General features: G+C 37.9%; 2 protein-coding genes across 2 annotated transcripts in view; both read right to left on the bottom strand.

Annotated features, from left to right (window-relative positions):
• Window positions 1-4981, bottom strand: part of LOC116569990 (M-phase inducer phosphatase 1-like) — a 5965-nt gene extending 984 nt beyond the window's left edge. The window contains exons 1-2 of the mRNA XM_032306500.1: window positions 4961-4981; window positions 1-2309 (exon numbers count right to left, since the gene is read on the bottom strand). The exon at window positions 1-2309 is cut by the window's left edge and continues 984 nt beyond it. Coding sequence (XP_032162391.1) covers window positions 852-2309; window positions 4961-4981 — 1479 coding nt within the window. The 3' untranslated portion in view covers window positions 1-851. The remainder of the gene's footprint in view (window positions 2310-4960) is intronic.
• Window positions 4982-39001: 34020 nt separating this feature from the next.
• LOC116569989 lies at window positions 39002-129286 on the bottom strand. The gene is given in 15 exon segments (XM_032306498.1): window positions 39002-45480; window positions 45482-45546; window positions 45549-45627; window positions 45630-45700; window positions 45703-45729; window positions 48711-48806; window positions 49302-49455; window positions 66580-66638; window positions 69200-69470; window positions 85313-85350; window positions 86564-88441; window positions 94391-94486; window positions 123679-123805; window positions 127825-127880; window positions 129188-129286. Coding segments are annotated over 15 exon segments (4482 nt in total). The 5' UTR covers window positions 129201-129286; the 3' UTR covers window positions 39002-44028.
• Between the last annotated feature and the right edge of the window lie 14893 nt (window positions 129287-144179).

Genomic DNA, 144179 nt, shown 5'->3' with positions numbered 1-144179 from the left:
CAGGGAACCGGGGTGGGCAAGAACAGGGTCACCCCCTCCCACATACACATTGATCTCAGTGGCCTTCGAGGTAGGTCTGGGAGGTTTAGCTTATGTCCTGTAGTCAAGTCTGAGTCCAGTGCCCACTCCTACTGGTACCTCAGTCCTTGGCTTTAAATAGCAGCAGCCCCAGTACCACAGTGCCTCCTGGGGGTGACAGAGCTCCTAGGTCTGTCCCTCGACACGTTTGCCTCTTTTCTCCCATCTTTTTTTTTTTTTTTTAAAAAGCAGAGGTAGTCCCTGGGATGATAAAACCCTACCCAGAATGGCAGTATTATGACTTAAAGAAGCAGTTAAATAAAAGTCTCCAGGAATTAAAAAAAAAAAAAAATTAAAGTGATTGATGAAGTTGAATAAATTAAAGATACGGGTTATCCCACTGAGACGGTTCCCTTCCCAGGCTGTCTTTGGTATCTGGCCAGCAGCATTTCTGCTTCCGTGACTTCTCTCTCACTCTCCAACGCCTCCCCTCCGAGAGGACAGTGCCCCGTAAGGCCCCAGGTGGTCTGTCCAACGGCAGGGGGTGGTCGGGGGGTGAGAAGTCAGAACTTCCTGACTCGGTGCTCGGAACGGTGCTGTGGCCAGTGACAGCCCTGGCAGCCAGTCCCGAGGCAGAAGGAGAACGTCTTACAGGGACAGAAGAGGCTCCCAGCCCGGGAGCGCAGAGGCAGGGGTAAGGCGAACCAGCCCCGGTCCTCTCTCCGCACGCTGCGCACACGGCTGGCCCCTTCGCTCACGTTTCTCTGCAGCGAAGAGGGAAGGGGGGAGGCACGGAGGGAAGCTCAGGCTGCTGTAGTCCGGCGTGGCCACCCTCACAGCTTCTTCAGACGGCTGTACATCTCCCTTTTGCTCTTCTCCCCTGCCCAGGTCCGGCTCTTGGTGCGGAACTTCTTCAGGTCTTCTTTGAAGTCCTCGTGGTGCATGGGGCGGTAGCTGGGGGGCTCACAGTGAGACTGGCATTTCAGGAAGAACTCCTTGTACCCGCCCTTCAGGACGTACAGCTCAGGGTAGTGGAGTTTGGGATACTCGTTACCAAGCCGATCTCTCTCTCTCACGTATCGGCACATGCGAGGACCTCGCTCAGAAGAAAACTCGCAGTGGAACACGACAATGACGCGCTTGCCGTCAGTAGGTACGATGGGCTTCTTGAGTAAGAAGTCCTCGACCTCCTCCTCCATGTGCAAGTTCACCGCACCCTTGATGTGGCCTCCCTCATACTCATATGGGTACCGGCAGTCAATGATGACAAACTCTTTAATGAGGTTAGCAAACTTGCCGTTTAAAACAGATGCCATAATTTCTGGAGAGATGTATTTTAAATCCTGATGCTTCCCAGCAACTGTATGAAAGAGATAACCCTTGGAGAAGTCTCCTATAAGGTCCCTTGGGTCATTATCCAAAATGTTCTCAATGGTGCCCTTTGGGGAAGATGCCAAGGATAAAGATTGATGTAGAATCAGACCAACCTCCTGGGGCTTCTCTGGACTGGCTGCCTCCTCGGGACCGGCCCCAGCCATGCTCTTTCTCCGCTTTGTATTTGCGGGCAGGTGCTCCTCTTGAGATCGATCTGGTCTTTTTAACACGGACCGGGTGACAGAGCTACACGTGGACGAAGAGTCAAACAGCTTGCATCGATTGCCAAGGTTTGTCGTTCTTCTCATGACAAGGGGAGCTGTCCAGAGACTCGACATGCATGATGGGGTCTCTTCATCATTCTTCAGATTCTCTCCGTCAAGAAGGTCCATGAAGCCATCATCCTCATCAGACAGAGTGGCTGTCACAGGGGACTGGGGCATAAAAAGAGGGACGAAATTCCCGGGCTCGCTTCCATCTCTTTCGTTGGAGGAAAGCATTCGAGCTGGGGCAGAGTTCTGCCTCTGTGTGAAGAGATCTTTACTCTCCTCAAGTCCATGAGAATGCAGGCAGCCACGAGATGCCGGTCTTATTGGCTTCTTAAACTCAAAGGCTTCATTTTCCTTGTTCTCATCCTGGTCCATCAGATGAAAGACATCATGGTCAAGAGAATCAGAATGGCTCCTCTTCAGAGCTGGGCTACATCCCAAGAGCTTAGGCAGGAAACTTATTCTCCTCATGGGGTTTTCAAGGTTTTCTTTACTGTCCAAGGGCCCAGGAGAATCCAGACAGAAGCCTGAATCGGTTGACTCGGAGGAGCCCATTCTCTGCAGACTGCTGTTTCTCACCTCCAGTGGCTGTTCATATTCACTGCCCAGCCCCTGCAGCTGGTCCATGGTGACCGTCAGGTTGGTGACCTGGTGGTTTTAGTTTTGAGGTTGATGCCAGGTAGTCTTTTAGGTATGATTCCATCTTAATTTCTCCTAAGGCAGGCTGCAGGCAGGCATGGGGGAAATCAGGAATTTCTGCAGCCTCTGGCTCTGGACTTGGAGGTTAATCCTGTACTAGGTTTTTCTTGGGTGGTGACCAGGGGTCCAGAACTCTTAGGGCAGGGCCCTGTAACAGTCTTCATCTTTATAAGTTCACCTGCCTTTGTATCTGGATTTGCAGTTCAGAAAATATGATCCTCTATTGTATTTGTCTAGTTGAAACCCTTTAGAGCCACCCACATCAAGGGCAGAGTGCTGGGGAAGTACATGTGACTCACGTCTGGCACGAAATGCACAAGAAGGTATATACATTATTGGACACATATTTAAGTGCTCTCTGTTTGAGAAGCCCTGTGGTGGGTTCAAACATTCGAAAGCAGAGATGTGTTACTAAATCAAGATATGGGTGTTGGGGTACTACAGTGAGTGCCCTTACGGAATAGCTACAGTAGGATATTTTAAATATTTGAGGGAACAGGTCATCTGTCTGACATCTTATCGGTAAGCAGCGATAATTCAAGATTTGACATTTCTTTCTCCTACATATCATTGCCACGCTGGGTTTTCAACAGTTGCAATAAAAAGCTAGAACCACACAAAAATCACTGTGGGACAGGAAATGAGGGGTGCTGTCCAACCTGATTTCAAGGCTTGAGAAGTTGTGTCATGCCCAGCAGGCACACACGTCCTAGAGTGAAATAAAAATATGACATTTTCTTTTAATTTATAGGTATATCTTCAGAAAACTATGACGTTGTTCAGATATAAATACTCATGGACCTAACTTCTAAACAAAGGGAGACAGGGATTTCTTTGGGCCTAAAGGTGCTGTGAATGGAGAATGTTAGGGAAGCTCTAAGTGAGCTAGTACGCTTCTTTCCTTGTGCACCCCTTTGCTGTCTTCCCAGACTGGTAGGAAGCCTGCCACATGCTGGGCCTCTGTGAAGATTGGGGAATACATGGGCGAGGAATGGTGGTGCTAGGACAGTGCTCACCAGCCAGCCTGGATCCCGTATGAATGGGAGCAGGGCAGTGGGAGTGCTTCACCGGACAGTGGCGGCCCACTGGTTGAAACAGGCAGGACAGAGCTCAGAAGACACGTCCGACAGCAGGCTGGCCAGTCCACAGAAACCCATCAACCTAACACCCACCCAGTTCTATTCCCATTCAGATTATTCCAGAGACAAGCCTCACTCAACTGTAGAATTTCAGATTCCTTGGCTTTGTTTCTAACCACTGACTCTGACCACAGTTTTCCCAGTGGTCTCCCAACAGCTAGTCATAACTCTCTAGAACTGCGTGGTTGAACCCAGGAGTCTGTTAATAATTCATTAGCTACTATTCTAGCCCAGCTGGAGAGCACCGTCCTGCTACCTTCTGGTTCTTTGGTACACTGCACACTTTATTTTTAAGCATTTGTTACAATTATGATTAAATAATTATTTGTCTCTTGTCCATTTTTTAAAAGATTTTATTTATTTGTCAAAGAGAGAGAGCATGAGTGCCCAAGTAGGGGGAGTAGTAGGCAGAGAGAGAAGCAGGCTCCCTGCTGAGCAAGGAGTCCCATGTGTGACTTGATCCCAGGAGTCTGGGATCATGACCTGAGCCAAAGCAGATGCTTAACTGCCTATGCCACCCAGGCGCCCTTCTTGTCTATTTCTTTCCTTTATTTATTTATTTATTTGCTAGAGAAAGAGAGACAAAGATCACAGATAGGCAGAGAGGCAGGCAGAGAGAGGGGGAAGCAGGCTCCCTACTGAGCAGAGAGCCTGATGTAGGCCTCTATCCCAGGACCCTGAGATCATGACCTGAGGGGAAGCAGGCTCCCTACTGAGCAGAGAGCCTGATGTAGGCCTCTATCCCAGGACCCTGAGATCATGACCTGAGGGGAAGGCAGAGGCTTAACCCACCCAGGCGCCCTCTTGTCCATTTCTTACGAAGACTATTAACTCCCTGACAACAAAGTCCATGTCTACCCTGTTCTGTGTATCTCCAAAAGCTATCGCAGAGCCTGATATGTAGTGTTGGGTCGGCAGCTCTGGGAATACAGGAGAAACAACAGAAATGACCACCGTGCCTCCATCTTCCAGCACCGCCCCCACTTTCCTAACCCTTGACTCTCCCGCCATAAGGATATGCCCAGGTCACCGCTCCACAAGTAACCCGATACCTATGCAAGAAACTGGAACATCAGGACTCCCCCAACCCTCCAATCCCCCAATACCATACCTTATATGGCTGTGAACCCATTCCCTATGTTAACCCAGATAAAAGACCCACTCGACCCCCTCTCAGCTCGACTAACCCGACTCTCCTCTCTGGAGTCGTGGAACCTCGCCTGAGGGAGCCTTTAATAAATCTTGCCTTGTGCCTACCTCGCCTGGTGTCGTGTTTATCTCTCCTATAAAACCTTACACATAGAAAGTATCCAATAAATATTCATGAATAGGTGAACTCCTTTTTGCTTGCCCTTAAGCTTTCCTCTTGTACTTAACTTCTCCCTATACCTATTCTCTTCCTTCCCTAGCCTCCCTTCTCTCTTCTCCCCAAACATAGCTGGCTGAGTTCTATAACCGTACCTCGGTCTGAAAATAGCGCATTACTGGTTTATTCGTCTCTGCTGCTGTCACTAATGCACCTTGGTTTCCAGAAACAAGGAATGTAGCTCCCAAGAGGTTAATTCGTTAAGAAGCAACTTAGGCAGGGGCGCCTGGCTGGCTCAGTTGGAAGAGCCTGCAACTCTTGATTTTGGGGTCATTGGTTTGAGCCCTATGTTGGGTGTAGAAATTACCAAAACAACAACAACAATGCACACACAAAAAAACTTTAAAAAAGAAAAAAGAGGGACACCTGGGTGTCTCAGCCAGTTAAGCATCTGCCTTTGGCTCAAGTCATGATCCCAGCACCCTGGGATCACGTCCCGCATCGGGCTCCTTGGTCAGCAGGGAGCCTGCTTCTCCCTCTGTCTATTGCTCCCCCTGTTTGTTCTCCCTCTCTCTCTCTCTCTGACAAATGAATAAATAAAATCTTGAAAGAAAGAAAGAAAGAAAGAAAGAAAGAAAGAAAGAAAGAAAGAAAAAGAAAAAAGAGAAAAGTAATTTAGGCTGATGGGACAAGTTGGTGCCAATATACTCCAATTAGCCTTTTGAAGAGGACCTTGCCCAGAGAAAGGCAAAGGTAAAGGGCTTTATTTTGCTTCCTTTGTCTATATGCCTTTAAGAAAGAGGAAAGTACAATAAAAAGCTATCTCTGAGGGGCACCTGGGTGGCTCACTTGGCTAAACAGTTGCCTTTGGCTCAGGTCTTGACCTCAGGGTCCTGGGATAGAGTCCCATATCAGGCTCCCTGCTCAGTGGGTTGTCTGCTTCTCCCTCTGCCTCTGCTGCTCCCCCGTTTGTGCTCTCTCTCTTTCTCTCTCTCGTATTCTCCCTCTCAAATAAATGAATAAAATCTTTAAAAAAATAATAAAATAAATAAAAAATAAAAAAGAATTTCTGGGAAGTTATAGATGTCAGGAAGGAAAGGAAAAAAACTGAAATAATAAATCTCTGGATAAACAAAAACTGAGGGACATTTGTAAATACCTGACCAATATGCTTCAAAGGTGTTAAGTCATAAAAGCCAAAGATCAAGGAACCATCATAGATGAGAGATTAGGAATCAGGACAGCTAAAGACAACATGCTATCTTGAAATGGATCCTAGAACAGAAAGAGGATATTAGTAGAAAAACAGAAAATCCAAATAAACTCTGTAGTTTAATGAGTTGCATTTTACCAATGTTAATATTTTAGTTTCAATAAATTTATCATAGTCATGTAAGATGTTAACAGAGGTAAGTGAGTAAAGGGTTAATAGGAACTCTGTACTGTTTTTGCAATTCATCTGTACATCTAAAATTAGATCAAAACAAGTTTTTTTTTTAATTTATTTATTTGGGAGAGGCAGGCAGAGGGAGAAGCAGGCGCTCCGCTGAAGGGAGCCCAATGTGGGACTTGATCCCAGGACCCTGAAATCATGATCTGAGCCGAAGGCCGACACTTAACTGACCGAGCCACCCAGGCGTCCCAAACAAAAAGTTTTAAAAAATATTCTAGAGTCTAAGTGATCAGGAAAAACGTATGGACACAGCCACAGATGATCACCGCAGAATATGTCTTATTCTGGTTCGGATGTTTCATGTGGTTACTCTCAAATGTATTTCTTTTTTTCAAAGTATTAACTGCAAAGTAGTTTCCTTTAACATTTTAAGGATACAAACTCTTTCTTTTTTTCCTTTATGATTTTATTTATTTATTTAAGAGAGAGAGAACACATGCACAAGTGGGGGACAGAGGGAGAAGGAGAAGCAGGCTCCCTGCTGAGCAGGGAGCCCAACGCAGGATCAGATCTGAAGGTAGCTGCTTAACTGACTGAGCCACCCAGGTGCCCCCAAACTGTATTTCATATAAGGTTCTTACTCCCTATGCTCAGGATATAACAGGCAGAACTAATCACACAGTCAACAAATACTTACTTCTCTGTGTCAGGCACTGTTAGAAACTAGAAAGATTAAGATAAATAAGACAAATCTTAAGGCAATGAGCTAATAGTCTAGGTGGGAAGATAAACTCAAAATAGTTGTGATGAAGAGCAATAAATAATTTGGCAGAAATATGAATAAGTATAGTGAGAACTTACCATTTACAGTGTTTTTGGTTTCAAGTAACGGAAAACCTTGATTCAAACAACAAAAGCAAAAATCAGTAAGTGGGACTCCATCAAACTTAAAAGCAACAGAAACAACAAAATGAAAAGGCAATCTATAGAATGGGAGAAAATATTTGCAAACTATATGTTGGATAATGGGTAAATATCAAAATATATAAGGACTCAGAACTCATGAACAAATGACAATCCAATTAAAATAATACGCAGAGGAACTAAATAGACAGTTTTCCAAAGAAGACATCCAAATGGCACCAAGAAAAGATGCTCAACATCACTAATCATCAGAGAAATGCAAATCAAAGCCTATCATCTCACATCCATTAGAATGGATATCATCAAGAAAACAAGAAATAACAACTGTTGGTGAGGAACACCTGATGACTGTTGGTGGTAATGTAAATTAGCACAGCCACTCTAAAAAGTGTTATGGAGGTTCCTTAAAAAAATTAAAAATAGAATTACCATAAGATCCAGCAATTCCACTTCTGGTATATGACTAAAGAAAATGAAAACAGGATATTTCATGTTTATTATAGCATTATTTACAATTGCCAAGACATGGAAACAACCTAAATGTCCACCAATGGATGAATGGATAAAAATATTATATATATATATAATATTTTTTTTAAAGATTTTATTTATTTATTTGACATAGAGAGATCACAGTAGGCAGAGAGGCAGGCAGAGAGAGAGAGGAGGAAGCAGGCTCCCTGCTGAGCAGAGAGCCCGATGCGGGACTCGATCCCAGGACCCTGAGATCATGACCTGAGCCGAAGGCAGCGGCTTAACCCACTGAGCCACCCAGGCGCCCCTATAATATTTATATATATATATTATATATATATATATATATATATACACACACACACACACACACAGTGAGGTATTATTCAGCCTTGAGAAAGAAGGAAATGCTGCCATTGTGACAACATGGATGGACCTTGAGAATATTATGCTAAGTGAGGTAAGTCAGATAGAGAAAGACAAATTTTATATCATATCACTTATAAATGGAACCTAAAAAATACTAAACTTGTAGAAACAGAGAGTAAAATGGTGGTCACTGTCATCTGTAGGTCCCTCCCTGCTTCTGCACCAACCTCAGTTCTAGAATCTAGCAAAGAAAGAATTCGAAGTCAAACTCTCAAGTAAGGAAGAGTTTAATAGAGTTAAAGAGAAAGAACACTCTTGGGGCACATGAGTGTCTCGGTTGGTTGGGCATCTGACTCTAGGTGTTGGCACAATCATGAGATCCAGGCCCGCATCAGGCTCTGTGGTTAGCGTGGGGTCTGCTTGAGATTCTCTCCCTCTCCTTCTACCCTTCTCCCCACTCTTGTGCATGATCTTTCTCTCTGTAAAATAAATAAACCTTAAACAAAAGATATTTAAAGAGAAAGAATACTCTCAAGATGGGAGAGCAGGCAGGCCAGAGGTGGCAACTCCACTGGGAGTCAAGGCTGTCTTGTTCTTTTATATTTGCATGAGTTATAGGTCATAGCTGGGTGGTCTCTGACGGACATTGCCTCCAGTTATCTGAGGGCCTGCTACTAATGGTTGGGAGGGGAGCTTTTGGCCCTCCAATGGTCCTCATTGGAACTGTCATGGCAGCCCTCTCCCAAAGAGGTGGGAGGGTCAAAATTGCAATGTAAATGTATTGTAATAAAGCTATAGTTTACTGTAGGGCAGCTGTTACAGGGAAGAATGCACACTTATCTTCCAGAGTCTATCCTGGCTGTTTGGAACTTAATTTCTGCCCTTTCCATTTGTTCAAAAGCAATTGTTCCCTGCTTTTACCGAGCTAAATGCCTATTCCATCAGTTACCAAGGCCTGGAGAATGGAGATAGGAAAGACTGTTTAAGAGTATAATCCTGATAAATAAGTCTTAGAGGTCTAATGCACCTTATAGTGATTATAGATAACAATATTGTATTATAAACACCAAACTTGCTAAGAGACTAGGTCTTACTTATTCCAATCATCACAAAGAAGAAGTGATCATTATGTGAGGTGATAGATGTACTAGCTATCATTACATTGGCGATCATCATGCCATAATAAATCTATCAATCAACATGCTGTATACCTTCAATTCACACATTGTTATATGTGAAATATATTTAACTTAAAAAACCCATATTTTTTAGACAACTGGAAACCATACACTGGGTTTCAGGTGGTATCATTGAATTATTGTAAACGTTAGATGTGATAATGTCAATGTTGTTTTGTGTTTTGAAAGGTCTTTTTCTGTTGGAGATCATATTGTTCAGAGATAAAACAATATAATGGTGTAATTTGCTATTTGCTTCAAATTATTCTAGGCCCCCACCAAAAGAAAAAAAGAAAGAGAAGATGAAACATGATTAGCTGTCACCAGCTAGACCCCAAGACTGACCTCTACTGCCCACTTGCTGGTACTCACCACCCTTGTCCTGCATTTTTCCTTAAGCTCTTCTTTACAGTTTATCCCTTAGCTCAGGGAAATGGAAATGGAAACTGCCCCTTGAGCTGTAGCAACTGCCCTGACAAGACCTCCAGGCAGCCCAGACCACCCAGATCAGTTTGAGCTTAACCCCTCACTCGTGCTTGTGCAGATGGACAATGGAGTGACCTCTGGAATGACTGACAACTACATTTACCTTATTGTAATACTAAAATCTCCACCCAAGGAGGAGCACAAGCCTCATTTACATAACATATAATGTGTGTATAGGCATGTTTCCCTGTTTCCTCAAGGCACATGTGTGACCTTATGCCCACCTCTGTATATGATGACAAGGCTTTCCTATCGAAGTATTCATCCTAACCTTAAATAAAAGGAATGCATCCACCCTTGCATGGGGAGTCATGGCTTTGGAAGCCAGTCCCTGTGATCTCCTCATTTGCTGCAAATGAAGTTTTCTTTGAGCGAGAACTTAGCCTGGTGCAGTTTCTGACTTACCAAAGAGTGAATGAATTCGTGTCGGTTTAGTTACACAGTGATAATTTTTGAAGGTGCATGAGGGCTAAATGTGGATTCATTATACTATTCTTTCTTTTATTTTGTATACTTGGGCACCTGGGTGGCTCAGTTGGTTAAGCTCGACTCTTAATTTCGGCTCTGGTCACGATTTCAGGGTTGTGAGATCGAGCCCAGAGACAGGCTCCACATTCCCTGGAGAGTCTGCTTCTCTCCCTTTCCCTCTACCCTCTTTGAGCATGTTCTCTCTGAAATAAATAAACCTTTAAAAAAATAATAGTTTAAAATGTTGCTGCATAGTTTGTCCTCAGTCTTAAAGAAATATAGTTAACTGGTTTCCTAAAGATGTAGGTGGTTTTCCCTTCCTTCCTTCCTTCCTTCTTTCCTTTTTTTCTTTGTCCCTCTTTTCTTTCTTTCTCTCTCTCTCTCTCTCTTTTGGCTATTAGAAATAACATTTGAGGGGTGCCTGGATGGCTCAGTAGGTTAAACATCTGTCTTCAGCTCAGGTCATGATCCCAGGGTTCTAGGATAGAGCCCCAGATCTCTTCCCAGTCACGTGCCCAGGGTGTGCATTGCTTCAGCAATCTTGCAGTCATGCCCTGACCTAGCAATAACCTTCCTGCACTGTGCCTGATGTGGAAACTGCCCCAAGGCCCTTCTGCCTCCGCCAGTGGCCCCATTCCACACCTGCACCACAGACAGCTCCTGTCTTTCCTGTCTCCATTCTTTCTGCAGACCTGCACATGGGCCCCGGCAGCCCTGGCCACCCCTGCACACTCATGTCTCAGATTGTCCCCTGTGCCCCACCTGTCCTCTGAAGGGTTGCTTCCTGCTTGCCCCTCGGCTGCAGACCTTAGGCATTGACTGGCCTAGGGGAGCTAGACAACTTCTTTCCCTGTTATCCAGCGTGCTAGATATCCCTGCTATCTCTAACATCCTCTGACATCCAGCCTAGGCTGGACTGCATCTTCTTCAAGGAGGTCTGAGCCCTGGATTTGGGGAAGGGGCCCATTCCAAGTGTGTCTTCCTTGGGTACTATCATTCAGTCACGTTTTCCTTATATTTTCTAGTCACACGTTCATCAGAGCTGAATAATTTTTTATAGTAAACTTCCACTGTTTAATGTACATTGTGGTTTCAATCTCCTTATTGGGCCCAGACTAACACAATGCCTTAGAGACTATGATCAAGGAAGTGTAAATATGAACTATTGTCATTTCTGTCTTGTTATTTAAGAATGGTCTGCTAGTATTTGGTGGTATAACTAAGAAAAATGCTCTTCATGTGTCCATGGTTTTAAATAGAACCAAAAAACACGAATTGGAAAACCCACACACACGGAAACGGTGCTGCATGTGGATAGGGTTACCAGAATGAACCATTTTGTTGCCCTAGAAAAGCCTCCTGTCCCAAAATATCCTCTGACAAATCCAAGTGTAGATTCAATTACCCAGAATAAAGCTCCAAGGGGGATGACACAAAGGATGTGTAAATTATTTTTTAATTCCTTAATTTTTCTCCTTACTTAAAATTGTAAATACACTGAATGCAAGGTTTAAAACATTTTTAAGTATAGAGTTCAATGGCATTAAGTATGTTTGCATTGTTGTGCAACCATCACCACCATTCAAGATTTTCTCATCTTCCCAAACTGAAACTCTGTACCAGAAACTCCCCACTCTCCCCTCACCAGCCCCTTGACAACCACCATTCTACATTCTGTATGAGTCTGACTACTCTAGGTTTCTCATTTAAGTGGAATCATACAGTATTTGTCCTTTTGTGACTGGCTTATATCATTTAGCAAAATTTCTTCAAGGTTTATCCATGTCATAGCATATGATGGGATTTCTTCCTTTTTTAAGTTTAAGTGATATTCCATTGTATGTATATATCACATTTTATTTATCCAGTTATCTGTTGATAAACATTAGGTTGCTTTCACCTTTTGGCTATTGTGAATAATGCTGGTATGAATGATTAACTTTTAAAATGTATTAATCAATATACTGTATATATTAAGAATTTGAGATTTATTTTAATAAACAGACACATGATTATGAGGGTGGCAAGTATGAAATCTTTAAGATAGGCCAGCAGACTGAAAACTCAGTTAAGAGTTAATATTGCAGACTTGAAATTGAATTTTGCAGGATAGGAGGCTGGAAACGCAAGCAGAGTGTCTATCTTGTAGTCTTGAGGAGAAGTGCTTCTTCTTCAAATAACCTATCTTTGCTCTTAAGGCCTTCAACTGATTGAATGAGGCCCATCTACATTATGAACAGTTTCTGGTTTACTCAAATTGTGCTAATTTCAGTGTTAATCATATCTAAAAAATACCTTTTAAAACAACACTGAGATGAATATTTGACTACATGGCTGGGTATCATAGCCTAGCCAAACTCACACACAAATCAACTATCACAGTTTATCTCTTGTCGACTTGGCACCTGTACACCTCCCCTGGAACCATATTTAATCTCCAAATAAAGACACTAACAAAGTCAAACTTCTGCCAAACATGATACAACTATTCTATCTACAGCTGAAAACAAACTAACCCTTTCCCCAGAAAAGAATGCAACATCCTTGGGTGATATTCACTCTCTTCTTATATCTGTGCCTTCAACACTGTTATGTAAAATTAATGCTAAGGGGATAAGACAGGGAAGAAAACAAAGAGATATACACATACATATATGTATACACATACACATTTACTCTTATATACATACACACAGACATTGATAACAGAATAAAGAAGATACAGTTATAACAACTACCATCCTCATTTCTACAAGCTGTCACTGTTTGTAGCTGGCCTTTACAAATACCTCCTTTCACTACACATTTCATATTCCTTTTACTCTCAGCCGCTTGTCATAGCTCTTTATCAGGTGGGATAAATGAAACCTTAATTTCTAAAAGGTCTGGGCCATTAGTGGCTCATCTGAATTGGGATGTTATAGTTTTCCATTGACACAGTCACAGGGCATGGTAAAACTTAGACACACTGTGATATTGTGAAATAAATAAATAATAATGTTTTGGTTTTTATTTTTGGTTCCTGGCATAGAGATGCTAAAACCCTTGTAATTTCCTGCATGATAAGAGAGGAGCATCTTTTTTTTGTTGTTCATAATAAGCCCCTTTGAAACAGTTTGTAATACAGCATAACATGAGCATATTCAGTTTATGCTAATGAAGTGACTCCTGGAGGATAGGGGCTGGTAACCAGAGGAACCAACCCTGTGATTAGGGGGTTGGAAGTTTTGGCCCCAACCCTCTACCTCTGGAAAGGGGGAGGGTTTTGAGATTGAGATAATCACCAGTGGCCAATGACTTCATAATGCTTATGTAGTGGAAACTCCAAAAACCCCTATACAACAGGGCTTGGAGAGCTTCTGGGTAAATGAATGCATTGAGGTACTGGGAGGGTGATACTTTTGGGGATGGCAGGTAGTGCACTACCCACGCCCATACCATACCTTGCCCTATGCATCTCTTCCATTTGACTATTCCTGAGTTGTTTCCTTTATAAAAAACCAGCAGTAGTAAGTGACCTGTTTTCCTAAGTTCTGTGAGCTGTTCTAGCAAATTATCAAAACTGAGGAGGAGGGTGTTTTGGGAATCCTTGACTTATATTCAGTTGGTCAAAAGAACAGGAAAGCATCTGAATGTGTGTGGGGGATGGTCTTGTGTGACTGAGTTTAATCTGTGGGGTCTGCACTAACTGTGGGTAGTTAGTGTCAGAATTGTTTTGTGTGGAAAATCCATGCATTTGGTGTTAGAAGTGTGAATAGAGAAAAAAATAATTTTCTTTTTAGATGCCCTAAGAAATCTCCTATATTCCACATATATTCTGCCTCCATGTGGAAAAGCAGTACAATTTCTTCTTGATAATCAGAACTAATCAGTCCAACCAAAACAATAACTCCCTTCTTTACCTGTTGTTTCAGAGGCATCAGGAGCCTAAAATAACCATCTGGCACTCTTAAATTCCCATTCAGTGGAATTACTGTTGTGTCTCCTGGTGGAAGTATTCTTCCTTTTAGACTAGCAGACCATAAGGTCATGGGGATGGAGCAAAAATTATGCTAGTGGGCCTGCAAGGGGTAATAGTGAGTTAGTACCACTCCTGTTTCCACCCCTGGATGATGGGTGATGGCTATGGGAGAAACAGCACATGTTGGATGCTGATTTAGGACATATACAGTCTCCTGGAAAACCCTGCCCCAGCTCTGCAAAGTATTGCCCTCTAACTGGCATTGTAATTAGATTTCCTTTCCTCCTCTCCCTCTGCTTTCTTCCTCTTCTCCTCCTCCTTCCTTTTCTTCTTCTTCTTCTTGTAATTAGATTTTCAAAAGGTCATTCTACTATTCTGTGAAACCAGCGGCTTTAAAGGTAGGGTGGAACAAGGCAAGTCCATGAGCATCAGCCCATTAGCACACTTCATTTTCTGTAAACTACGCTCCCTGATCAGAAACAATACTGTGTGGAATACCATGATGGTAAATAAAGTAGTCTGTAAGTCTGTGGATGATAATTTTGGCAGAAGCACTGCATGCAAGGAAAGGAAATCTATATCCAGAATAGGAGTTTATTTTAGTTAGAACAAAGTGCTTTTGTTTCCACAATAGAAGTGGTGCAATGTAATCAACCTGCCACTATGAAGCTAGCTGATCAAAGTGGAAAGTGGTGACATATTGGGGGCTCAGCATTGGTGTCTGCTGCTGGCAAATTGGGCACTCCAGTGGTGGCTGTAAGCAGGTCAGCCTTGGTGACTATTGCTGAGCTCATGCATGATCTTCCACTCTGTCACCATAGCCACTTTTTTCATGAGCTCATTGAGCAATAACAGGTGTGGCTGGGAAAAGAGGCAGAGTGGTCCACAAAAGAGGTCATTATATTTGCTTGAATGTTAAAACTGTCCTCTGTTGAGGACACCGTTTGGTGAGCATTTGCATGGGACACAAATATCTTTGTTAATCATCCAGAGAGGTGAGTCCACTTACTCTTCCTTAGATTTTTTTTTTTTTTTTAAGAAAGACAGAGGGTAGCAGGGAGAGGCAGAGAGAGAGGGAGAGAGAGAGTCTTAAGCAGGCTCCATGCCCAGCGTGGAGCCCGATATGGGGCTCAATCTCATGATCCTGAGATCAAGACCTGAGCCAAAATTGGAAGCTTAACCAACTGAGCCACCCAGGTGCCACTTAGACCTTCTTGACACCATTTATCTTCCTTCCATCCTTCCTTCCTTCCTTCCTTCCTTCCTTCCTTCCTTCCTTCCTTCCCTTCCCTTCCCTTCCCTTCCTTCTTTTCTTTCTTTCTTTGACAGAGAGAGAGAGATCACAAATAGGCAGAGAGGCAGGCAGAGAAAGAGGGGGAAACAGGCTCCCGAGCAGAGAGCCTGATGTGGGGCTCCATCATTACCTGAGCCAAAGGCAGAGGCTTAACCCACCTAGCCACCCAGGCGCCCCTGACACCAATTTTCTAATCATGTGCCTTCCAAGACTGGCCATCTAGTCAAACCATTGGCCAGAGTTCATGAATTGCATAATTCATGCATAATTCATTCATATAATTGCACATCTTGTCATTTTTCCTTACAAGCAAATGAACAACCTGATGCTCAAAGTTCTGCCCCTGGAGGATTTCCCTTCAGCAGTGTCTTTCAGGAATATTCCAGAAAGGGGCTGTGTCCACTTGCAGCTGTCCACTTCTTGGGTGATGCCTACACACTGGGCAAAACCAACCATAAACCAGGCCCGAGTTTTCTTTTCCTTTGTCAACTGATTGTAGGGAACTCCCCATGAGTCCATTAGCGCAGGTTGGGAGATAGAAGAAGACTATCTAACAGGAATGGGGTCCATGGACATTTGGGCTACTTCTTTTTGTAACTTTTGTACCTTCAGAGCCTGGGCAAGCCCAGTCTCATATATGCTGCTTCCATTTGCTGTTGGAGTGTCCAATTTTATGGCTTTGTGGGTCAGATAATATCAAGTTCATGATGGGCAGCTCAGGTGCATGGTAACTTGGTGGTCTCCGATTAAGTGTTCAGTCTCCACTAACGCATGGTACCAAAAGGCCAATCGCTGTTTCTCAAAATGAAAAATTATCCACAGTGGAGGGCATGGCTTTGTTTCAAAGTCCTAAGGTTCTGCACTGTGATTGCCTATAAAGAACTGCTAAGGGCTCCCAACAGCACTCTACTAGCCACCACCACTTCAAGCACCATTGGATCTCCTGGATCATATGGCTAAGTGCCAGAGCAACTTACACAGCAGCCTGGGTGTATTGCAAAGCCTTCTCTTGTCTAGTCCCCACTCAAAACAGTAGATTTCAAGTTACTTGGTAAATGGGTCCAGAAAAGCACACTCAAATGATGAACATGCTTTGTCTGAAATCCAAAGAGTCCCACAGGTGTTGTTCCTCTTTTTAGGTTGTAAGAGGGGCCAGATGCAACAATTTATTCTCCATTTTGGAAGAGATATCATGACATGTCCCACATCACTGACCCCCTAGAACTTCAAGGAGGTAGAACGTCTGTAAATTTTGGATTTTTTGCGCCCCGCACTGACATGCAAATGTCCTACCAATAAGTCTAGGATAGTTACCACTTCTCACTCCCTGGGTCCAACCAGCCTTATGTCAGTGTGATGGACCACTGGGATGTCTTATGGCAAGGCAAGGCAATCATGACCCATGAGGACTACCATGACATAGGGCTGGATAATGATCAGATCCCTGAGGTAAGACATTGAAGCATTGAAGTTAAATTGTTGGCTTTGCCAAAAGAAAGCAAACTGCTTCTGGTGGTCTTTTTTTTTTTTTTTAAAGATTTTATTTATTTGACAGACAGAGATCACAAGTAGGCAGAAAGGCAGGAGGGGGCGGGGGGGAAGCAGGCTTCCTGCTGAGCAGAGAGCCCGATGTGGGGCTCGATCCCAGGACCCTGAGATCATGACCTGAGCTGAAGGCAGAGGCTTTAACCCACTGAGCCACCCAGGCGCCCCTCTGGTGGTCTTTTCTAATAGGTACTGAGAAAAAAGGCATTTACCAGATCAATAGCTGCATAACAGGTAACAGGGGTATACTTATTAATTTGCTGAAGCCATGAAATCCTAACTCATACAGCAGTTGCATCTGGAGTCACTTTTGGTTAAGTTCGTGATAATTCACTGTCATTCTTCATGATCCATATATTTTCTGCATAGGCCAAATATGTGAGTCAAATGAGAAAGTGGTAAGAATCGCCATCCTTGCATGCTCCAAGTCCGTGATGTTGGCATTAATCTCTGTGATAACCTTCAGAAAAGCAGCATTGCTTTGGGTTTTCGTTTTGCTAAGTAGAGACAGTTCTTGTGGTTTCCACTTGCCTTTCCCACCATAATGGACCTCATTCCACAGGTCTGGGAACCAAAGTGGGAATTCTGCCAGTCCCTAAGTGTGTCTGTTCCAATTAGAAATTCTGGACATGGGAAAATAACCACAACATGGTTTTGATGACCCACACAGTTAGACAAACCTGAACTAAAACATCATTAATTATCTCCCACAAGAAACAGCAGGTATTGATGAGGATGTGGAGAAGAAGGAATCCTTTTGGGGCACCTGGGTGGCTCACTCGGTTATGCATCTGCCTTTGGTTCAGGTCACGATCCCAGGGTTCTGGGATCAAGTCCTGCATCAAGCTCCCTGCTCAATTGGGAATCTGCTTTCCCTTCTCCCTCTCCTTCTGCCCCTTTCCCCTGCTTGTGCTCTCTCTCTCTCATAAGTAAATACATACATACATACATACACTTAAAAAAAAAAAAAAAAGGAACCCCCTTGCAATGTTGCTGGAAATGCAAACCAGTACAGCCACTGTGGAAAATAGTATGGAGGTTCCACAAAATGTTAAAAATAGAACTACCCTAAGATCCAGCAATTGAACTCCTGGATATTTACCCAAAGAATACAATACACTATTCAATAGAATACAATACACTAATTCAAAGGGATAAATGCATCCTTATATTTATAGCATCATTATTTATGATGGTCAAGATATGGAAGCAGCCCAAGTGTCCATTGGTTAATGAATAGATAAAGAAGATGTGGTAGGTATATTTATACCATGGAATATTATTCAACCATAAAAAGAATGAAATCTTGCCACTTTTAACAACATGGACGGAGCTAGGGAGTATAATGCTAAGTAAAATAAGCTGATCAGAGAAGACAAATACCATATGATTTCACTTATATCTGGAGTTTTAGAAACAAAACAAACAAGCAAAGAGAGATAGACAAACCAAGAGACAGACCCTTAACTATAAAGAACAAACTGATCATTACCAGGGGAGGTGGTTGGGTAGATGGATGAAATATGTGATGGGGGAGGGGAGCATCTGGGTGGCTCAGTCATTAAGGGGCTGCCTTCCGCTCAGGTCATGATCCCAGGAGTCCTGCATCAAGCTGCCTGCTCAGCGGGAAGCCTGCTTTTCCCTCTTCTACCCCCTGCTGTGTTCCCTCTCTTGCTGTCTCTCTGTCCAATTAATATATAAAATCTTAAAAAAAAAAAAAAAAAAAGAAAGAAATATATGGCACCTGGGTGACTCCGTGGGTTAAAGCCTCTGCTTTTGGCTCAGGTCATGATCCTAGGGTCCTGGGATAGAGCCCTGCATCAGGCTCTCCGCTCAGCAGGGAGCCTGCTTCCCCCTCTCTCTGTCTGCCTGTTTTTCTGCCTACTTGTGATCTCTGTCTTTCAAATAAATAAATTTTTAAAAGTCTTAAAAAAAAAAGCAATATGTGATGGGGGTTAAGGACTGCTGTTGTCGTGATGAGCACCAGGTGATGTATGGAGATGTTGAATCACTATATCGTACACCTGAAACTAATATACCACTGTATGTTAACTAACTGGTATTAAAATAAAAACTTTAAAAAATCACCTGACGTCCAGGTAGTAGACCACAGAGACATTTTGGGTCCCTTGGAATCATTTTAAGTTTAGAGCTGGTATCCAATAATCCACAAAAAGTCTGATTATTTCCTTTCTCCCAGTGCAGTCACTCTGAAGACAGGCCACTGGCCTCTTTGGGGAAAGCCAGAAAAGAGATGAACAGTATAAATTTTTATCAGTATACTAAGGTCCTTCCTGAAGGGAACCTGGCCTCTTTTTCATTCAAGGGGCTCTGAGTAAACTGGCTCAAGTCTGGGGAATTGGTTGAAGAACCACGACTACTCACATTAGGCTGTTTTTCGTTCGACCTGGAACACTTTCACTTATACAGCCTAAGTAAGAGTTTAATAGATTGCCCATCTATTTCATGTATAGTGACACCATGGTCAACTCGTTAATGCCATTAAGTCTCTGCAGATCAGAGTCTCTGAGGATCAGGGTATTTCAATTGCTGCTTTGACTCTGTTGTCCATTACAGCAACCATGCCTACCTTGCCTTTGGTGATTCAGTGCCACCATTTGATCCTTGCCCCCTCGGGATCCAATAGTCCCATTGTTTTTGGGTTTCCCAAATTAGTGTTAGCAGTTCCTTACTGTAATTTCTAACCTACAGAGAAGAGCTGGAGCTCCTTCTCATAAATTTTATTTCTCATAGTGAAAGATGTATCTTCTGTATGCTCCCAAGTTAGGTGAGCTGGATTTAAATAATAAATGTACTCTAACACCCCAATTGCCTTAGGCTTTGGATTTCTTTCTCTAAGTATACCAAGGAAGTTCTGGTATTTTTATCTCATTTAGCATTTTTGGTCCAAACAACCAAACATACTATTAGAGGTATTTTGAACCCCTTGAGAGCAATATTAAATCTGGGATCTTTTCTTAGCGGGCCCATATCAATCAGTTTAGCTGATCCAATCTTCCACCATTATCTCATACTCTTGATATCTCTTAAGATTCTCTGGATTTCCGGCTGTATACATTGGAAAAATAATGTAATTCTTTTGGAGGTAACACATCTCCTCATGAGTCACACTTCATAGCTCACCTTTAGGGGCTTGGTGGAACTTGAGTCCAGTTATACATCAAAAGCAAAGACAGGTGGTCCTGAGGAGAATCAGCATTGTCTTGCAAGGCAACTACCTCAAAGAAAGCCATTATGAGTTCCTCAGGCAAAGCAGTATTAATCTCAGATATGGATGGAATGGTGCTTTCACTGGCAAGAAGACTCATCAAAATTTAGGGGTTATGTTCCATCTTATCAGGATCTTCCCATATGTCTCCATTCCAATTTTCAGGATCCCATTCCTTTCCTACCAATGCTTCATTTTAACAGTAGACACCCTGTGAGATTGGGAATTCTATTTGTGTTGTATTTCAGGACGAAACTCTAGTTTTGTTTTGCAGCCATCTTAGCTCTGCAGCTACAGGGGAAAACTTCAGTAATTTGTTCAGCATCAAGCTGAGATTCCAAATCCCTGAGCTCTTCCTTTTCCTTCCTCACTCTGTCCAGTGCAATTAGGAGTAACCAGGCAGTCTCATTATACTTGTTAGTTTGACAAAATGTTCTAAGGTATCAAATACATGGTCACCCGGGACCATGCCTCTTATCAATATTGATTAGGGCTATTCAGTTATAATATTTATCTCTATCGTCACTTCATGCTGTGAACTATCAGTGTTCTCTTTCCTACTGAAAATAATTATTAGTGGCTTTAAATGTAACCAGATTAGAGAACCAATTCCAGAAACCCCAGAGCCAATTTAAGAAACTCAGCGTTGAGACTGTGTTCCTCTAGAAGCATTCTCAGTACCAAAATTTGTAGAGTCAGTGTTCTCTAGAAAATTTAAACCAATAGGATATGGGGGTTGGCAAATTTGAAATGTATTGGGCATGCCAGAAGGCTGGAAATTCAGGGATAATTTGGTGTTGCAGTTTGAGTCTGAGATATGCCGGCTGGAAACTCAAACAGGGATTCTAGGTTGCAATCTTGAAACAGAATTGCTTCTTCCTCAAGAAACCTGACATTGTTCTTAAGAGCCTCAATTGATTTAATGAGGCATATCACACTATGGAGGGTAATTTGCTTTATTCCAAGTGTACTGATATAGATAGATAGATAGATAGATAGATAGATAGAGATATGCATATAGGTACAGATATGGGTACGTAGGAAGAAAACTGGAAGCATATATAACTGTTAATGGTGGTTATCCTTGATGTAGAAAGGAGAATTGGAGTTATGAGATTTTGCTGTGTTCCTGTGTATGTTTATGTATTGCATGGCTACAAGAGTATGTCCATGTAATACTTATAAACTGGGCGGGGTGGGGTGCAGAGAGGAGAGAGTAGTACTAGACTAGATGTTCTATAAAATGCCAGTTGTAGGAAACCTGAACTCATGGACTGGTCTCCCAGTCTTCCCACTCCTTCTTTCCACTCTCGGTCTAGTTGGTCTCTTAAACAAGGCAGATGTGAATGCATACCTTTGAGAAGACACATTCTGCTCTGTTGCCTGAGCTGTATAGAAGTTCAGTAAGCTGAGAAAGAGAACAACACATGCAGACAGAGTGCATGGAGGATAAAGATTTCCTGGCACAAATGAATCTTTGGTTTCAGGTCCATTACTAAGTTTGGGCTGTCTTTCAGCCCCTAGGTTCTGTGAGTTACCTTTGAATCCTGATAACAAATATCTGTGTGACTTAAGCTTGTTTCTATGCTGTTTTTCTACTTATAACCAAAACCATTTTAACTAACTGTAGAAATTATACTGATTCTATGGTTGATGGTGATTTTGGTTGCCAAGAATTAATTCTCAAGAAGATAGTAGTTCATGTATGTTCTCTGTAACCCCGGCACCTAGAACTGAATTTTTCTTTTTGTAGATACCTGACATATGCTAGGACAAAGTGAAGTTACAACTCACCATCCCTTTTGCTTGTTGTTGAAAACAGAATGGAAATAGCTCAAAAGTAAAAACCTAAGTTTTGGTGAATTTATCTGAATTATTCTGTCAGATTAGGAAACATGAATTAAAAGTTTTATGTTCCACATATCAGATTGGTTCATAAAACAAGAAGATAAAGTAAATGTGCTAAAAAATCAACTTTGATCTACTAGAACTGGCAAATATTTTGTAGAGAATTTTATTGGATTAAGTCACAAGAGGAGTAGGTGGCACTGTTTGCTTATATATGTTATAAACAGAAAGAATTCAGGATCAATTTGCATTTCATTTTTGGTAGAAGGATATTCAAAAGTGGACTCTTGAGGCGATGTACTTCCTTAGTTCTGTTAATTATTCCCATCTTGGAAAATGTACACTGTTGTCTAAATCTCCACTCAGACCTGGTAGCAAAATGATTTTTTTTTTAAAGTAATCTCTATACTGAATGTGGGGCTCAAACTCTTGATCACAGGGTGATCAAGAGGTGATCACAGGGTGATCAAGAGTTGCATGCTCTACCTACTAAGGCTGCCAAGCAGTCCAATCTGTTACTGGTTTTCCCCCATATTTGAGAGTGCCTAACAGTCTGTGGTCATTCCTGGACATCATGATTTGGACACTTTCATGTGTGCCTCATCCACTCCAGGCCAGATTCTAGTTTTAAACCTTACTGAGAGACTTGCACACCTCTTGGAAACCATATTTGCTCAGAATAGTGTGGCTCACCATGTTGAACCACCAGTGGTCCTTCTCATATACTGTGGGAGATGCTGCTGGGGAGGCATGCTCGGGGTTGACTTCCCAGGATGGGTACGATCCTGACTGGAAACCCTCCTAACAACGAGAGGTATGAAGGTAGAAATAGGAAGTGCTGGGCCCCAGGGACAGTATATGAGAGTTGGCCTCTGCCTACTTATTACATTCTATGACTGTGGGGTTGTTTCCTGGAATTTTGGAGACTATGGAGACTTTGGAAATCACAGAAGAGTTATGAGGATTTTGGTATGTTCTTGTGTATATTTATGTATTGCATGGCCACAAGAGTATGTCCATGTAATACTTCTAAAAGAGAGAGAGAGAGAGGAGAGTACTAGACTGGATGTTCTAAAAAATGCCAGTTGTAGGGAGATCTTGTCAGGTATGGCTGAGCCTTCTGGAAGGGTGACTGCTAGTATTATTTTTACTGAGAGTGAACCAGAGTCTTACAGCCTTGGAAAGACTTTCTTCCTAGCAATAGATCAGAGAAGGGACATCAACCCATCTTTGCCCCTTTTCTTGGGCCTGAACATTAGGGGTAAAAGTGTCCAGCAAAACATTTCTAGGTGATGGGGGCTAAATATGATCCCTTTTGTGAGGGCAGCCCCAGAACTAGCACTAGAGGTCTCCCTTTGGTAAAGTGTGAGCTGAAGATGAGAAAATTAACATATACATCAGATTAACTGGTTTACAACACTTTGCACATTTGTTTTCCTTTCTTTTTCTCAAAGACTTTTAGTACATCCCAGTTTGAGGGTCCCAGCTCACCTTAAACTGTCCCTGGGTTTGAGAAGAAACAGGGTCCTTTAGGTGCATGAGTTGGGGAACAGCACCTTCTTGTGGTTAGCACAAAAATAACAGCATGTCTGTCCGTCTGTCTGTATGTATTCATTTATGGAGGTATCATTGCCCTGTTGAGCTGTACAGGAGCAGAAGTTTGTGAATAGGGCTGTGGAATCCTCCTGGTGTGCTGGGATCTTGGTGGAGGGGTTGGGGCTCATCACGGAATCCACTGGAATTCCAGTGACCCTCAGTGTCAGGGCCCACTTCTGTACCTGTGGGTGAGAAAAATTAGGTGTGCTCCAATGTAAACTGGCTTCCCAGAGCCAGGGCAGCTGAAAGACTTTGTTATAGTGATAGAATTTAGGGAAGGAAACAAAAATCAGGTTAATGTAGGACAGGTGAGGACCTTCGGGAGGGAACAGAGGGTATGAGCTTTACCTGTAAAAATTATTCTCGAGAAGGCAAAAGAAATTTGGGACTGGATATCACCCTATCAAATACTGCAGTCTCCTTAGGTGTCTTCTTAGCACACATCACTATCAAACACACACACACACACACACACACATATGTTTAAAAACATATATATTTTAAAGATTTAATTTTATTTATTTTTTAAAAGGTTTTATTTATTTATTTTGAGAGTGCACAAGGGAGCTTGTGGGTCAGGGAGGGACAGAAGGAGAAGGAGAAGCAGGCTTCTTGCTGAGCAGGGAGCCCAATATGGGGGCTCAAACCCAGGACCCTGGGATCATGACCTGAGCCAAAAGCAGATGCTTAACTGACTGAGCCACCAAGGTGCCTCTGAAGATTTTATCTTTAAGTAATCTCTACACCCAACATCGGGTTCAAACTCACAAACCCAAGATCAAGAGTAGCATGCTCTTCTTGCTCTTCTGACTGAGCCAGCCAGGTGCTCATCATACATACACACACACACACACACACACTCACACACACACACCAAACATTTACTAATTTATTTTTTGTCTTCTTCACTAACAAGTGATACTTTTGGATCTGTTTCAATCACCATTCTACCCCCAAGTACACCTAAAATATAATCTGGCATATAATAACACAATTATAATTTTTTGCTGAATAAATGGTAAAACAAACACATTTCCCTCTCCCATTCTTTATTCAAAAAAGTTTATTTTGTTATTATTATTATTATTTTAATTTTTTATTTTGAGAGAGAGAGAGAGAGAAAGAGAGCATGAGTAGGGAGGGGCAGAGGGAGAAAGAAAGAGAATCCTGAGCCGACTCCAGGCCCAGCATGGAGCTCGACAGAGGGCTCAATCTCACTACCCCGAGATCATGACCTGAGCCTAAATCAAGAGTTGCATGCTTAACGAACTGAACCATTCAGGTACCTCTCCCATTCTCCATACAAAAAGTGAGACGAGGGGTGCCTGGGTGGCTCAGTGGGTTAAGCCTCTGCCTTCAGCTCAGGTCATAATCTCAGGGTCCTGGGATCGAGCCCCGCATCAGGCTCTCTGCTTGGCGGGGGGCCTGCTTCCCTCTCTTTCTCTCCCTGCCTCTCTGCCTACTTGTGATCTCTGTCTGTCAAATAAATAAATAAAATCTTTAAAAACAACAACAAAAAAAGTGAGACTATGTGACTTCTGAGGCCAGGTCATAATTGGTTGAAAGGGTTGACTTTTACGCCTCTCTCCTCTCTCCTCTTTTTTTCTCAGATTGCTTGCTCTGGGGAATTCAGCTGCCATGTTAAAGACATTCAAACAGCCTGGGGAAGGGCCCATGTGCCAAGCAGCGCAGTCAGAGAGGAAGCAACTAGAGGCATTGGAGTGAGCTCCCCAGAAGTGGATTCCTTTAGCCTCAATCAAGCTCAGATGAGCTCAGAGGCTTAAGCTTTAAGTGTCCCAGCTGAGGATGGGCCTGAGAAGAGACAAACCATTCCCACTGTGTTCTGTCTCAGTTTTTGACTCCGAGATAAACCTACTAAATGTTTGTTTTGTTTTAAGCCACTAAGTTTTAGGGTAGTTTGTTAAGCAGTAAGAGATAAGTAATATATAAGTGGTGCTATGTGACTTCACAGGATAAGTCATAAGAAGAACTAGCTTCTGCCTGGGTCTCTCAGGATGGTAGCCCTGATGACATCTTGACAGCAACCTTGTGATAGACTGGCTCACCTGCTTTCACAGCAGCTGTGAATGGTAATAAAATGTAATGTTGTTTAAGCGTCCTGAATATGGGGGTAATTTGCCTAGCAGTAGTAGATTACTCACACAACACCATCACAATCACAACCTCTGCTTTCAGTGTCCCCTTAGCACCTGTTACTGTCTCACATAACAGGTGTTTTATTAATTTATTTCTGTCTTCTCTGCTAGAATCTAAGATCCATGTTTATTATCTTTTAAATCTGCTTTAGTCATTGTTTCACACCCCAGTTCCAAGAACAGAATCTGGCACATGATGGATAATCACTGTGTTGAATAAATGAATGGCAACAACAACCACAAAAGCTCAACATTTTTCCTCCCCTTTTCACCACTGAAGAATCCCATGATGAAGGAAAACTCTGGCAGGACTTTTTTCCCAACAGGGCTAGAGGAATACATCTGCTTTATTATTTTTTTCTTTTGCCTTTCCTGCTCAAACTATATTTGTATCACCTCTTGAATTACTCAATGGCATTTATTTGTTCATTCACCAATTAACTGATTCCACATCTTGGACAGGTAACTTAGAGGCCATCACCCTAGAAATGGGATGACTTCCTCTCTCCACGATAAGAAAGTACCAGATATATTCTTTATAAAGCTGTGCTCTACCCTAAACTCCTGTGGGTAAAACTGGAGGTTATAGTAATTGAAGATGATTAGTGGGATTATCTGCCTCCTCCCACTAAAATTGTGACACTCTTTTTTTCTGCCTCATTGACTTCCTCCTTCCTAAAAAATCAGGTTATGAGCCCAAGAAAAGTCTGGCACCTTTCACTTTGGTTGTTCACACAACAGCTCCAATCTGAGAGCTCTGCCCTCTTTCCTCTTCTTTACCATAATCCCAACATAATCCCAACATAACCACCTCCCTCTAGCAACAACTCCTCCAGCTTCTGTGCCAGTCCTCTCCTCTGAATCTCAGACAACATTTCTTCCCAGTTTAATACATTTTCAAACACGAAGCCAAACTATATATATATTTAGACCATATTTTTCACTTATAGAAAAGAATATTTAAAATATAAAAGTATACAAAGCAGTGAAAAATGTAACACATTACCATTATATGTGTGAGGAACAGGATAAATACGAGTTTATAGAAATTTTTACTACAAACACTGGCATGTAGTTTCACCATTAGGTGGAAATCTTAGGGAGATACTTTACTCCTGAACTACTGAGAGTCCTTGTGAGGATTCAGTGAAGACAGGAGGTCCCAGTGGAGACAGGAACCTAGACTTCTGGGAGATAATGTTTCCTATGGCACCATCTGAGCCTGATCTAGGGCTTTAAAAAAAACAAAAACAAAAACAAACCTGTTAGAAAATGATGAAGCCAAGATGAGCAAGGCTGATGATCAGTGATGAAAAAACAAGTTGCCTAAGAGGTTGTTGAAACACTGGGCCTATTCCTTTAGGGCCACTCCTAATGCATTCTCTACAGATGTCAGACTCTCCCCCCCACTCAGGAATAGAAGCTCCCACCTTTTGCTTTGACCTTTTTGATCCACTGTCTCCCAGATGCCCCCTGTTTGCTTCCCGCTCCTTCAGAGCAAAGGCAGTAAGATGTGTTAAGCTACTCTAAATACCCAGATGTCATCTTAGAGAAAGGAAGGAAGTCTGAAAGATATTTTCCTTCTCAAGACAGTAATCCAAAAAAGACCATTTACCTGGAAGAGACTAAGATACTATTAATTATCAAACTTAAAATGCCTGATACCAACTTGTGGACTACAACTGGTATATATAAACTTTGAGGGAGTTCAGATAACTATGAATACCTAAAAGGTTAGGATGTGGCTAGACCAGGAGGCCAGAGACAGCTTTCCTAAGGAAACAGTACTTAATATATATAGGACTAGAGTTATCTAGGTGAAGTTGAGGAAGGAAGAGCTTTCCAGGGAAAGAGAACAGAAGTACAAAGCCTGTGTGGTGAAAAAGAGCAAGACAGGAAAAGGGGATTACAAAAAGTTTACTTGGTCAGAGCTGAAAGAGTGAGGCATAAGGTCATGGGAGATGAATCTGGAGGGGTAGGTAGTGTAGATAGGTAGGTAGGGGTCAGACAGTGTAGGGGCTTTATAATCCCTGATAAAAAGCTCTGTTTTACCTTATTAGCAATGGGAAGTCATGGCTATGCCCCACAAAATGTACATTTGCTGCAGTGTAAAAGATGGATCTGTAGAGGTGAAGGTGGGGTGGTCTACATTTGATAAAAGTATATTAGTTAGGAAACTACTGTAGCTTAATTTTTGTGTGTGTGGCAGGAGGAGTTAAAAAATCTATTATTTTGCTCAAAATGGGGCTCCTGGGTGGCTCAGTTTGTTAAACAACTGCCTTTGGCTCAGGTTATGATCCTGGAGTCCCAGGATCGAGTCCCACATCGGGCTCCATACTCAGCAGGGAGGCTGCTTTTCCCTCTGACCTTTCCCCTCTCATGTTCTCTCTCTCTCTCAAATAAATAAATAAATAAATAAACAAATAAAAGCCATTATTTTACTCAAAATAATTCTTTAAAAAAAGGTTTTTTAAAAGTAAACTCTAGGCCCAATATGGGGCTCAACCTTATAACCCCAAGATCAAGAGTTGTATGCTCTACTGAACCAGCCAGGCATCCTTCAGAATAATTTTTTTTTTCACAATTGAGTTTTTACTAGTTGTTCTGAGGATCAGTATACATTTTTTAATTTGTACACAGTTCTTTTGTTTAACAGACTATTTTAAAAAAGATTTACTTTATTATTTATTTGAGAGAGAGAGTGAAACTGGGGTGAGGGGTGGAGAGGGAGAGGGAGAAAGAATTTCAAGCAGACTCTGAGCTGAGCATAGAGCCCAACCGGGGCTCAATCACACCACCCTGAGATCACGATCTGAGCTGAAACCAAGAGTTGAACACTCAACTGACTGCACCACCCAGGTGCATGCATCCTTCCTTCCTTCCTCCTTCCTTGCCCTTCTCCTTCCTTCCTTCCTTCCTCCCTCCCTTCCATTCTTTTCTTTCAAGATTTTATTTATTTATTTGAGAGAGACAGAGACAGAGATAGCAAGGGAGAGATTGAGCAGGGAGGAGAGAGAGAAGCAGACTCCTGCTGAGCAGGGAGCCTGATACAGGGCTCCATCCCAGGACCCCAGGATCATGACCTGAGCCAAATGCAGATGCTTAACCCACTGAGCCACCCAGGTGCCCCATGTACACAATTCTTAATGTACCTATCAAAAAATCTAAAAAATCATGTAGTTGTTGATGCTTTTCTAAAAGCTATTCAGGTGACCTTCCAGCTTAAAATTTGGAAGTAAATTTTCCTTAACAGTATATCAAATACCATTATCTTCAAATGTTGATATGCTGTTGCACTGTTAAGTCCCACTGGTTCACATTTTAATATTATACACAGTACAGACTCAAAATTTTCAATCTTGCACAGTACATTAACAAAGTTACTAGAAAAACTGGACTGCCATGACCCAGATGTTACACAGTGCACAAAATTCTGACAGGGAGAGCCAACATCAAGGAATGGTTTTCTTTAGAAAACAATTCTACCAAAAACAACACAGGAATAAGAGTGATATAAAATATTCAAGACATATTAAATGCATGACTGACTCCAAATTTCCATAGGCTATAAAAACAATGCCATCTATGGAATGTTAAGCTGACACCCAAGACAATAAAAGCCTCCCATAATCAATATCCCACTATTTTCTTGTTGTCCCCAAAAATAAACAACCAGCAAATGATTTCACCTCTTAAAAACAAGCATTTACACTAAAAAAAAATGGATGAGGTGAGATTTCCTCCTCCTTAACTGTTTCTAGAGCTACTAAAAAAATTGTGTTTTACAAAATAGTTGATAAAAATATCCTCCTGGATTGTACAATAAGGGAGACAGGGACCACTGAAAGACAGGGTGTATGATGTTAATCAGACTGGGTTTCTTTCGTTCTTCACCAGAGGCTGGATTCCCCTCATTTTTAATTTCTCCTTTTTCTGACAGTTAAATCTTTTGTTTCCTGCTTAGCCACTCTGCACTTTTTTGACTAAAGATTTATCCTTTCTGGCTGCCTTTCCACTCTTACAGGAGCAGGTTTGGCTGACAACCATGCTGATCTCCTCTTGGGCTGCTCCTTAGCTGCCCCTCTGCCAGGCTGCCCTTCCTCTTGGCAGTGGGGCAGGTGCAGGCTGGGTGCGGGTGGGTGCAGACCCATGGGCCACCCAGAGCCTTTCTGAAGCAGGGCTGCCTGGCCACTGCTGCTCCTCCTACCGCTGGAGCTCCCCTCAAAATAATTCTTTTTTTTTTTTTTTAAAGATTTTATTTATTTATTTGACAGAGAGAAATCACAAGTACACTGAGAGGCAGGCAGAGAGAGAGAGAGAGAAGGAAGCAGGCTCCCTGCTGAGCAGAGAGCCCGATGCGGGACTCGATCCCAGGACCCTGAGATCATGACCTGAGCCGAAGACAGCGGCTTAACCCACTGAGCCACCCAGGCGCCCCCCTCAAAATAATTCTTAATAATCTTGTCTTTCAGTTGTGATATTACATTGTAGTGTTTTAGCAAATCTTATTCTAATATTTTTATTTATTTATTTAAACTTTCTAAAAAAGAGATTTTATTTATTTACTTGTCAAAGAGAGAGAGAGGGGGGCATGTGGGTGGCTCAGTGGGTTAAGCCTCTGCCTTCAGCCCAGGTCATGATCTCAGGGTCCTGGGATGGAGCCCCATGTCAGGCTCTCTGCTCAGCAGGGAGCTTGCTTCCCTCTCTCTCTCTGCCTGCCTCTCTGCCTACTTGTGTCTCTGTCAAATAAATAAACAAAATCTTTAAAAAAAAAAAAGAGAGAGCACAAGCAGGGGGAGAGGCAAGCGAGCAGGCAAAGGGAGAAGCAGGCTCCCCACTGAGCAAGGAGCCCGATGTGGGACTCATCCCAGGACCCTGAAATCATGACCTGGGCCGAAGGCAGTCACTTAATTGACTGAGCCAGCTGGGTGTCCCTTATTCTAATCTTTTAAATATAATTGTATTAAATCTATATATTTATCTAATGAGTACTATTACCTTTCTTGTATTGAACTAAATGAATAAGCTATATGAAGCCTAAACTGTCTATATAAGGCTCTTAACCTCAGTCTTTTTTTTTTTAAGATTTTATTTATTTATTTGAGAGAGAGGGGAAGAGAGAGAGGGTGCACGTGCACAAGCAGGGGTAGGGGCAAAATAAGAGGGAGAGGCAGACTCCCTGCTCAGTGGGGAGGCAGATATGGGGCTTGGTCTTAGGACCCTGGGATTCAGGGCCTGAGTGAAAGTAAACTTTAACCTACTGAGACACCCAAGCCTCCCAGTCTCTCTCTCCCTCTCTCTCTCTCTTTTTTTAAGATTGAGTCTTGAACCCAGTTGTGGATCTCAAACTCACAACCCCGAGATCAAGAGTTGCAGGCTATACTTACTGAGCCAGCCAGGTGCCCCATCCTAAGTCTTAACTATCAATTATCACTGTTTTAAACAGTTTTCCTGTAACAAAAACAAAAACAAAAAACACAAAACAATAAACAAACAAAAACAATGACAAACCAAAAAACAAAAAACAAAAAAAAAAGAAAAGAAAAGAAAAAGTTACTGAATCACAATTCAACTATCTCATATAGGATTTAAAAAAACTCGAAAAACCTAAACTAAACTGAGTTTGAGCCAAGCTTTTCCACTACTCCAAAATATTCAGTGATTTTCTGTGGTATCTTAAACAGCCTTACAGAAAAGCCTCATCTTGTACCCTCCAGTTTTGTTAATATCATTCACGTTCAAAACTAATATCTATTGCTTGCAACTAACTAGAAACCAAACATTCTTATCTAAGGTAATTTGCTGTACTTAATACAGTCTCCCAAAGGGAGAAATATTCTCAAAGAGACTGTATAAACAAATGCTACCAAAGAAAATGTTTCAACTTTTCTTTCAAAACATGGTGTTTAGTAGGGAATGCCTGCTATAGTGCTGAGAGCTAACCTCAGCTATTAAGGGTCATGCTGTGGAAGCTAAGATCCACTTCAGGTAAAGAAGAGAGACCTCCCTGAGTATCTGAGGCATTTAGCTTAGGTCCAGAAAGGCCACACCTTAGCAATATAGACCACACTGAGGAGAGGCCACGTTGTACTGGGATGAAACACAAAAGAGAAATAAGCTCGTCTTAATCAAGAATAAAACCAAACCTGAAGAGATCAAAAGGATTTATCAGTCATTTAACAGCAGGCCAGAACAACATCCTTTAAAGGGTGACAACATAATCCAGACTCCTTGTGACATATCACACAAAATGTCCAGCATGGGATAAAACACGAGACATGTAAAAGACATTGTATAACCCAAAATTAAGAAAAAAATCAGTCAAAGTAATCTAGATGTTAGATTTAGCAGATAAGGGATAGTGAAACTACTAATATGATCTAGGACATAAGAAAAAGCCTACAAGTAAAAAGATGCAAGGTTAAGCAGAGAATTGGAAAGAATTAAGAAAGAACCAAAATGGAAACCCAGGAAATGAAAAGAAAAATATCTGAAATGAAAACTTCATGGTATAGTCGTCTTCCCTTTTTGTTTTTTTATTTTTTTATTTTTTTAAAGATTTTATGTATTTATTTGACAGAGAGAAATCACAAGTAGATGGAGAGGCAGGCAGAGAGAGAGAGGGAAGCAGGCTCCCTGCTGAGCAGAGAGCCCGATGCGGGATTCGATCCCAGGACCCTGAGATCATGACCTGAGCCGAAGGCAGCGGCTCAACCCACTGAGCCACCCAGGCGCCCTCCCCCTTTTTTTTTTCTTTTCCTTTTTGTTTTTTTAAATTCAATTAACTAACATATGGTATATTATTAGTTTCAGGGGTAGAATTTAGTGATTTAGCAGTTGCATATAATGCCCAGTGTTCATTACATGAAGTGCCCTCCTTAATGCCCATCACCCAGTTACCCCCGTCCCCTCACCTGCTTCCTCTCCAGCAACCCTCAGTTTGTTTCCTGTAGTTAAAAGTCTCGTGGTTTATCTCCCTCTATGATTTCCTCTTATTTTTCCATCCCTACCCTATCTTCACCTGTTTTCTTTCTTAAATTCCACATATTGCGTGAAATCTAATTATCTTACTCTGACTGACTTATTTCACTTGGGATAATACCCTCTAGTTCTGTCCACCTTGTTGCAAATGGTAAGATTTCATTTTTTTGGAAGGCTGAGTGATATTCCATTGTGCATACATACACCACATCTATTTTATCCATTCTTCTGTGGATGGACATCTGGCCTCTTTCCATACTCCGGCTATTTTTGACATTGCTGCTATAAACATTTGGGTGCATGTGCCCCTTCCAATCACTATGTTTGTATCCTTTGGGTAAATACCTAGTAGTGCAATTGCTGGGTTGTAAGGTATTTCTATTTTTAACATTTTGAGGAACCTCCATACTGTTTTCCTGCGTACTTAAACCAGCTTGCATTCCCACAAACAGTGTAAGAGGGTTCCCCTTTTTCTTCATCCTCATCAACATCTGTTGTTTCCCGAATGGTTAATTTTAGCCATTCTGACTGGTGTAAGGTGGTATCTCATTGTGGTTTTGATTTATATTTTCCTGATACCAAGTGATGTTGAGCATTTTTGCATGTGTCTGTTGGCCATTTGTATATGTTCTTTGGAGAAATGTCTGTTCATGTCTTCCGTCCATTTCTTGACTGGATTACTTGTTTTTTGAGTGTTGAATTTGATAAGTTCTTCATAGATTTTGGATACTAGCCCTTTACTAGACATTTGCAAATACCTTCTCCAATTCTGTAGTTGTCTTTTAGTTTTGTTGGCTGTTTCTTTGCTGTGCAAAAGGTTTTATCCTGATGAAATCCCAAGAGTTCATTTTTGCTTTTATTTCCCTTGCCTTGGAGATGTCTAGCAAGAAGTTTCTGTGGCTGAGATAGAAGAGATTGCTGCCTGTGTTCTCCTCTAGGATTTTGATGGATTCCTGTCTCACATTTAGGTCTTTCACCCATTTTGAGTTTATTTTTGTGTATGGTGTAAGAAAGTGGTCCAGTTTCATTCTTTTCCATGTGGATTTCCAGTTTTCCCAACACCATTTGTTGAAGGGACTGTCTTTTTTCTATTGGATATTATTTCCTGCTTTGTCAAAGATTAATTGACCATACAGTTAAGGGTCCCTTTCTGAGTTCTCCATTCTGTTCTATTGATCCATGTGTCTGTTTTTGTGCCAGTACCTGTGCCTATGTCTGTCTTGATGATTATAGCTTTGTAATAGAGCTTGAAGTCTGGAGTTGTGATGCCACAAGTTTTGGTTTGCTTTTTTAACATTCCTTTGACTATTCAGGGTCTTCTCTGGTTCCATACAAATTTTAAGATTACTTGTTCCTCTGCTGTGAAAAATGTTGATGGCATTTTTTTTCAAAGATTTTATTTATTTGACAGAGAGATAGAGAGCACAAGTAGGCAGAGCAACAGGTAGAGGGAGAGGGAGAAGCAGGCTCTCTGCTGAGCAGGGATCCTGATGCGGGACTAGATCCCAGGACCCTGGGATCATGACCTGAGTTGAAGGCGGTCGCTTAGCCAACTGAGCCACCCAGGTGCCCCTGAGAACATTAAAAAAAAAAGATTTTATTAATTTATTAATAAATAAATATGAGAGAGAGAGAGAGAGAGACGGTGTGCATGAGAGAAAGAGTATGGGGGGACAGGAGAAGAGGGAGAAGCAGGCTCCCTACTGAGTAGGGAACCTGATGCAGGGTTTGATCCCAGGACTACACAACCAGGACCTGAGCAGAAGGCAGACACTTAACTGACTGAACCACCCAGGCACCCTGTTGATGGTATTTTGATAGGAATTGCATTGAGTGCATAGATTGCTTTGGGTAGCATAGACATTTTAACAATATTTGTTCTGCCAATCCATAAGCATAGAATGTTTTTCCATTTCTTTGTGTCTTCCTCAATTTCTTTCATAAGCATTCTATAGTTTTGATAGTACAGATCTTTTACGACTTTGGTTACGTTTATTCTTAGGTATCTTGGTTTTGGTGCAATTGTAAATGGGATTGATTCCTTATTTTCTTTCTTTGGCTTCCTTGTTATTCTATAGAAATGCAACTGATTTCTGTGCTGACTTTTATATCCTGCCACTTTTCTGAATTCCTGTATGAGGTCTAGTAATTTTTGGGTAGAATCTTTTGGGTTTTCAACAGGGTACCATGTGATCTGTGAAGAGTGACAGTTTCACTTCTTCCTTGAAGAGTTGGGTGTCCTTTATTTCTTTTTGTTGTCTGATGACTGAGGCTAGGGCTTCTAGTGCTATGTTGAACAAGAGTGGTGAGAGGGAACAACCCTGTCGTGTTCCTGACCTTAGGGGAAAAGCTCTTGGTTTTCCCCTATTGAGGATAATATTCACTGTGGGTTTTTCATGCATGGCTTTTATGATATTGAGGTATGTTCCTTCTATCCCTACACTATGGGGAGTTTTACTCAAGAAAGGTTGCTGTATTTTGTCAAATGCTTTTTCTGCATCTACTTAGAGGATCATATGGTTCTTGTCCTTTCTTTAATTAATGTGGTATATCACATTGATTGATTTGCAGACGTTGAATCATACATGCAGCCCAGGAATAAATCCCACTTGGTCATGGTGAAGAATACTTTTAATGTACTTTTGGAGCTTATTAGCTTGTATCTTGGTGAAAATTTTTGCATCCATGCTCATCAGGGATAGTTTCTAAAGTTCTCCTTTTTGGAGGAGTCATTGTCTGGTTTTGGGATCAAGGTAACACTAGCTTCATAGAGTGAGTCTGGAAGTTTTCCTTCAGAAAAGTAGGTTTAATTCTTCAGGTTTCCTTCAGAAGAATAGGTTTAATTCTTTAAATGTTTAGTAGAATTCCCTTGAGAGGCTTTCTGGTCCTGGACTCCTATTTGTTGGGAGATTTTTATTACTGCTTCAATTTCTTTGCTGTTATAGATGTTCAGGTCTTCTATTTCCTTCTGTTTCAGGTTGGTAGTTTATGTTTTAGGAATGCATCCATTTCTTCCAGATTACTTAATTTGTTGGCTTGTAATTGCTCATAGTATGTTCTTCCAATTGTTTGCATTTCTTTGATGTTAGCTGCGATTCTACCTCTTTCATTCATAATTTTATTTATTTAGGTCTTTTTTTCATTTTTTTTGATAAGTCTGGCTAGGGGTTTATTGATCTTATTCTTTCAAAAAATCAGTTCCCGCTTCATTGAGCTATTCCACTGTTCTTTTGGTTTCTATTTCATTGGTTTCTACTCTAATCTTCATTATTTCTCTTCTCCTGCTAGGTTTAGGCTTTATTTTCTTTTTCCAGCTTCTTTAGGTGTAATTAGCTTGTGCATTTGAGACTTTTCTTGTTTCTTGAGAAAGGCCTGTTTCGCTATATACACACTTTGAGAAACACCTTTGCTGCATCCCAAAGATTCTGAAGTGCTCTGTTTTCATTTTGTTTCCATGTATTTTTTAATTCTTCTTTAATTTCTGGTTGACCCATTCATTCTTTAGTAGGATGCTCTTTAGCCTTCATGTGTTTGAGTTCTTTCCACATTTCCTCTTGTGACTGAGTTCTAGTTTCAAACCACTGTGGTCCAAAAATATGCAGGCAATGCTCTCAATCTTTTGGTATGGGTTGAGACCTGATTTGTAACCCAGTATGTGACCTATTCTAGAGTATGTTTCATGTGCATTTGAGAAGAACGTGTATTCTGTTGCTTTAGGATGAAATGCTCCGAATATATCTGTTAAATCTTTCTGGTCCAGTGTGTCATTCAAGGTCCTAGTTTCCTTGTTGATCTTCTGGGTAGATGATCTGTCTATTCCTGTGACTGGGGTGTTACTATTATTGTATTATTATCATTGTGTTTCTTTAATTTTGTTACTAATTGAATTATATATTTGGCTGAATTCAATTTAGGGGCATAAATATTTATAATTGTTGTTGGTATTCTTGTTGGATAGATGCTTTTATTATAACACAGTGTGTTTCTTCATCTCTTATTACAGTCTTTGGTTTAAAATCTAGTTTGTATGATATATGAATGGCTACTCTAGCTGTACATTAGTATGATAAATTGTTTTCCACCCCCTCACTCTCAATCTGCAGGTGTCTTTGGGTCTAAACTGAGTCTCTTGTGGACAGCATGTCAATGGGTCTTATTTTTTTAATCCAATCATTTTTACTCTATGTCTTCTGATTAGAGCATTAAGTCCATTATATTCAGGGTATCTATTAAGTGATATGAATTTAGTGCCATTTTATTACCTGTAAAGTTGCTGTTCTTGTAGATTGTGTGCTCCTTTCTGGTCTTTGTTACTTGTGGCCTTTCTCTTCACTCAAAGGATCCCCTTTAGTTTTTTGCAGGTCTGGTGTACTATTCACAAATTCCTTTAGTTTTTGTTTACCCTGGAAACTCCATCTTTCCTTCTATTCTAAATGACAGTCTTGCTGGTTAAAGTATTCTTGGCTGCATATTTTTTTCCATTGAATATATCAAGCCAGTCCTTTCTGGTCTGCCAGGTCTCTGGGTCAGGTCTGTTGCCAGTCTTATGTTTCTACTCTTGTATGTTAAAGACCTCTCGTCCCTAGCTGCTTTCAGGATTTTCTCTTTATCTCTGAAATTTGCAAGCTTCATTATTATACATTGAGGTGTTGACCTATTTTAATTGATTTTAAGGGAGGGATTCTCTGTGCTTCTTGGATTTGAATGCCTGTTTCCTTCTCCAGATTAGGTAAGTTCTCAACTATAATTTGTTCAAATAAACCTTCTGCCCCTCCCCGTCATCTTCTGGAACCTTTATCCACATATGATTTCACTTTATGGAATTGCTGACTTCTCAAAGTCTCTCTTCATGGTCGACTATTTGTCTTTCTCTCTTCTTTTTGAACATTTTATCTTCTATATCAGTGACACTCTCTTTTGCTTCATTTACCCTTGCTGTTAAAGCTTCCATTTTTTACTGCATTTCAGTAATAGCATTTTTAATTTCAGCCTGACTAAATTTTAATTTTTTAATTTCTTCATTAGAGGATTCTTGGTGTCTTCTATGCTTTTTTCAAGCACAGCTAGTATCTTTATAATCATAGTTTTATTTTTATTTTTTAAACATGATTTTATTTATTTATTTGACAGGGAGAGAGATCACAAATAGGCAGAGAGGCAGGCAGAGACAGAGAGGGGGAAGCAGGCTTCCTGCTGAGTAGAGAGCCCAATGCGGGGCTCGATCCCAGAACCGTGGGATCATGACCTGAACTGAAGGCAGAGGTTTAACCCACTGAGCCACCCAGATGTCCCTAATCATTTGTTTTAAATTCTAATTCAGACATCTTACTTATATCCATATTGCTTTAACCCCTGGCAATGAGTAATAACCTTCTCTGTCTTTAGTGGTGAATTTATCTATCTCATCATTATGTCCAGAAATGATAGAAGAAAGAAATAAAACAACAAAACCAAAAATAAAATGAATCAGAAGAAAATAAAAACAAAGCAAGAAAAAAAAAATCAAACCAGAAACAAAACAGAGAAAGCAAAATACTAGATGCTGTGTATATTTTGGTCTGTTTGGTAAAAGAAACCAGATTCCCAAATAGAAAAGAAAGGCAAACCTATACATATGAAAATAAAGTAAAATTCAAAGTAAAATTCAATAAATGTATACCAAAAATAAAAAAAATACATACGTAACATATATATACATATATTTGTGTATTATGTATATATGTATATATACATATAATACAAATTAGGAAAAAATAAGAGTTGAAAAATAGCTAAAAAAACAAAACTAACTGAAGAGAATAATAACAAATCATGAATACTCTATACTGTTTTCCCCAAGAGCTGAAGTTTTGCAGTTCTCTATGATCAGTAAACTTAGTGGTAGCTGGTTGTTCCTGCTGATCTTCTTGGGTAGGGGGCTGTTATGCTGATTCACAGATGCCCTTGCCCGGTGGAATTGTGCCTCTTTTTCCAGAGGGCTGGGCTCCAGATTACCCTATGTGGTGCTATTTTGCTCTCTGAAGGCTTTCAGGACTGATGCAGGGGAAGAAAATGGTGGCACCCCATTCTCTAGACCCAGAGATGAAAGTTCACAAACTTTCCCTTCCCCACTCTTCAGTGAGCTCTCACAGAAAAGCAATCACTTTTTTTCTCCCAGGTTTCCATCTCAACTCTGCATTCACTCAGCTTGTGCTTGAGCATTTTTGTCTCAGTCATGTGATTGAGTTTTAAGTCTCTAAGTTTTAGGGACTCCTGTGGTGTAGACCCATGCCCTTACTCCTGAGGGAAGGCTTTTGCTGGACCCCTGCGCAGAGAGCAGTCCTGTGACCATGAAGTAGTTTGCAGTTTTTGGCAACACCAAGTAGAAAGCTTGTGCCTAGACTTGTTTTCAGCCAGCTTCCCTGCTCTGTTGCCTGGGAAGTCTGCCACACTCTGTTCTTGTGAACCTGGGGATCCCAAGACCATGCTGTCTCACCTGGGGTTCCATCCTGCTCTGTCAACTGAGCACCTTAAGCCAGGGATGTCCCCCACTGTAGTAGACTTCTAAACATTTTGATTTTTTGCTCTGCTGCTTATACTTGTGGTAGCCTCCTTATTCTAGCTCCCTTGCACTGCTGTATCCTCCTATTGGATGTTGCCTTGGTTTCAACTCTCCACACCTCCTACATTCCAAAAAGTGTTTGCTTTTCCACGTGTAGAATTGCATCATTTCTTTTCTCAGATATCCCATTGATTTGACAGGTTTTCAGAATGATTTGATAACTATCTAGCTGAATTCCAGGGACCAGACTTAGGGTCCTCTTCACCATCTTAACTCTTCTCTCTGCACACAGTATTCTTAGTGGTTAGAACCTTTTATCCTGTAATGTCATGTTCTACCTTGGAAATATTCTTTGAAGTGTATCCTTAGTGGTTGGCTTTTTCAGTTTAGCATGTTTCAAGGTTTATGGCTATTGTAGTTATGTATCAGTACCTTGTTCCTTTTTATGGCTAAATTATATTGTATTTTACAAATATATCATTTTATTTATCCATTCTTCTCTTATGGACATCTAAGTTGTTTCCATCTTTTGGCTATTGTGAATATTGCTGTTAGGACATTTGTACTCAAGTTTTATTTGAGTATTTTTTTAAACTTGGGGGACATATATACAGAAATTTAATTACCATAAGTCAGGCCAAGTAGTTTCTTAGCTTATTAATTACATATCAAGTGTCAATAATCTGATAGTTAAGCTAATTATACTGTTCTGGGATTTGGCTTTTTTTTTTTTTTTTTTTTTTTTTTTTTTTTTATTAGGCTCGCTGCCCAGTGTGGGGCTTGACCTCATGACCCTGAGATCAAGAGTTGCATGCTCTACCAACTGAGCCTGCCAGGTGCCCCTGGCAGTCAGTTCTCTAGAATACTGAAAGATTGTTAAATAGCTAATTGTACTTGGAGACTGTATTGTCTCCACTAAGGAAATAAGTTTGGTTCTCCCTCATTTCAGTGTGAAGCTGCCTGGGTAAAAGGGCATGGTATATCATTTCTGCTAGGCTTCCAGGGACACCTTTAATGTGAGGAAAATACAAAGAAATATATAGAAGTATCATGCACCTGAAAAGGAAAGACAAATATGGAGGCAGCTCAAAACAAGTGTTATGCCTCTTGTTTTGGCATCAGACATCTCTCCCTGTGGATTCTTGAACCTGAGGAAATAAAATATTCTCTTTAGAGATGCCAAGAGGATGATTTGGAAATAAAAATGAGTGGAACTACTGGTACAATCGAGCAAAAGGATGATCCCAAGAACCCATTCTTCTGCTTTCTCATTTCATTGGTCTTGAAAATCTGATTTATAATTACTATTGTTATGTGGAAACTTTCTTTAAGAAAGAAATTGCTTGGATTAGTGGTTATAAAGTATTTGTGTGAAGGCAAAATTAAGAGAGAAAGAGAAGGAGAGAGAGAGAGAAAGGAAAAAGAAAAATGCCCACACTCTACAGTGTTAATAAGAACTGATATGTAGGCCTAATTTTGGATTAGGAATTCTAGTTTATTGAAAATAAATTTTATTTTGGGTGACAAAATATTCGAAGAACAGTACTGTATACTTCTGAATATTAAGAACAAGTTTCTTTTAGCAACTTCTGAAAATATCCAAAACATGAGTCGAGTGGAGCTCACAGCAACAATTTTCCTTAACTATTTTCATAAATATGAATAATCATAAAAGATCATTTGAAGTATCAAAAGAAAATATGTTCATATTTCACTATGACTATTCCACCTCCAGCAAATATTTCTGAGTGCCTAAAATGTAGAGGGTCTGTTTCAGGTGGTTGGGGTTTATTATGAACAAAACATAAAAATTCCTGCCCTCAATGGAAGCTTTGAAAAATTAGCATATAGGCCCTCATTAGGCAGGCAGACAGAAAATGGACTCTTCCAGTGTCTCTAGATGTGGCCTCCATCTGTTGGGATAAAAGCCATTACCTGGAAAGGAGATCAGCCAAGCAGGGAGAAGGGAGCATTCATGGCTATAGTACAGATCTAGCTGATAATGTACTATTACACAGAGAGGTGTTCTACGGGCGACAGATTAAGCCTAAATACACAATCATGGGATTTTGTCTCCTGGAATTTCAATGAATGACTGACTACCTAGGTGAATTCATTTCATTCTAGTGGGTAGATGATCTTGAACTTAATAGCAAATCCAATCATAATTCTAAAGATTACATACAAAAAGGGTTATGAGGGAGAGGATTCTAAATATATTAAGAAACTGAGAAAAAGTTTTAAGAAAGAATGAAAGACTTTCTTTGTATTAGCACTTGTTATAAAAACAGAGCAAACAGAACCTCTTGATTATTTTCAGGGAATAGCACTAACTAGTTATTATCTTCTTTTTTGCAGATGCATCTTGGCAAGGGCATTGGCAGCTCTAGTGTGTGATGTTCCATTTCCAAAGTCCTAGGAGGTATTCTCCTTTTCCTGATTGAAACACTCTTCAGTGAAAAATTCACTATCAGAATATTTTGGCTCATATGAGTTCTATGTTAGCTCTGTTCCCCAAAAGAGGATATGCTGCTAACAGAATCTAGGGAATGGGTCATGAACAGTCTTGTGTGATAGCTTTACAAAAAACGATTTAGCATATGAACATATTTAAAATCAGTAGGAAAGGGTGAATTATCAAATGGCATGTGGAATTGGATATTAATACAGAAGGCAAAAGATGTAGATTCTAGGTCAAATGACATCAAAGGAAGCACTGGATATATACTTTTACTTTGTATGCAGTTAAGATGGTGGTTACTTTGCTCTGTCAGTATAATGATGGATCCAGGTAGCAATGTTGACAATCACGATAGTGGAGGCTTGCTCAACAGCTTGATTCCAGTCATCATTATCATAGAATAGTCACTTAACAAGGGCATCTAGTTTAACAACTCAGATGTGCTTATTAGCAGCTGACTCCCCCTACCCCTCACAGTTCACAGCACCAAAGAGGAGTGCTTTTGTCAACCTGTAGTTTTACTACCAGTGTATCAAACAGTTAGGCACAGTAAGAACCAGAATCAATAAAAATGCCACAAGTTTCAAATGGACTATTTGCCAGTGTTGAGAACATCCTTGTGTCCTGCCAATTGAAAGGAGCAGCCACATAATTTTTGGGGTCTGCATAATCAATTCTGGGGTCTTCAAAGTTGAAGAGTCAGTGTTCAGTGATTCCCACTAGCCTGTCAGTGAACCAGGCCCAATTAAAGTAACTTCTATGAATTGAGGGCCCTACTAAGCCAGCAGCTTTGCTTCAGGCAAGAGTGGGGGGATACATTTTCTTGTAAGGGGCAGCTGCTGCAATGTGATATACAGCTGAGATACTGCTGGGACCAGGGCAGCTGTATTCTTAAGTATACTGTGTACATTTTACACCTGAGGTTTGTGTCCTTTTTATCTTGTTAGGTAGTTGAGCCCAAGAGTAACCTAATAGCTGCTTTACAAAAGGTGTATACTTGGTAGCCTTGTTAGGGTATCAAGTCAAACCACCCTTCTCCCTGACCACAAGGGCATCTCCTTTTGCCAGAAATTCCAATCAACAGAATGACTAGTTACAGAGACTGAAGCACAAAGTGGTCATTAAAGGCTGTGGGACCTCAAAGTTATCTTCTTTACACACAATTCTTTCTGACTGGAAGAATCCCTTCTGAATTATGGGAAGTAGGAAGTATAACATATAACACATTCCTACACTTTCAGATTTAGAAGGAACCACAGTATACTGCACTTGTCAAAAGGCCAGTTCACAGGCTCACATTCATTTCCCTTGCCTACTGTAACCCCTGCCCTAATAACATTTTTTAAAATCTAGATACTTCCTACCTCCATGTGAAGTGGTAAGATTTTTGATTTGGGCAGCTGTATCCCATAAAGCCGTAAGTTTGAGCCCTTTCCTCTCTCAAAGTTCCCCCAAATACTTGGGTGGGTGCCAATGGCCATGGGTCCCCATTGGAGACAGGAAGCTTTCCCTTAAAACAGCTGATGTTGGGGTATATGGAGGTATGAGTGGCTTCATGACATTAAAGAAACATTTACTTTACTTGCATGAGGTGTGCTCACATTTTCGCCAAAAATCTTCCAATAATTTAAGTTCATCGAAAGCCCTGTAACAGGTGGTATCATCTATTTACATTGAAAGGAGATTTTTAAAAAACTGAATTCTCTGATGATCTTTTAGGAATTCCTCACAACACCAACCCTTTAGTAAGTGTTGTACCCACTGACTGATGTAAGCTTGGCTTAAATAATAACTTTCTACCTCCCCAGCAGAGGGATGGCTAAATTATGTTCAAAAGGAAACGGACTTAAACATGTAAGAGCTCAATAGAATCAAGCTTACTGCTCGATCACAAAATGTTCAAAAGGTAAAGATGTGAATGAGAATTTTGTTCCACGTATTTCAGGCACCCTGGGTGTTACTGTGTAAAAGCTGTGCCATGTTAAAGCATGATACTTTACAACTTCAAGGCTATTCTGACAGCATCTTAGTAGAGTCAGTGAGGTCTTCTGTCACAAATGATTGTGGGGTAAAACATGAGCATCCATAGCCCAAAGACCTACATGGAGGAAAGGGAGACTAGGAAATTTTCTGAGTTATCTAAAGGGCATGGCTTCTTTCAAAAGGGCTTTGAAATATCAGCCTATGTCTATTCTCTGATAGACTTTCAGGGTTGCTTTTAGGATAAAATTCTTCCTACATTCATATTTATATGTGTGGGTTTTCTGGAGTCAAATGGTTTGGTCTTCCAGACAGAAGGATTTTCCATAGTTATTATTATCAATAGGGTTCTCCCTCTCCCTGAATTCTCTGGCAAACATTTAGAGTTGACGTCTTATACAATTTTCCAAGTTCATGACATTCGTAAGATTTTTCCCCACTGTGAATTCTCTGATGTATTCTGAGGTTTGATTTCTGGCCAAAACTTTTCCCACATTTGTTACACTGAAAAGGTTTCTCCCCTGTATGAACTCTCTGATGATCACTAAGTATTGCCTTCCGGACAAATTTTTTCCCACATTCATTACACTTAAATGGTTTCTCCCCAGTATGAATCCTCTGATGAACTCTAAGGGTTGATGTCCGGGCAAAAGTTTTCCCACACTCATTACATTTAAATGGTTTCTCTCCTGTGTGTGTTTTCTGATGTTGAATGAGATGGTCTTTTCGCCAGAAGGATTTTTCACATTCATTACATTGATATGTTTTCTCACCACCGTGAGTTCTCTGATGTATCCTGAGGTTTGACTTCTGACCAAAAGTCTTCCCACATTCATTACACTGAAAGGATTTCTCCCCTGTGTGAATTCTATGATGATCTCTGAGGGTTGACTTTTGAACAAAAGTTTTCCCACATTCACTACATTTATAGGGTTTCTCTCCTGTATGAATTCTCTGATGTCCCCTAAGCGTTGATTTCTGGACAAATGTTTTCCCACATTCATTACACTTATAGGGTTTCTCTGCTGTGTGAATTCTCCGATGTGTACTAAGGTGTGACTTCTGGGAGAAAGTTTTTCCACATTCATTACATTCAAATGGTTTCTCTCCTGTGTGAGTTCTTTGATGCTGAATGAGATGTCCTTTTTGAAAGAAGGATTTACCACATTCATTACATTTATAGGGTTTTGTCTCAGAGTGAGTTCTCCGGCGTACTTGGTGGGCTGACACCTGGTAGGATTTCCTATTTTCATGATAGTCAAAGGATGTATCCCCAGTTTGTGTTCTGTCATTACATACCAATGGGTTCTCTTCCGTGACAATTCTCTGAAGTTGAGTGACGTGTGACTTCCTGTTGAAATTATTTCCATTTGCATTACATTCATTGTGTTTCACAGGCATGTTAAACTTACTGTATTCCTTGACAGCTGATTTCCCACAGAAGGATTTCCCACACTGGTTAAGAGGAGAGTATTTCTCCCCAATCCCAGTTCTTTTATAGTCAAAGACAGTTGTTTTTTCACTTTTCCCCCTAAATTCATCATCTTTATAGGATTTTTCTCTTGTGTGAATACTCTTACATGTAACACAAGCAGCCTCATCATAGATGGCCTTTCCAGTTCCATCATATTTAAAAGCTTGTTCCAAAGTTTGACACTTTTGATTCTCAGGAAGATTTTCCTTATAACTGAGAGCTTTTCCATTTTTATTATATTCATGAAACTCCTCTCCAGTATGAGTTCTCTCAAACTTAATTTTGAAAGACAAATGATCACATACACTAGAGCAATTTGGTTTTTTTTGTTGGATAGGTTCTATTCTTGATGATAAATTGGGAAATATTCTGCACATTACTCCCCATGAGTCATATTTACAGGATATCTTTGTTGAAACAGGAGCTATGCACAGATTAAACTGTTTTTCCTAAACTTCCCTCTTCCTTTATAAGTCAATGATTTATTATCGATGAATATTATTTCCTGCAAGTGTTTATCTTGGATTTTCTTGTCTTCTTCATCAGGTCATCATCTCTGTAATCTTCTAAAACAGAGATAAATTGAAGACACCTTATAAACCTTACATTTGTTATGGGTGGGAAATATATAGCCTATACATTGCATTTCATTTATTGGTTTTCCAAGATCAAATAATTTATGTGTGTGTGTATCCTCACCCTCCTTTAACCAACTGAGCCACCCAGGTACCCCTTTTCTCACTCTTCTTTAAAAAACAATATTGATATAGTGAAAATGAGAGAGAAAACTGGTAATACATACATATCTGTATCTGGATTATGATAAATTGCATTTCCTATTGGGGTGGAGAAGGAATAGAAATAAGACTTTTACGGGAGTGGTTAATTTAGGGAACAGGAAAACCAGATAATGGGATGAACACAATGGGACTATATAAACTTAAGTACAGTAACAAAAGAATTAGGAGATAATGAACACTGATATACTAGGCCCGACAGGGGAAGAGTTTGCTTTGAGGAAATTTATTACAGTCCTACACACCTAGGCTATACTGATAGAATACTCAATTTGCTATTCCTTATTTCCATTCAATTCTTCAACATCAAATCAAAATTGATAGTACAACCTTCCTCACAATTAAATGAAGAAGTTTATAGTTCAGGATCTAACCCATCTTATAGCCATAAGTCACAGAAATACAAAGAAGTGTAAAACTGATAAAAGGAAATCTATTCTTGCAACTAAATTAGATTCACTGCTCAATTCCTGCTGTGGAACCTTTATTTTATCAAAACTGAATGGTTAAGTCAGAATGGCTAAAATTAACAAGTCAGGAAACAACAGGTGTTGGTAAAGATATGGAGAAAAGGAACCCTCCTACATAGTTGGTGGGAACGCAAGCTGCTGCAGCCACTCTGGAAAACAGTATTTTTTCCTCAAAAAGTTGAAAATAGAGCTACCCTATAGCCCAGCAATTGCACTACTGGGTATTTACCCCAAAGATACAAGTAGTGATCCAAAGGGGCACGTGCACCCTAATATTTACAGCAGCAATGTCCACAACAGCCAAACTATGGAAAGAAGCTAGATGTCAATCAACAGATGAATGGACAAGAAGATGTGGTGTGTATACACACACACACACACACACACACAAAATGGAATACCATGCGGCCATCAAAAAACCCTGAAATCTTGCCATTTGCAACAATGTGGATGGAACTAGAGGGTATTATGCTAAGTCAAATACGTCAATCAGAAAAAGACAATTATCATTATGATATCACTGATATGAGGAATTTAAGAAATAATACAGAGGATTATACAAGAAGGGAGGGAAAAAATGAAACAAGATGAAACCAGAGGGAGACAAACCATAAAAGACTCTTAATCTCAAGAAACAAACTGAGGGTTGCTGGAGGCGGGGGGAAGGTGGGAGGGATGAAGTGGCTGAGTGATGGCCATTGGGGAGGGTATGTGCTATGGTGAGTGCTGTGAATTGTGTAAGACTGATGAATCACATACCTGTACCCCTGAAACACATTAATACATTATATGTTAGTACAAAAAATTGAATGGTAAGTGACTTGATCACTTCATCTTAAACTTCCACATTTCAATTTGACATGAAGGGTATATGTATTTTATATATGCATGTATGTATGTAAGCTCTATGCCCAATGTGGGACTTGAACTCATGACCTTGAGATCAAGAGCTGCATGCTCTACTTACTGAGCCAGTGAGGTGCCCCAAGGGTGTGATTTAAATGGGGGTATCACAGAAGGCCTTGCTGCAAAGATGGCACTCAAAAAAGGTCCAAATCATTTATGCATTCTAGATGGCTGTCCTTTGAAGGTTTTATGAGTTGTAAATACCATCCTCTATCTTTGGTTCAGCTCTTCACTCTCTTAAGTATGATACATAATTTATATCCGCATAAAACTTATATATACCATTTAACAGTACAGAGTGAACACTAGTATAATTAGAAACCATGTCAATCTGAAATCAATACTATGCTGTATGTTAACTAACATAAATTAAAAAAAAAAAAAAAGAAACCATGTCAAGAAACAGAAAACAGAAATGACTCTGCAAAAATCTCTACTTATCTCTGCCCAGTTACAACTCCTTCACGCTTAAGAATTCACTACTCTTTTAATATTTATATAATTGTTTCTTTGATTTTCTTTGTGTGGTTTTACCATCAACATATGAATTTCTAAAGATATAACTGAGTTTTGAATTTCCGACATTTAATAGATGCAACCAGACATGCATATTTATATTGTTTGGTTTCTTTTGCTTTCTTTTGCTTAAGATTATTATCCCTTAAGAAATACAACTCTTTCTTTATTCTAGTGCTGATGAGCCCAATTTTTAACACAAACAAACAATACTGCCATAAGTAAATATTGTTTTATTCATCCTAGGGAATATAATCATGCCTTTCTGTAGGGTCTATAGTTAGGAAAGGAATTCCTTAGTTACAAATTATGTAAAACTTTAACCTGATCTGATAACTTTTTCTATCAGTAAGATCCTTTAATAGTTTACATCCGCATCAGGACTTTGCCAAATTTGTTAATGTCACATCATACCATGTGTCTCTCATCTCATTTTGTATTTAACTTTGCATTCCATGAAAGCTAATGAGAGACTGAACACATTTTCAAGGATTTAATGGCCATTTAAAAAGTTCCTGTTCAGTCTTTTGCTTATTTTTCAATTGGGATGTCACCTTTTCTTACGTTGACTTATGGAAGTTTTTACATTTTTACAATACTTACCCTTTCCAGGTTACTTGTACTATACACATATTCTGCTTTTTTATGGCTTGTCTTCTCATCCTTTTAACAGTATATTTTATAAACAAAGTTCTCAATTTTATCAAGTTTATTAATCATTTTCTTTTGATTGGTGCTTTTTTTGCCTTTGAGCCTAATAGAAAAGTCTTGAAATACAAAGGTGTTTAACGCCAAACTGACCTTCTGGAGTCTTAAATACCCCAAGAGAATTCTGTCTGCTAGTGCTCAGGAACTCACCTCGGTGGCTCTGGTTTGAGAATTCTTCCTCTAAGAACCAAGGCTCCTCTCCTTGCTCCAACTTGAAGATTACTGCTGGTTTGAAAATGCAGTTCCCTGTAAACAGGGAACAATGGTGTATTTAGGATGGATGATGAGCTTTTGAGTTTCCAGAGTGTTAAAAGATATAGCTTCAGAAGCAGCACCCTGAAGACCCTGATTTGAACTTATTATGGCGAGTCATCAAAACACTTCTTTGGGGCGCCTGGGTGGCTCAGTGGGTTAAGCTGCTGCCTTTGGCTCAGGTCATGATCTCAGGGTCCTGGGATTGAGTCCCGCATCGGGCTCTCTGCTCAGCAGGGAGCCTGCTTCCTCCTCTCTCTCTCTGCCTGCCTCTCTGCCTACTTGTGATCTCTGTCAAATAAATAAATAAAATCTTAAAAACAAAAAACAAAAAACACTTCTTTTATTCCTCAAAAGGGCTTAATTTTATACTCTGAATGAAATGTCTCAATAACATTAAAATCTAAATAAAATATTCATGTATTGATGTATAAAAAGGAAATGCCTTTTATTTGCTATGATGAGGGTTAGTTACACTTAAATGCTCACCCACTGAGACGAGGTTGTTGTAGTTTTCCAGCATCACATCTCTATACAGAGTCCTCTGAATAGGACCCATTTGCTGCCATTCCTCTTGGGTGAATTCCACAGTCACATCCTTGAATGACACAGATGTCTGCAACAGGACACTTTTCTGCTCAATCTGAAGGGTTCAGAATTAGTTGACAGAGAAAATATCCCTAAAAACAATTCTTATGCTCACTCTAAAGAGTTTAAAACAAATGAATACAAAGGAAGCATATTCTGAATCTAACTTTAACTTACATTTTGGAGCTATTCAATGAGTAAAAATATTTGTAATTTAATTTTTATATATTTGTGAGTTCTATCCACATATTGTAAGCATACTAAACTTTGTTTAAAAATTTTTTTTAAGCAAAAATGATTAAATTTCCTACAATTTTTACTCAACACCCCAATCCACTACCCTGGGCATATTCTAGGGTAGGGGCCAGCAAATTATTACCTGTGGTCAAATCTAGCTTGCCATCTTTTTAAGAAATAAAGTTTTCCTGCAACATAACCACAGACACCCAGTTATTCTGTATTGTTCATGGTAGCTTTTGTGCTATAACACCAGAGCTTAGTAATTCTATCAGAGACATTATAACTATCAAGAGCTGAAAACATTAACTATCTGATCCATTATGGACAAAACTGGCCAACTTCTGGACTAACCAATCAATTAAAAAATAGAATAACAGCATAAAAACAACAAAGACAATACAATTAACAGAGGGATATATGCAGATTGAAAATAACAGGACAGAAAAAAATATACATGAGCCAAAGAAAGTTGTTTATATTAACATAAAAACAATAAAGGTAAGAAAGTATGATAATATAGTAACTATTTATGATCCTTTTAACAGAAAATATAAAAAACATAAATTGGTATGTATTTGAAAACCTAGCTTCCAAATATAGTCAATTCTCTTTATTCACAGATTCTGTACCTGCAAATTCACCTCACTAAAATATACTTCTAACCTAAATACTCATTGTTTTGCAATATTTATGGACACTCACAGAAAGGTAAAAGATTTGAGTGTCCAACACATTTTCCCAGATGGATATGCTGGGATAATGCAAGATAATGCCTGCCAAATGCTCTTTTTGCAGACTACTTAGCACATTCTTTCCCATTTTTGTGACTTTTTTCTTGTGTTTCCCCACCTGTGTAATGCAGAAATGCTGTATAGTGTTCTTGAGTACAAGAAGGTTGTTATGTCCCTTAGGAAGATCAAGTGTGTTACATAAACTTTGAGCATTAATTATTGTGCTGTTGCCCTTTAGTTCTTGTTCAAGAAACATATATTAAATAAGGTATTTTTTAAAATACACATTAAAACAAAGTTGTATATTGAATGGTTGACTAAAATGTTTTGATTAGAAACTCAAAGGAACTTGCTCCCCTAGAAGCAATGATTCAGTATTTACTAATTTAGTGTTCATGGAGATTTTATAGAAAATAACCATGTGAATAGTGAGAATCAACTATATATAACAAAAGTTGACAGAAAATGAGATAGATGGATCCATAATAATATTAGTTTTATAAAATTATAAGAAATTTTAACACAACTCTCAACGCACAGGGCAAGCAGACTGAAAACACCAATAGAAATTTAGAAAGGGGTCAGCAATAACCAAGAGGGAAAATCTGGCCTGCTGCTTTTTTTGTTTGTTTGTTTTGTTTTGTAAGTAAGCTTTTATTGGAACACGGTCACGTTCATTTGCTTTTGTATTGCCTATGACTGCTACAGCACTACAACTGAAGAGTTCAGTATTTTCAAAGAGACCACATCTCCCACAAAGCCTAGTACCTGACATTTACAGATGAAGTTTTCTGACCACTGACATGGAAGGTTTAAATGACATCAATAACCAATTTGAGTAACTGAAACATATAGGATAACATAATCATAGCAAATTATTTTCTAGTCTATTTTGCATATTAAAAATAAAGAGAGGGTACCTGGGTGGCTCAGTGGGTTAAGCCGCTGCCTTCAGCTCAGGTCATGATCTCAGGGTCCTGGGATCAAGGCCAACATTGGGCTCTCTGCTCAGCAAAGAGCCTGCTTCCTCCCTCTCTCTCTGCCTGCCTCTTTGCCTACTTGTGATCTCTCTCTCTGTGTCAAATAAATAAATAAAATCTTTTAAAAAAATAAAGAGAGTAAGTCTCACCAAATTAGAAAAGATTACAAACATACAGTGTGGCTTTGGATTTTAGCTCAGAGATGCAGAGAGCTGGAGAGAACAATACTAACAAGAACAAAGGTAGGCAGATTGAAAATAAAGGTCTTTTTTTTTTTTAATCCATCAGGGAAATGAAATTGCTTAACAAATAAGCAATTTGAAATCAGGAAAAAGACAGTATCTCTAGGGAGAATCAGGACCCACATGTTTGCTTACTTGACCATATACTACCAAAATTCATATAAGATGATAGAAAGATAAAGCTAGAAAAACTTTAACAACCTGCTAAAGGCCGAGGTTGTGTGTGTCACAGATATAGTATGATTTCTACCTTTTTGGGATATTTTCTCCAGGGTCATAGTCTGTTCACAGAGAGGACTGGGGAAGAATTTTGGGGAAGTCCTTTCCTACTCCATGTGATACTGGCTAGTGTAGGGGAAGAAAAGTCATTTCTTAAATCCACTTAGATCTTATTTAGGGAAAGGTCAATAAAACAAATAACTTGAGGCCACTGGTAGTATCCCCTTGCCGTAAGAGGACAGCAGAAGCAGATACTAGCAAAATGCTTCCCAGACCCATCAGCCTTATCTCTCCTCAGTAATGAAATATCTAAATGGTAAGATGCAAGTTCTTAGTGAGGTTAAACTAAAAGATAAGTCCCAGAAAACTGTCATTATTTGGCCTGTCTGGTAGCTCCATGGAACATCCCATTCATAAAACTGTCTTCATCTGACATAACTCCAAGCTTAACCATTGCAAATAGCATTTTCTCTGGGGGGAATGAAATTTGTTAAGAAAGAAAAAACACCCATGGGATATTCTTTACCATCAGGGCTACCTCAGGCAGTTTGTAACAATTAAAGGAAACAACAGTCTAATTAAAAAGCCTGGAGCATAATAAATACAGAAGGGGCTATGAAAAGCTCAGACATCTATCTGGGAATCTAGAAGGTAGCACACATGCCCTGGGCTATGTGCATATTCAGGAAACATCTGAGAAAGTACTAAACTTGCTTCTCATTAACCTTGAGGCTCTGTGAAAGAAAAGTGAAAGTGAAAACAAGAGTAAAATGCCAGGCTAACTGCTGAGGGCATTGGCCAACCTATACAGAGAGCATCTTGGCAAAGATTAAAGCCTTACTGGTTACATGTACTTAAGGAAATTCTTGTCCAATTATTAGCTGACTATTTAGCTAATGGAGCAGAGACTTTGGCAGAGAGTACACATGACAAAGAATATACGTTGTACAGAATCCATTCAACAGAGTCACTAAACAAATGACAGCTGCGGTGGAGTGGTATTTGGGTGATAAATTGACACCTTATTATTTTTTTTAAGATTTTATTTATTTATTTGAGAGAGAGATAGTGAGAGAGAGCATGAGCAAGGAGAAGGTTAGACGGAGAAGCAGACTCCCTGTGGAGCTGGGAGCCCTATGCGGAACTCAATCCTGGGACTACAGGATCAAGACCCAAGCCGAAGGCAGTCGCCCAACCAACTGAGCCACCCAGGCGTCCTGACACCTTATATTTTAACTGTCAAGTTTGCAATGAAAATTTAAGACATACAAACAAGTGAAAAAGTATGGCTCATACATAAGAAAAACAAACCCCAAACTATGTATGAAACAGTGTAGAAACTATCCCTGAGGAAGTCCAGACATTGGACTTACTAAACAAAGACTTTTTTTGAAGATTTTATTTATTTATTTGAGAGCGAGAGCACAAGTGGAGAGGGGCAGAGGGAGAGAGAGAAGCAGACTCCCCACAGAGCAGGGAGCCTAATGAAGGGTTCCATCCCAGGACCCTGGGATCATGACCTGAGCTGAAGGCAGAGGCTTAACAAACTAAGCCACCCACGCCCACCCCTAGACAAAGACTTTCAATAAACTGTTTTAAATATAACTAAAGAAAACCATATCTAAAGAACCAAAATAAAGTATGGGATACCTTCTCACTGAATAAAGAATATAAACAGGGGGCACCTGGGTGGCTCAGTGGGTTAAAGCCTCTGCCTTCAGCTCAGGTCATGATCTCAGGGTCTTGGGATCGAGCCCCACATCAGGCTCTCTGCTCAGCAGAGAACCTGCTTCCTCCTCTCTCTCTGCCTGCCTCTCTGTCTACTTTTCATCTCTGTCTGTCAAATAACTAAATAAAATCTTAAAAAAAAAACAGACAAAAATAATACATATCTGATGAAAAAGCAACTGAAATTCTGAAATTAAAGACTTCAATAATTTGAAATTTAAAATAGGAAAGTACAATAATTAAAGTCAAAAGTTCCCTAGAGGTCTCAATAGCAGATCTGAACATGCAGGAGAATCAGCCAGTTTTGAATACAGACCTAGTAAGATCATATAATCTGAAGACAGAAAGTAAAAACAGGGAAAATGAACAAACAGCCTCAGTGACCTATGGGACACAATCAAACATCCAAATATAGCAACATCCACAGGAGAGGAGTAGGGGGAATAGAGAGCAGAAGGGGCAGAAAAAAGAGTGAATCTTGACAGCAGCAAAAGGTAAGTGACTTATCACTTCTAAAGGCTCCCAAATAAAGCTAACAGTTGATTTGTCTTCAGGAACCAGGGAGATCAGAAGGCATATTTATGACATATTTAAAATGCTGAAAGGAAGACCTATCAATCAAAACTTCAACATTCAGCAACAGTGAAGAAATCATGATATTCCCAAATAAACAAGGGCTGGGAAAAATCTTTCAAGAGTACACCTACCGGGGCGCCTGGGTGGCTCAGTGGGTTAAGCTGCTGCCTTCGGCTAAGGTCATGATCTCAGGGTCCTGGGATCGAGTCCCACATTGGGCTCTCTGCTCAGTGGGGAGCCTGCTTCTCTCTCTCTCTCTCTCTCTCTGCCTGCCTCTCTGTCTACTTGTAATCTCTCTCTGTCAAATAAATAAATAAAATCTTAAAAATAAAAGATATGTTTAAAAAAAAAAGAGTACACCTACCATATAAGAAATATTAATAGAGAAGCCATTCAAGTTGTAATGAGAACACATTAGATGATAACTCAAATTCACAAGAATAAAACAACTATGTAGGCAAAAGTTACTATACAGGCGAATATATAAAAGGCACTATAAGTGTATTTTTTGTACTTATTTTTCTCCTATATGATTTCAAGAAAACTGTATTAAGCAGTAACTAGAAATCTCACACTATGTATAAAATGTAATTTTGATAATAACAGCACAAAGCAGAAGTGGCTGGAACTAAGAGGAGGAAAGTTTTAGAATATTCTTGAAATTAAGTTGATAATTCATCTGAACAAGACCATCATAGTTAAGACATTAAAGGTAATCAATAAGGTAACCACTAATAGAAAAAAATGTAGTAAAGGCACACGGTAATTAAAATGGTAACTAGGAGATATTAATTCAACAAAAAAGAAGTAATATTGAAATAGAAAAACAAAATGGACTTACTACCTACTGAAATGTCTAAATGGAAGGCATATATGCTACTTATTAGGAGCCACACTAAATGTTAGTGGCTAAAAACTTAAATTAAAAGGCAAAGACTGGCAGAATGGATTAAAACAAACAAACAAACAAAATCACATTATCCAATTGCATCCAGTCTGCCAGACACACTACATTTAAAGAAACAATGGCTTGAAATTAAGACTGGTGAAAAATATATTATGTAAGCAGTTACCAACAAAGCCCTGCACTGCCTATAGTAGGACAGAAAATAGATTTTAAGACAAAAATGGAGAGAATAAGGACCTTTTATAATGGTAAAAGTGCCAATACATGAAGATGATATAACAATGACAAACATACATACCTAAAATACAAATACATGAGGCAAAAACTGACAGAATTAAAAAGACAAACAACTCAATAATAACAGTTAGCGATTTCAAAGCCCCACTTTCAAAATGGATAGGACTACTAAATAGAAGACTAATATGGGAGACCAAGACAGATACAAAGATATCTATAAAAACACTCAGGCCGACACTTGCAACATACACATTCTTTAAGTACATATGGAACACTCTCCAGTCTAGATTATACATTAGGTCACAAAACAAGTCTCAATACATATTAAAGGTTAAAATAATATAAAGTATCTCCTATGAGCAAAATAAAATGAAACAAGGAATCAATGAGAAGGAAAACTGGAAGTTTAAAAATATGTGAACATCAAACACCACACTCTAAAGAAACTCCTCAAAGATTAAAGAATACTAACAAGGGAATTACAAAATATTTTGAGACAAATAAAAGTGAAAACACAACATATACCAAAATTCATGAAATATAGCTAATGCAGTGCTTATAGGGAAATTTACAGCTGCAACTCCTACATTTAAAAAGATCTTGAATTGGGGCACTTGCATGGCTCAGTGGGTTAAGCCTCTGCCTTCGGCTCAGGTCATGGTCTCAGGGTCCTGGTATCAGGGCTCTCTGCTCAGCAGGGAGCCTGCTTCCCCCCTCTCTCTGCCTGCCTCTCTGCCTACATGTGATCTCTCTCTGTCAAATAAACAAATAAAATACTAAAAAAAAATCTCGAATCCATAATCTAATTGTACACCTTAAGGAACTAGAAAAAGTAAGTGTGAACTAAACCCAAAACTAGCAGAAGAAAAGAAATAATAGAGATGAGAGCAAACAGAAAACAACAAAATAAGGAAAAGAAAAACAATAGGATCAACAAAACAAAGCTGTTTCTTTGAACAATCAGAAGAATTGATGAACCTTTAGGTAGACCAAGAAAAAAGAACACTCAAATTTACTAAAATAAGAAATGAAGGTGGGGGGCATTACTACTGACATTTTAGAAACAAAAAGGACTATCAGAGAGTACTATAAACAACAACTATGTACTATGTACTATGTACATATGTACTATGTACTGAGTACTATGTACACCAACAAATTAGATAACCTAGAGGAAAAGGACAAATTCCTAGAAACATTCAGACTATTAAAGCTGACTCAAAGAGAAATAGAAATCTGAACAGATCCCTAGAAGGGGACTGAATTAGTAATTAAAAACCTCCCAATAAAGAAAAGCTTAGGACCAGATGGCTACACTGACAAATTCTACCAAATGTTTAAGAAGAATTACTACAAATCCTTCTCTAACTCTTCCTGAAAAATAGAAAAGGGAACACTTATCAACTTATTCTGAGTTACTCTGAACTAAAGCCAAAGAAATCACAAGAGGACTAATGATCAATATCCTTTATGAATACAAATGCAAAACTCAACAAAATACTAGTGAACAGAATAGCATTTTTAAAATGCTTATACATCATGACCAAGTAGGATTTATCCCAGAAATGTGAAGGTGGCTCACCAAATGAAAAATCAATCTACGAAACATACTACAGTAATAGAATGAAGGAAATAAACAATATGATCATCTTGGTGGATACAGAAAAAGCATCTGACAAAATCTAATACCCTTTCATGATAAAACAACAACACTCAACAAACTAGGAATAAAAGGGAACTTCTTGAACATAATAAAAAGCACTTATGGGGCACCTGGCTGACTCAGTCAGTAGAGCATGAGCCTATCTGAGGGTTGTGAGTTTAAGAACCTCATGCTGGGGGTCCAGTTTTCTGGAAAAAATAATTACTTATGATAAATCCATGGCTAATATCATACACAATGCTAAGAGGATGATTTCTTCCAAAAATTTAAAAAAAAATGACAAGGCTGCCTGCTATAACCAATTCTATTTATTACACTGGAAGTTCTAGCCCAAGCAAATAGGCAAGAAAAAGAAAGACATCAAAATTGGAGAGGAAAAACGTATTTTGTATATGTGTACATATGCCTTGAACATTAATAACAGCACTATTCACAACAGTTAAAAGACAGAAACAACAAAAATGTCCATCAGTTGGTGAATGGATAAACATAATGTGGTATATCCTTACAATGAAACATTGAAAAAACTATGCTAAGTGAAAGAAACAGTCACAAATATGCATTAAATATGCATTAGTGGACAGATAATTGGCCTGAACTTTTCATGTAATGTCTTGGTCAGGTTTTGGCATCAATATTATATTCTCATGAAATGAGCTGGGAAATGAGTCCTCATTTTCTCACATATTATACAGTTTCATTTATTTGAAATGTGCAGACTAGGCATATCTATAGTGACAAAGTTAATGGTTGTTTCTGGCCTGGTGGGGTATGCTGGGATTGGGTGGGGGGAGGGATGATAGCTAATGGTACAGAGTTTTGGGGGGTTTTGTTTTTTTAGGTGATAAAAATATTCAAAAATTGAGTGTGGTGATGACTATACAACACTGAATTGTATACTTTAAATGTAAGAATTATATGGCATGTGAATTATATCTTCATAAACTAAAAAAAGGACACTAAAAACAGGATTAATCAGATTTTCTTATATCTATTAAAGAAGCTGAATTTATAATTAAAAACCAGCTACAAAGAAAATCCCAAGATCAGGTTGCTTTCTTGGTATATCTTCCCGAACATCTGAGGAAGATTTTCCAGAGAAGAGAAAATGAGGACTCACTTCCCAACTCATTTCATGAGAGCATAATATTGATGCCAAAACCTGACCAAGACATTACATGAAAGGCCAATTATCTCTCCACTAATGCATATTTAAAAATACTAACTGAAATATTAACAAACTGAATCCAGAGACACATTAAAAGATAGTATTTTATGGCCAGGTGGGACTTTTATCAGGATTCCAAGATTAGTTAAACACTGATAAATCAGTCAATACAATTCATTCTTTTAACAGAATTAAGGAAGAAAATTATATTATTATCTCACTAGATTTAGAAAAAGCATTTCACAAAGTATAATATGTATGTATGATTAACAGCTCTGAGGAAACTAAAAATAGAACTTCCTTATTCTATAAACAATGTGTATAAAAATCCTAGAGTTAAATCCAGACTCAGTGATGAAATACAGAGTATTTTCTTCTTCAGGTGAGGTATAAAACAAGGATTTCTATTATCATCACTTGTATTCAACTTTGTACTAGAAAGACAAGAATAAGGCTTAAAAACAAATTAAAGATATAAAGATTAGAAAGGAATAAATAAAAATGTCTGTATTTGCAAAAGACACGATTGTGCATATTTAAAAAAATCTAAAAGAATCTACAGGGGCATCTGGGTGGTATTTGGCTGTTGGTTTTGGCTCAGGTTGTGATCACAACTGATGGTTGTGAGATGGAGCCTTGAGTCAGGCTCAGCATGGAGTCTGCTTGAGATTCTCTCTCTCCCTCTCTCCCCCTCCGCTCCTCCTGCTCATTCTCTCTGCCTCTAAAATAAGTAAATAAATTAAAAAATCTTTTTTTTAAACAAAAAAACCCCCAAAACTGAAAAGAATTTATAAATAAATTACCCAAATAAGTGAATTTAACAAAATGGCTTGATATAAGATCAGTATTAAAAATCCACTGTATTTTAATAAAGTAAAAATAAATTAGAAAATCAAATGTAAAAAACAGTATTATTTATAATAGTACCAAAATAGGGAGGCCTGGGTGGCTCAGTTGGTTGGGCATCCAGCTCTTGATTTAGGCTCAGGTCATGATCTCAGGGTTGTGAGATTGAGCCCCATGTCAGGCTCCATGCTCAGCACAGAGTCTGCTTGTGATTCTCTCTCCCTCTCCTTCTTCCCCTCCCCCAGCTCATGCATGTATGTGTGTGTGTGCGCGCGCGTGCATGCACACTCTCTCACTCAATAAATAAAATCTTAAAAAATACTTAAAAAAATAAATCAAATACACAGGAATAAATCTAATGAAACATGTCAAAGACTTCACCTCTACTCTGAAAAACTACCCAGCCAGATTTTCTGTGGAAATTGATGGAATTTCTATGAAAATACAAAGTATTTAAATTAGTCAAATTTTTTAAAGAGGTAAAACTTTCAGACCTTACTCTTCCATATTTCATGACTTAATGTAATGCAATAGTAATTAGGACAGTGAAGTACTAGGAAAAAGACAAATAACTGGATCAAAGGAAGAGAATACAGTCTAAATGTAGACCTACATTTATATATGGTCACTTGATTGAAAACAGAGGCCCGGCTGCAATTTAGTGGACATAGGACAGTCTTTTCAACAAATAGTGCTAGTGCAACTTATTATCCACATGGAAATAAGAATCTCGACAATTATTTATACCACACACAAAAACATTTTCAGGCGGATCAAGCTCAAATAATCAAGCATCTGCTAAGAACTAGGAGAATATCTGTGTGATCTTGAAGAACGAAAAATCTTTCAAAGAGACATACAAAGAACTGTCATTAGAGATGCTGATATTGACCTTTATTAAATTTAAGAACCTGGTTTATCAAAAGACATTACTTTAAAAAAAAAGTCAAGCCAAAGAACCCAAAAACAGTTGCAACATTCATATCTGACAAATGACTTGTATGGATAATACAGAAAAAACTGACTAATCAATAATATAAAAGGAAGGAATCTAATAAAGACAGAGAACTGAGCAGGTATTTTACATAAAAGAACATCTACATGGCCAAAATACAAATAATGGTACTGAAATTAGTATTTATTACAGGAAAGCAGACTATCAGTTTCAAAGAGAGACCACTCTCTGAATGTAAAGTCCGACTGTAGCAAGTGTTGGTGAGAATTTAGTACAGCCAGAACACTAGTATTATAAATTGGTTCAAGCACTTTAGCAAGCTAATTGTTGTATATATTAAAGCTGAACATATGTTTATTCTATGAATCAGCCATTCTACTTCAAGGTATAACCAAGAGAAATGAAGATATACCAGGAGACACACAGGAATGTTCACAGCAGCTTTATTCATAGCAGTCCCCAAAAGGGAAAATACAAGTGAAAAACTCACCAACATGAGAACAAACAAATAAATCATCATACAGTCATATAATGAAATACTGCTCAGCAATATAAAGAAGGAAGTAGTGAAACATAGCAAGACTAATGATCTCAACAATGTTATGTACAGAAAAACAAGCTGGACCACCCTTTCCTCTGAAAAAGAATACAGATTATATGATTCCATTTATATAATGTTCAAAAATGAAGTTCTTCTTTTTTTTTTTTCCTAACATGTGATGTTAGAATAGTAGTTGTCTCTGCAGGGCAGAGCAGTAGTTATTATCTGGAAATTGGAAGGAGGAAAACTTCAAGGGTGACGAAATGTTCTTCATCTTAATCTGAGTGGTAAATTACATCTGTATACATGTGCATATATGTAAAAAATCTACCCAGTTCATATTTAAGAATGCACTTCACTAGTATTAAAACTGTACCTCAGTTAAAGAAATAAATAAAAAGAAAAAAAAAGAGTGCAAACAAGAGAAAATTAGCAAAATTTTACAGTTAATAATTTAGGAAGGTAAGAAATATCTATTATATTACTCCTTTGTATCTTTCCATAACTTAAAAATTTCCCAAAATGTCATCAGTAAAAATGAAAAGAACCCGGTCTGGCAGACAAACTCTATCCAAAGACAAATTATGAAACAGGGAAATATAGGTCATAAATCAGAAAAACAATTAACTCTTTAATAATTAAAAAGCTATTAAAATTACCAAAAAGGAGGAAGGTTGATTACACAAACAAACACACACAGATGACTCAGAACTATAGTAAATTGTGCATAATCTCAGCTCTCATACACTTCTGGAACAGGGATCATCATCATTCTGCCCTTGTGCCAAAAAAACCTCCAGAGTCATCTTGACTCTTACTTTACCCCTTTCATATTTTTCACATTGTTCATACTTCCAGATTAAAAATGAAATGCCTTTTATTCCATGAATTTCTTCCCCATGTTCTATGTCAGAACTCAGATGAAACCAAACCCTTAACTACGGCATCCAAGGACTTCTAGTGTTACACAGTTTTTGCTATATGCAAAATGCATACATTAAGGTTATTAGGGTGGGCGCTAACCCAATTTGATTAGTGTCCTTTTAAGAAGAAATCTGGACACAGATATGTACAGAGGGAAGATGGTGTGAAGACACAGGGGAAAAGCCCTTCATAAGCAAAGAAAAGAGGCCTGGAACAGATTCTTCCCTCACAGCCCTCAGAAGGAACCAACCCTGTCCATTCCCTGATTTTGGATTTTGAGCCTTCATACTGTGAGGAAATAAATTGTTGTGTAAGTAACCCAGTCTGTGGTACTTTATTATGGCAGCTCTAGCAAACTAATATACCTAGTCTGGTTCCAACATTTATCTTGATCTCTCTTATTATCCCCTAAGAGGAATTCCAAAGTGTAATATGCAAAGATTCTTATTAGACCTTGGATGCTTTGTTTTTAGGCCTTCATGTTGTTTCCTCAGAATGCAGTAACCTCCCTCTACTCTACAGCAGTTAAAATCCCACCTATTCTTCAGGACTGACACAATCCTTCCCAACTATCCACCTTTGACCAACTAGGCCTACAACATCAATCTGCCCTTTCTGTGACGAATTACAAACCCTGATACTGATTCAACTCAAACAGTCAATTAATCAGCTAATTCCCTTAATTGTAACTTGTTTCCAGAGTATGAAGAAGAAATCTCCGCATCATTCCCAGCACCTCCTATGTATTATCTTCTCCAAAGGGACTGTACTTGCCCACAAGAAGTTCAGTCCTTCTTACACGCATACAAACAGTATGGAGATGACTCAGTCTTAAAGAGGAGGAGGCTAACTGACATTTTAGAAACAGCACAAGACAGGGGTGTCAGGAAAACATCCTCTTGGAGAGTCCTTCATTCAGAAGAACAGGACATTTTATCATGCGCAGAACAAGTATGCACAGGTATCTAGGACAAAAGATAGTAACCACTTGGGCTCTACCTTGTGAGAAATGAGGTATTTTTCTGATAATAGAAAGCCCAATTCTTTCAGTGGCCCAGTTCCATACAGAGAGGGAATAATCTTTTATTTTAAAAGTTTAATGAGCAGTCTCAACTACAGAAGCTGACGGCTTACAATGAAGCCTATGAAAATGAACCTATGGCAGTTCCTGACCTTGAAGAAAATGGTCTAACTGGAGAGACAAATATATTATCAGGAGACTTCTGGCAATGTATGAAGTAAAGTTGGGGCTGTACAGATTCAGAAAAGGGAAATTAGCTCAGAGGGAGACAAGGGGAAAGAAAAGAGTATTGTTTTCTAGATGAGGCAACCAAAGCTAACTCGTGACACATAAAAGCAAAAAGCCAGGAGCGCCTGGGTGGCTCAGTAGCTAAGTGTCTGCCTTCAGGCTCAGGTTATGATCCCTGGGTTCCGGATGGAACCCGTATTCGCCTCCCTGCTCAGCGGGAAGCCTGCTTCTCCCTCTCCCACTCGCCCTGCTTGTGCTCCCTCTCTCACTGTCCAATAAATAAATAAAATCTTAAAAAAAAAAAAGTAAAGAGCCAGACCTCACATTCATTAGAACGGTCACTATCAGAAAACAGCAAGTGTTGATGAGGATGTGGAATGACCAGAATCCCTGTGCACTGCTGGTGGGAATGGAAAATGGTGCAGTTACTGTGGAATGGAATGGTGGTTCCTCAAAAAATTAAACATAGAATTACCACATGACTTAGCAATTCCATTTCTGAGTATAAAGATCCATTTAGACTACTAGTGTCTTGAAGAGGTATTTGTATTCCTATGTTCACAGCAGCATTATTTGCAATAACCAAAAGGTGAAAGGAACCAAAATGTCTATCACTTGATGAAGAGATAAAAAAAATGTGGTATATACACAATGCCTTATTATTCAGCCTTACAAAAGAAAGAAATTCCAATACATGCTACAACATGCATGAACTTTGAGGACTTTATGTTAAAAGAAATAAGCCAGTCACAAAAAGACAAATACTACATGGTTCCACATATATGAATAGGAAAATTAATAGATAGCAAGTAGAATTTGCCAGAGACTGAATGGTGGGAGGTATGAAGAATGGTTGTTTCATGGGTATAGAGCTCTAGTTCTGTAAGATGAAGAGTTCTGGAGATTGGCTGCACAGCAATATGAATGTACTTAATATTACTGATAATAGAAAAAATGGCTAAGATGATAAACTTTATGTTACCTGGATTTTACCACAATTAAAAATAAATGAAAACAAAGAAAAAGAAAGTAAAGAGCTACCTGTCTTAATTGTACAGGCTGCCTTAACAAAATACCATAGACTGGGTGGCTTAAATGGTAGACCTTTTTTTCCTCATAGTTCTAAAGGCCACGATCAGAGTAACAGCATGAGTGGGTTCTGGTGACATTCTCTTCCTGGCTTATAGATGGCCACTTCTTGCCGTGTCCTCACATGGCCTTTGCCTGGTGCCTGTGTATGGAGAGACAGAGAATCTGATCTCTGTCTCTCTCTCTCTTCCTTTTTTTAAAAGATCATTAACCCTATTAGATTAGTATCCCACCTTTATGACTTCACTTAACTTTATTCCCTCTTAAACATTCTATTTCTAAACAGTCACACTGGGGGTGAGGGATTCAACATATAAATTTGTGGGTGGGAACATAATTCAATTCATAGTATTAGGTGTATAGAATGAGGATGTGGTTCTAAAGGTCAATTAGAAGACAATGAGAAGATGATATGATGTAGTGAGGAATAGGAGGATATTTTTTAAAAAACTAAATGAGGTTTGGTTTTGCTGTACAATAAAGTTACACAGTAAATTTTTTAATGTCATGTTCCCCACTGGACTGTGACCACTATTTGTATAGATGTCTTGTCTTGTTCAGACTTCAAGTTTTTTTAAGTTAAGTGCATGTCACTTACTTGGGACATCTTGGCTGCTCAATAAACAGTTGCCAAAAAACTCAGAGCACCAATAAAGTTAAAAATAAAATAAGTAGGAAGGGGTAATGTCTCCAAAGCCTGAATGTTATTCTGAGGAACTGGGAATTTTATTGTGTGGGGTGAGGAACCACTGAGATGAGTTATACATGTTCGAGATATTACTTCCCTAGGATGTAGATGAACTACGCATGTGGAAGATATGCTTGAGTAGGTGAAGAGAGAAGTGGGCAGGCTGGTAAAGAAGATATTCCAATAGCTCTGGTGCAAGACCATGAGATAGCAGTAGGAGAAATAAAGTAGAGGAATGCATTTAAAGTGCATTAGGTTTACCATATAAAATGGCTGTTATCTTTAACAAATAAGTAGCAAGACATGATTGCACACCAGATGTGGTAGAAGTTGAGAGAGTAGAGAATAAGGAGACAGGGATGTATTGCACTTTTGTGGCTTGGGTGTCTGGCTGACTGGGACATTATTATCTAACAGAGAAAGATGAGGGCAATTAGTTTGGGAAGGACCGTAAATGGGGCTGTAAATGTTAACTTTTACTTTGAATCAGTTGAGCTGGCGATAACTTGTAGATACCTATATAGAGATGCTGAGTCAACTATGTCCAACATGGCAGTCACCAGCATCCTGTAACTATTTAAAACTTAAATTAAAAATTCAGTCCTCGGGATGCGTGGGTGGCTCAGTTGGCTGGACGACTGCCTTCGGCTCAGGTCATGATCCTGGAGTCCTGGGATCGAGTCCTGCATCAGGCTCTCAGCTTCATGGGGAGTCTGCTTCTCCCTCTGACCTTCTTCTTGCTCATGCTCTCTCTCACTGTCTCTCTCTCAAATAAATAAATAAAATCTTAAAAAAATTCAGTCCTCAGTCACACTAGCTGCATTTCAAGTTCTCAACAGGCATATGTGGGTAGTGGCCATCATTTGGGATAACACAGATACAGATTGCTTCCCTCATCATAAAATGTGCTAAACTGAGCACCTGGGTGGCTCAGTTGGCTAAGTGTCCAACTCTTGGTTTTGGCTCAGGTCATGATCTTGGGGTTGTGAGATGAAGCCCTGCATAGGGCCCCACACTCAGCTGGGAGTCTGCTTGGGATTCTCTCTTCCTCTCACTCTACCCCCCACCCCTGCTCATGTGCTCTCTCTCTCAAAAAATACACAAGATAAAATTAACAAAAATTTTAAAAAGTGCTACTGGTCACAGTGGGCTGCAGAGCCACATTTGTGCAAACTGGGAAAAACATCATTGTTGAAACCAGAGTGGGGATGAAATGAGTCAAAAAGACCAGCTAGAAAAATAGTAAAAAAGGAAGGGAAACTTGTGATGAGACACATAAAAGGGCAAAAGAGAGATGATTCCATGAAAGAAACAGGAAGGATGGCAGCAGAGGCCATCACAGACACCAACACAGGCAACCTTCCAGATGGACAGAGTGGGCGTAGAGTCAGGCACTGCAGACAGATCTGTGAGGTAAGGACGAGGCAAGACCCACTGGATTTGACTGTAGTTAGGTCACTGGTGATGCAGGTCACAGGCATATGAGTAGAGACACCAAGGCCTCAAGCAGTAGACAGAAATGTGAATGTAAATTGTTGGCAGCATTTGCTACCGAACAGAACTTTAAGTTCTCTGTTGAACTTGTTCAAGACACGTATTTGAGAGAAATATTCACATAGAGATATTTTCAGGACATGAATGTACCAGCTACTCATGCTGATCTCTACTTAGTTTAAATACTATCTCTGGAACTAGAAGAATAGTCAGGAAAAGGTCTACTTCTTCTGTTTTATTTAGATGGACAACTGTATTAACAAAAGCCCTGCTTTGGCAATGTGCCCTTACTTCCACTGGGGGAGAAGTGGGAACAACATTCTACAATTATTTCTGGGTTGTTTTTGGAAAGATCTGCACTATCACCTACCTGAAGATGAACAAAGACATTTTCCATGAGGAAGATTTAAGATTTTCATCAACACAAATCTTGAAACAAATACCCGACTCTCTGCCATGGCTATCAGAAAGAAATCTACACTACACTTTGGAAAATCTGTAACTTCCTAGGACTGCCATCTATACACGTCAACTCTGCTGTACTACTCATCTGCTTTTCTCTACCTTCCTTGAATAGTTCTGATCCATTTCCATTTCTACATTTCTATGTTAATTAACTATGTTAATTATAAAATCCATAGTTATAATTAACTATGTTAATTATAAAATCCATTATAAAAAAAGTGTATATAAATAACTCACCTGAGATGTGTTCATTTTCTGCTGTTGTTGGGAGAGTACAGAGAACTGTGATGGGTAAGCTGGGGATAAGGAAAGAGAATGCAATTATGAGAGGTCTGGTGAGCTTTTGCCAGTTTCCTAAAAAATCTCACCACACCCACTGGGGTAAAGGCCACCCTATGGAAAAATGTTCTGTTGACCCTTGAGAAGGGGCAGGAAGCACCACACAGAGACAGCACTCCCAGAATATATAATACATCTCTGATATGATCATGTGATTGTAACTCTGTTGTTGAATTCACTGGTGACTGTAAATTATTTCTTTCATTTAAAAAAATGACTAATCCACAAAAAAAATTAAAACAGAGGGTAATATTAATATCCTATTATTTATACTTTGAGTTAGAAAATCAACAGAAAACTCTGGGGGGAAAAAAGATGCTTAGTGACAAAGTATTTTAAAATCATTTTGTTCTTTTGGTAAGACTTTTGATGAGACACTTCTAGTGACTTAGGTGTGACAGAATGAACTGCACTGTGCTTTGGTCCTCCTTCTGTCCTGGGTGACCAGGGGACATACATCTCAAGCTCCTTTTTTTTTTTTTTAAATTTCAAAAGAGTCAAAGATAGACATCCCCTCTAATACTGTCATTTTATAATTCTTTATGTTCAGGATAAAGGAAGCTTCAGCATATCTCTAGATGCCACTTGTGAAGGACAAACATGAGAGTGGCTTAGAAATCTAGAAAGAGGGAAAAATGAAGAAAATGGGGGCGCTCTTTAAGAAGGACTGAGACTGAATTTCCTTGGCTCTGGCTGTGACTTTTCCTGTAGGGCCTGATAGTCATTCACCTCTTTCAACCCCAGCTCACCACCTTCTGCAAGCTGGTCCAGTTTCCATTCACACAGTCTGTGATAGCTTCTGTATGTGGTAACATCACCAAATCTGGCTCTTTCTGGACAAGAAAATTAGAACTGTTTCTGGTGGAGCAAATTAGGACCTACTCCTTTCTAGGTTCTTCTGCATGTTCTGAAACTCTGGTGAGGGTGGTTCCTGTTGGATGAGCTCTTCTTCCAGGTGGGATTCCTGTCCCCAGAGCTCCTCTCCTGCCTGCCACATAAGAGTTACTTTGTTCCAGACGTGGAGACTTAGGCCTAGGAAACAAATTCCTCTTAGTTGAAACTTTCACCGAGAACAAAGTTTCTCAACTTCAGCAGTGCTGACATTTTGGGCTGCATAATTCTTTATCACGCGGGGGCTGTGCATTGTAGGATGTCTAGCAGCATTTCTGGTCTCTACCCACCAGACACTAGTAGCACTCCTCCTCGGTTGTGACAATCCAAATCATCTCCAGCCATTTCCAAAAGTTCCTCCCTCCTTCTCTTCCTCTTTCTTTTCCTTTCTTTTCTTTTCTCTCTTTCTCTCCTTCCTTCCCTCCATCCTTTCTTCCTTCCTTCCCTTCTTCTTGCTTTTTTCTATTTTTTTAAAAAAATTATATGGTTGATACTAAGGGAAGAGCCCAGATGTCTATCAACAGATGAATTGATAAAGAACATGTAGTGTACACACACACACAAAATCAATGCTGGACTATTACTCAGCCATCAAAAAGAATGAAATCTTGCCATTTGCAACGACATGGATGGAACTAGAGAGTATCATAGTTAAGAGAAATAAGTCAGAGAAAGACAATTATCACGTGATTTCACTCATATGTAGAATTTAAGAAACAAAACAGGATCATAGGGGAAGGGAGGTAAACATAAGAGGAAAATAGAGAGACAAACTATAAGAGACTCTTAAGTATAGGAAAACAAACTAAGTATTGCTAGAGGGGAGGTGGATGGGGGGATGGGGTAACTTGGTGGTGTACATTAAGGGTGCACATGATGTAATGAGCACTGGGTGTAATATGCAATTGATGCATCACTAAACTCTACCCCTAAAACAATACACTATATGTTAATTAATTTGAATTAAAATAAAATTAAAAAAATAAAATTATATGGTTATACCTGTAAGTAGGGTGGCTATAAAAATTAAGTTAAATACTAAATAAAAAAAACAAAGTGTCTTCCAAATATGATGTAAGCCAATACTACGTGTTGGCTTATACCTTGTACCTATTAGAGCTTACACACTAGCACTTGGCTACAATGCTTTATAGACGATGACTTATCTCTTTCTGAACAACGCAGTTTTTACTAATATTCTTATTTTCAGATGAGAACTTGACTTATGCCCAAGTGACTAAGGAGGAAATTACCCGATCTTCCCGGCTTAAATTTAGGGTCAAGACCGGGGCGCGCTGTATGCCAGTTGGACAGTCTATATCCAATACCCTTAAAGCACATTACCCTCCCGCCGCCAGCAAGGGATCTTCCCAGGGCCGGCGGTCCACAAGTAACACCTACAGCACTCGCCCCATCTGGGCCCCCGGAGTCCGCGGGGCTGGGGTCCGCCCTCAACCGCCTTTGCCAGATCTAGGTTCTCTTCTGGCTCCGGCATAAGAGGCGGGGCTCCGGCCTTGGGGAGAGCGGGGAGTTCCCGAGACGTTTGAGTCCCTTCCTCCGGCCACAAACCCACCCCGCCCCCACCGGGCGCGCGGAGGCCCAGGAACCCGCGCCCACCTCCTCTCACCTGAGGGCAAAACGGCCGCACCCTCAAGACCTGAGAGGGCGGAAGCAGGGAAGTGGGGTTGGTTGCACATGCGCATGGGAAAGTCCAGGATATCCGTTCCTAGAATGCAGCTCGGGGAGTGGTGGTATAGGGGACTACATTTCCCAGAGAAACTCCGCGACTCCTCGCGGATTTCGAGTGTGTCGGAGCTGCGGTGGGGACGGGGCCGTAAAGAGGGTGTAATAAGATGAACGGCCTGTATTAATAGCTGGAGCCCAGGTCCTACCAAACCCTAGAGGTTACGGGGTAAACTTTGGCGTAAGGTGAAATAGAGTAGGTGGACATGGATCAGATCCTGGTAGGAGAAAACAAGAAGACAATTGGGAACTGGGGAAATTTGTGTATGGATTGGATATTAGAAATATTAAGGGAAGTTATTAGTTTTGTTAGTTGTGATAATAACATTGGGGTTATTCAGGGAAGCTTACTTTTAGAGATGTATATTAAAATACTTAACATTATATTACATATTTGTAATTGAAAAAAATAACTAGAAAAAGCAAATACAGCAACATGTTAAAGATTTCTACCTATATGGGTATATGGGTATGGGTATGCTCTATATGGGTATATATGGATATGCTCTGGTGTATGCGTATGCTCCTTTTACTAGTTTCTATTTCTCTATGCAATTGGAAGTTTTGTTTTTTTTTTAAGATTTTATTTATTTTTTTGACAGAGAACACAAGTAGGCAGAGAGGCAGGCAGAGGGAGAGAGAGAAGCAGGCTCTGCACTGAGCAGAGAGCCCGATGCGGAGCTTGATCCCAGGACCCTGGGATCATGACCTGGGCCGAAGGCAGAGGCTTTTACCTGCTGAGCCACCCAGGTGCCCCATCAATTGGAAGTTTTGTAATATAAAGTTTATAAAGGGAAAATTTTGAACTGTTTTTTTTTTTTTTCCAAAAGTGTGCCTTTTAACTCAGAGCTGCCAAAAGAAGAAAAAAATACATGTGTCAAATAACAAAACTAAAACAGTAACAAGTTTGATATCCTTTACTCAAGAGAAAAGAAACCCTAGAGCACTCTCAGTTCTGAGGAATTTTGGACAAGAGCAAATTTTATTAATAGAAATTTCCTTGCAAGGGTAAGTAAAAGTTTCCTTATAAAGGTACAGTCAGCTAGTTATAGCTGAATTGTGATTGGCATATGTTAGGTGTCTTTGACAATGAGAAGGGTACCATTAGATCAGGCTGACTTAGGTTTAGATTTGTGACTTGGGCCCTCATTTTGTGGGTACCAATATACAACTAATTTTACACCATGTAAACAGCTTTTGTGAATAAAACTGTAAAGTATAACAAAGACCAGGAAATCGAGCCTATCATTAACCTAATGGAAAAAGAAGAAAAAAAAGAAAAAAAGGAAAAAGGGAAAAAAAGAAAGAAAAAGTAAGTTGTTATATATTCCATAACTAATACCTGAACGTACACACAACTCAATAAAAAACAATTATCATTCAAATTACGCATCTCCTACATTTGCACACTTCTGAAATTAAGAACCAAATTGGGGACCTTAAGACATTTTGGCTGTCTTTGTGTATATATGTTTATACATACAAAATGTACATACATATATAAACACACTTTTCTTGGTTGTTATTTTGTAACATAAATTATTTTATATGGCAATGATAAAAAGAGTTTTTATTAGCAAGAAAAAAGAAAGATTAATGTTGCCAGTAAATTATTGGAACTTATGTGAATCAAGGTATAAAACTTTATTCTGTTGACACTTAAGAAACTTCGATTAAAAAAAAGAAACTTCAATAAATACCAGTTTTCTAGATGAAAAGAATATAATTAATTAAAGTTCCAATCAGAATTCCAAAAAAGTTTTCTTTGTTTTTTCTCTTTGACATTTATATATTTTGTTTGTTAAACATGAACAATTCCAACTTTTATGCCAATAAAAACTTTTAGTAATGGTTGAAAGAAAACTGAAAATGCATAGCAATGTATCTATATTAACATGTATGCTATTGCTAAAATATTTAAAAACTGATCCTGGTGCAAGAAAAGTTCAAGTCCAAGAAGAAAAGAAAGTGAGAAGGTAGTATGTGTTAGAGCTGGGGTTTGAGCAGTGGAATTACATTGAATAATTTTGTTAGAACAGTGAGGTAGGTGCTGGAACACAGCACGGCCATATCCGTGGAATTTATATTACAATAACTTTTATAGTGATTCGAGTATATGCAATTAAAAGACAAAATATTAAAATAACTTTCATTATTCAAGTATATGCAATTAAAAGACAATTTCTTTTAAAAGAAATTTAAATTTCTAAAGTTCCTAAGTTCTTAAACTTAAGAATTTGTATTCTTAAAGAATACAAATGTTTTAAAAATATAAGGCCTCTCCGCTCCTTTCTAGGAAACCCTACCTCTTCACTCCTATCTCATGCCTGAGACCTTGCTCCACGCCTGAGAAATACTGGCCTGGTGTGCTGAGATGGGCTACACATCCATCCTCCCCTACCCCACCTGAATCCAGTGCTGTCAATGTAGATGCATCGTCACGACAGTTACTAATAAATATTTGCAGAGGGGTGCTTTGAGGCTATAAAACATACTGTTTTTCTTTAAAGTATCATTCACCAGTTTAGCATTCATCTGTGGATCTTGCCTGATTCAGTTATTACTCTGGTATTATAACGGTGATTTTTAATTTCCCTCATTAGTTTGAGAAAGCATAAAGCAGCCTGTGATGTGTGGGAGCTGGCCTGACACTTAGAGCTTGGCTGTGAGTAAAAGCTGTCCTAGTGCTCATAGCTAAACAGTGGTGTTTTCTTGCTGCACGTAAATGATCTCACTGAACACAAGCGGACAAGGTCATTTTGTGACCATTATGATGTAACACAAACAAGATCATTATTTTGCATGAGTAAAGACAAAAGCTCTGCAACTCTCAAAATACCAAACATGCCCCTCTCAGCTGATACAAGTGACTGTTGCTTTTTTTTTTTTTTTTTTTTTTAAACAATACCCAATCCTGAACAAATTCAGCAGCTTTGGAACCAAGGCAAAATGAACTAACTAAAGCTCAAATTCTATAATTTCTGTCTAACATTCTTTTACTGAAACCCTTTATCATTTCCATGTAAGCTGTGCTCTATCTCTTAAAATGACTATTAAAATCTTAATTGTTCAATTTACATGTGTGTCCTTTTTTTTTTTTTTAAGATTTTATTTATTTATTTGTCAGAGAGACACAGCGAGAGACAGAACACAAGCAGGGGGGTTTGGGGGGTCAGAAACAGACTTCCCGCCAAGCAGGGAGCCTGATGCAGGGCTGGATCCCAGGACCCTGGAATCAGGACCTGAGCTGAAGGCAGATGCTTAATGACTGAGCCACCCAGATGTCCCTGCATGTGTGTTCTGATAGTATTTGGCTGAATTACAATGATATCTTCTATAGTTATTGATTGGAATTCTGCAAGGAAGATTTGTCCCTTCTCTGCTATGTACTTTTTAATTCAATCATTTGTTTTTATCTATATGGATAAAAAAGATTATATTATTATATAATTATTATATTATTATATTATTATGTTATAAGTGGAGATTTATTTCACTCTTTGCACTACAGTCCATTACTGTATTTTTTATTTTCTGAATATGTGCCATCTTTGGCCATTGGGAGCTCGTTCAGACTGGGTCTGTATTCTATTTTTTTTTCTTTAAATAGGCTTTATCTTGTAAAACAGGTTCACAGCAAAATTCTGTGGAAAATATAGAGTTCTTATATACTTCCTGCCTCCAAACATGTACAGCCTTCCCCACTAGAAATATCCTGCACCAGAGTGTGGTACATTTATTACACTTGATGAACCTATGCTGATAAATCACTATCATCCCAAATTCACTGGTTACATTAGAATTCACTCTTGATATTATATATTCTATAGGTTTTGACAAATGTATCCACCATGAAAGCATCATATAGAATAGTTTCATTGCCTTAGAAATCCTCTGAGCTCTTTCTGTTCATCCTTGCCTCCCTTCCAAGTCGTGGTAACCACTGATTTTTTTCTGTCTCTGTAGTTTTGCCTTTCTCAGAATGTCATTGTATTTGAAATCTTATAGTATGAAGCTTTTTCAGATGGGCTTCTTTGACTTAGTAAGGTCCATTTAAAGTTCCTCCATGTCTTTCCGTGGTTTGACAGCTCATTTCTTTTTACCACTGAACAAATCTTTTGTTTAATATAGCACAATTTATTTATTCATTCACCTACTGAAGGACATCATGCTTATTTCCAAGTATTGAAAATTGTGAATAAAGCAGTTATAAACAACCATGTGCAAGCTTCTGCATGAAATTAAGTTTTTAACTCACTTGGGTGAATACCAAGGAGCATGATTGCTGGATCAAATGGTATGATTGTGTATGGTTTGTAAGAAATTGCCAAATTGTCTCCCAAAGTGGTTGAACCATTTGGCATTTCACCAGCAATCAATTAGAGTTCCTGTTGCTATACATCCTCACCAGAGTTTGGTGTTGTCAGTGTTTTGGATTAGGCCATTCTAATAGTTATGTGGGTGGTGTTTATTGTTGTTTTAATTTGCAGCTCCCTAATAACATAAGATGTTGAGCATCTTTGTTTTTTTAAGATTTATTTATTTATTTGAGAGAGAGAGCACGAGCCTGTGAGCAGGGGGAGGGGTAGAGGGGAAGGGAGAGAGAATTTCAAGTAGACTCCCTGCTGATTGTTGAGACCCACATGGGGCTCAACCCCAGGACCCTGAGGTTGTGACCTGAGCTAAAATGAAGAGTTGGCCGCTTAACTGACTGAGCCATCCAGGTATCTCTTGAGTATCTTTTCTTATACTTGTCATCTCTATATTTTCTTTGGTGAGGTGTCTATTCAGATATTTTGCCCATTGTTTCATCAAGTTGTTGGTTTTCTTACCGTTAAATTTTAACAGTTGTTTGTATATTTAATTTTTTACATATTTATTTTATTTTATTATGTTCAATTAGCCAACATTTAGTACATTGTTAGAATTTGATGTAGTGTCCAATGATTTATTAGTTGCATATAACACCCACTGCTCATCACCACACATGCCCCCCTTAATACCCACCACCCCGTTACCCTTTCTCCCAAACCCTCCTTTCTATAACACTCAGTTTTGTTCTTGGAGCCCAGAGTCTCTCATGGTTGGTCTTCCTCTCTGATTTTTTTCCCCACTCTGTTTCCCCTCCCTTCCTCTGTGGTCCTCTATGCTATTCCTTATGTTCCGCATATGAGGGAAACATATGATAATTGTCTTTCTCTGCCTGACTTTTTTCACTTGGCGTAATCCCCCCAGTTCCATTTATGTTGATGCAAATGGCTAATATTCCACTGTATATATGAACCACAGATAAATGATCAGTGTCTTTCATGTGTTGAAGGACATCTTGTCTCCTTCCACCATTTGGTTACTATGGACACGGCTGCTATGAACATTGGGGTGCTGGTGCCCCTCTTTTCAGTACATCTGTATCTTCAGGGTAAGTACCTAGTAGTGCAATTGCTGGGTCATAGGGCAGGTGTATTTTTAATGTCTTGAGGAACATCCATACTGTTTTCCAGAAGGTCTTTACCAGCTTGCATTTCCACCAACAGTGTAAGAGGGTTCCCCTTTCTCCACATCCCCACCAACACTTGTTGTTCCCTGTCTTGTTAATTTTTGCCATTCTAACTGGTGCAAGGTGGTATCTCATTGTGGTTTTGATTTGTATTTCCCTAATGGTTGGTAATGTTGAACATTTATTCATGTGTCTGTTAGCCATTTCTATGTCTTCTTTGGAGAAATGCCTGTTTATGTCTTCTGCCCATTTCTTGACTGGATTCTTCGTTTTTTGGGTGTTGCATTTGAGAAGTTTTGTTTTGTTTTTGTTTTTGTTTTGTTATTTAGTTGACAGAGAGAAACACAGGTATGGAGGGAACATAAGCAGGGAGAGTGGGAGAGGGAGAAGCAAACTTCCTGCTGAGCAGGGAGCCTGATGGGGGGCTCGATCCCAGGACCCCAGGATAATGACCTGAGCTGAAAGCAAACACTTCTTAACGACTGAGCCACCCAGGCACCCGAGAAGCTCTTTATAGATCTTGGACACCAGCCCTTTATCTGTAAGTCATTTGCAAATATCTTCTCCCATTTCGTGGGTTTCCTCTTCGTTTTGTTGACTATTTTCTTTCCTGTGCAGAAGCTTTTTATCTTGATGCAGTCCCCAAAGTTCATTTTTGCTTTGTTTCCCCTTATCTTTAGAGACATGTCTTGAAAGAAGTCGCTATAGTCAATGTCAAAGAGGTTATGACCTATGTTCTCAGGATTTTGGTGGATTCCTGTCTCACATTTAGGTCTTTCATCCATTTTGAGTTTATCTTTGTGCCTGGTGTAAGAGAATGGTCCAGTCTTATTCTTCTGTATGTGGCTGTCCACTTTTCCCAGCATCATTTATTGAAGAGACTGTCTTTTTTCCATTGAATATTCTTTTCTGCTTTGTTGAAGATAAGTTAACCATACAGTTGAGGGTCCACTTCTGGGGTCTCTATTCTGTTCCATTGATCGGTATGTCTATTTTACATACCATGCTGCCTTGATGATCACATCTTTGTCATATAGCTTGAAGTCAGGCATTGGGATGCTCCCAGCTTTAGTTTTCTTTTTCAACAATCCCCTGAAAATTCAGGGTCTTTTCTGGTTCCATGCAAATTTTAGGATTGTTTGTTTCAGCTCTGTGAAAAATGTTTATGGTATTTTGATAAAGATTGAATTGAATGTGTAGATTGCTCTGGGAAGCATGAACATTTTCACAATGTTTGTTCTTCCAGTCCAAGGACATGAAATGTTTTTCCATCTCTATGGGTCTTCCTCAGTTTCTTTCATAAGTGTTCTGTAGTTTCTAGAGTACAGATCCTTTACGTCTTTGGCTAGGTTTATTCCTAGGTATCTTAGGGTTTTTGGTGCTATTGTCAATGGAATTGATCCCTTAATTTCTCTCTTCAGTTACATCGTTAGTGTATGGGAATGAAACTGATTACTGTTCATTGAGTTTGGGTCCTGTCACATTCCTGAATTGCTGTGAGTCCTAGCAATTTGGCGGTGCTTTGTATATTTTAGATAGCAGTCCTTTATCAGATATGTCTCTTGTAAATTTTTTCTCCTAGTATGACTTGTGGTCTCATCCTTTTGACAGTGTCTTTTGCAAAGCAGGAAGTTTTTTTTTTTTTTAAAGATTTTATTTATTTATTTGAGAGAGAGACAGTGAGAGAGAGCATGAGAGGCAAGAAGGTCAGAGGGAGAAGCAGACTCCCCATGGAGCTGGGAGCCTGATGCAGGACTCGATCTTGGGACTCCAGGACCGTGACCTGAGCTGAAGGCAGTTGCTTAGCCAACTGAGCCACCCAGGCACCCGCAAAGCAGGAAGTTTTAATTTTAATGAAGTCCAGTTTATTGATTATTTCTTGAATCATGATGTCTTTGGTATTATACCTAAAAAGTCATTGCCAAACCCAAGATCATCTAGATTTTCTCTTATGTTATCTTTGCACTTTACATTTAGGTTTATGATCCATTTCAAGTTAATATTTGTAAAGGCTGATACTTCTTTTTTGTATGTGGATATCCAATTGTTTCAACACCATTTATTGGAAAATCTGTCATTCTCCATTGTGTGACTTTTTTTTTTTCTAAAGATCTCTTGACTATATTTGTGTGGGTCTATTTCTGGGCTTTCTATTCTGTTCCATTGATCTGTTATCCTTCTCTTTCACCATTCTTTCTGTCATATTATCTTGATTACTGTAGCTTTATAGTAAGTCTTGAAGTTGGTAGTGTCAGTCCTCTGACTTTGTTTTTCTCTTTCAATATTATGTTGGCTAGTCTGGGTCTTTTTCCTCTCTATATTGAAGTTTAGAGTCAGTTTGCTTGTATCCATAAAATATTTCTGGTATTTTGATTGGGATTACATTTAATCCATTGAATTTATACATCAAATTGGGAAGAACTGACATCCTGGCAATACTGAGTCTTCCTATTCATAAACATGAAATACCTCTCCATTTGTCTAGTTATTCTTTTATTTCTTTCATCTGAGTTTTGTAGTTTTCCTAATATAGATCTTGTACATTTTTTTTTGGTTAGAATATTTATGAAGTTTTTCATTTTGGGGCAGTGCTGATGTAAATAGTGTTATGTTTTTAATTTCAAATTCCATTTGTTTTTTGCTGGCATATAGGAAAATGATTGACATTTGTATATATCCTTGTAGCCTGCAATGTTGTTGTAATTGCTTATTAGTTCCAGGAGTTTTGTTGTTCATTCTTTCTTATTTTCTACATAGGCATTCACATTATTTGTGAACAAAGATGGCTTTCTTCTTTTTTTTTCCAGTCAGTAAGTTTTATTTCCTTTTCTTGTCTTATTGTATTAGTAAGACTTCTAGTATTGTGTTGATTTAATTTCTTTATTGAATTTCTTTAATAGACATAGCTATATTCAGATCTTTTTTTTAAATTTTTTATTTTTTTAAGAGATTTTATTTATTTGACAGGGAGAGAGAGATCACAAGTAGGCAGAGAGGCAGGCAGAGAGAAAGGAGGAAGCAGGCTCCCTGCTGAGCAGAGAGCCCGATGTGGGCCTTGATCCCAGGACCCTAGGATCATGATCCGAGCTGAAAACAGAGGCTTAACCCACTGAGCCACCCAGGAGCCCTTCTTCTCTTTTTAAAAAAAGATTTTATTTGTTTGGAAAAGAGATAATGTGCAGGGAAGAGGGGCAGAGAAAGAGAGAGATGTGCACTCCCTGCTGAGCAGGAAGCCCAATGTGGGGCTTGATCCCCAGACTTTGAGATCATAACCTGAGCTGAGACAGATGCTTAACTGACTGAGTCACCCAGGTGCCTCATATTGTCTATTTTCTTTTGTGTGAGTTTTGGTACATTCTGTCTTTTGAGGAATTAGTTCATTTCACCTAGGTTATCACATTTGTGGCCATAGAGTTGTTTATAGTATTCCTTTATTATCTTTTTTTTTTAAGATTTTATTTATTTATTTGACAGAGATCACAAGTAGGCAGAGAGGCAGGCAGAGAGAGAGAGAGAGAGAGAGGGAAGCAGGCTCCCTGCTGAGCAGAGAACCCGATGTGGGGCTTGATCCCAGGACCCTGGGATCATAACCCGAGCCGAAGGCAGAGGCTTTAACCCACTGAGCCACCCAGGCACCCCTCCTATATTATCTTTTTAATGTCCACAGATCTGTAGTGATGTCCTTTCATTTCTGATATTAGTAACTTGTTTTCTGTTTTTTCCTTTGGATGGAGTGGAGGTTAATCAGTTTTATCTTTTAAAAGAATCAGCTTTTGGTTTCATTGTTTTTCTCTATTGGCTTCTGTTTTCAGTTTCATTGATTTCTGCCCTAGTTAATACTTTTCTTTTGTTTACTTTGGATTTGTTCTTTCTTTTCTGGTTTTCTAGCATGGAATCTTAGATGATTGATTTTGGAACTTTCTTCTACAAGGCTACAAAGTCCTCTCTAAACAGTGTTTTCACTGCATCCCCCAAAATGGATAAGTTGTACTTTTTTTTTTTTTTAAAGATTTTATTTATTTATTTGACAGAGAGAAATTACAAGTACACTGAGAGGCAGGCAGAGAGAGAGAGAGAAGGAAGCAGGCTCCCTGCCGAGCAGAGAGCCCGATGCGGGACTCGATCCCAGGACCCTGAGATCATGACCCAAGCGAAGGCAGCGGCTTAACCCACTGAGCCACCCAGGCGCCCCTAAGTTGTACTTTTTTAGTTCAAAATATTTTAAAATTTGAGAGTTCTTTGATTCACATGTTATTTAGAAATGTATTGCTTAATCTCCAAGTATTTGGGAATTTCCCAGCTATCTTTCTATATTTATTTCTAGTTTAATTCCATTGTGGTTTCAGAGCATATATTTTGTACTTTTTATTCTTTTAAATTTTTAAAAAATTTTATTTATTTGACAGAGAGAGAGATCACAAGTAAGCAGAGAGGTAGGCGGGTGGGGGGGGTACATGGTGGGGGTAGCAGGTACCTGCTGAGCAGGGAGCCCGATCTCGGGACCGAGACCATGACCTGAGCTGAAGGCAGAGGCTTAACCCACTGAGCCACCGAGGGGGCCCTATTCTTTTAAATTTGTTAATATGTGTTTTAGATATAGAATGTGGTCTATCTTACTGAATGTTCTATGTGAGCTTGAGAAGAATGTGTATTCTGTATTGTTAGATGAGAGAGTCTGTAGTTGTTAATTATATCAGTTTATTTATGGTGCTGTTGTGTTCAACTATTTCTACACTTGTTTTTTGCCTGCTGGATCTGTCCATTTCTGATAGACGGCTCCAACTATAACTATCAGTTTTTGCCTCACGTATTTTAATTCCCTGTTGTTAGGCACATACACATTAAAGATTGTTGTGTCTTTTTGGAGCTAAGATCCCTCCTGTGCTTGCTGACCATAACCAGTTTTCCTGCTCCACTACTTGGGCACTCTATTAGTTCAGGCACCCCCATTTGTTCTGTCTCCTGGGATTCTAAGACCGCAATGACCCACCTAGAATTCTGCCCTTTTCATCCCCTGGGCCCCTTTCAGAAAGAGATATCTCTCATTGGAGCACATTTCTAAGGGTTTCCATTTTTGCACACCAGTGTTATATTACTTTCCAGTAGCCAGTTTAGGGAGGCTCCCTCCCCCCTCTGTTTATCTTCTGATACTTCCCCTCAGATTCACTTTTCCACACTTCTTACCTTGCAAAAAGCAAGTCACTTTTCTGCTTGTAGAGTTCCAGATATATTTTCTAACATCTTCAGCTGATTTTGTGGGTGTTCAGATGGTTTGATAGATATCCAGCTAAATTCAAGGACCAGATGAAACAAGGTCCCCTACTCTTCTACCATGAGACTTACTTTTAGATCCAAAGACAAACTGGTTGATATTGAAAGGATAGATAAAATATTCTATGCAAACAGTAACCAAAAGAGTGTAGGGGTACTTGTATTATCAGACAGTATAGTCTTTGAATAAAAACAGTTATTATGCTAAGTGAAATAAGTTTCAATCAGAGAAAGAAAATTATCCTATGATTTCACTCATGTAGAATTAAAAAAAACAAAACAGAGGATGATGGGGGAGGGAGGGAAAAGTAAAATAAGATGAAATCAGAGATGGAGACAAACCATAAAAGACTCTGAACTATAGGAAAAAAAGTGGAGGAGAGGCACGTGGGGGGATAGGGTAATTGGGTGATGGGGATTAAGGAGGGCACAAGATGCACTGGGTGTTATATGCAACTGATGAATAACTGAACTCTACCTCTAAGACTAATGATACACCATATGTTAACTAATTGAATTTAAATAAAATTTTAAAAAGTTATTAAAAATTTACATATTAATAAAAGGTTTAATAACACAAGAAGCCTTAACAATTATAAGCAATTGCACATATAACAAGATCAAAATAAGAAGCAAAAATAGGCAGAATCAAGGGAGAATCAGATATTACTATAATAACAAGGAGATTTCAATCTCACTATTGATAGTGATTGTACAACCAGACAGAAGATAAGGAAACAGAAGACATGTACAACAAAATAAACCAACTAGATCTAACAAACATTTATAGAACATTGCACTAAACAACAGAATACACATTTGTGTCAAGGGCATATGGGGCATTCTTTGGGAGAGACCAAACATTTGGGCACAAATTAAGTCTCAATAGATTGAAAAAGAAAGGTATTATACAAAGTCTCTTCTGTGACCATAGCAGGATGAAGTTAAACATCAGTAACAGAAGGAAAACTGGAAAATTCATTTGTGGAAATCAAGCAATACTCTTAAACAATAGATCAAAGAAGAAATCACAAGGGAAATTAGAAAATACTTAGAGAAAATGAAAAGGAAAAGACAATATATCAAAATCACTGGATTTAAAAAAAAACAGTGCTGGGGGGTAATACATAGCTAAATAATATAAAAACATTGGAAAAATATGCCAAGGAGCAGGCTAAGCCACACTTAATTTAAAAAATTATATTCTTTCCATAACAATATAGCATAATATGAAAACAAATTACTTGTGTGTTCGATTGTTAGAAGCATTATTCAAGCACTCTTTTCTTTGGTAAACCTGTAAGGAGGGTGCTTTAGTCCTGATGAGAATAAGTTTCTCTTAGGAATATGGAAGGGCCGCTGAAAATTGAGCTCAATGTTTCAAGTCCTTGTAAAAATTTTCTATCAACACAGAAGATGGGTTCTCAAACTGTGACCCGAGTCATGCCCCCATGAACTCTGCACACAGGTAGAGGATCCTCTACTACTTGAAATGGTGTTTTTTTTTAAGTTTTGACACACCTGTGACAAATAATGTGAAACCTCATGGCTTTTGCCCATGATTAGAGCCAAGTCGCTGCAGAGCTGAGTCTTCTTTTTTTTTATGGCAGGCACCATGTGATTCAATTATGCAAAAGACTCAGGATATAGTTCTTGTGTTAAAAGGCATTATTAGTCACACATGAAATCACTTTCAATACAACAGGGAAACAACTTAGGGCAGCTGTAGTATCATATGCTGAAAGCATTTAGAGAATGTGTATGTGTGTTTGTGTTATTAGAACTATGCTCAAGTATGACTTCTTTCTAGAATGTTCATACATCTTGTGTGTATGCCTACTAACCTGGACTGTAGCAGAGAACCCAAGTGACAATACTTCAGCTTAGTTTTGGCTTCTAAAAGCTTCTATCAGAGAGAATCTTAGGGAGATGGTGGGGAGGGGGATGTAGGGCCATTGAGGGAGAGGCTTTTTATGTCTCTGTTCAGAAGCAATTGCCTGGGAACTAGACACTTAATGTTTTGGATGAAGTCATGTCAGCAACTTAGCAGACCCCAAGATTTCAAGCACTTCAGGAATGGTGTCATCAGATAGGGTTAGAAAAATTGATGCCATAATAATGTGAGGAACTCCCATCCAATCAAGGTGAAGCCACCTTTAGGTCTAAATTATCCCATTGTTTTATTATGAATTATAATCTTGCATTAAGCTTTTTTAAAGAACATATTCATTTTGATTTTTAGCATTAGTAAAATAATGGTAGTTATTATTTATTGCCCATTTGCTCTGTGCCAGGTTGGTTTAAGTGATTGACATAGATTCAGAAAATGCTCCTCAAATGGATTGTAGGTAATTACTATCATTGTGTACCTTCCGCAAATGAGGAAACCGAGGAACATAAAGAACTGACTTGCTCCAGGTCACAAAGCCAAACAGGAGGGGGAGGGGAGTAAATAACCAATTAGTAAAGTCAATAAGCCACTTGGCACATGCTGGGTCTCCTAATATACATAATAAAGTTCAATTTTATGATTTTTAAAATCAACTGTACTGACATGTAATTTATGTATATAAAGTGTATGCATTTTTGTACATTTTGATGAGTTGCAAACATTTATTCAGCTTTGTAAACACTAACACAATCTAAATATAGAACCTTCCATCACACTAAGACATTCTGTTGTTCCTCTATCTAGTGAATTCCAAACCCCACCCTAGGCAACCAATGATGTGTTTCCTATCCATCTATATTAGAGGTCTTTTCTAGAATTTCATAGAAAAGAGATGATACAGATTCTTTTGGTTGGCTTCTTTTCCCAGCCTAATCTTATTGAGATTTATCAATGTTGATACATCCATTAGCAGTTTTTTCTATTACTGAGTGCTACTCCATTCTAATATCACTGTTTATACAATTTATCTGTTGATGGACATTTTGGTTCTTTCTAATTTGGAGCTACTGTGAATAAAAGTTCCTTGAACATCTTAATAAAATTCTTTAGAAAAACTTAAAAAATTTTCTGGGTACAGTGTTTCCTTGGAGGCAAATATCTAGAACTCAAATTGTTAGTTGTAGTTATGATATTGTTAACTTTATAAGGAACTATCAAAGGGATTTGTAATACTACCACATTATAATTTTAGTTTGCATTTCCTTGATGACTAAAGCTTGGGACATCTCTTTTAGTATTTATTGGGTATCTATATATCTTCTTTTCTAAAATGCCTGTTTTAATCTTCTCCTGTTTTGCCCATTTTAACTAGGTTGTTTGTATTATTATTATTATTGCATTATAATTTTTTCCCATTATTAATATTCTTTATATATTGTGGATGCAAGTACTTTATCAGATATAATTGTCAGATCTATTCGGGACATTTTCTCCTAATCTGTGTTTTTTTCCAATTTCATAATAAAATCTTGAAAAGCACTTTAAAAATTCATAAACTTCAACTTATCTTTTTTTCTTTACTATTTGGTCTCAAAGTAAAATTATACTTTTGTCTGTTTTCTAACAAATATTGTACTGTTAGCTACTTTGTTTAGGTCTATATTTCATTTTGAATTAAGTATTTAATTATGATGTAAACATAAAGGTATATTTAAAATACACAATTATCCAATTATTTTATCACCATTTTTGGAAATAGTTATCCTTTCCCATCAAATTACACTGGAACATTTATCAAAAATCCATTTAAAATTTTCAGTTTTAGCTCAGATAAGTAGAGAACATCCAATAAGAAAACAGCTAGGCAGACTTTAAGTTAGTAAGTTTTCTTGAATGCATCAGCTGAGATGGCAGGGTAAAAACTAACGCAGACTCTGGAGAGCTAGGTGGCTGCAGGGAGAGAAGCAAGGGCCCAAGCAGTTGCTTCATTGAGCCAGAGAAGGACAGATATCATATAAAATGACTCTAATGGAAAAGCTAGACAACATGCATGATTAGATAAGTTATTTCAGCAGAGAGATAGAAGTTTTAATAAAATTTTAATGCTAGAAATAAAAAACAGTATCATAAATGAAGAATGCCTTCAAAGGGCTCCTCAGTATACCTGATACTGCTGAGAAAATAATCGGTGACATTGAAGATGTGTGTATGTTGAAATGTTTTTTTTTTTCACTTTATGTATTTTAATGTTCACAAGCTTATTTTCCCAGTTTAGTCCTAGAAACATCTTCACATGAAATATTCCTACCTGCTTAACTGACTGTATAATCATTTACTGTTTTATTTAAATCCAATTTAATTAACAAATCTGTATTATTAGTTTCAGAGGTAGATTTTAGAGATTCATCAGTTCCATACAACACCCAGTGTACACTATTTCAAGTACCCTCCTTAATACCCATCACCCAGTTGCCTCATCCCCCACCCACCTCCCTTCTAGCAACCCTGTTTCCTATAGTTGAATCTCTTATGGTTTGCCTCCCTCTTTGTTTTCTTATTTTATTTTTGCTTCCCTTCCCCAAGTTCATCTTTTTCATTTCTTAAATTCCACATGAGTGAAATCACATGGTATTTGTCTTTCTCTGATTCTTTCACTTAGCATAATATTCTCTAGTTCCATCGACATTGCTGCAAATGGCAAGATTTCTTTCTGTTTGATGGCTGAATAATATTCCATTGGGTATATATGTGCATGTGTGTACGTGTATGTGTGTAAACCACATCTTTATCCATTCATCTCTTGAAGGACATCTAGGCTCTTTCCATATTTTAGCATGGCGACCCTGAGATAATACAAAAGTACACAGAAAACACTGTTTGGCTTCTTTGAAAACTGTTTAGTAACAATATCCTTCCCTAGATGTACATGTGAGAAAGCAGCAGGAGAAATGAAATGTAGTATGGGATTCTGTCCATTCAGAGATTTCCTGTAAAAGACTTATTAATCTACATGTGGTAAAATGTAGCTGATGTCAGAACAGTTACTGAGCAAGGGGTACATAATTCTATTATAATGATGTTGGGTTTCAGTACACTCATAAATACCTGGTAAGTGGCATGCACATATACAAACACACATAGATAAAAAATAGAGGAATCAGAAAATATTCACATATATTCAACACTGTTCAGTTTATGCAACTTATTTTTTATTTCTTTTTAAAGCTTCTTATTCTAGTGAATTCTACATTATCAATATTGTTATGTTTAACTGTTTTCATAATACATATGTAACAATTGTTTTATGAAACAATTTCTAAGTAGATGCTATTACTTACCTTTCTCAAATTGATAGATTCTCCCCCTGTAACACATTCTGAGAAAGATTAAAATTTGACAACCTGTTGGAAAACTTTCATATGTTTACAATTCAATTATCAGATATTTGATGAGATATTATTTTTTGGTAAAGGATTTCCTACATATGTTGAAATGTTGAGTTTCTTCCACTGGTATTTACCTGACTGATGAGGAGGAGTTGTGGATAAAAACTATGGTCATTCAGGATATTGTCAGGGGTTTCTCCTTTGTCAGGTTTCTGATATATGTTGAGTTTAGATATCCACAGAAATCATATTCCTAGGCTTTATTAGTTGAGGGTTTGGTGAGTATATGTCAGTATAGAGTGTACTCAAGCCTGTAGAAACTCAGTAACAAATTTATATCCTTGCTGCAAAAAGACTGGTTCCATGGAGGAAAAAACTCCATTTCAGTCACTCTTTTACCCTGTTTCCTTCCGTCTTGTATTCTCCCATCTTCAGTGCATGAGCCCCACGATTTCACTGGGAGATATCTCTACTCCATTCTAATAAGGGACAGTAGAAAACATTAATTCGAGGAATGTATTAAATGAGACTGGTCAATGACACCCACATCCTACTAGCCAGAGGTTATTAATATGACACCATTTGGATGACACTGGTTGAGAAATTTAGACATATGACATATGGGGATTTAGACATATTTGGACATATGCCATATGGCATATGGGGATTACTTCTGTGTAAGTCAAACTGAGGGCTGATTTGTAATAGAAAAATTCCCCACATCCATTACCTTGTTTTTTGTTTGTGTTGAAATAGTGTGAGGTCTATAACCTCTACGTATTTTCTGTTGTACTGAGGGAGGTGGCTTTTGGCTAAAAGTTATCAAACACTTATTACACTCTCAGTTTTCTTATTGTATCATTTATCTGATGATGAGTATATTTTGATAATTGATGCAGAGTTTTCACATTTTATTACATTCCCAGACCTTTTCTGCAGTGTGAGTTTTCTGAGGATTGAGTACAGAGTATTTCTTACATTCATTCTTTCTGTAATTTCATTTCTTTGGTGGGTGAGTTCTCTGATCCAAAGGTCTGCACTTTGTATGAAAGACTGCCCATATAAAATATATTCCAAGAATTTCTCTCCTGTGTACATTCTCTGATGTTTGTGAAGATTGGTATCTTGCAGAGGAACTTGGAATAGTTTATTCTATTCACAGGGTTCTCTTTCTCTTTTATATTGTGAGATTTGATTTCTGGCTCAAAGTTTTTCCATATTCTTTACGTTCAGATGTTCAACTCCCTGTGTGGGCTTTCTGATGTTCTCTAAGGCTGGATTTCTGGCTGAAAGTTTTCCCACACTTATCACATTTATAGGGCTTCTCCCCTGTGTGAGTTCTCTGATGTACTCTGAGGTTTGATTTCTGGCTGAAAGCTTCTCCACAGTGATTACAATTATAGGGTTTCTCTCCAGTGTGAGTTCTCTGATGTTTTCTTAGGACTGACTTTTCACTGAAAGCTTTTCCACATTCATTACATTCATAGGGTTTCTCCCCTGTGTGAGTTCTCTGATGTCCTCTGAGATTTGATTTTTGCCTGAAAGTTTTTCCACACTCATCACATTTATAGGGTTTCTCCCCAGTGTGAGTTCTGTGATGCACTCTGAGGTTTGATTTCTGGCTGAAAGCTTCCCCACAATGATTACATTTATAGGGTTTCTCCCCTGTGTGAATTCTATGATGTCCTCTGAGTTGTGATTTCTGACCAAAAGCTTTCCCACATTGACTGCATTTATAGGGCTTCTCCCCTGTGTGAGTTCTATGATGTTTTCTTAGACCTGACTTCAGTTTGAAAGCTTTCCCACATTCATCACATTTATATGGTCTTTCCCCTGTGTGCGTTCTCCGATGATTTCTTAGGCCTGACATGTGGCTGAAAGCTTTCCCACATTCATTACATTCAAAGGGTTTCTCCCCCGTGTGAGTTCTCTGATGTACTATGAGGATTGACTTATAGTTGAAAGACTTCCCACATTCATTACACTCATAGGGTTTCTCCCCTGTGTGAGTTCTCTGATGTATTCTTAGACCTGACTTTGCACTGAAAGACTTCTCACAACCATCACATTTATAAGGTTTCTCTCCTGTGTGAGTTCTTTGATGTTTTCTTAGGCGTGATTTCTCACTGAAAGCTTTCCCACATGCATGACATTCGTAGGTTTTATCCCCTGTGTGACTTTCCAGAGGCTGAATCAGGAATGAATTCATAGTACAGGGTTTTCCACATTCATTACATTCATAGGGTTTCAGTGTTATGTGAGTTCTCTGATGTATGTTGAAAGCTGACTGGCAACCTAATGTACATGTGTCATAATCAGAGGATTTGTCTGTTGTGTGAGTTCTCTGATGCACTGGAGGGGCTGGATTATGGATGAAATTCTTTCCATATTCAAAGGGTTTCACTCCTATATGAATTTTCTGATGTTCTCTGTGTGATTTTTGGCTGAAAGGTTTCCCTTCTGTGTCAGTTCTTTGCATGATCCTACTGAAATTATTTCTGTTTTTGGCACATTCATATTCATTAAATTCACAATGACTCTTCTCTTCTGGATTATTGCTATGAGAGACTATAAAAGTTGTTTTATCACATTGTTTTACCCCAAATTTACTGAATTTATAAGATTTCACTTTTGGGTGGATACTTTCAGATGCAATGAGAGCAGTCTGTTCAAGGAAAGCTTTTCCACATTCGTTGTACTCAGAAGCTTGCTGCAAAGTCTGAATTGCCTGATGCTGAATGACTTTCTCTTTATGACTGAAGGATTTCACATTTTTACTATAGACAAGTGATTTCTCGCTAGTATTAGTTCTGCCCTCCTTAATACTAAGAAGCCATTTCTCAGTAAGCTTATCAGCCTTCTTTCTTGAATATTGACAGTGTGGGGCCAATGAGCTGAGATGCAGGTAGGTAGGCCCTGTAGTATCAAATTTATAGGGCATTGTTCTTGCAGGTAAAATGTTTATGTCCAGATTACATGGTTCTGCTGTAGTCAATGATTTGTTGGTGAACAAAACTTGCCACAAATATTTGCCTTGGTTTTCTAGGCTCTTCTCTGAATGTTGATTAGGTTGGGAGTCTTCTAAAAAATGAGAAAATTAAAAATACTTTAAGATATTTAACATACTTCTTATGGAATGGGACTTATAGATGTATGCCCTATTATGTATTTGATGCCTCAGTTTCTGGCTCAGGTTAATAAAGTAATTTCAAGTGTATATTCTTTTTTTTTGCAAAAAAAACCCCCCAAAAGCAAACAAAAAACCCCCCCAAACCCAAAAAAACCCCCAAAACCAAAAAAATGAAAAAACTTTTTTAGTGGGAAGAAACTAGAAATAAATATACATATGATTTGGCATCTTAAGGTATAGTTTTCAATGCTGGTTAAAGAAGAAGATATAAAGGAACGGAACAATTAAGAATGTAGAATATATTTGAGAGAATTGGTTCTTGGGAACAGAAAAGACAGGAAAAAAGTAGTAAATGGGATGAATTCAACAAAGATTATGAAACTAAGTAGATTAAAAGGCTTTCAATGGTTTTACTGGAGATAGAATTTGCATTAAGGAAAAATATGAGTCTAGATTCTTAGTCAAATATAGATTAAAATGGTAGCATAATCATTAGAATATGTGATTACATTTGGAGCTCCATTTTTGCTAGTCTACATAACAACACTAAGTTTATAACGGGACCAACTTCCTCATGGTGAAAAAAAAAATATTTGCCATGCTTTAATTCTCTCTGTGGTATTATTCACAGAAAAAGTGTATCAGTAGAAGTAAAAACAAAATGATGGGACTTAAAGTAATTTTTCCACCTATAATGGAGTCACTGGTCTATCCTGGTTCTGGTACCTTGGTATTATTATTAAATAGTGAATATCTCTTGGTCATCAAACCTCAACTTTTCTCTTTTCAACTTGCTCATTATTTTCCCCAAACTAGTCCTGCTTGCCCAATTTTTGATATTTTTTTTCCAACATAGCTAGGTTTTTTTTTGACTGAGAACCTTAAGTAAGGATCATGCTTCAAACTGGCCCTAAAAACTACAAGTATCCTTTGTATTTATTCACCATAAGTTTCTTATGCATATTTGACTGTTATTGCCCTTTAACTACCCACACTCCTAGCAAAAACATCAGGCCTATCCTAAAAATATTAGAAAGCCTTGAATATATTACCCTAGGCACCAAAAGATTAAAGATTTAAGTGATTCAGGGAAAATGTCACATTAACTACATGTTCATTGTGTGTTTTAGCTACCATTCCCCCCGTCCATAGTATTTTCCTGCTCTAATCTTATTATCGGTCCCCATTAAATGGTTCTTTTCCAGCAGTAACTTTATATGCACACTCTTTCCCTAAACTGACTTCCAATTTAGTATTAGAACTATACAGAATCTAGATGCCTTTCAGGTACAGCAAAGCTATCTTCATTAAACTTAACAACAGAAAGACTTCTAATATCTTCTTACAAATTTAAGCAATATTTACTTTAAAATCTGAAAGAAGTACCATTCTGCCTATATCATTATTATTATTATTTTTTAAGATTTTTAAATTTTTATTTATTTATTTGCCAGAGAGAGAGGTAGAGCGAGCGCGAGCACAAGCAGACATAGTGGCAGGCAGAGTCAGAGGGAGAAGCAGGCTCCCCGCAGAGCAAGGAGCCCGATGTGGGACTCGATCCCAGGACGCTGGGATCATGACCTGAGCTGAAGGCAGCTGCTATTTTAACAAGGGATATACAGAGAGGGCCCATATTTGTGACTGATGATTTTTTTAAGATTTTATTCATTTATTTGACAGAGAGAATCACAAGTAGGTAGAGAGGCAGGCAGAGAGAGAGGGAGAAGCAGGCACCCCGCCTGAGCAGAGAGCCCGATATGGGGTCAATCCCAGGACCCTGAGATCATGACCTGAGCCAAAGGCGGAGGCTTAACCAACTGAGCCACCCAAGTGCCCTGTGACTCAAGACTTTTAAAGTAAATTATCACAACCCAAATCAGGAGTCTTTTTTTTTTTCTTTAGGAGTCATTTTTAAAATTAATGGCATGTCCGTAGTTAAATAAGAAGCAATTTTCTCTTTCTTGGTTGTATTTAAAATACTGGTTCATCTTTTAATCAACAGTACCTTATATGATATGAAATATATTTTATGCAGCTTTGCTCACTTTTCCAAAATGAAACCCTCACTATGATATTCTTTGCATCCTTCTGTAATATATCAGTGGTCCATAAAAAGCAGTGTGCTCAGAATTACCTAGGGAGCTTATAGAAGGGCTCAGATCGATTGTTGACCTAGCCTGAGGATTCAAAAAATCCTAGAAATTTGACTTGGGCATTGCATTTATGAATAGTGTCTTCTGAATGAATCAGTATGAAATAGTTACCTCCACCTCATTTTGGAATCAATCTACAATGTTATTAAAAATATTTATCATATCGGGCGCCTGGGTGGCTCAGTGGGTTAAGCCGCTGCCTTCGGCTCAGGTCATGATCTCAGGGTCCTGGGATCGAGTCCCGCATCGGGCTCTCTGCTCAGCGGGGAGCCTGCTTCCTCCTCTCTCTCTCTCTGCCTGCCTCTCTGCCTACTTGTGATCTCTCTGTGTCAAATGAATAAATAAAATCTTAAAAAAATATTATCATATCATACATATCAAAGTAGAAGAATGAAACAGACAATTCTTTTGGGGGGGAATCATAATCCAAGTGAGAAAAGGAGCTCATCTCATTCAATAACTTGACACGTCCATCACATGATTTAAGAGTTTACAAAAGAAATGAAGGAGAGGCTAAAATATTCCAAGATTATATTACACAAGTAAGAATCTGTCCCCTTCTGATTTCTTTCCTTTTTCTGGCTGAGGTTAGCTATTTAATTTACTTTTATTCCAAGGATTACCTTTGCTATATAATTGATACCATTATACTTTGTATTACATTTTTTTTTTACTTTACTTAAGCTTTCTTTTACAACTTTCTTTCTTGTTAAAAAAAAGTACACTTGAGGGGCACCTGGGTGGCTCAGTAGGTTGAAGCCTTTGCCTTCGGCTCAGGTCATGGTCTCAGGGTCCTGGAATTGAGCCCCACATCAGACTCTCTGCTCAGCGGGGAACCTGCTTCCTCCTCTCTCTCTGCCTGCCTCTCTGCCTACTTGTAAACTCTATCAAATACATAAATAATAAAAATCTTAAAAAAAAAAAGTACACTTGACCCATGTGTTTCAAGGGTCAACTGGCCAAGGGGTGCTGACCACTCCCCATGCAGTTGGAAATCTGTGTATAACTTCTGATTCCCCAAAAACTTAACTACTAACAGCTTACTGTTGACCAGAAGCCTTACCAATAAGATAAACATAGTTAACACATATTTTGTAATTTACATGTATTATATATGCTGTATTTTTTACAATAAAGTAAGCTAGAGAAAAGAAAATATTATTAAGAAAATAAAAGAAAATACATCTACAGTACTTTATTGCATTTATTGAAAAAAATCCATGTATAGGTAGATCTGTATAGTTCAAACCTGTGTCAACTGTATATGAGATGAAAAATTCTGCACTGCTTTACCTACAGTTCAAAGGTTCTAATAAGACATTTTTTTTAAAGATTTTATTTATTTGACAGAGAGAGATCACAAGTAGGCAGAGAGGCAAGCAGAGAGAGAGAGAGAGAGGAGGAAGCAGGCTCCCTCCCAGCAGAGAACCCGATGTGGGACTCGATCCCAGGACCCTGAGATCATAACCTGAGCTAAAGGCAGAGGCTTAACCCACTGAGCCACCCAGGCAGCCCAAGACATGTTTTTTTAATAAAAACTTCAGGATATTGTATAATTTTGATTTACCTTTTAATAAAATAGGTTTTTGAAAGATATATATTCATCACTGATTTTAAGATAGAGGGATTTTAACTTTTCTCATATTGTTTGCAATTAGTGTTACTGAACGATAGTATCTCTGCTTTTTGGAATTTATTGACGTTTGTCTAAAATACTTTACATTTTCTCAGTGTTCCAAGGCCATTTAAAAGGAGGTTTATTTTTTGTTTTCAAAATAGAGTTTTGAAAGACACTTAATAGATTTTTTTTAATAAAATATGCTAGATAATGTCTAGACCAGAGATTGGGAAACTTTCTTTGTAAAAGGCCAGAGAGTAAATGTTTTGGGCTTTGCTGGTCATGCAGTCTCTATTGCAATTATAGTTGACCCTTGAACAATGTGGAGATTAGGGGTGCCAACCCCCAAAGCAATTAAAAATATGCAATTTTTAACTCACCAAAAATTTAACTATTAATAGCCTGCTGTTGACTAGAAATTGTACCAATGACATAAAGTTGATGAACACATTTTATATATTACATGTATTATATACTGTATTGTTACAATAAAGTTAGCTACAGAAAAGAAAATTATAAGAAAGAGAAAATATATTTACATGTGCTGTATTGAAAAAAATCCACATAGAAGAGAACCTGAGCAGTTAAAGCCTATGTTGTTTCTGTAGTTCAAACTGAAGTTACTTAACTCTGCCTTGTAGTGTGAATACATGAACAAATGGACATGGCTGTGTGTTCCAATAAATGTTTCCTTACCAAAAAAAGCAGCAGGCAGGATTTGACCTAGGGATAGTTTTCTGAGCCGTATTCTAGACCCCACTGAGTCTGGTATGAAAGAGGGGCATATTAAGGTTTATTATATCTAATGTATGCCTACTTCTCCTTTTAACTCTTGCCAGCTTTTATTTTATGAATCCTGATCATTTGGTACATAATACTGAAAACTTCAATGTCCTTTAAAACTCTTTCAGCTTTATCAAAATATCCCTTTTCTTATCTGTTTTTGACATGAACTGATTCTTAAGTATTAGGTAAATAAATATTGAGTTTTAAAATGCTTTTGGCTTAACAATTCATGGCTATATTTCAAACTATATATATATATATATATATATTACTTTTTAGGCATATCTCTTTGATACAATTTGATGGGATATTATCTTAATAGGTGAATTTAATTCATTTTCATTAGTTGATATGGCAGGTATGTTTATCTTACTGCATATTATGTAGTGTATTTGCATAGCTTTTGTCCAAAATGTTTAACACAGCAGGCCTGAGACTGTTACCCTTAGATGGTTGGCTTGGAAGATTAGCCCTTGCCTGGCATCTACAAACTTAAATTTTGAGATGGTTCTCAAGAACCTAGTCTCTAATGAACTTTCCAGGTAGACAACATTCACTGTTGGGGGTCTTAGAAGCTTGCACTTGGTTTCCTCTGGACTTCGTCCCTTTTCATTTTGCTGATTTTGCTTTGTACCAATCATTTCATGTTATAAATCTTAGCTGTTAAGTATGACTACATGAGTAGCAAAAAGAACCAATGAATGTGGTATGTGGTAGTTGTCTTGAGGACTTGCTCTTTCTTTTTTTTTAATTTGAAGTATAGTTGACACATAATATTATTGGGGACTCTGTATAGCTTTTAAAGAAACTTTTCTATTAATAGGTCTGTTATCTTTGCTCTATTAAACATATTTAACTTCTAATAATTAGGAAGGCTGCGGTTTGTTCCAGTAGTTATCCTTTCCAATTATATTATATAATTTCTTAATTATCTATATATTTAGATGACAACTAGTAACACATTATCATATGGTGAAAAAATTATGGTTCCTTTCTCTTTTCTAATCTGCTGATTCTCGATTTTAGTAGTTTTATTAATTTTTCTTAGTTTTTATGTTTTTACTGTTAAGAGTATAGAATTCATTATTTAACTTTTCAGCTTCCCATCTTTTAAGATGAGAATATCAACATGCTTACAACCCACTCCTTGTGTTAACTGGCCCCCCCTCACATTTTATTAGATTTAATATTTTTGTAATTTAAAAAGACTCTAAAAGGACAGTGCTGAAAAACATTTTAAACAGCTCACTTCCAGCTGATTGCTTTGGTTTTATTTTTTTTTTTAGCTGATCACTTTGGATCTAATTTTCTTGGATGCATTCTGCCAGTATTTAATAACTCACCTGGGGAGCTTTTTCTTAGAAATTCTTTCTTTAATAACCATGGATCCTCTCCTTGTTCCAATGTGAAGATCAGTTCTGGTTTTGCAAAGCAGTACCCTGTAAATGGGAAATAATTTAGCACTTCAGTTTAGCTGCATAGGTTTCACTGTTTCTGAATGTGAAGTAAGGTATAGTTTTAAAAGTGGCATGTTTAGGGTGCTCACTACAACTTTTCTGGGAGGGGAATGATCACAAAAAATATTTTCTAATGCTTATAAAGCACCAATCTTCTTAACCCCCTAAATCACAAGCCTAAGTAATGTTAAATTCCAAAATGCTCAGTGTCTATCTTTTAAAGAAGAGCGTTTAGAAGGACTTTCCAAACTGGCCATAACAGAGTAAAAGGAACTGATTTACTTCTCCATACCACATATCTAAAAAAGTGTACAAACTATATAAAATGGTTTTTAGACTTTAGACACCAGGCAGTGCAGACAGAAATACCTGAAATAGGAAAACAAATGATGTGAGTCCTAGGATTACCATGTGTTGACACAAAACGAACATAAACTTTAAAAAATTTTAAAGAGGGGCGCCTGGGTGGCTCAGTGGGTTAAGCCTCTGTCTTTGGCTCAGGTCATGATCTCAGGGTCCTGAGATCAAGTCCTGCATCGGGCTCTCTGTTTATCAGGGAGCCTGCTTCCCTCTCTCTCTCTGTCTGCCTCTCTGCCTACTTGTGATCTCTCTTTGTCAAATAAATAAATAAAATCTTAAAAAAAATTAAAAAAAAATTTTCAAGAGAAAGGAAGAGTTTTACTTGAGCCCAAGTTAGGACAACTGCCAGGGATACACAATCTTCACAAGCAAGAGTCTTCCAGGGAAGGAACATTTAGTGCAGGGTTATATATGTTCTTTACACAAAGAGTTACAAATCAATAAGATGAAGGACATTCCAGAAAGTTACAGACTTTATCTTATGTTTTTATTATATGCAAGGCTCTATGATTAATCTCAGAGAGAGTTGTTTTGTTTTTCTTATCTTTATGTTTAGAATGCTCCTTTTTCGTCTTTTTCAAAAAAATTGACATGTGCTTGGGGCAGAAAAAGAGCCCATGCTTTGAGGTTTCGCCAAGTCATTTTGGTCTTAGTAAATGTTAAAGCCCAGGAGCAGGGCCCACAAACATTAAAAGTTGAAAATTTCCCTTATCACACAGCTTACTGCCAAGAGTTTAACCCAGAACAAAAGAACCAAAAAAGCCTAGCTGACTCATTAAGTTGAAGTAACATAAATGAATCATGACAACTAGAATTGTTCAGGATGAAATACTAAAGAAGACAAAGCTGTACTGGGGCGCCTGCGTGGCTCAGTTGGTTAAGCAGCTGCCTTCGGCTCAGGCCATAGTTCCAGGGTCCTGGGATCGAGCCCCACATCGGGCTTCCTGCTCAGCAGAGAGCCTGCTTCTCTCTCTCCCTCTGCCTGCTGCTCTGCTTACTTGTGCTCTCTATCTCTCTGTCAAATAAATAAATAAAATCTTAAAAAAAAAAAAAAGAAAAAGCTGTACTGATATGGAGTCTTATTAGAGATTTGCAGAAGAGTCTCCTAAGTACTAACTTGTCCAAGTATGGAAGAAAAATACTCAAGGATGGGGAAAGACCAGTGAAAAAGAATAGGCTGAAAAAATTATCAAAGCATACATAGATGTAAGAAGCTTCTGTTGCCACCAGCCAGGGTAGAAAAATCTACTTCATGGCCAACTGGGAAGAATACCAGAAGGATGTTTATTGCTTAACAGAAGAGCCAAATGAGTCCTAAAGCAAGCTCTGAATCTAACAAAACACAGCTTAACGCAATCCCTGAAATAATCAAATTAATTCCAAGTAACTTAACTACATACCAGGAAAGGCCTCAAAAGATTTAAAATATAAACAACAACAACAAAAACAAAAACCAGAAACTTACAATTTATTATCAGTACTCCATAAGATAAATGTACTTTTGATCCCCTTTATCAATTTCATCCCTCCCCCACCCACCTCCCCTCTGACAACCACTAGTTTATTGTCTGAATTTAAGAGTTTGCTTTTTTGTTTGCCCTTTTTTTGGGGGGGGGTCTGTTCTTTTGTTTTGTTTCTTAAATTCCAAAATGAGTGAAATCATATGATAATTGTCTTTATCTGATTGACTTATTTCACTCAACATTATACCCTCTAGGTCCATCCATGTAATTGCAAATGGCAAGAACTCATTTGATGAAGAAAAAAAATCTCCCTCTCCCACTCCCCCTGCTTGTGTTCCCCCTCTCTCTGTCAAATAAATAAATAAAATCTAAAATAAAAAGAAAATTTTTATTTTAGAATGTCTTTAAATTCACAGGAAAACTGCAAGGATAGGAAGGAAAATTTCTAAATATGCTGTACCCAATTTACCCTACTGTTAACATTCCTAGATTTGTCACAACTAATAATATAATGTTGACAATTATTAAATAAAATCCACACTTTGATATTTATTTTTCCCCCTTAATCTCATTTTTCTGTTCCACAGTATCCATAGTATCCATCTGTTCCATAGTATACATAGTATCCATGCAGGATACAATATTATATCTAGTTATCATGTCTCCTTAGACTCCTCTAGATTATGAGTGACTTGCCCTGGTTTTGACAATCTTGACATTTAGAAGATGTTGCAGAAAGTCCTTCAGTATGGGGTACTTGTCTGATATGTTTTGAGGATAAAAATGGAATTTGTGTTTTGGGGATAAAGACCACAGAGGCAAAGACACTGTATTCTTATCCCATCTTATGCTATCAACATGACACTATTTTCTTTTCATTCAACTTTTTATTTAAATTCTAGTTAGTTAACATACAGTTAACTATGTTAACTATGTGAATACTACTTTCAGGAGTAGAATTCAGTGGTTTATCACACACAATACGCATCACCCATTTAGCCCATTCTCCACACACCTCCATCAACCCTCAGTTTGAGATCTATCGTTGAGTCTCTTATAGTTTGCTTTCTTCTTTTCCCTTGTCCCATATGTTTATGTTTTGTTTCTTAAATTCCACATATGAGTGAAATCATATGGTATTTTTCTTCCTCTAATTGACTTATTTTGCTTAGCATAACACACTATAGTTTCATCCATGTCATTGCAAATGGAAAGACTTCATTGTTTTTAATGGCCGAGTAATATTCCACCCCCCTCAATCCTACATCTTCCTTATCATCTGTTGATGGACATATGGGCTCTTTCTGTATTTTGGCTATTGTGGACATTGCTGATATAAATAGTGGTGTGGATGTGCCCCTCTAAAACACTATGTTTGTATACTTTGGGTAAAAACCTAGTACCACAATTGTTGAGTCAGCGTAGTTCTATTTTTAACTTTCTGAGGACCCTCCATACTGTTTTCCAGATTGGCTGGACCAGTTTGTATTCCCACCAACAGTGCAAGAGGGTTTCCCTTTCTCCATATCCTTGCCAGCATCCATTCTTTCCCGAGTTATTAATTTTATCCATTCTGACTGGTGAGATGCTATCCCATTGTGGTTTTGATTTGTATTTGAACATCTTTTTCATGTGTCTGTTAGCCATTTGTATGTCTTCTTGGAGCATGTCTTTTCATGTATTCTTCCCATTTTTTTGACTTGATTTTTAATTTTTTGGGTGTTGAGTATGGTAAGTTCTTTTTAGATTTTGGATACTAGCCCTTTATCTGATATGTCATTTGCAAACACCTTCCATTCCATAGGATGCCTTTTAGTTTCTTTGCTTTGTTGTGCAGAAGATTTTTGTCTTGATGAACTCCCAATAGTTCATTTTTGCTTTTGTTGTTCTTGCCTCTGGAGACATGGCTAGCAAGAACCTGCTGTGGCTGAGGTCGAAGAGCTTGATATCTGTATTCTTTTCTAGGATTTTGATGGATTCCTGTTTCACATTTAGGTTTTTTGTCCACTTTGAATTTATTTTTGTGCATGGTGTAAGAAAGTGGTCCAGTTTCATTCTTCTGCATCTATTTTCCCAATACCATTTGTTGACAAGACTTTTTCCCCTTTGTTGAACATTAACATTGTTTGACCATGTAGTTGCAGACTCATTTCTGGGTTTGCTGTCTGTTCTATTGACCCATGTGTCTATTTTTTTTTTTTTTTCTGCCTGTACCATACTACTTTGATTACTACAGTTTTGTGTAGTATAACATGAAATCTGGAATTGTGATTACCTCCAGTTTTGTTCTGCTTTTTCAACACTGTGTTGGCTATCTGGTGGTTTTTGTGGTTCCATATAAATTTCAGAATTGTTTCTTCTGGATCTGTGAAAAATACTGGTGTTATTTTGGTAGGGATTGCAATGAATGTGTATACTGCTTTAGGTAGTATAGACATTTTAAAAATATTTGGTCTTCTAATCCATTAGCATGGAATGTTTTTCCATTTCTTTGTGTATTCCTCAATTTTTTTCATAAATATTCTGTAGTTTTCATAGCACAATTCTTTTACCACTTTGGTTAGATAGGTACCTTTGAGTTTTTGGTACCACTATAAATGGAATTGACTCCTTTCTGCTGCTTCATTGTTGATGTATAGAAATGCAACAGACTTCTGTGTGTTGACTTTATAGACTGTTAACCTTGCTGAATTCCTGTGTAAGTTTTAGCAATTTTTTGGTGGAGTCCTTTGGGATTTTTACATAGAGAATCACGATGTCTGCAAAGAGTGAAAGTTTGACTTCTGTGCTCATCTGAATGCCTCTTATTTCTTTTTGTTTTCTGATTGCTGAAGCTAGGACTTCTAGTAATATGTTGAACAGCAGTAGCAAAAGTGGACATCCCAGTCATGTTCCTAACCTTAGGGTAAAAGCTCTGTTTTTCCCCTCTGAGGATATTAGTTTTAAGTCTTTTGTATAAGGCCTTTATGGTGCTGAGGTATGTTCCTTCTTTCCCCACTTTTCTGAGGTTTTTTTTTTTATCAAAAAGGATGCGGTATTTTGTCAAATGCCTTTCTGCACTGAGAGGATCCTTTGTTTTGTTAATGTATTGTATCATGTTAATCGACTTGTGGCTGTTGAACCACCCTTGTAGCCCAGGAATAAATCCCACTTGATCTTGGTGAATAATCCTATTAATATACTGTTGGATCCTATTGGCTGGTATCTTTTGGAGAATTTTGGCATCTACGTTCATCAGGGATAATATTGGTCTATAATTCTCTTTTTTAGTGAGGTATTTGTTTTGGGGATTTGGCCTCATAGAATGAGTTTGGAAGTTTTCCTTTCACTTCTGTTTTTTTGGAAAAGTTTCAAAAGAATGGGTATTAATTTTTCTTTAAATGTTTGATAGAATTCCCCAGGTAGCTGTCCAGTCCTGGACATTTGTTTGTTGGGAGTCTTTTGATTACTGCTTTAATTTCATTGCTGGTTATGTATCTGTTCAGGTTTTCTATTTCTTCCTGTTTCAGTTTTGGTATTTTATATGTTTTTAGGAATGCATTAGTTTCTTCCTGATTGCCTAATTTGTTGGCATATAATTGCTCATAATATTCTCTTATAATCATTTTTCTTTGGTGTTTGTTGTGATCTCTCCTCTTTCATTCATGATTTCATCTATTTGGGTCTCTCTTTTTGATAAATCTGGCTAAGAGTTTATCGATTTTTGTTAATTCTTTCAAAGAAACAGCTGTTTCATTGATCTGTTCTACTTTTTTTTTTTAAATTTCTGTATCACTGATTTCTGCTCTAATCTTTATTATTTCCCTTCTCCTGCTGGATTTAGGCTTTATTTCCTCTTATTTTTCCAGCACCTTTGGGTGTAAGGTTACGTCTTGTGTTTGAGACTTTTCTGTTTTCTTGAGGAAGGCCTATATTGGTATATACTTCCCTCTCTTCTCCTTTGCTGCATCCCAATGGGTTTAGAATGTGTATTTTCACTTTCATTTCCTTCCATGTATTTTTAAAATTCTCCTTTAATTTCCTGGTTGACCCATTCATTCTTTAGTAGAATGTTCTTTAATCTCCACATATTTGTGTTCCTTCCAAGTTTTTTCTTGTGGTTGACCTCAAGTTTCATAGCATTGTGGCCCAAAAATATGCATGGTATGCTCTCAATCTTTTTGTACTGGTTGAATCCTGATTTGTGACCCAGTATGTGCTGATTGTCTTGGAAAATCTTTATCTTTCCTTCTATTCTGAATGACAGCCCTAATGGATAAAGTATATTTGGCTGCCTATTTTCCCCATTTATCTGCTCTAAACTTTATTATTTCCTGTCTTTTGGCCTCAGGTCTTGTTTTTCTAGTTCCCTGAGACTTAAAGGTGTTTATTTGATGTTTTTCTATTTCCTAATATAGGCATTATTGCTACAAACTTCCCTCTTACTACAGCTTTTGCTGCATCTTATACCTTTTAGCATGTTGTATTTTTGCTTTTGCTGGATTCAAGATAGTTTTTACATTATTTTTCCATTTTTTTTTCTGACCCAATATTTAGCTGTGTTGTTTAGTTTCCACATTTTTTGAATTTTCCTATTTTCTTGTTGTTGTTGGTTTATAGTTCAGAATGATTTCAATCTTCTTAAAATTTGTTAAGATTTGCTTTTTTTTTTTTTTTAAACCTAACATGATTTCTCCTGGAGAATAATGTATGTACTTGAGAAAATTATGTTTGCTTCTGATGGATGGAAGGTTCTATATTTGTCTGTTACATCCAATTGGTCTATCAGGTTCAAATCAGCTGTTTCTTTATTAATTTTTATGTCTAGACTTTCTTTCCATCATTGTAAGTGGAATACTGAAATCACCTACTTTTTATTGCTGTTAGCTTCTCTGTTTAGGCCTATTTATGTATAACTCAGAGATATTTCAAGTACAGCTCCAGGCCATCACAATAAAATGAATACTGCATTATAGTAAATTACATGAATTTTTTGGTTACACAATGTATGTATGCTTACACTATACTGTAGTCTATTAAGTGTGTAATAGCATTATGCTGAAGAAACATATACTTATAAAAGAACTTCGCAGCTAAAATATTCTGACCATCATCTGAGCTTTCAGGAAATTGTAATCATAGGTAACAGTTTGCCTTTAGCAAATACTATACTAATGAAAAAGTTTTTAAACTTTTAATTCCTGTATAGTTAATATACAATGTTATATTAGTCTCAGGAGCACAAAATGCTTCACCAATCTGTCCACTGCTCAATGCTCATCAAGAGAAGTGTACTCTTAATCCCCTTCACCTATTTCATCCATGGCCCCACCCACCACCCCTCTCTTAACCAGAGTATGTTTTTTGGTTTCTCTTTTATTTTGTTGTTCATTTATTTTTTTCTTCAATTCCACATAGTAGTGATATCTATATTTGTCCTTTTCTGACTTATTTCACTTATTAGCATTATGCTCTAGTTCCATCTGTGTGTTGCAAATGGCAAGATTTCATTTTCATGGCCAAGTAATATTCCACTGTATGTATTTACCATGACTTCCTCTATTTATGGACACTTGGGGTGCTTCTACCTCTTGGCTATTGTAAATAATGCTTCACTAAACATATGGGTGCATGTACCCCTTTGAATTAGTGTTTTTGTACTTGGTGAGTAAATCCTTAGTAGTTTGGTTCTATTTTTAACTTTGTAGTTAAACTTTGTAAGAAACCTCCATACTGTTTTCTACAGTGGCTATACCAGTTTGCATTCCTACCCATAGTGCAAGAGTATTTCTTTTCTTCCACATCTATGTCAACACTTGTTGTATCTTTTTTTTTGGATTTTAGCCATTCTGACATCACATTGTGGTTCTGATTTGCATTTCCCTGATGATCAGTCATGTTGAGCATCTTTTTATATGTCTGTTGGCTATCTGGATGTCTTTTTTGGGGATATGTCTGTTCAAGTCTTCTGCCCATTTTTTAATTGGATCATTTTTTGGGTGTTGAGTTTTATAAGTTCTTTATAGATTTTGGAGACTAACCCTTTATCAGCCCTATCATTTGCAAATACCTTCTCCCATTCAGTAGGTTGCCTTTTAGTTTTGTTGATTTTTTTCATTTGTTGTGCAGAAACTTTTTATTTTGATGTATTTGATGTATTTGATTTTGATGTATTTTTACTTTTATTTCCCTTGTCTCAAGAGGCCTATCTGGAAAGATGTTGCTATGGCCAATGTCGAAGAAATTACTGCCTGTGTTCTCTTGCAGGATTTTTATGGTTTCAAGCCTCACGTCTAGCTCCTTAAACCATCTTAAGTATTATTGTGTATGGTGAAATTGGTCCAGTTTCATTCTTTTGCATACTGCTACTTTTCCCAGCATCATTTGTTGAAGAGATTATCTTTTTTCCATTGTATGTTCTTGCTTTTGTTGAACATTAACTGACCATGTTAATGTGGGTTCATTTCTGGGCTCAATATTCTCTTCTATTGATCTATGTGTCTATTTTTGTGCCTGTATCATACTGTTTTGATTACTACAGCATCATGTAATAGAACTTGATATCTGGAATTGTGATATCTCCAGTTTTGTTCTACTTTTTCAACACTGCTTTGGCTATTTAGGGTCTTTTATGGTTCCATACAAACATTAGGATCATTCTAGTTCTGTGAAAAATGCTTGGTGTTTTGGTAGGGATAACATTAAATCTGTAGATTGTTTTGGGTAGTATGTATATTTTAACAGTATTTTTTCTTTCAGACCATGAACATGGAATATCTTTGCATTTGCTTGTGTCCTCTTCAATTTCCTTCATAAATGTTTTATAGTTTTCATAGTATAGGTCTTTTCATGTCCAGGGTTAAGTTTATTCCTATGTATTTTATTCTTTTTGGTGCAATTATAAATGAGATTGTTTGCTTAATTTATCGTTCTGCTACTTCATTATTAGGGTACAGAAATGCAGTGGATTTCTGTATATTGATTTATTATCCTGCCACCTTACTGTATTCATTTATCAGTTTTAGCAGGGTTTTTTTGGTTTGAGTTTTTTGGGTTTTCTATATATAGAGTCATGTAATCTGCAAATAGTCGTAGTTTTACTTTTTCCTTACGAATCTCGATGCCTCTTACTCCTTTTTTTTGCTTTGTTGCTGTCGCTAAGAGTTCCAGTAATATGTCGAACAAAAGTGGTGAGAGTGGATGTTCTTGTCTTGTTTCTAACCTTGGGAGAAAAGCTCTTATTTTTTCCCCATTGAGAATGATGTTATTAGCTGTGGGTGTTTCATATATGGTCTTTATTATTTTGAGGTATGTTCTCTCTAAATCTACGTTAAGGTTTTTTTTTTTATTATTATCATGAATGGATGTTGTATCTTGTCAAATGCTTTCTCTGCATCTATTGAAATGTTCCTACAGTTTATGTCCTTTCCCATATTGATGGGATGTATCACACTGATTGATTTGTGAATACTGAGCCACCCTTGAAACCCAGGAATAAATTCCACTTGATTGTGGTGGATGACTTTTTTATGTATTGTTTTATGTATTGTTTGATTTGATTTGCTAATATTTTGTCTGTGTTTTTTGCATCTATATTATACATCAGATCTTATTTTCTCTTTCTTATGTGGAGTCTTTGTTTTTGGTGTCAGGGCAAATGCTGGCCTCTTGCAATGAATTTGGAAGTTTTCCTTCCTTCCTTCCTTTTTTGTTTTGTTCTGTTTTGTTTTTGTTTAAAATAGGTATTAACTCTTCTTTAAATGCTTGGTAAAATTTGCCTGCAAAGCCATCTGTTCCTGGACTTTTGTTTGTTGGGGGTTTTTGATTACTGATTCAATTTCACTGATGGTAATAGGTCTGCCCAAATGCTTAAGTTTTTGTGGTGTTGGATGTATTTCTCCTCTTTCATGTCTGATTTTGTTTATTTGAGTTCTCTCTCTCTCTTTTGATGAATCTGTTTAAAGGTTTATCAATTTTGTTCATTTTTTCAAAGAACCAGCTCTGGGTTTTATTGATCTGTTCTACTGGTTTTTGTTTTGTTTTTTTGTTTTTAGTTTCTATTAAGTTTATTTCTGCTCTAATATTTATTTCCTTCCTTTTACTGGTTTGAGGTTTCATTTGTTCTTTTTCTAGCTCCTTTAGGTGTAAGGGTAGTTTTTTGAGATTTTTCTTGCTTCTTGAGATGGGTCTGTATTGTTATAAACTCACCTCTCAGAACCAGTTTTGCTTCGTCCTGAAGATTTTGGACCATTATAATTATATTTTCGTTTGTCTCCATGTATTGTTTGTTGTCCTCCTTTATTTATTGGTTGACATACTCACTGTTTAGTAGCATGTCACTTAACTTCCATGTAGTTTTGCTCTTTCCAGACTCTTTCTTCTGTTTGATTTTCAAAGTACCGTGATCAGAAAAGACATGGTATTACTTTAGACTTTTTTAATTTGTTGAGGTTTGTTTTATGTCCTAATATGTGATCTATTCTGGGAGAATGTTTCATGTGCGCTTGGAAAGAATGTGTATTCTGCTGTTTTAGGGTGGAATGTTCTGACTATATATCAGATCCATCTGGCTGATGTGTCATTTAAAACCACTTGTTGATCTTCTGTTTGATCTATTCATTGATGTAACTGGAGTATTAAAGTCCCCTAATATTATTGTATTACTACACCAATTACTTTATGTTTATTATTATGAGCTTTATGTATTTGGGTGCTTCTGTGTTGGTGCATATCGTTATAAATTCTTATTGGGTTGTTCCCTTTTAAATTATATTACGTTCTTACAAAAAAACAGTTTTTGTTTTAAAATCTTTTTTCTTTCTTTCTAGGTGGCTCAGTCATTTAAGCATCTGCCTTTGGCTCAGGTCATGGTCCCACAGTCCTGGGAATGAGTACCATACTGGGTTCCTTGCTTGGTGGGAAGCCTACTTCCTTCCCCCTCTGCTTATTCCCTGCTTGTTCTCTTTCTCTCTCTGACACATAAATAAAATCTTAAAAAAAAAAATCTCTTTTCTTACTGGTTACCAGAATGGATGTGGGTGGAGAGATCGGTTAAATAGGTGATGGGGCCTAGGAAGTGCATTTGTTGTGATGAGTATCAGGTATTGTACAGAAATGGTAAATCACTATATCATACACATGAAACTAATATTCTGTATATTAACTATAATTTAAATATAAGCTAAAAAGACAAATACAATAGTATATATTGACTATCCATGTATTAAGTAAATAGTCTATTTTGTCCAAATAAGTATTTCTACCTCAGCTTTCTTTTCATATCCATTTGTGTGATAAATACTTCTCCATCCCTTCACTTTCTTTAGTTCTTTTTTTCTTAAAGATTTTATTCACTTATTTGACAGACAGGGAGAGAGACCACATGTGAGGGAGCATAAGTACACAAGCAGGGGGACTGGCAGGCAGAGGGAGATGGAGAAATGGGCTCAGAGTCTGATGTAGGGGTCAATTCCAGGACTCTGGGATCATGACCTGAGCTGAAGTTAGAAGCTAACTGAGTTACCCAGGTGCCTGTGTCTTTAGTTCTGAAATCAGTCTCTTATAGGAGTATACTCTTATAGAGTATATATACTCTATAGAGGTATAGAGTATCCATATAATGGGAGTGTTAATATGCTTCAAGGTGTTGCCAAGTTCCCTAAATCTATTTTCATTTTATATTAGTTTTTTCTCTCTCACCTGTTCAGCTTGATTGCTTTCCTCCAGGTCGCTCATCCATTGTTCTGCCTCCTTTAGTCTACTTCATTCCTTCTAATGATTTTTAATTTCATTTATTGAGTTCTTCTTTGATTGGTTCTTTTGTATGTTTTCTACCTCTTTAAGGTAGCTCTTAGGTCTTCCACTCTTTTATCAAATCCTTTGAGTAATTTTATGACCATTATTTTAATTTCTCTATCAGGCATATTAATTATCTTCATTTTGTTTATGTCTCTTGCTGCGATTTTGTCCTGTCTTCTCATTTAAGACATATGCTTCTGTGTCCTCATTTTGACTAACTTTCTGTGTAGTTTCTATGCGTTAGGAAAATTAGCTGCATTTCCTGCCCTTAAAAGTAGTTGCCTTATGAAAAAGGGATTCTGTAGTGCCCTGCAGTGGAGTGTCCCTTGGTCACGAGAACCTAGTACTCCAGAGGTGCCTCCTATGTGTGTTGCTTGTGCTTTCTTTTGTGGCTGAGGCACTTTTTCCTTGGACAGTTGTCTTCAACATCTCTCTACTTGTTGTAGGCAGGATTTAGTTGCTGTGGTGATAGTGATCACTTTGGGGCTTCCTTAGGCTTGATGAGAGTCGGACCAGTTATTTGCCAGAGATGCAACAGTACTGAAGTGCAGGACACTTTCCCTGTTTTGTCCCCCAAGAAGTTTTCCTTGGTAGGTGGGACCTGTAGTAGACCAGGTATCTTCCCCCAGTATGTGGTTGTCTTTCTCCCTGTTGCTGTGGTTGCTTACATTCTGCCAGCACTGTCACAGTACTTTGGATGGGCTCTGGCCAGGAGTGTATTGGAGGGGGGTGGATCCGCAGAAGCACAGACTGTGGAGGTTGAAGGTAGGATGCACAGTGTTAACAAAAGGTTTGGGAGGGTCCTCTGTGGGAAAAGAGCTGGTGCTGAGGCCTTGCTGGAAGTCACATGTCCATAGGGGAATGGGAGTGAAGTGGGCACTGTTAGCAAGTTAGGTAGTGAGTATTGGCACTGTGCTGGTTCCCACAGGTTGCTATGCTGGGGGTGGGGTGGGGGAGGGAAATGGTGCCTGCCAACTCCTTTATTCCTGGAGAAGTCACTGAATGATTCCTGTCCCACCAGCACAGGCTCTGAGATTAGTAAATAAATCTTCCATCTGATATACTCCATGCTATTTTCAAACCACTATTCCTATGCTATATCACTGCAGGGCTATTTGGGTGGGGACTCAGTTTCCTGTCATCCCCCTGTTCTCTCAGATGTTAGGCCACTGATTTTTAATGTTTCAGATGTTAAGTTCCATTGATTGTAAGAACTCAGGAAATCTGGCCTCTTTGGTTTTCAAAGTCAAATGTTACGTGATGCCTCTAGCTTTGTTCTTTCTCAAGACTGCTTTGGCGATTTGGGGTCTTTTGTGGTTCCATAAAAATTTTAGAATTGTTTCTTCTAGTTCTGTGAAAAAGGTCATTGGAATTTTGATAGTGAGTGCACTGAATCTGCAGACTACTTTGGGTAGTGTGGACTATTTAACAATATCGATTCTTCCATTCCATAAGCACAGAATATCTTTCCATTTATTTCTCTTCAATTTTTGCATCAATGTCTTATTGTTGTCAGTGTACAATGTCTTTTTTTGTCCGTGTATGGTGTGTCTTTCACCTCCTTGGTTAAATTTATTCCTAGGTATTTTATTCTTTTTTAAAAATTTTATTGTAACTGTGATTTTTTCCCCCTTCTACTAGTAGATTTGTGTACAGAAACACAACAGATTTCTACATAGTGATTTTTTATATTCTGCAGTTTTTCCAGAGTCTTTAGTCTTTTCTATGTATAGTTTCATGTCATCTGCAAATAGTGACAGTTTTACTTCTTCCTCACCAATTTAGATGCCTTTTATTTCTTCTTCTAGCCAAACTGCTGTGGCTAGGGGCTGCAAGAGGATGTTAAATAAAAATGGTGAGAGTAGGCATCCTTGTTCTAATCTTAGAGGAAAAACTTTCAGCTTTTTTACCATTCACTATGATGTTAACTGTGGACTTGTCATATGTGGCCTTCATTATGTTTAGATACATTCCCTCTGTACCCATTTTGTTGAGAATTGTTATCATAAGCGCATGTTGAGTTTTGTCAGATGCTTTTTCTGCATACTAATATAATTACATGATTTTTATATCCTTCATTTTGTTCATGTGATATATCTTAATGATTGACTTGCAGATATTGAACCATTCCCACCCTTGCATCTCTGGAATAAATTCCCCTTTATCATGCTCTGTGATTTTCAGTGTATTGATGAATTTAGTTTGCTAACATTTTGTTGAGGACTCTGCATATATTTCATCAAGGATATTGGCCTCTAATTTTCCTTCTTGAGGTGTTTTTGTCTGGTTTTGGTATTAGAGTAATGCTGGTCTCATAAAATTATTTTGGAAGTGTTCCCCTCCTTCCTTCCTTTAATTTTTTTTTTTTTACTATTGAATTTTGTGAGTTTATAATGAGTTCTTTGTCAAAAATATGATTTTCACACTTATCAGTGACTTGTCTTCTCATCCTCTGTATAAGGTTTTTCCAAGGTCTAAATTTTTAATTTTGATGAAGTTCAATTTTTATCAGTGTTTTTGATTCACCAAGTTTTTGGTCCAAAAATTTCTCCAAATTTTAAAAATTATGTCATTTTACATTTACATTTAAATTTGCAGTACATTTTGAGTTAAATTCTGTATAGTTATAGTTATGTCTACATTGTATATATATATATATTGTTAAATTTTTGCCTGTGGATATCCATTGGCTCTGTACCATTATTTTTCTCCCATTGAACTGTCTTTTCCTTTCTCAAAAACCAGTTAGCTGTATTTTTAGGGGTCAATTTCTGTATTCTTTAACTCAGACAGTAATGCTTCCCACATTATATTTTTTGTTCAACATTGTTTTATCTGTTCTGGTTACTTTGGCTTCACATATAAATTTGGAATAATGCTGTTGTGTTTTTTTAAATCTTGCTTGGCTTAACATTTACATTTACTGTATCAGTTACCTATTCTGAAGAGTTAATATCTTTACTATGTTGCAATCCCTAAACAAACTATATACACTGATTTAGAACTTTGATTTTTTTCATCAGGGTTATATAGTTTTCAGCATAAAAGCCCTGTACAAGTTTTGCTTAATTTATACTTCAGTATTTCATTATTTTGAGTGGTGGTAAAGGGCATTATATTTTACTTCGTTTTCTTATTATCAGTTGCTTTTATATGTTCTTTTATGCTGGGACCTTGGTAAACTTTCTTGGTAGTGGTGAGAAAAGACATATTTGCCTTGTTTCCAATCTTAGAAAGCATCCAGTCTTTCACCAGATGATATTACTCAGCAGGAGGTCTTTTACAGACATTTTTCATCAGCTTGAGGAAGCTCTCCTCTACTTCTAGTATTCAGAGAATATTTATGAATGGATGTTCAATTTTGTCAAAAAATATTTTTTGTATCTACTGCCATAATTCTGCAGTTTTTCTTATTTACCCACTAATGTGGTAGACCACACTGACTGATTTTTGAACACTGAATCAGTCTTGCAAACTTGGAATAACCCTTACTTGGTCATGTCACATAATCCTTTTTATTTATTGCTAAATTCCATTTGCTAATATTGTAAAAGTAGTTTTACATCTCTTTCATGAGAGAAATTGGTCTATAGTTTTGTACTATCTTTGTCTTAGTATCCACATCAGAATAATGCTGACCTTGTAAAATTAATTTGAAATTGTTCTCTCTACTTCTATTTTCTGGAACAGATTGTGTGGAAATTGTGTTTATTTTTCTTTGAATGTTTGGAATAATTCTTTATTAAAAATATCTGGTCCTTTTCTTTCTTTTGTATTTAAGTTACAAAATCAGTTTCTTTAATGGTTATAGGACTATTTAAATTATCATTGTTGGGTTCATTGTGGTATTTTTGATTTCCTACTAATTATTCCATTTTATCTAACTTGTCAGATTTATGTGTATAGAGTTCTCTACAATATTCTCTTATTATAATTTTGGAGTCTGTCGGTGTTGTGTTTTTTATATCCTTATTTTATTTGTCATATTGACCATTTGTGTTCATTTATCTCATTCACTGTTATTTGAGGTTTGTTTTATTATTCTTTTTTTTTAAGATTTTATTTATTTATTTGATAGAGATCACAAGTAGGCAGAGAGGCAGGCAGAGAGAGAGGGGGAAGCAGGCTCCCCGCTGAGCAGAGAGCCCGATGTGGGGCTCGATCCCAGGACCCTGAGATCATGACCTGAACCGAAGGCAGCGGCTTAACTCACTGAGCCACCCAGGCGCCCCTGTTTTATTATTCTTTTCATCATCTTCTATCACTGGTTTTTCTTTATTGTTTTTCTGTTTCCAATTTCATTGATTTCCACTGAGTTTTTCTTCTGCTGAAGTTGGGTTTACCGTGCTCTTTTATACTTTCTTAATGTGAAATTATATACACTACTGATTTGAGACATTTTCTCTTTTCTAATGTAAACATTTAGTGCTATAAATTTCTCTTAGCACTCCTTTAGCTTGTAAAAATTGTATATCAAATCACTAAAACAAATCCTTAATTTATATCTTTTAGTGTATCTCCTTTTTTTTTTTTTTTTTTAAAGATTTTATTTATTTATTTGACAGAGAGAGATCACAAGTAGGCAGAGAGAGAGGAGGAAGCAGGCTCCCTGCCGAGCAGAGAGCCCGATGCGGGACTCGATCCCAGGACCCCGAGATCACGACCTGAGCCGAAGGCAGCGGCTCAACCCACTGAGCCACCCAGGCGCCCCGTATCTCCTTCTTTTATAGGTTACAGTATGTGATCTTGAAGAAAAAGAATTAAAATATAACTATTTACTTAATACTCCCTATTTGGGGACACCTGTGCAATTCTCCAACTATTTAATAGCACAGCCTTTCCTAGGATAGTCTGAACACTCAGTCAAGTACTTGACTAAGTACTAGAAAAATAATTATGAACAAAATACAGAATGTTTCCTTTCAGGAAGCTCAGCATTCTTGGGCAAATTATAATTAAATTATATAAACAAATGTAAATCTGCAAATTTGGTAAGCACAAGGAATCAAAAACATACAATACAATATTTCTAACAGCAATACTTGACTTGAGGGAGCTCAATAAATTTTCCATAAAAAAATGTGTGCTATTTGTTGAAGCTGGGTGGGGAGGGGTTCACTGATTATTTACTATTTTCATTAAAGTTTTCAAACTCAAAGAAAAAGAAATGTTAAGATAAAACGAGGCTTGAGAAAATCTTTAAGGGAAGTGTAGGAGTAACTAAAATAAGGAAATAGAAGCACTCCAAACAGAGATAAAAGCAAGTACCAAGATCCTTGTAAGAAAAGAAGACAGTGAGCACCAGGTCCTAAAAACAGATCAATAAGGTTGCAACAAAGAAAACAAGAGGGCACATAGTACAAGATGTGGAAGAGAATCAAGAGAATATATTTTCTTGGAGCCATATTCTGAAATTTTTAAGCAATCAATAGCCAGTGAATGTTCTTAGTAAAATAGTAATACAATCACATTTATTTTTAAGAAATATAAATTTGGGGCACTAAAATATTTCAGATACATTAGCTTTTCCCCAACAATCTCATCTCTAGGAATTTATCTTAAATCTATTCCTGCACAGTTAGAAAATAATATATGCACAAGGTTATTCATTATAGCACTGCTGGTAATAACAGTAAAATAAAAAAACCCAAATGTTCATCATTGACTAGTTAATAAACTTGGGTTGCATCCACCCACAAGTGAAGACCATGTATTCAAAATATAGATAAGAGCTTACACACAGGGCGCCTGGGTGGCTCAGTGGGTTAAGCCGCTGCCTTCGGCTCAGGTCATGATCCCAGGGTCCTGGGATCAAGCCCGCATCGGGCTCTCTGCTCAGCAGGGAGCTTGCTTCCTCCTCTCTCTCTCTATGCCTGCCTCTCTGCCTACCTGTCATCACTCTCTGTCAAATAAATAAATAAAATCTTTAAAAAAAAAAAAAGAGTTTACACACAAATAATGAGTAATCAGTATAAAGTCAAAAATAGAGAAGCAGAATAGTGTGTGGGAGAAAGAAAGGGAGATAGGAATTATGTAATTACTTATATTTGCAAAAAGGAAACACTGGAAGAAAAATCAGAAAGCAATAAAAGTAGGACAGGAGGGAAATGAACAGAAGGACAAGAATGGAAATGAGAAAACTCTGAACATACCTTTTAACACAGTTTGGGTTTTTGAACTACATAAATATTTCCCATACCTAAAAAATCACACTAAATTTAAAGTCAATTCTTAAGTGTGAAAATTTCAGAGGCTGATGGTTCCAGATACAATTAGTTAGACATCACTCTGTACCTCTCCTTAAATCCATGTGAAATCCTAGATATAATATATAAAGTAAACATATGAAGACTTTGGACAGTATAACAGAGGAAAGAGATTGGCTAGTGATCTCAGAACCTAACTCTGTATAAAATATGTGCACTATATGTTAAGTGGTATGGTTATGGTGTTGTAGAATGGACACAAGATTACTTTTAAAAATGTATAATGTCAATAACAAGCAACCACTATAAAGATTTTAAAAAGAAGTATAAATGATACATCAAGAGGAAGAATAAAATGGATTCATATAAAATGTTCTTGGAAGCAAAGAAGGCAAAAAGGAAAAAGGAATTGGTGGGGAAACCAATGAACAAATTCAATGACTAGAAAAGTTACAGAAAATTTATTCCAACTACATCCATTAGTCACCACAAATGTGAATGGTCTAAAAATCCAAAAAAAAAAAAAAAAAAAAAGAGGCTGTCAGATAGGTTAAATAAAAAAGGTAGAAGGGAACTCTATGCTGGGACTATAAGAAACACACTTTATATGCAAAGACTCAGATAGATTAAAAAGTAAAAGATAAAGAAAAATATATCATGCTAACACTTCTCAAAGAAAAAAAATTGAACTGTATTAACTTCAGAGAAAGAACACTTCAAAACATAGAAGATTACCAAATATCACACATATTACCAGGGCATTACCTACTGATAAGGGGTTGATAAGGGGTTGACTCTATAAGAAGACATAACAGTTCTAGGTATTTATGTACCTAAAAACAGAGCTTGAAAATATATGAGGCAAAAACTGATAAAACAGAAAAGAAATAAAACAAAACTCACTGTTAGATTTGGAGCGTTAAGCTCTACTCTGTTAACACTGATAGATTAGGAAGGCAGATTCCTAAGGATATAGATGACTTGAACATCACTAGCGACCAACTTGGACCTATTCACATATATTAAGGCTATTCTAACAACAGAAGAATACACATTCGCCTGAAGTATACATGAAACATTCACCAAAAGAGAACACATTCTAGGTCACATACCATATTTTAACAAATTTAAATGTGTACAAGTTAAAACAATATGTTTTCCCATTACACAAGAAGTAGATAGGAAATCAAGTACAGTCAGACAGCAGGAATATTCCTAAATATTTGGAAATTAACCAGCATACTTCTAAATAATGCACTAAAATAAGTCACAAGAGAAATTCTGAAAATATCTTTAAATGACAATAAATTTGTATAATGCAGTTAAGCAGTACTCAGAGAAGAGTTTATAGCATTAAGTGCACCTAACAGAAAGAAGAAAGAAATTACTAATCTAAGATTTCTTTCTTTCTTCTTCTTCTTCTTCTTTTATTTTGGGTCAGGCTTCCTTTTTTCTTTCATTTTTTTCCCTTTCCCTTTTTCAGTCAGGCTTATAGTTTTTCTTATTGTCTGCCTGGGTTTTCTTGTCGGTGTTATTATTCTATTCCCTTTTCTCTTTTTTAGGATCAGACTTTTTTTCAACAAACAAATCAAAACACACCTAGATCAACGTCCAAACACTTCCCACTGCAAACAGGTTAGGTGGAACTCTGCAGGGGATGGACCAGTGGGAAAGAACAGCTAAAACACAACAGCAGAGTGCACACAGCACACCTCCTGAGCTGCCAGGCCCTACACGCTGTATGATCTCTTCCTAATATAGTATTACTCTGAGGTGCAGGAAACATAATAAGCTTTCATAACATGCAAAAGATAGAAACTTAGCCAAAATGACAAGATGGAGGAATTCTCCCCAAAAGAAAGGTCAAGAAGACATCACAGCAAGGAACCTGCTTAAAGCAGATATAAGCAAGATATCTGAGCAAGTATTTAGATCAACAGTCATAAGACTACTAGCTGGACTTGAAAAAGCACAGAGGACACCAGAGGAAAACCTTACTGCAGAGATAAGACCAAAAAACTAGCCAAGCAGAATTAAAAGATACTGTAACTGAGATGCAAAACAGATTGGATAAAATCACTACCAGGACTGAAGTAGCAGAGGAGGAAACAGGTGATAAAGAATATAAAATTATGGAAATAATGAAGCTGAAGAGGGAAAGAAAACTACTAGATCATGAATGTAGACAAAACTCAGAGATTCCATAAAGCAAAATAGTATCTGTATCATAGGAGTTCCAGAGGAAGAATAGCAGGGAGGAAGGGGTGGATGGTCTATTTGAACAAATTACAGCTGAGAAATTCCTTCCTCTGGGGAAGGAAAGAGGCATTCAAGTCCAAGAGGCACAGGGAACTCCCCTCCAAATCAACATAAACAGGTCAACACCATGACATAACATAGTGAAATTTGCGAAATACAAGGATAAAGAGAGAATTCTGAAAGAAGCTCAGGAAAAAAGGTCCTTAACCTACAAGGGCAGACACAAAGGCTGGCATCAGACCAATCCACAGAGACCTGGCAGGACAGAAAGTAGTGGCATGATTTATTCAACATGTTAAATGGGAACAATATGCAGCCAAGAATACTTTATCCAGTAAGACTGTCATTTAGAATAGAAGGAGAGATAAAGTTTCCAGGACAAACAAAAACTAAAGGAGTTCATCAACACTAAACCAGTCCTGCAAGAAATATTAAAGGGAACCCTTTGAGCAGAAAGAGAGATCAAAAGTAAAAAATACTAGAAAGGAACAGAAATAATCTATAGGAAGTGACTTTACAGGTAATATAATGGCATTATACTCGTATCTTTCAATAATTACTCTGAATGTAAACTGGACTAAATGCTCTAATCAAAAGAAAAAGGGTATCAGAATGGATTAAAAAAACAAAACAAAACAAAACCAAAACCAAAAAACCCAAGAGACTCATTTTGGATGCAAGGACATCTGCAGATTGAAAGTGAGCAGGTGGAGAATCATTTATTATGCTAATGGACATGGAAACAATGCTAGAGTAGCCATCCTTTTATCAGACAAACTAAATTTTAAATCAAAGACTGTAATAATGGATGAAGAAGGATGCTCTATCATAATAAAAGGGTCTATCAAACAAGAAGTTCTAACAATTATAAATATTTATGTCCCCAACATGGGAGCAGTCAAACATATAAAACAGTTAATAACAAACTTAAAGAAGCTCATTGAGAATAATGCAATAATACTAACATATTAATGCAATAATACTAATATGTTAAGTTAATAATACTTAATACCCCACTCATAGCCAGGGACAGATCGTCTAAGCAGAAGATCAATAAGGAAACAAAGACTCTGAATGACACACTGGACCAGATGGACTTAACAGATATATTCAGAGCATTTCCTCCTAAAGCAACAGAATACTCATTCTTTTACAGTATACATGGAACATTCTCCAAAATAGATCACATACTGGGTCACAAATCAGGATTCAACCAGTACAAAAAGGTTGAGAGCATACCACGCATATTTTTGGACCACAATGTTATGAAACTTGAGGTCAACCACAGGAAAAAACTTGGAAGGGGCATAAATACATGGAGATTAAAGAACATTCTACTAAAGAATGAATGGGTCAACCAGGAAATTAAAGGAGAATTTTTTTTTAAGTTTTTCAATTTATTTATTTTCAGAAAAACAGTATTCATTATTTTTTCACCACACCCAGTGCTCCATGCAATCCGTGCCCTCTATAATACCCACCACCTGGTACTCCAACCTCCCACACCCCCGCCACTTCAAAGGAGAATTTTAAAAATACATGGAAGGAAATGAAAATGAAAATACACAGTCTAAATCCATTGGGATGCAGCAAAGGCAGTCTGAAGAGGGAAGTACATACCAATACAGGCCTTCATCAAGAACCAAGAAAAGTCTCAAATACATGACCTAACCTTACACCCAAAGGTGCTGGAAAAATAAGAGGAAATAAAGCTTAAATCCAGAACAAGAAGGGAAATAATAAAGATTAGAGCAGAAATCAATGATACAGAAATAAAGAAAAAAACAGTAGAACAGATCAATGAAACAAGGAGTTGGTTCTTTGTGAGAATTAACAAAAATTTACAAACTCTTAGCTAGACTTACCAAAAGAAAAGAGAGAGGATCCAAACAGATAAAATCATGAATTAAAGAGGAGAGATAAAATAAATAAATAAATAAAGAGGAGAGATCGCAACAAACACCAAAGAAATATTATAAGAGAGTATTATGAGTAACAATATGCCAACAAATTAGGTAACCTGGAAGAAATGGATACATTCCTAGAAATGTATAAACTAACAAAACTGAAATAGGAAGAAACAGAAAACCTAAACAGACACATAACCAGCAAGAAATTGAAGTAGTAATCAAAAATCTCCCAATAAACAATAAGTGTCCAGTGCCAGTCGGCTACCCAGGGAAATTCTACCAAACACTTAAAAAAGAATTAATACCTATTCTTCTGAAACTTTTCCAAAAAATAGAAATGGAAGGAAAAGGTCCAAATTCCCTTTATGAGGACAGTATTAATTAAACTGATCCCCAAACCAGGCAGAGACCCACAAAAAACAAGAATTACAGACTGATATCCCTGGTGAATGCAAAAATTCTCCACAAGATACTAGCTAATCAGATCTAACAGTATATTAAAAGGATTATTCACCAGCACCAAGTAGGATTTATTCCTGGGCTATAAGAGTGGCTCAACATCTGCAAATCAATCAACATGATACACCAAATTAATGAAAGAAAGGATAAGAACCAAATGATCCTCTCAACAGATGCAGAAAAAGCCATTTGACAAAAAACTGCATCCTTTCTTGATAAAAACTCTCAGCAAAGCAGGGATAGAAGGAACATATGTCAACATCATAAAGGCCATCATTCACGATGGTGAAAAAACTAAGAACTTTTCTCCTAAGGTCAGGAACATGGAAGGGATGTCCACTCTTGCCACTGTTGTTCAACATAATACTGGAAGTCCTAGCCTCAGCAACCAGACAACAAAAAGAAATAAAAGGCATCCAAATAGACAAAGAAGAAGTCAAATTTTCACCCTTCACAGATGACGTGACACTTTATGTAGAAAAGCCAAAAGACTTCACTAAAAAGTTGCTAGAACTAATAGAGGACTTCAACAAATTTGCAGGCTATAAAATCAATGTACATAAGTCTGTTGTATTCCTGTACATCAATAATGAAGCAGTAGAAAGAGAAATCAAGGAATTGATGCCACTTACAATTGCACCAAAAACCATAAGATACCTGGGAATAAACCTAACCAAAGACATAAAAATCTGTACTCTGAAAACTACAGAGCACTTATGATAGACATTGAGGAAGGCACAAATGGAAAAACATTCCATGCTCATGGATTAGAAGACCATATGTTGTTAAGATGTCTATGCTACCCAAAGCAATCTACACATTCAATGCAATCCCTAACAAAAGAACACAATCATTTTTCATAGAGCTAGAACAAACAATTCTGAAATTTATATGGAACCAAAAAAGATCCTAGAAAGCTCAAACAATGTTGAAAAAGCAGAACAAAACAGGAGGCATCACAATTCCAAACTTCAACCTGTATTATAAAGCTATAATCATCAAGACAAGATGGTACTGACAGAAAAACAGACATATAGATCAATGGAACAGAAAGGGGAACCCAGAACTGGACCCTCAACTCTATGGTCAATTAATCTCTGACAAAGCAAGAAGGAATATCCAATGGAAAAAAAAAGTCTCTTCAACAAATGGTGTTGGAAAAACTGGACAACAACATGCTGAATGAAACTGGACAACTTTCTCAAACCATACACAAAAATAAATTCATAATGGATCAAAGACTTAAATGTGAGATAGGAATCCATCAAAATCCTAGAGGCAGCAATCTCTTTGACCTCAGCCCCAGATACTGCTTGCAAGACACATTTCCAAAGAAGGGAAACAAAAGCAAAAGTGAACTATTGGGAGCTGATCAAGACAAAAAGCTTCTGCACAGCAAAGAAAACAGTTGACAAAACTGAAAAGGCAACCCATGGAATGGGAGAAGATATATGTAAATGTCTTGTGAGATAAAGGGCTAGTATCCAAAACCTATAAAGAACTTATCGAACTCAACACTCAAAACCCAAAATATCCCATCAAGAAATGGGCAGAAGACATGAACAGACATTTCTCTAGAGAAGACATATAAGTGGTAACAGACACATGAAAAAATGCTCACCATCACTCAGCATCAGGGAAATACAAATCAAGACCACAATGAGATACTTCCTCACACCAGTCAGAATGGCTAAAATTAACAACTTAGGAAACAACAGATGTTTGAGGAAGTGGAGAAAAGGGAGCCCTCTTACACTGTTGGTGGAAATGAAAACTAGTGCAGTCACTCTGGAAAACAGTATACAGGTTCCTCAAAAAGTTAAAAATAGAGCTATCCTATCACCTAGCAATTTCACTACTAGGTGTTTATCATAATATCATGTTTATCATGATACAAAAATAGTGATTTGAAGGGGGCACACGCACCCCAATGTTTACAGCAGCAATGTTCACAATAGCCAAAATATGGAAAGAGCCCAAATGGATAAAGAACTGATGAATGGATAAAGAAGATATGGTATATATATACAGTGGAATGTTACTCGGTCATCAAAAAGAGAGAAATCTTGCCATCTGCAATGATGTGGATGGCACCAGAGTATATTTTGCTAAATGAAATAAGTCCATCAGAAAAAGACAAATACCATATGATTTCACTCATATGTGGAATTTAAGAAACAAAGCATGAACATTAAGAGAAGGAATGGAAAAATAAAATAAGACAAAAACAGAGGAAGACAAACCATAAGAGACTCTTAACTCTAGGGAACAAACTGAGGGTACTGGAGGGGAGGTGAACTGGGTGTTGGGGTAACTGAGTAATGGGCATTAAGGAGGGCACTTGATATAATGAGCACTCGTTGATGAATAACTAATTAAACTAAACTAAAATAAACTAAGGTAAAGTAAAATAAAATAATATTTTTATAATAAAAATTAAAGGTTAGAGCAGAAATAAATGTCATGGAGAACAGAATAGAAAAATCAGGAAAACTAACAGTTGGTATTTTGAAAAAAGTAAACAAAATGAACAAACCCTTAGACTAGACTAAAAAAAGAGATAACTCAAGTAAAAAGAAAATGGAAAGAGGAGATATTATAAGAGATTCCTTTGAAATAAAAAGGATCACAAGGGACTAATATGAACAACTATGCAAACAAATTGATTAATGTAGAAGAAATGGATAAATTCCTACAAATATACAACCTATACTCCTGAATCAAAATAAAATACAAAGCCTAAACAGACCTATGATAAATAAAACAGACTGAATTATTAATAAAAAGTCTCCTGACAAAGAAAAGCTCAGGGTCAGAAGGCTAAACTGCAGAATTCTGCCAGACATTTAAATACCGATCTTTCTTCAAGCCTTTCAAATAATGGAACAAAGAACATTTCCAAACTCATTTTATGAGGTCACCATTGCCTTGATTCTAAAATCAGAGGACTACATCATAAGAAAACTATAAGCTAATATCCCTGATGAGCAAAGATTCAAAAATTTTCAGAAGACTAGCAAAGTGAATTTAACAGCACATTTAAAGGGATCATTATATCATGAATAAATAGGATTTATCCCTGGATGCAAGGCTGTTTACATGCAAATCAATCTGTGTGATACACCACATAAAGAAATGAGAGAAATAAAAACATGTGATCATATCAAAAGACTGAGAAAAATCATTTCACAAAGCTCAACATTCATTCATGATTAAAATTCTCCACAAAACAGATCTAGAAGTACATATTCTCAATACAATAAAGGCATATATGAAAAGTCCACAGTAAAGATCATAATCAATGGGGAGAATACTGAAGGCTATAAGATCCAGTACAAGGATGTCCAGGATGTCCACGCTCACCAATTCTATTCAACATAGTATTGGAAATTCTACCCAGTGCAAGTAGACAAGAAAAAGAAATAAAATGCATCCAAACCTGAAGGGAAGAAGTAAAATTATCTGTTTGCAGATGACACTATTCTCTATGTAGAAAACCCTAGACAATAAAAAAAATCTGTTAAAACTAATAAATTTGGTAAAGTTGGAGGATACAAAATCAACACGGTGTCTATATACTAACAATGAATAAAATTTAAAACCACTTAGGAATAAGCCACCAAGAAGCTAAAAGACTAAAAAGTATACTAAATACTATAAAACACTGACCAAAAAAAATTAAAGATACAGATGAATGGAAAAACATTCTATGTTCATGGATTGAAGAATTAATACTATTCAAAATGTCCATACTACCTAAAGTGATCTACACATTCAGTGCAATTCCTATCCAAATCCCAATGGTATTCTTTACAGAGAAAAAAAAAATGAAAAAAAGAAAAAATTGCTAAAATTTATGTAACCGCAAAAGGCCCTAGAGAGCCAAAGCAATCTTGAGAAAGAACAATGTTAGAGGCATCACACTTCTGGACTTCAAAATACATTACACAAAGCTATAGTATATATAACATTAGGGAAATGCACATGAAAACCAGTGAGGTATCACTTCACACATGTTAGAAAATGAGGTATCACTTCACACCTGTTAGAAAACGATGATTATCAAAAAGACAAAAGACAACACATGTTGGATGTGGAGAAAACATAACCCTTGGGCACTATTGGTGGGGATGTAAACTGGGGCAGACATTACAGAAAACAGTGTGGTGGTTCCTCAAAAAGCTAAAAATAGAACTACCCTGGGGTGTCTGGCTGGCTCAGCTGGTACAGCTTGATCTTGCAGTTGTAATTTCAAGCCCTACACTAGGTGTACAGATTACTTAAAAAATAAAATCTTAAAAAAATTTTGAACTACCCTATAATTCAGGAATTCCATTTCTGGGTATATGTCCAAAGGAAATGAAATCAGGATCTCAAAGAGATATCTGCACTCCCATGTTCTTTGCCGCTTTATTCACAATAGCCAAGACACAATCTAACTGTTGATGGATAAATGATTAAAGATGTGTACACACATACACACACACAGGAACATTATGCAGCCAAAAAAGGGGAAGGAAATCCTGACATTTGCCCCAACATGGATAAATCTGGAAGGCATTATGCTAAATGAAATAAACCAGACAGAGAAAGACAAATATGGATGTTGGTGGATCTAAAAGAGTCAAACTCATAGAGAGAAAGTAGAATGGTGGTTGCCAGGGGCTGGGGAGATGGGGAATGGGGAGATGTTGGTGAATGGTTATAAAGTTCAGTTATGCAAGAGGAGTAAGTTATGAAGATCTACACATACAGCAATCTGAGGATAGTTAAAAATACTGTATTGTTTACTAGAAATTTGCCAAGATGGCAGATTTGAAGTGTTCTCACCGCCAAGAAAACAAAGGTAACTAGGCCAGGTCATGGATATGTTATTTAGCTTGATTGTGGCAACTGACTCAGAATGTGTAAATATATCAAAATATCAAGTTGTACAGCTAAAATATATAATTTTTGTCATTACATAGCAGTGAAGATGGAAAAAATGCATATAAGCCATAAACAGACACTTTCCTAAGGATACATAGATGGCATAGGAGTATTAGAAATATTTGACATCCTTAGCCATCAAGGAGATGCAAATTAAGACCATGTTGAGCTACACTATATACCCATTACAACCACTATTTAAAAAAATAGTTATCACACCAAATACTAGGAAAAATGGGGAGTAACTAGATTTCTCATATATTGCTGGTGGAAATGCAAAATGGTGCAGCCATTCTGAGAAATAGTTTGGCAGTTTTTAAAGAGCGAAATATACTTACCATATAACCCCAATCATACTCGTAGGCGTTTATTCCAGAGAATAATAATTTATGTTCACACAAAAACTTGAACATGAATGTTCACAGCAGCTTTATTTATAATAAAATGTCTTCTAACAGATGAATGGCTAAATAAATGTTATATTCATATAGTGAAATACTAATCTAGTACTAACTAATACTAACCTAGTATTCAGATGAAGAGTGGATTAGTAGTTGGTAGAGATTAGGGATAGTGTGGGAGAGGAGATGGGTATGATTATAAATAGGTAGCATGATATAGTTCTATATCTTGATTGTTGTGGTGTTTACACAAATCTCCACATGAGATAAAATGGCATAGAGCTATTTATACACACTGTACCAATGCCTATTTACTAGCATTGCTATATTACAGTTATGTAAGATATAAGCACTAGGGGAAATTTTTGAAGAATAAAATTGAGCCAATTATCATCATTAAAAAGCTTCTTCAAAAGTTTATATAAAATAGTAATAACTGGAAAACATTTTCTTCTTAAAAAGGCGAGACAAAGATAGAGCGAAAAAGTTTGTAAAACATGTATTAGACAGAAGTCTGAACTTCTGAGATGAAAAAGCCCAAAAAACTAAACTAAAAAAATGGAGCTGAAAATGTGATCCCTCCAATAAAGGAGATTATTATTGGTTAAAAAGCAAAAAAAAAAAAAAAAAAAAAGCACATAAAAAGAGGTTCCATATAGTTAATCATCAGGGAAATACAAATTAAAACACTGTAAGATATAACTAGATCTTAAGTAGAATGGTTAAAAATAGTAAGACTTACCAAACCAAATGTTGGTAACCAAAGAGCAATGAGAACCCTCAGACATTGCTCATGGGCATGAAAAACAGTAGAGCCAACTTGGAAACATTTGGCAGTTTCTTACAAAGTTACATATAAACTTAGTAGAAGACCCAGCTAACCCACTCCTAGGTATTTACACAAGGGAAATTAAAACATGTTGATACAAAGACTTGTATAAATGTTCATAGCAGCTTTATTCATAATAGCCCCAGACTGGAAGAAAGACCCTGGATCTATCAACTGAAAGGAAGACACACACATCCATGAGGCTCAAAAGCATTTATGCTAAGTGAAAGAAGCCAGACAATAGAGAGTATATACTTTATGATTCTATTTATACAAAATCTGAGAAGAGGCAAAGTGCTTGCATTAGAAAGTGTGTTAAGTGAGATAAGAGAGTTAGGGATGGGCGCAGGGGACTCACTGCAAAGGGGTACAAGAATCTTTTAGGGGTGATGGAAACATTCCAAATTATGAGTTTGATGATAAAAATCTACTATATAATTTTTCAAAACTCACTGACTTAAACACTGAAAAGTCCCGAGTTTTATTTTCTGTTAAACACACCTCAACAAGAGTGACTGACATTTTAAAAAGAAAAAAGAAAACTAGAACATGCAGTCAAAAGGGTGGTAAGGTCTGCTCACCCACTGAGACGAGGTGGCTATAGTTCTCCAGCATCACATCTCTGTACAGGGTCCTCTGAGCAGAGTCCATCTGTCGCCACTCCTCCTGCGTAAACTCCACAGTCACATCCTTGAATGACACTGTTGCCTGCAACAGCACATTTCTGATCAATCTGAGGGCCAGAATCAGGCACATGGAAAAAAAATTTTTGGAAACTAAGTCTTACTGTTTTTACTGTTTAGAGTTTAAAACAAAATGCTATAAAGGATGACTATCATGGCTCAACTCTGTCTTATATTTCAGGGATATACTCATGATAAGTTAAAAAAAACTCTCATGCTCTGATTTATTTATATTTATTTTTAATTTATATACATATATTGCCACTTAATATCATGAGAAAACTAGTGACTTATTTTTTAAGGTAAAATTATTATAAATAGGATTCCTGTCTGCATTTCCCATACACCAACAGATTATGTTGAGCACCTGGTAGAGTCTACACATACCAGTCTGGAGATCTCTGCTGGGGTAATAGAGAACTAATGAAGAGAATACATGTGAGACTGGGGAAGTATTTACACACCACCAGATTCATATTTCAGGAGCAATGCTTTAGAATAGGATTTCTTTGTTTATGTACAATATGTATTTAGGCAATACACTGGGTATTGTATATAAAAGATGACTCTTAGAACACTGCATCAAAAACTAACAATGTAAACCATGAGAGACTGTGGACTCTGAGAAACAAACTGAGGATTTTGGAGGAGGAGGGATAGGAGGTTGGGTAAGCCTGGTGGTGGGAATTAAGGAGGGCACGTAATGCATGGAGCACGGCGTGTGATGTATAAACAATGAAACTTGGAACACTGAAAAAATAAAGTTTAAAAATCAAAAAAACCAAACTAATGATGTATTTCATGGTGGCTAAAATAATAATTTAAAGAAAACAACAGGATTTCTTCATCTTGGCACTACTGACACTGTGGACCAGATAATGCTATTTTTGTGGAAGACTGTCCTGTGTATTTTAGTGTATATATCAATATCTCTGTCTCCTACTGATTAGATGTCATCAACATCCCAGTTCTGACAATCAAAAATATCTCCAAACACTGCCAAACATCTCCTGGGGTGCAAATCACCTCCAGTTAGGAACTATTGCTCTATATGAAAGGTGGATAATGTCTTAAGCAGCAAAACAAAATAACTAATTTAAAAGATGACTTACATTAAAGCAAAGATGAAGAATGGGAAATTAATCCTTACAGGAAACAAAAATCTGCTCATTATTTTCCTGTGCACCTATCTACAGAGATGCTGCACAAACAACTGGGTAAATATGGATGCCATTTGCAGAGACTGGAAGAATTAAGTAGAGTCAGAGATTGGGTCATTGTGAGACAGATGTTCTTCGTTTGCACTCAAAATACCTATTGAAAATATAGGGGGAATTATTTATTTCATTGTTGGTTGCATGATTTTGGAACAGACAGAGGTCTAAAATGAAAATAAGGAATTAGGAGATAGCAGTCATTAAGATGGCTAGCTGAAATCATCGGAAAAAAGAGATGACTCAAAAAGGACAGAAAAACAGGAGCAAAAAAGACTAAGTAGAGAATTCAAGGAAATAGCAAAATTTAAGAGGCAGGTAGAAAAAGAAAAGCCATGAAGGCTGAGAAAGAATTCTGAAATGTTAGAAAGAAAAACTGGAAATATTAGAGTAATGGAAATTAAAAGAAAAAAGAATTAAAAGCATGATTCATCTAGTTCAAGGGAATAGACTGAGCATACACATTTACCTTTCTGCCTTTAAAAACACAGGGAAATACGAAGCAAGTATATAAAAGTATGACAAAAGAGGAATAGAGAGAAATGACCCAGCAGAAACCCCCCAAATTTGAACAAATTCTGGAAGATAGAGGGTAGGAAAGTATTAGATAAGCAAAACAGGATAATGTTGGCCACAACTTAATATAAACACAGACGTGGGCCCGAGCAGGGAAGTGATGAGAGCCTAAAAAGACATCCAAACTTAAACTGAACAGGACCTAGAACCAAGTGTGTAATAGGAAGAATGATTAGCAGAGTAAATTTCCTATTTGAATACAAGTGACATCATTCAAATGCATGAGGAAAAGTCTGGACACTAAAATATCACAGGGTAACTAGTTGTCCGTCTGGGAAAAGACTACTATCTTGTACCACCGAGCAGGATAAATATCAAAATGTATTCAGGATCTACTGTAAAAAATAAAATAAAATTCCAGAAGGCTACACAGAACAATTATTTTACATTAGAGTGGGAAATGCCCAATTATGACTGAAAATCCAGGAACATTAATGAAAAAACCCCTAGATTTGACATAAAAGTCAACTGCCTTGGGGTATGTGGGTGGCTCAGTTGGTTGTATCTGCCTTTGGTTTAGGTCATGATCCCAGGACTCTGGGATCGAGCCCACAGCTGGTTCCCTGTTTAATGGGGAGCCTGCTTTTCCCTCTCCCTCTACCTCTCTATCCCTCTACCCCTCACCCTTGTTCGTGTGCACTCTCTCAAAATCAAAATCTCAGCAAGTGTCTTTGAGACAGACAAGATTTTTTTTTTTTTTAAAGATTTTATTTATCTAGAGACAGACAAGATTTTTAAAACTTTCTATAAAGAAGCGAAGGACCTAGACTATCCAAAACAATTTTAAAAAAGAAGAAAGTTGAAAGACTTATATTATCTGACTTCAAGAGTTACTGTAAAGAGACACTCATTAGGATAGTCTGGTATTAGCAAATGGATTACACTGATCATCAGAGGTGAACAGAGAATAGAAAGAGACCCTACATGCATTGTGGATTGGTTTCCCACAGAGATGCCAACACTATTCAATGGACGAAGTATATTTTTGTCAACAAATGGTGCTGACAGGTAGGTAGGCAAAGGTAGAGAGCACAAGTAGGACCAGTATATGTCCCTAAATTCCCAATATTTAGAGTTCACTGTCTAAATAAAATATTTAGAATCTCAGACCCTGAAATTCCGGGTTTCAGACTGGGCCAAGTAGAACATATTTTGTCCTTTTCTGATTAGCAGCCTTTAGGCTAAAGTAAAATTTAAAAGCTGATTGAAAAAAGGGATTACTGATATAATAGATAAAGACTTTGAAACTAACAGAATGCTATGAACAAGCTCATGAAAATACATTAAAAATGTAAATAAAATGAACGATTTTCTATGAGAATGTAGTACCAAAAATTGTATTAAGAAAAAACACAGGGGTGCTTGGGTGGCTCAGTCAGTTAAGCATCCGACTCCTGATTTCAGCTTTGGTTATGACCTCAGTGTCATGGGATCGAGCCCTGTGTTGGGCTCTGTGCTGAGCAAGTACTCCTCTTGAGATTCTTTCTCTCCCTCTCTTTGTGCCCCTCCCCCAAGTTTTCTCTCTCTCTCAAATAAATAAATCTGAAAATAAAAGGAAAAAATACAAATGCCATATAGACTTATGCCTGATAAGTCAACACCAGAGAGTCTTTATGCTAAAGTCTTCTAAAGGTCTAAATCTATATGTACAAATTTCACAAAAACCCTCATGTAGTACAACTTTCTCATCTAAATTGCTAGAAAAGAAAAGGAGCAGAAAAGTTCTCCATTTACTTTCATAAGACTATGACCATGATACCATAATTGGACAGAAAAACAAAAAACTATAGTCTAATCCAACTTGTGGATACAGAAACATAAACCCTGAATACAGTATTAGCAAAAGGCCCGAGGAAAATATGTAAGAAGAAACTTACCACACTTTTAGCAACTAAGCTCCATACAGGAATTTAAGTTAATATAGAAAATATGTTATACTGTTTACAGTACTCACAGATGAAAGGAAATAAGCTTTAGTTTTATTCCAATCCATACAGAAGAGACAATAGATAATTCAATGCATATTCATGACTAACATGAAATCTTAGCAACCTGGTACATGGATGGAACGTAACCCTACTCTAACAAAGGTTACCTACCAAAAGCTGAAAGAAAACATCACAGCTGATAGTCAAACAGCGTATATTTTGGTTCAAGACATATTTCTAGATCTCCTTTTTCATTTAATACATGGATCTGTCTAAACCTCAAAAATCCATTACAATACTAAGTAGGGAATAAATGAAAAGCTCACCTGAGGTGTGTTCATTTTCTGTGGATCTTGGGAGAGTGTAGAGAACTGTGGTTCAGCTGAGGGGACAGAAAGAAGATAGAGGTCACGAGATCTAGCCTGTTTTACACCGCCCCACATCTCAGCAGTTGGAGGATCATCCTCCCCATAGGCCTGGGACCCTCTGGACCTTGAAAAGGAATGAGAAAGATCATGTACCACTTGTCTTTGTGTGACTCTGAAATTACTGTGGGCTTAATTCTGCAATTTTTTACTGAGCGAACATAAAATTTGCTTGATTGATTTAATAATAATGCATGTTTCCTCGTGACTAACACAAAGCAACAGATTAGTTGAATCAGCGTACGTCAAAGGATGAGACAACATAATTGGGACCTAAGAACTCATTTTAGGGGCAAAAACCAAGAGTCCTGGAATTCATTATAATATCAGACTTAAAGGACAGCCTGAAAATACTGAACAGGCTAGGAACCTCTTTCTGACCGAAGGGACCTGAAGAGACACTAAAAATACCAGAATATATCTGACATATGATCAAAGTTCATCTACATTCACCTTCCCTTATATCCTTGGGGATTTGGGGACAGGCCACTTTGCTTAGTGCTATGAACGCTGCGATGCTGGTTTCAGGCAGGTTTGATATTTAGACAATGCTTAAGACTGGAAGTAAAGCACACCTGCCCTTGAATCCAAACTCCCTCACTGCTAGCTTGTGACCTGGGCACATCGTTTCACCAAGCTAAGCCTGGGTTGCTTTCTAATTTTTGTCCGTTTGTTTATTTTAAGTAGTTGTGAGGTTATGATAAACCGTCCAATGAAAACAACAGTGTCTTCTAACTGTGAAAGCAGTTGTCATTTACGCAGTGCGTAGTGCCCGGTACTTGTCTAAATACTTTAAAAGTGATGACTTAGATCCAAGTTTCAAAACAACTCCCTAGATCAGTCGTATTAATACAATTTTGAGATGAGAAACCCGAATCTTACCCAGGTTCCTTCTATCGCCTCTGCTGGAAATTTACCCGGGCCTTTTTGGCTCCCGTGCTCCGGCTCTCACCGCACTCAGGGTCACCATCAGCGTTACAGACGCACTTTGCCTCGCACCGACACTAAGTCGGGCTGCAGGCGTGCCCAACCACACTGTCCCTACACATCCAGGACCGTACGGAGCCCCTACTCAAGACTGGGCTCAGACCCACTTGCGCGACCGGAGCCGGAGGGCCGGGGATCTCCCCCTACATCCCCCAACACTCCCACCGGCCTAATGTTGACAGAGGGCTGGTCGAGGCGTCTACCAGGGGTATCCCAAAGACTTCTTGCTCCTAGACACAAGGGCGCCCCTCCCATAGAGAGCTCCCTGCACTCTCACCGCATGCTCTCATCCTTTACTTTCCGAGTAGACCCGGGGGTTCTCTCAAACCGCTTTCCTGCAGTCCAAGATTAGACGAATGAGGAGGCGGAGCTACGGCTGCCCTTGCGCAGAAGGAGCCCCGAATTCCCTTCCCAGAGTGCCATGCGGGGAAGCTAAGAAGTCAGGACTACATTTCCCATAGACCTCCGCGGCCACTGTTAAAGTCACTCTTTTTTGGCATTTCCTCTTTTTAGAAAATTGGAGACTGCTGTTCTTAAAATTCTCTCGCTCAGGTTCTGTCAGAGCCCGAAGAGATTAAGGGTGAAATGTGAATTCTACCAAATGTAAAGGGTGCTCCTCTACTGAATCCCTATTGAAATAACATTTCCCCCCTCAGGTTATTTGGAGGCAATGAAAAAACTTGAATATGGTTCGGATATTGAAAATATTAAAATTACGGTTACTTAGGTGAAGTGTGAAAAAAAACCCCTCGAAGTTATGTAGGAAAAATGATTTTGTTAAAAAAAAAAAGGCATGACGACGAGGTGTTTAGGATTGAAATGATAACGCTGTAAAATTATAATCTTTACAGTTTTTCAACCCCTTTACAGCCACCGGACCTGTGAGCTCTGACTTGGTGCCCTTGGAGCCCAGTGTGGAGCTTCTACTGGGGGTCAAGACAGATGCTGCAGGTGTAGATGTATGTAGGATGTATGATGAATTCTCTCTTTCAACAAATTTTTTGTTATCTCGGACTTCCATGTTCATAACAAGTTTGCTGGTTTTTTGCTGACATAATTCTTTGTCATTCCTTAAGGAATTACAAATAAAAGCACAAAAATGTTGTTCAAACTATATTAAATCATTAATGATTGACTTTAACATAAAGATTAGTAATGGAGGGAAAGTAGTCACTACATATGTTCATTTAATAAACATTTATTGAAAACCTGTGGTGCAAGAGACATTCTAGATGGTGGGATAGCAACCTCAGATAAAAGATTAAATTCCCTATCCCCATGGACTTTATGATCTAAGTTGTTTTGGGGACCTAATAGTCAGGGTCCCCTTAAGAAACAGATGTCTGTTGTCGACAAACAGTAGGATCTTGAGGACAGTCTAATAAACAGGGCTCTAAAAACATGGGTAGGATTGGTAAATCATCCTGTAACTAGTGATGATAAGGAGGCATTATGGCCACAGGGCTCACAGTGAATATAGGTAATGTTACCAGAACCTGGAAGTAGAAAGGTTATCCTTATGAGAGCAGTGGCTTTAGGAAAGCATCATTATGGCCATTGATTACATGGCTCAGCATGAAGAACCAAAGGAACAAATACCCAAACATCACTTATACTCTTTCTGCTCATGGCCTATTTTCAGTTAAGCATTTATAAACCTCATTCAATACCTATTCTTGGAATTCCTTCCACATGTATCTCCTCTAGACTTTTTTGTCATCAAATTTCCAGTCTTATTCTTGTCTAGCCCCCTATTACTCAACAACTCATTGAGCTACTGGACATCCATCAATATAAAACTCAAGACATGTCTCTTCTTCACAAAGTGAACAAGTAAATAAAACTCTTCAAACCTCTGCCTACTGGGAAGATTTCTTTTCTACACATTTCAGAACCAGCCCTAAGTGAGACTGCAAGCAGTCATAGCTTCCCATGATGACACTATGCACTGTAGATTTGAGTTGAAGGAGATTTGACTGGCCTCCTTGGGGACTTTTGGAGAATGATTAATTATATAACTAAGTTGTGAGGACTTTTGTCAAAGGGACCCAGTCTGCCCTTCAGTCAAAGCCTTCTATCTTTAAAGTAGGATATATCAATGACTAGAAAGAGGATCTGAAGCCCTGATATAATGGTTTTTGTTAATTTTCTGCCCATGAGACCCAAAATTTCATATATAGATATGTATCTTAAGAATTATTCTAAGTGGGTGTTCATCTACTTCATTTCGATGGACTTCACTATCAAAGAGCTACCAGTGCACATCCCTTCAGGTCACTAAAAAAGATAACTGCATATGAGAATGACTTAGAAGAGTTTTAAAAAAATATTTGTCAGGATCCCATTAAAAAAACACAGGCATATCTCGAATATATAGTGGGTTGGGTTTAAGGTTACCACAATAAAGTGAATATTGCAATAAAGTGAACAAAATGAAATTTTTTGGTTTCCCAAGGTATGTAATAGTTAAGTTATGCTTATACTATACTGTTGTTTACTAAGTATGCAATAGCATCATGTCTTAAAAACAATGTACATAGGTTAATTAAAAATATTTTATTGATAAAAGATTTGTCCTCTGAGCTTTCAGCAACTCATAATCACTGATCACAGATCACTATAGCAAATACAATAATAAAGTTTGAAATATTGTGAGAATTACCAAAATGTGACCCAGAAACATGAAGTGAGCAGGTGATGTTGGAAAAATTTTGTTAATAGACTTGCTTGACTGTGCTTTGCAGCTATTGCACTTTTTACAACTCGAAACCTTCAATTTGTAAACTGATTTACAAATTAAAACTTTCAGTTTGTAAAAAAGAAAAAGACACCACAATATCTGCAAAGCAAAATAAAATGAAATTACAATACAATGAGTTGTCTCTATATATTTCATTGGTGTGAAATGCATCTTGGGCTGCTCCTGATTCCACAGTGAGTATACTTGTGTTGGTAAATTTGGCCCTGTCCAAACAGAATTCATCCTTCTTGGCCTAATATTCTAAGGCTCCACCTACATATATGCTATCTAGTTTCTGCTTGTACTATTGAGCGAGATCTTGAGTTCGTGTGTGTGTGTGTGTGTGTGTGTGTGTGTGTGTTTTAATTTCTGGATTAGCCCTTGTGATTTCCCTTCTGAGCATAGCTGGTTCTTTATTCTCATAATGGACCTCAAGCAACTGTCAGAAATAAGATAAGCAGGACTTCTTTTTCTCAGCTTCTCACAAACAGTGTTTTTTAGTACACCTTAAAAGTCTTGGGGCACCTGGGTGGCTCAGTGGGTTAAGCCTCTCTCAGGGTCCTGGGATTGAGTCCCGTATTGGGCTCTTTGCTTGGCAGGGAGCCTGCTTCCTCCTCTCTCTCTCTGCCTGCCTCTCTGCCTGCTTGTGATGTCTATATGTTAAATAAATAAATAAAATCTTAAAAAACAAAAAAGTCTTACAGTTGCAGAGTGTGCCAAGTGCAATGAAGCCTGAAGTAAGCCTCAGGTTTCAAAGACCTGAGTATACCTTTGTAAGCCTCAAAGACCTAGTATACCTTTAATGCCTAGTTGCACACCAAAGGCAAAGTGCACAGAAGAGAGAATAGCTATTCTGACTAACTGCTAGTAGATATTTGACCATATCCTTTTATTTGATAATAATTTTGGGCTTCTTGGATGCTTGGTAAATCCACCTAAGTGAAGGAATATAATTTCCTCACCTTGGTCTTGACCTCACCCAAAGTCTATTCTAGCAGGAACTGGGCGAGAAGGTGTACTTACTTCACATCCATCCTCATATGGGTAGTGATAATTTTAAAAAGATTTTGGACTGCACTGTCTCTCTTGAAGGTATTCTTGTATTCAGACCTTATCTGAATGAGTACTTGACATAAATTCCATGAATTGAGTGCCCTAGTAGATCATTTTTTAAACTGTTCAGACACCTCTGTCTGGGAATTCTCTCTCTGGATTTCATAACCATACATTTGTTTTGTCTTCTCTAGAGTTTCATGCAAAAGGAATCACATAGTGATACTGTTCTGTGGTGGCTTCTTAAAAATTCAGGGTAATAATTTAGAACTTCATCTTCCAGTTGAATTCTAGCAATGCAGAAAGAGAGACACACAGGGAGAAACAACTGATAATCAGATCAAGGGGTACCCAAGGTGCCCAAAGTTTCAGGCTCTATCAGAATCCAAGGACATGTACTCATTCCAATTTTCTGGTTCCTAGACTTTCCCAATAAATGTCTCACATTTCATCTGTATATACTTCCTCAAATTGTGGGTCCAATAGTTATCATAATTATTTGAAGAAATCATGGCCCCAAGTTAAAAAAAGTTAATTTACACATCTAAGAAGCTTAATGAACCACAAATAGGATAAATTTAGAGATTTATACTTAGACACATCATAGTCAAAGTATTAAAAGCCCCACACAAAGAGAAAAAACAAAAGAAAAACAGTTTTTAAAAGATTTTATTTATTTATTTGAAAGAAAGAGAGAGAGCATGAGCAGGGCAAGGGGCAGAGGGAGAGGGAGAAACATGCTCCCCACTGAGTGGGGAGCCAGATATGGGGCTCAATCCCAGGAGCCTGAAATCATGACCTGAGCCAAAAGCAGATGCTTAACTGACTGAGCAAACCAGGCACTTGAGAAAAAACAATTTAATGTGTTAAAGAGAGCATAAATATAAATAATATCTAACTTCCCATCAGAGAGAATAGACTCTAGAAGGCAGTGAAATAATATATTCAAAATACTGAAAGAAAAAACTGCTAATGAAGAATTTTTTATGTGGTGAAACTATCTACCAGTTATAAAGGTAAAATCAGGACACTCCAAAATTTAAAAAGATTGAGAGGACCCCTTGATATCAGAACTGCATTATTGCAAATATTAAAGAAAATTCTTTGGATTCTGGGAGGGAATGGCACCAGATGGTAACCCAAATTAACTGGAAGAAATACAGAGTGTAGATGTAATAAATACCCATGTTAAAAATAAAAGAATCTAGATATATTTTCATGTTTCTTCTGTTAAACTATTTTTAAAAACATAACTTTGTGTAAATAGATAATTATAACACTGTAACATTGGTTTTGTAAGATATAGATATAATATATATGAAAATAATAGCACAAGAGGGGGAAATAATAGAGTTATGTTAAACATTTTATAGTTCATGGCAATCAAGTTAATGTTAATTTGAAATAAATTGTGATGAGTTAAGTAGACTTTCTAGAGCAGACACCCCAAAAATAGTTTACACATATAGTAAAAAGTAGTCAGAAGAGGAATTAAAATGACATACTAAAAGATTTGTTTAACACAAAAGTTAATAAAAGAGGAACAGAGGAACAAAGAAGGCTAAAGACAGAAAACAAATAGCAAAATGACAACTGTAACTTTTAACCTGTTAATAACTGCACTGAATATGCATGGTAAAGAAAACCCAATTAGAAAGCAGAGAATGAAAAAATATTTAATAAAGCAAGATCCAAATATAACACTCTATCGCCCTCGCCCCGCAAGGACGACAAGAACCCTGGTTCGGATGCATCTTCTCTTTCTTTATTTCTGCAAGTCTACACACTTATATACGCTTACATGACCAATCAGTGAGCAGGGTACAGGAGGGAGCAAATCAGGCTGTGCACCTAAACGAACAACTACGCTAGCAACCAATGTTGTTTACTTCCTCTTTGGGCGTTCCGCTTAGTCTCACGAGGCAATCCTAACCTGGCAACTAGCCAGGCGCCATCTTTTAATGGCGGAGGCCGCCCTGGCCAGGGGCCTGCCTCCGACATCTCCCCCTTTTTTCTTTTATGGCAGGGATCGTGCCTGTCTTAGGTTGTCAGTGGCGGGGAGATATCAATGATCTGCGTCCTGTCCTAGGTTGGTATATTTCCCCCACCAATCTTACCCATCATTGACTACCGATCCAGCATACTTAGCCACACTTGGGGGGATGTTTCAGCCTCGATGGCTAACAAGGCCTGCACCATGGCTTGCTGTTACCTATGTTGCTGTCGCCTCCAAATTTGCAGTTTCCTTACTAGCAGAATCAAGCCCACTACGAGGATTATCATCAGACCAATTACGCTAGCCCATTGTTTCGTAAAGGTTAACACATCTTGCAATGTTTTGATTATCTCTGGGAGGGTTGCAAGCTCAACTCTGGTGTTATTTATCCTTGTTATGCCTAGTAGCAGGTGCTGAGTATAGTTTTGGAATTCTGCGGACTAATTCCCCCGCAAGTATTGGGAGAGCTGTCGGGAGACATTCTGTAAGTCATATTAGTATAGGTTATGGGAGTTACACACATTGCCGGGAAGGGTACTATACATCCCAGTCCCAATAGGGCCCCCCATATGTCCACTTGTTCTTGAACCAAATCCACTCCCTGGTTGACTATCAGGATTTCTGCTTGCAGATGTGCATTGATCTGAGTCTATGTTTGAAGGGCAGCCGCCGTTCCTTCTGCAAGGGTGTTCACAGCTTCCGCAGTGGGTATAGTTGCAGCAAGTGAGACTGCTGCTGCCATGGCAGCTGCTGTAGATATAGCCAATGCTGTCACAATGGCGGCTGTGATACCAAAATCTCTCTTCTTTCTGGATAGCACCACCGGTAACTTGTCCTCTGGAATGGAAACTGGGATAGGAACATGGGTAGGGATACGCATAATCACAGCCAGCTTGAAGGCCGTAACATTCCAGCACTGGGAAAGAGCAATTCTTAGTGCAATTCAACGTATCATTTAGCTCGCTAGCATTTGTTATGAGGGAAAGGAACGGTGGCAAGACCCATATGAGAGTGGGCTAATAAGTAATATTATTGGGACAAGACACATTAACTGTTGTCTCAAAGGTACTAGAGTCATTTTGTTTATAAGAACAGTTGAGGAATTTGCCACCATTTAACATGGACACTGCTGAGATATCAGTACATGCTCCTAGCAAGTTACAGACCTGCCATGCATCAAAGGGAGAGGAGGGAATATGAGAGAAGAGTTAGTCACTGGTAAAGGATATAGCCATGCTTTAACCACTGCTCACAGCTTTCTGGCTTGAGTCTGCCGCAGGAGGTGTAGCATCCCCAGTTATCATCAGCATCTCCAGCATCATGACTGGTGTTTGGAGGCAAGGCTGCACACACCAGCCGCTCTGGGATCCAAACTGGAGCCTCCTTTTCCTGTGGAAAAACACATACAGACCCCCTACTCCATACTAACACTGGATCTGGTCCATTCCGCTTTCCTGGGTGGATGTCCATCCAAAGTACTAAAGGCTTAAGGGAAGCAGCAGCATCACTTGCCTGTCTGTCTGCAGCTGATTTACCCGTTTTGTCCAACGTTAAAAAATTCAAAATAAAGAGAATGGTGTTGAGCTTATCTTTAGGGGACCTGAAGGTGTCCCCTATTCCCCCTTTTTGTTTATAAAGCGCATTTTTTATTGTAAGATGCGCACGCTCCACAACACCCTGTCCTTGTGGGTTATAGGGTATTCCATGTTATCAAGTGAATGTCAAGTTGTTGTAGGAAGGCTTTAAAGGGTTGTGAGGTGTAGCCTGGACCATTATCTGTCTTTAATTGGTGTGGCTTTCCCCATGCCGCGAAAGCCTGTAGGCAATGGGCGATAACATCTCTGGATTTTTCCCCCGTATGCACTGAGGCGAAAATTATTCCAGAGCAGGTATCTACAGAGACATGAACATATCTTAACTTTCCAAATTCTGAAACATGTGTGACATCCATATGCCATATATGATTAGGTAACAAACCCTTAGGATTAACCCCCAAGGATGGTGCAGGTAGTAAGATCACGCAATTTCTGCAGGAGACTACTATGTCCCGTGCCTGTGCTTTTGTTATGTTAAATTTGAGGCGAAGAGTTAAAGCATCCTGTTTCTTCAATTCCTCCCCTAAGTGGTCCCATTGAGGTATGTTTAGCAAGCCTTCATCTAGGAACCATGGAGCCGCCTTTTCCACTGTATTCAAAAAGGCCCGAACAGATTTTGCTTTTAGTGGAGTCCCATTGGCTTTCAGCAGGTCTTCTAAAGACCCTTCCAACCGCACTTTAGATACTTCAGATCCCATTATGAACACACAGACAACAGACGCGGACGTTAAAGACTCGCCGCTAAATTCCGGCTCTAAGGCCGCGCTGCTTCTTATTGCGGACTTGCTAAATCCCGGCTCTAAGGCCGCCCCGCTTCTTATTGCGGACTTGTACAAGATTCCCACCACTTTGATCGTGGTCCCTTCCCCGCTTACCTGCGGTTTCGATAAGAAAATCCTGGCTCTATGGCTGTCCCGCTTCTTATTGCGGTCTTGTACAAGTTTCCCACCACCTTTGTCGTGGTTTTACCCGGCTTACCTGCGGACTTCTCCCTTGCAAGATTTTTCTATTTTTGCTCCCCGCTTTACCACGGAATTCCCACTTTTGAACGTGGCTAATGTCCCCGCTTACCTGCGGACTTTTACTCCCCGCTTTCCTGCGGATTACCTTGCAAGATTCTTTTATTTAGTTCCCAGTGCCGGTGCCATTTATCGCCCTTGCCCCGCAAGGACGACAAGAACCCTGGTTCGGATGCATCTTCTCTTTCTTTATTTCCGCAAGTCTACACACTTATATACGCTTACATGACCAATCAGTGAGCAGGGTACAGGAGGGAGCAAATCAGGCTGTGCACCTAAACGAACAACTACGCTAGCAACCAATGCTGTTTACTTCCTCTTTGGGCGTTCCGCTTAGTCTCACGAGGCCATCCTAACCTGGCAACTAGCCAGGCGCCATCTTTTAATGGTGGAGGCCACCCTGGCCAGGGGCCTGCCTCCGACAACACTCTACACACAACACACCTTAGACTCAAAGACAAATAGGTTGAAATCACAAGAATGCAAAAGAGGAGAGGAGGGAGGATGCCAGAAGAGTATGAGAACCTCATTTCAGCTGGTCTCTTGAATTCAGCTAGATATCTACCAAATCATCTTGAACACCTGCGAATTCAAACCTAGATCTAAAAAAAGAATTGCTGCAATTCTACAAATTGCAAAGCAACCACTTTCTGCAAGTTGCATGGAAAGCCTTCAGGGAACAAGAACCACATTGAACAATCCAAAGTGTCTTACACTGAGCCCAGCCCCCTGGCAACTGGTGATGCATCTCCCCCTAGCCAGACAACTGAGAATCAGTACAACAGGCCCTTCCCCCAGAAGAACGGCAAGAATATCAGTCTAATACAAAATTTATGGATCACACTGAACTGAAAAACTCCTATACCAAGGGGAAAATAGTATATGGAATTTGGTCAATATTTTTTCTCATGATTCTTTAGTCTTTCAGGTTAAAGTTTTCTTTTTTTTTCTTTTCAACTAGTTCCTTATTTTATCAACTCCTTTTAAAGTCTTTTTAAAATTTTCATTTTTACATTTATATTTTATAGATATATTCTTCATTTTTAGCTTCCTTTCACTGTATTCAAGTTTATTTTGTAAATCTATAAGGTTTTCATTCTTTACAATTTTGGGACTTAGTGTCCTCTAACAAACAGATCAAAATACACCCAGGGCCAAGTCGATCACCCTGTTTTGTCCACCTAGAAGATTAAATTCTCTCTCCCCCTATTTATTTCCTTTTCTTTTTTGGTTTCTGATCTCTTCAGATTATTCTAGTGTGTATTTCATTGGGGTCATGGTTGATTTTTTAAAAAGATTTTTATTATTTATTTGAGAGAGAGAGACAATGAGAGAGAGCAATAGAGCAGAGAAGGTCAGAGGGAGAAGAAGACTCCCATGGAGTTGGGAGCCCAATGTAGGACTTGATCTCAGGACTCTCAGATCATGACCTGAGCTGAATGCAGTTGCTTAACCAACTGAGACACCCAGGGACCCTGTCATGGTTGATATTTTTGATTTTGTTCTTTCATTCATTTATTCTTCTCTGGACAAAATTACTAGAAGGGAAAATTCACAACAAAAGAAAGAACCATAGGTAATACTTTCTGCCATAGATTTAAACAATATGCATGTAAGTAAAATGTTAAACCTAGAATTCAGAATGATAACTATAAAGTTACTAGCTGGGATTGAAAAAAGCATAAAATACATTGGGAATGCCTTAGTGCAGGGATGAAATCTAATCAGGCCAAAATTAAAAATGCTCTGAGATACAGTCTAAATTGGATGCTTTAGCAGGTAGGGTAAATGAGGAAGAAAAGAGTAAATTACACAAAAGACAAGTTAATAGAAAGGAAGGAAGCTGAGGAAAGGAGAGAAAAACAACTAATGTACCATGAAGGGAGGATTCAAGAAATCGGCAATGTCATAAAGTGAAACAATATTAGAATAATTGGGGCCCCAGAGGGAGAAAAAAGAGAGAGGGACAGAAGTATAACTGAGCAAATCATAGCTGAGAACTTCTCTAATCTGGGGAAGGACATGGCATTTAAGCCATGGGCATAAGCCTGGGCATTTAAGCCCAAAAGGCCCAGAAATTTCCCTTCAGAAATCAATAAAAATAGATCAACATCTGACATATAATTGTGAAACTTGCGAATTTCAGAGATAAAGAGAAAAATCCTGAAAGAGGCCCTTAACCTACAAGAGTAGGAACAATAGGGTGGCAGCAGACCTATCCACAGAGACCTGGCAAGCCAGAAGGGCTGGCATAATATATTCAGGGTACTAAGTGAGAAAAACATGCAGCCAAGAATACTTTGTCCAGCAGGACTGTCATTCAGAATAGAAGGAGAGATAGAGAGCTTCCAAGACAGTGAAAGGATAAAAGAATTTGTGATCACTAAACCAGCCTTGCAAGAAATATTAAGGGGGAAATTGTAAGTGAAGAGAGACTCTAAGAGTAACAGACCAGAAAAACACAGAGACAATATACAGAAACAGGGACTGTACAGGCAGTACAATGGCACTAAATTGATATCTTTCAATAGTTCCTCTGAATGTAAATAGTTTAAATGCTCCAGTCAAAAGACACAGAGTATCAGACTGGATAAAAAAGCAATACCCATTCATATGCAGTGTACAAGAGACTCATTTTGAACTTAAAGACACCTCCAGACTGAAAGTGAGGTGGCAGAGAACAATTTATCATGCTAATGGATCTCAAAAGAAAGCTGGGGTAACAATTCCCATATCAGACAAATTAGATTTTAAACCAAAGACTATAGTAAGAGATGTAGAGGAATACTATATCATACTTAAAGGGTCTTTCCAACAAGAAACTCTAACACTGTAAATATCTATGCCCCCAACATGGGAGCAGTCAATTATATAAACCAGTTAACCAAATAAAGAAAAATATTGATAACAACACAGTAATAGTAGGAGACTTCAACACTCCACTCACAGCAATGGACAGATCATCTAAGCAGAAGATCAACAAAGAAACAAGAGCTTTGAATGACACATTGGACCAGATGGACTTCGTAGATATATACAGAGCATTCCATCCTAAAACAACAAAATACTCATTCTTCTCAAATTCACATGAAACTTTCTCCAGAATAGATCATATACTGGATCAAAAATCAGGTCTCAATTGATACCAAAATATTGAGATTATTCCCCACATATTTCCATACCACAATGTTTGGAAACTGCAACTCAATAACAAGAAGACATTTGGAAGGAAATCAAACACTTGGAGGTTAAAGAGCATGCTGCTGAAGAATGATTGGGTCAACCAGGAAATTTAAAAAAAATAACTTAATTCATGCAAACAAATGAAAATGAAAACAACTTGGTTCAAAACATATGGGATACTGCAAGTGAAGTACATAGCCATCCAAGCCTCTCTCAAAAAAAAAAAAAAAAAAAAAGAAAAGAAAAGAAAATCCCAAATGCACAAGCAAACCCTACACCTAAAAGACCTGGAGAAAGAATAGCAAATACAGCCTAAACCAAGCAGGAGAAAAGGAATAATAAATATTAGAGCAGAAATCAATGAAACAGAAACCAGAAAAACAGTAGAACAGATAAACAAAACTAGAAGTTGGCTCTTTGAAAGAATTAGTAAGATCAATAAACCTCTGGCCAGATTTATGCAAAAGAAAAGATAAAGGACCCAAATTAATAAAGTCATGAATGAAAGGGGAGAGATCATGACTAATACCAAGGGAATAGAAATAATTGTTAAAAATTATAATCAGCAGCTATATGCCAACAAATTAGACACTCTGGAAGAAATGGATGCATTCCTGGAAACTTATAAACTACCAAGACTGAAACAGGAAGAAACAGACAAAGAAACAGACCCCATCAAAAAGGAGATTTACACTCCAATTTCCCTGATGAACATGGGTGCCAAAATACTCACCAAATCCTAGCCAATAGGATCCAAGAGTGCTTTAAAAGGATTATTTGCCATGACCAGGTAAGAATTATTTCTGGGATGCACGTGTGGTTCAACATTTGCAAACAAATCAATGTGATAGAGCGCATTAATAAAAGAAGAGACAAGAACCATATGATCCTCTCAATTGATGCAGAAAAAGCATTTAACAAAATACAGCATCCTTTCTTGATTAAAACTCTTCAAAGTATAGGAATAGAGGGAACATACCTCACTATCATAAAAGCCATCTATGAAAAGCCCACGGAAAATATCATTCTCAATGGAGAAAAACTGAGAGCTTTTCCCTTAAGGTCAAGAACATGACAGGGATGTCCACTCTCACCACTGTTGTTCAACATAGTACTAGAAACACTAGCCTCGGCAATCAGACAGCAAAAAGAAATAAAAGGCATTCAAATTGACAAAGAAGAAGTCAAATTCCCTCTCTTTGGGGATGACATTATACTTTATATGGAAAACCCAAAAGACTCCACCCCCAAATTACTAGAACTCATCCAACAATTGAGAATCGTGAGAGGATACAAAATGAATGAACAGAAATCAGTTACATTTCTATACACTAAGAACATAACTGAAGAAAGAGAAATTAAGGAATTGATCCCATTTACAATTGCACCAAAACCCCTAAGATATTTAGGAATAAACCTAACCAAAAAGGTAAAGGATCTATACTCCAGAAACTACAGAACACTTATGAAAGAAATTGAGAAATACACAAAGAGATGGAAAATCATTCCATGCTCACAGATTGGGAGACTAAACATTGTGAAAATGTCTATGCTGTCCAGAGCAATCTATACTTTCGGTGTAATCCCTATTAAAATATGATTGACATTTATCACAGAGCTAGAACAAACAATCCTAAAATTTGTATGGAAACAGAAAAGACCTCAATTTGCCAGGGGATTATTGAAAAAGAAAACTAAAGCGGGGGCATCACAATGCCTGACTTCAAGCTATATGACAAAGCTGTGATCACATCAAGACTGCATGGTATTGGCACATAAACAGACACATAGGTTAGTGGGATAGAGACCCCAGAAATAGATCAATTAATCTTTGACAAAACAAGAAAGACAGTCTCTTCAATAAATAGTGCTGAGAAAATTGGGTAGCCACATGCAGAAGAATGAAACTGGACTGTTCTCTTACACCATACACAAAGATAAACTCAAAATGATTGAAGGATCACAATATGAGACAGGAATCCATCAAAATCCTAGAGAAGAACATAGGCAGTAACTTCTTTGACCTTGGCCACAGCAACTTTTTGCATTATACATCTCTAAAGGCATAAAGAAAGAAAGGAAAAATGAACTATTGGGACTTTATCAAGATAAAAACTTCTTAAACAAAAACAGGGTAAAAACTGTAGAACGAAGGAAGCCATCAACAAAACTAAAAGTCAGCCTATGGAATTGGAGAAGATATTTGCAAATGTCTTACCAGACAAATGGTTAGTATCCAAGAACTATAATGAACTTTCAGACTCCACACCCAAAAAATAAATAGACCATTCATGAAATGGGCAGAAGACATGAACAGAAATTTCTCCAAAGAAGACAGGCAAATGGCCAACAGATCAGTACAAAAATGCTCAACATCACTTGACATCAGGAAAATACAAATAAAAACCACAGTGAGATACCACCTCACACTATCAGATGGCTAAAATTAGCAAGACAGGAAAAAAAATGTTGGCAAAGATGTGGAGAAAGGGGATTGCTCTTCCACTGTTGGTGGGAATGTAAGCTGGTACAGCCATTCTAGAAAACAGTATGGAAATTCCTCAAGAAGTTAAAAATAGAGATAGAGCTACCCTATGACCCAGCAATTGCACTATTTACCCCAGAGGTAAATAGGTATTTAGAGGTAAATAGGTATTTAGAGGTATTTAAATAGATATCTAAATAAATAGGTATATAGAGGTAATAAATAGGTATTTAGAGGTAAATAGGTATTTACCCCAGAAATACAAATGTAATCATTTGTGTTACATGCACCACAATATTTATAGCAGCAATGTCCACAATAGCTAAACTATGGAAAGAGCACAAATGTCCATCAACAGATGAATGGATAAAGAAGATGTGCTACATATATACAATGTAAGATTACTAGGTCATCAGAAAGGATAAGTACTTACAATTTAATCAATGTGGATGGAACTGGAGGGTATTATGCTGAATGAAATAAGTGAATCAGATAAAGACAATTAGCATATAGTTTCATTCATATGTGGAAAATAAGAAAGAGTGCATAGGATTATAGAGGAAGGGAGGGAAAAACTGAATGGGAAGCAATCAGAGAGGGAGAAAAACCATGGGAGCCTATTAAGTATAGGAAACAAACTGAGCATCACTGGAGGGGAGGTGGGTGAGGGGAATGGGTAACTGGGTGATGGACATTAGGAAGGCACATGATGTGATGAGCACAGGGTGTTATACACAACTGATTAATTATTAAACTCTACATCTGAAACCAATGATGTAACATATGTTGGCTAATCGAATTTAAATAAAAAAAGAATGCAAAAGATACATCATGCAAATAATAAACAAAAGACTGATGGAGGGGTTGTATTAATACTGGAGGATATAGGTTCTTTTTAAAAAAGCTTTTTTAAAATTCCAAATTGTTAACATACAGTGTAATATTTGTTTCCAGTGTGCAATACAGCAATTCAACACTTCCATATAACTCTCAGTGCTCATCATTGCCCCTTTCCAACAGCCTCTTGCAACTTTCCAAAGGCACATGGGAGAAGAACAAGGCACAAACAAGTCAGTCTCAAGGGAATGGGAGTTGAGAAGATTCCTGCCCAGAACAACTCCTCTGTCCTGTATTTATTAGAGATACAAGATAACAACCAACAAAGAAGTTGAAGGAGGTTATAGATAAGCAAGGTATG

The sequence above is a fragment of the Mustela erminea genome, chromosome 12, assembly GCF_009829155.1.
Source record: "Mustela erminea isolate mMusErm1 chromosome 12, mMusErm1.Pri, whole genome shotgun sequence".
NCBI classification, from domain to species: Eukaryota; Metazoa; Chordata; class Mammalia; order Carnivora; family Mustelidae; genus Mustela; species Mustela erminea.
The sequence above is the reverse complement of the archived record's forward strand: the minus strand, read 5'-3'. Positions and strand labels throughout refer to the sequence as shown.